Here is a 101,977-nt window from a genome sequence, read left to right as displayed (position 1 = left end):
CCAAAAGAACTAATTTAAACAATCCGATCCACTTTTGTCTTGTGTATTATTTTCCCAATTTTATTTAGACCTGAAGATTTTGCACTGCAATACTGATGACCATATGCAGCAAAACTAAGAATAAAATCTTTCCTTCCAGGGGAAAAGATCATAACCAATTTACCAACCTGCTCTTTATAAGATCACCCAAAATTCAAACCCTATGTCTGAGAGCATTGTCCAAACATTCCTTGAACCCCGACAGCTCGGAGCCATGCCCACTGCACTTGGGTGAAGAACCTTTTCCTAATATCCAATCTGACTCTCTCCAAAAACCCTCCACGCTGCTCCCTCGTGCCCTGATGCTGTCACCAGAGATCAGAGCTCAGCGCTGCCCCTCTGCTCTCTATGAGGAACTGTAGGCTGCCATGAGGCCTACCCTCAGCCTCCTCTGGGCTGAACAAACCTAGGCACCTCAGCTGCTCCTCAGATGACTTCTGCTCCAGAGCCTTCACCATCTTTGTAGCCCCATTCTGGGCACTCTAATAGCTTTACGTCCTTATACTATGGCACCCCAACCTGCTCCCAGTGCTCTAGGTGAGGCTGCAGCAGGCATTGCAGAGCAGGACAATCCCTTCTTTTGACCATCCAAGAGTGCTGGGCCTGATACACCCCTGGGCACACTGCTGACCCAGATCCAACCTGTTGCCAACCAGAACCCTCAGATCCCTTCCCCTCAGGGCTGTTTTCCAGCCCCTCATTCCCCAGTCTTTTTCTGCCCTGCAGAATCCTGCTAGCAACTGTCCATCAACCTGATGTAACCTGATTTACTACAGCCATTTGAGCCCAGTTGTTAACTCATTGCATTATGTTACCATTACATTATGTTTCTGTCTAGCCCTATGCTAGGCAATTTGTGCAGAAAGATACTGTGAAAAACAGTGTCAAATTATGTGATGAAATAAAAAAGATGACATCAAATGGCTTCTCTTGGTCAGCTAGGTTACTGACTGTGGTCATTTTTCAAGTGAAGTCAGGGTATTCTCCTAAGGTGGGAGGAGAGTCTCCTCTCTGGTGCCTGGAGCACCTCCTCACTAACCTTGGTGCTTGCAGGCCTGTTTTTCCTACATTTTTCTCACTTTGCTCTCACAGCTGCTGCAGAGCATTTTTTACCCTTTCTTATAAAGGCCATCACAGAGTCACCACCTGCTGCACAGACAGGCTCAGCTGTGGCCAACAGCAGGGCTGTGCTGGAGCTGGCTGAGACCAGCACAGGGCAGCTGTGCTCACGGAAAGCACCCATCAATCCCTCTGCTACCAAAACCTTGCTACATGAACCCAATATGGAACGTAAAACCCCAAGCACCATCAAGGAGAATGCAACCTGTAAAACCACTACTGCTAAATCTGCCCTGGGTCAGCTTGAGTCTACAGCCCCTGCAACTCTACAAAAAAAGAAAAATTACACTATTGTTTCTCAGCAGTCATTTGGGCAGAGCCAGTCAGGCAAACACTGGGGAAGGAGGGCACAAGGTTGGTCTATTTTCTAACAACACATCCCTCAAATATTCTTTGTATCACTAACAAAATATAGCATTCACTCATCACCTTTTTGGCCTCTTCATGGTGGTAAAGATTAAACTCAGATGTACATCCTGTTGCAAGATGTAACGTGAAAAGACAGGCAGAAGGCAATTCTACATAGCAACATTGAATTTCACCAGTTGCACACTGAAACAATACTTCAATTTGATACCTGAATTTTTATTCAGGTCAAATGCTTAAGATTCTCTTGATTTGATGACCTGGAATTAGGCTACTCAGAAAGGGTAGAAAACTAACGTACCATGGTTACACATCCATTATCTGACATAGTATAATAAAAATCTTCTCACTAACTTAGCAGTTAAGTTAAAGTTAAAAACGCAGTTATCAGATTTCCACTGTCTGTTTTCAGCATTTAAATCAATGCAACAATTATTACTCACATTATGCTTACCAATTCATTTTCCCCGAGCTTTGTGTACACTATAAGAACTCTGTCTTTGTTCTCCGCAAAAATAAATAAATAAATAAATAAATAAATAAATGAGTACTTGATGATACCAGTGATGCCTTATGCAGATTGTTGCACATATTTCTGGGGAATTAAATCTTTGCTGCTGCTAGCTCTGATGATAGCACAGTAACCTATTCTTCATGAAACATTTGAAGTGCATACGTTTTACCAAAAATTTTAATTACTGTTAATTTTATTTGAGATTCTTTCCTTCAAAAATTGAGCATATGCAAATCCTTAGGAAACTCATGATCAGCGTAACGTAACAGTCAAAATATCTATAAAGCAATATAAACACAACCTAAAATTCATCAAGTCTATTTCTTACACTGCCCGTGGTTTTGCATACATCTGTCTTTAGGCAACTCATTTAAGACTTGCACAGACTATAGAGCAAACAAGAATGGACATAGCAAAATTTTCTGCCTTTGGTTTTCTTTGTAACTGAACTATTTTTACATTTTTTATCTGTATGCACTGTGATTTCTCTTAGATGGCATATTTCCTTGTAGTGGAGCTGCCTGCCCTGCCTGCTCATGCATAACCAGTGCCATAACATACAGGTGAAACATGCCTGCCCCCAGGAAAGAGAAGACAACTCCTGTAAGGGGGCTGTGTAAGCAGAGCAACACAGTCTATCCTTTCAATGGGGATTCACACATTCCATGAGCACACACAGTAGCATGCACACGGTGCTTCTGAGTGCAGTGTTTTTGATGAAATACCTTGAAGGGACAGTGCTTAACAGGAAGAGAAGGGCTTTTTGTTGCACAGAATGGTATCACTTTCCAAAACACTATGTTACACAAACAACTGTCACCAAAGCTGTATCTTTCTGAAGGTTTTTAACTGGACTAATTTTGCAGTCAGCAATGCAACCTTCACTCGCCACAAACACCTCATACATTTTTACAGCACCAGTAAGCACAGACCAGGCTATGGTTCTTCCTTCAGGACACGCTGAAGAAATACATAGCACAATTAAATTCATTGAGGTAACTGGTAAGGTAAGGTAAGGATAGGTTGGTTTGGTTTTTAAATAAAATAACAAGAAAACTTATCAGCACTACAAACATCTCTTAAAAAGCGCCAAAGGCAGCAGCCGCCTTGCTGCACAGCACAGCACAGCACAGCACAGCACAGCACAGCACGGGGCAGCAGGCGAGCTGAATGCACAGCCCTGTTGCACTGTGCCACCCACCAGCTCCGGTGTCACGCTGACTGCCAACACCCGGCCTCACAGGAGGGAGAGCCTCGCTCCAGTACCCGCACGCATACAGCTCCGACTCTGTTAGCTCGGTCTGAACACTGCTGGCAATCATTTTAAAAAAAGTACATGCCACGGTAACCTAAATCATCGGAAGTTCTTCCAGAACAATCCAGTAAAGAGAAAATTCTTGGGGGTTGGTGTCAACAGCTTATCTTTGCTTTTTAGGAAAGTTGTTTTAAAATCTACCTTTCTTTTATCTGGATGTTAAACAGTGTTCCAGTGATTTCTGAGAACATTGCTCACAGAACTTGAAAAATGCTTTTAAAACAACATTGCAGCCACGTCATTTTTTACACTATTTAGCTTCACCTTTAATCCCACTTCCTTCACTCCAAAATCACAGTCTCATTAAAACCTTGCCTGTGTTTTATCCTTCCCCAACACCTTAACGCTCCCTTAACGAGGCCTGCGATGAGCAAACATTGATCAAATTCTGGAGGGAAAAAACACCTGACACTAACGACCAGCTGCTCTCCCGGACCAGCATAAATCTGCAAAGGGCACACAGTTACACCTGTTGGGTGTTGCTATGCTAAGGAACTTTCCAGGGCTTTCTGTCATCTTTGCATGAATCCCAAAGCAGATTCCACTAAAACGTTAGCTTCTAAAATAATCACTTCCTCTACCCTGGAAATAAAAAAATTTTCCTAAAAAAAAAAAAAAGAAAAAAGATATTTAAACAGAATAAAAATCACTGAACAAAATCATACCCACTTCCCACAAGAACATCCACTCACACGATCAGGTCTTGAATTTTTCACACACGTTTAGATGAGTGTGGAATCCTGAGGCTCTCCATACAACCAAGAGCAAAGCACTTCAGAATTTGGGGAAAAATAAAAGAGCTGCTTAAGTTGACCAGCCTGTACCACTGCTTATGATTTATTAGTATTTGGCTAAAATAAAGGAACATTTCAGAAAATAAAACATATAACTTAAAGACCAAGGCTTCAGCTGAGAAGGAGAAGCAGAATCACATGTTCAGTACCTGTCTGCACTCAGCACCAGGTCCTCGCCCCTTGGCTCCACCAAGAATTCCCACTGGTTGTTCCCTAGACAGGGCCATACCCAAAGAGCTAGTGATCAGCAAACCCCAGATGTTGCTCCTCTAGACGCATTCTTTGACACTCAGCCAGGGGAAATCTTGCTCTGCTCCTGAGTGCATTATAAGAATACTGAGTGTTTTTATTGCTCAAGTCGCAGTCTTAACAAGTCTAAGGGCATAGATTATTCTAGCACTGACTGAAGTAATCCACCTCAGTCATTACTACAGAAAAATCAGAAGCAGTAACCTGATGATAATACAATGAGAGGAAGAAATTCAAACAGCAGTGGCAGTTCAGAACACCTAACTGTATTCCAGCCTTGTAAATAGTCTTCTTTGAAAGTTTCTTTACGGTTAGAAAAATGGCACTACCACAACCCCTTCCTTCTCCATATTCCTCTAAAACCTCTTTTAGTTTCGGCACTACCACTACTTTTCTACAACTGAGCGCTGTAAGGGATGAGCAGAGACAGAGGCTAGTTGTAGTAGTTCCCCGTGGCAACAGATGCTGAATTAAAAGTACACGGTAACTATATATTAAAACAATATTTCCAGCTTATTTTTACAATCTCCAAACTACAACAATGCACTGAATTTGAGTTAAATTTAAATTTCAGTCAACACCGCAGCTTCCTTTTTCTCCTTGCCAGTTTGGGCTGGGCTGCTGTTAAAAGCATTCTAAACTGCTCCTAAAAATGCCACAATGACAACTGAGCACCACGGCAGCTGTAAAGTGCTGTTATAACTTTGCAGGATTGGTGTCTGATTTTTATTTAAGCACCAGAAAACAATCCCTGGATCATATCCAAGGGAAATTTTTTTCTTTCCCAATCACAGTAATGTTTCTAAGATAAGAACATCTGAGTATTAAGCACAGGGCCTAATGTCATAGTTTTACACCCTTAACTAGCCTTAAATTTGCTTGAAACAGAAGTGTAAGGCAAAAAAAACCAAACTTTCTCATGTTTTTGCTTTGCTTGTTTTGAAATGCACTGAAGTTTATTGGGTCTGTTTGGTTACCAAACTGCTGAAAACTCTTAGAGGTGCCTTCTCTTTGCTCTTGCCCTCACCTGACTAGTTCTGTGTGTTGCTGCTAAACAAACTTACGTAGCAAACAAAAAGCAGTGGTTTGACTACTGGATGTTATTCCTCAGCAGCTGTAAGTAGTTCCGTGACATTGTTTTCGCTGTTTAGAAGCAAAACTATAACGTACAGCACCTGGCATTGGAAAAGCTAAGGAAAAGCAGACAGCTCTGGGGCAGGTGGGCAAGAGACTAAGATTGCATTTCACAGAATGTAGCATTTAGCAGTCCAGAAGCAAATTCTAATCTTACAGAAGACAAGCACAGGAGCGAGCAGAGTGGGAGGAAAAACTCACATATGCTGGTCAGCAACTGAGCGTGACTTCACGTTATAACTGTGACTCCCCGCACTTCCAGAAATGGGGAAGCCCAGCACACAGTGTGAGCTCACTGAGCAGATAGGCAGCACACGTTTGTACAAAGCGCAAAGGAATTTCTCCAAGCAACACGGCCGCTAACCAAGGACCACACCACTAAGGGCGGCCGTATCCTGCTGCTATTTTGACAGCAGTCACGGCACCCAGCTGCCCCACCTAAAAACGGGGCGAGGTTAAATGGCCACGGAGCCGCAGGGCAGGGAGAGCCACTCTGCTGCTCCCCACGGCGCGACAGAAATAGCAGCAACCGACCTACCCTGCACAACCAACTTAATTTCTACTTCACTGCTACTGCGGCCTCGGGAAGGCGGCAGCGGATGACAGTGACCGCGGGCACAGGCGGCTAACGGCAGCACAGCGCGGCCTTCAGGCGGGACCGAGCAGGAGACCGAGGCACAGGATGCACCGAGTTTTGTTAATGGAAGGCTAACGTGGGAAACGCTCTGAGGTGAACGCGTAACGTCCATTTTTGTATTTGATCCATAAAAACGTTTCATAAAGACTTCTCGGTATAAGCACGTGTACACAAAGTTAGAAACGAGCGAAGCTGAGGTAATCTGCATCACGAGTAACTTTTCCCGTCCGCACTGGAATACGAAGAAAACGCCAAAAAAACACCGGCGGTACGAAGTGCAGGGAACGGGCAGCCGCTCAGCTCAGCGCGGAGCGCGGCACGCGGAGCTGGGGACGCCCCGCCGCGACGTCCCCGCGGTCACCGCACTGCTGTGGGTCCGGGACGTGGCAGCCACCGCCCCTCCCGGTCCCCGCGCGGCCCCGGCCCGCGCCTCCAGCAGTCCGGAGCTCCGGCAGACCCCCCCCAACACACGCACCCCGGCCCCGCTCCCCAGCAGCCCCCGGCTGCGCGCGGCGACCCGAGGGCACCGCGTAGCCTTGAGGACCTCCCGCCGGGCCCCGGCCGCGCTCCCGTCCCCAAACCGCACCTCCCCCCCGCCCGACGGCAGCGGAGCCGCTCGCGCGGGCCCCATCGCTCACCTGGTCCGGCGGGAGGAATGCCGCCCTCCCGAGCGGCTGCCGGCGGAGGGAAGCGCGGCGCCCGCCCCGGCGGAGGCCGCCCACGTTGCGCGGGGCTGTGGCGGCGCCTTCCGCTCGGCGGCCGCCAGGTGCGCGCGGCCCTGCGCCTGCGCGCCGCTCCGCCCTCAGCCTCACCTGGCGGCCAGGTGCGCGAGGCGGCGGCGGGAAGCGCGCGGCGGGAGCGGACCCTCCCTTCAACCGCCCGCACGCGCCGCGCCCGGCGGAGCGCGAGACCCTCGCATAGCGGGGGATCCGCCGCGAGCCCTAACGCGCGGAGCGCGCTGCACAGCGGCGCCGCGAGCTTTCGCCAATCGCCGCCGTGCAGCACCGCGCACGTTGCTGGGAGACGGCACAAAAAGCTGGAGGTGAGATCAGTGCTCGAGGAGCAGCGTCCCGCTGAGCGCGTGGACAGAGGGAAAGCACGAGGGTTCTGAGAAGGGAGTGCTGTGGAAGTTGCAAGTTTGTTCCCGACTTTCCCTGGCGCCGGAGCAGAGCGCAGCGTTTCAGCTGAGCTCGTAGCGGCGGCCCCAACAACGGGCACAGCTGCGGCATCGACCCAACAACGACGCAACGACGCACCGACAGCAGCTGTGCACGAGGGAGAAAATCTGCACAGCAACACTCAGCGCCTTAGGTCACAGCTCGGCCCCAGGTCACGCGATAGAAATGGTGAAGCGCGTTCAGCCCTTCCTTCTACCGCTGTGAAAGCTTCGGCTGCAGCTGCAGCTCCCACGTGCAGCTCAGGACCGTGCAGAAATGCTGGTGCTACTAAAGGGTTTTAAACCTGTTACTTTCCAGAGTACAGGCTGCAGAGGAAGAGGCACACGTTCTCCTTTCAGGAGCTGTTGTTCAAATCCAGATCCAGAGCAGCTGCTCCACTCCTCTTCCAGCAGAGGAAAAAAACCCACATGTTTAAGTAACAGTCCAAAAAAGTCAATTTCTTCACAAGTTAATCAGGAGGTAAAACCACAGCAAAATCTGACCCACAGCTGTAAAGAGCCTGACCTGACAGAGCAGTAATCTGAGTGTAGCAAGTGGCAGAGAAAGCATTCTCTGGTGATTTTTCTCCTGTTTTTCCTGCTTATTGTATAGGAAACAAACCTAGTTGTTAAGTTGTTCATCATGTCCCTTGATAAGAACCAGCATCTCCCCCACAGTAGCAGCCTACCCAAAGTGTTGTCCCCAGGATCACTTTCCAAGGCAGTGCCTACAAAATATTTTCAACACTGATAAATATATGCTCTGTTCAAACTGTAGTGTTTGTAGAGCTCCTCACTCCCCTAATGACTGTTAAGATAAAGGCTGATGTTGCTAAACCGGAGTTTCCTGATCTGTGAGCTGTTCTGAGAATGGCTGTAGCAACATCTAAGATTTGATTAAAGATAATCAAACTTAGCTCAGAAAGTGAACTGTAAATTATTTCTATTTTTTTTTCTTACAAGAATCCAACTTATCTAATGATATCTATTCACTGATACTTTCTAGACCAGCTTTCTAATATTGGTAAAAACCTGTAGAAAAAGAAGTAGGAAATTAAGAGTATCATTTAAAAAAAATTACATATCCTCTAGAAGACACTCTAGGAATTCTGTACCTGCACAGTCAAGATAGTAGAGGAAGCAACACCTATGGCTCTCACGTTGCCATAGCTACAGGATGCCTGGATTCCCAGCTCCAGTGAATGAATAGAAACCACAGCTTTGCTCTCCTCTTTTATTCAACAAAGGCAAAGTGGAAGATGGGTTGCCAAGCAACATCATGCTAAAGACTGCAGCTCTTTGAAATGAGCATTACTGACTACCCTCCATCCTCCCTCTCATCCTCCAGAAGTCTCTTCCATTCAAAGCCATGTATTAAGGGACTGAAAAAAGCTACCAAGACATGAATTTTAAAATAAGAACTGTAAAAGCAGAAGGGAAGATGGAATTAACACTTAACAAGAAATGAAACAATGCCACTCCTTCTACACTGAAAGAAAAAAAAGGACAAAAATTTCAACTTATACAAACCTCATGGGAACGAAAGGCCATTACCTTATGGGAGTATTATAATAAAGCAAAACTTCCTCTAAAGAATTATTTATAGCCACTGTTTCTTTAATTGAAATATAATTAGTTCCTCAATTGCACTCTTATTTTATGGACTTAACTGATTAATAAAAGCACATTAGTGGCTACATGTTTTTAGGAAGCCTAATAGAATTTCAAAAATCTTACATTTCATGCTACAATCAACAAAACTCTCCACCATAAATCAGCAAGGAAAAGCTTCAGACCTAAGACCAATTTCTATCAATTAATTTCTGCATCATACTGTCACCGTTACCTATTCTGTTAACCATCTTATGAAATGGCAATACGCAACTTATACTCACAATAAAATAAAAGGAGGTGCAGATTAGTTTTACCTATTTTGAACGTCTTGCACTACCAACATAAAGCGCCTATTTTTATTCTAAACGTGAGCTTAGGGAGCAAGCAGAAAGACACTGATCACATACAGAAAAAAAAGGCTGTGGATAAAGAAATGCTCTCTTAGAAACTGCTTTGAAAAACCCTATGTATTACCAGTGGGGAAAAAAAAATAATCCAGCAGCTTAACGATTCTTATACTTTGATTCCCAAAAACCAGCTTCCTTTAATTTCTTCTAGCCTCAGCATTCTTCAAATCCTTTCAAGTCCTTCATCCTATTCCCACACTATCAGTTCTCCCAATCACCTGAATCATTTTCTTCCCATACTGTGCCGAGTATAAAAAGGATACATCGACAGCCTAACTTTCAAGGTTACCTGTGGAAGGAGAAGCCACTCACTCAAGTCTTTTGCAACCCCATCTTTCATACAAAACTTGTAGAAGTATTACACACCTGTTACCTGTTAGTTTCCATTAATTTTAGTTTGTCTGACCAAAAGCTCAGAATTTGCTCGAATGCAGGATCTAGAAATCTCCATCATTGCATGCAGGATGTTCATCAATCTGTTCAGGAAACAAGGCTGTAAGTTACCCAAGACACTGTACCCAGTCACAGATAGGCAAGATCATACACAATTTCAAACAGTCTGTTGTGTGGCCTTAACACTGAGTTGTCAATGGTAAGCTATTCTTTCACGCACAGCGTGCTACCAATCCCTTAAAGATCCACAAGCATAATATGTACAAGACTAAACACTCCAAATTAAACAACAAAAATTTATCTCCATGGAAACCTATAATACAGCATGAGTAGAAAAAATACCATGTTAAAAATTATCATGATTGTTAAATATTCACTGAATATTCATATAAGATCTTAATTTTACAAATTAATGTTTCATGAAAAATGAAAGTTTCATTGAGAACAATGCACGTAACTTCTTTAACCTTGAAAAGATAGTGTATTTGCAGTATATGTAAAAATAAAAAACATACTTTAGAAATCATGAATAGATGAATTTTTTAAACTAAGATCCAGCATCATAACAATGAACAAAGACAAAGCCTGAACTAGTCTGGACAGGCTGTTGAGTACTATTTCAAATGAACCAAACAAATACTGAAATATATTCCCTAGAACATATTGGCACTGTTGGGAGAATAGAAGAGTGCACTACCATAGCATTTCACTAGAAAGAGACTGCAATATGCATACTTGTGTTTAGAATTATTTTATTATTTCTCTTAAAAATACACAGTTGTATAGAATACTTGCTATATACATTGTGGACTACACTGGTAACTTTTGAGAAGTAGATTGAAAATAGACCTCCAGTAAGTAAATCACTAGAATCCGAGTTGTGTGTTTATCCGAAATGCACTTGGGCAGTACCCTCTAGAGATGTTCATGGTCTTTATCTTTGTTATTATTTTTTTTTTTTAATCTCTGGACAATGTTTTACGTACCATACATGCAAGCAGCATTTTCTGCTGAATACCTACAATTCCTTCCAGGGCTGCACACCTTTCTTGAAAACGATCCAGGCTTCTAACTGAATGCAAGTTAATCACACTCACAATACATTTGTGCTGATTTGGTCTCTGTCACTGCAATAGTTTTCAAAGGCATGTTATACGAATAAGTCAATGAGCTTCAAAAAAAAATCATGTTCTTAATGATGCACGAGCCTTGTCAAGTATTTCTTTTCTGATCTTTGGATAGTTTGGATGTGCTTCAAGGACCTGTCAAAAGACAAAAAAAACTCAGTATAGAGTTCTGTGTCTGAAAGGAAAGAATACTTGGGTGGTCACTGTCTTATTGCTGAGCTTACTCATTCTAGAATTTTGAATAACACGGTAAGTTCCTTGTAAGGATGCAGAAGTGCCTGTAGTTAAAGAGTACCAAATCAGTCAAGACTAACTTCAGACATTGATTCCCTTTCCCACTGCCTTGTAACCGTACTGGGAAAAATGCAAGGGTCAAGGGCTAAAGCGTCTAGGTTGTCTGAGATGCAGGCATTCAGAACAGCAGCCTCCAAAGATGTCCCTAAGGTTTCAAGCATACTTTCTCTGCAATGATAAACTTCAGGCTATTTCTTAGTATACCCTATCCTCTTGCCCATCAATTCCCTCCGCTTTTATTCAATTTAACCTTTCCAGTACTCCTAAATTTCTCTCAATATAAGCAATTATTAATATTAATAATTACCATGATGTTCACCTTGGCACTAGAATTGTAGCTCTTTCTATAATTCTACATCTATTCTACATATATTTGTACCACACAGACAATTCATGAAGTATTTTCTAATGATGTCTTCCAATACAAACAACTTAGTATCGTCTTCAGCTGCAGCTCTGTATGGATTTACCAAGCAGCAACCACAGAACAAGGAGAAGGCACTGCCACTTGAATATGCTTCAATATACGACAGCCAACCACTTCACCTCTTATCTACTGGATGGATACAGAGCTCAGGATAAAGCAAATTTAAGTATCTCTTACACAGTCAAACTTACTAATGTCAGAAGCATGACTGATAGAATTATAAGATATACCACTTGTAAGTTAACAAAAGATGTATAATTACATAAAGTAGTTACAGTAGAGAGAGTATTAAGTACAAATTCTACCTTATGACAAATAACGATTGCATCAACATATCTCTTTCCTTTCAGGTAATTGAAAGCCAGCTTGTATCCTGTAAGTAAAAAGAGAAGGAAAAAAAAAAGGTGTTTTCAAAGAAAAAAAAGTTTCAATATCTGTATTAAATACGTAAAATATCATATTGAAGTTCATTTTGGTTACCATATGTTTCTATGGCTAACATATTTGTTTTTTTGTTTTCCCCTTATCTAAGGCAGTAAAAATTTCTATTGAAAGTCACTTTAAGTAGTACATGAATGTCCTTTACACAAAGATAGATAGCTACACTGGAATAAAAATGAGACATTTGAGAGAGCAATTTTTTTCTCCAGGGAACACATAATGGCTGTCTTCTTCCAGTGAATGTGGTGCCCTACAAAGTTTCTCACCGTCAGAGTTTCTGGTATACAATACATTGTTCTTTTATAAAGAAAACAAACAATTCTATTATTAAAGGACAGAAGAAAAGTCACAAAAGCAGAAACAAACCAAGGAATTAAAATGCTTCTCTGTTCCACAGTCAGCAGACCACTAATAAAACTTTGTCACATGGAATGGTGAAGCCCTGCAGGAACACATCAAGACTGATGCTTTCAAAGGTATATTTGATGTATACTTTTCATCAGCCTGTCAGAATAGTCCCATCCTGGGTATATTGAGGTGTCCCTGCCCATGGCAGGGGGATTGTAACTGGATGCTCTTTGAGGTCCTTCCCAATCCAAACCATTCTATGATTCAATAACACATTAAGTCACAGATCACATAGGATAAAAACTATGAACCAAATCATTGCAGCCTGCAAGTGTTACAGTTACAGAAAGAAACACATGGCAATTCATAACTGTAACAGCTACAAGATTGTGTAAAATAAATAAAATTACAAAAAACGACAAACGCACAAAAAACAATAGTGGTTTTCCAGATGTCACCAAAGGCCATCTCACCCTAACACTGGGGAAAACATAGGACCCCAGATTACAAGCAGCATGCATTTCTGAGGGGCCATAAGATAGTCTGAAAGTAGGAGCAAAATTTATGTAAATCACCAGCCTCAGGACCCAGAGACAAAACTAAGTGCTGAATAAGAAAGGACATTTCAACCTAAATTTTATCAAGGGTTTCCCACTTTAAGTAGTCTACAAATGTAACAGTCCAGCTAAGACTTCAATTAACCATCCAAACCGGAAATTGAATGCTCTCAAGTTTTCAGTTAACCATTTTAATACAAATATTTACAGTCCTTTAAACAATTTTAAAAAGTCTTCAAGCTTGTCTGATTATCAAAATGTAATAATTAAGTATTCAGTGATTTGCCACTACCAGATACATACAGAACAGGTATGAACAGCTCTCTACTAAAGCCAGTAGATGCTGCATTACTATACAAATATTACTGACAATGAATACCATGCTTAAGACAGCAGGTAAGAGCAAACTAAAAAAGTTGTACATCAAATCTTGCACTAAATACAGTAAGCTGAAATTTCTTAGTTAACATAGAACAGCTATCTTCTGCCATGGGAGCTTTCCAAATGACTTAAGTAGACCCTTAGACAGCTGTAGCTTTAATGAGAAGAAGAGCAGTAAAATTCTCACTATGGAAAGAGAAATGTAGTCTTTCCAGTAAAGGGTAGAAACATTCATTGCTACCACAGTACGTAATATATATACGTTAAATAAACATGCCTATTGTTGGATTTGATTGGTTTCCATATCTCCAGGCCATTTCATAATTTATTGCTGCATCCTTATATGCTTGTTCCTTTTCCATGATGTATCCCATGTATTCATAAGCCTTGCAACATGACTGCAAAATACAATTCATACAAGATTTCATTTAGGTATCAAAATTTAATTGCTGAAGTACTTAAAATTCCTACAGTTAGAAAGCTTAAGTGATACTTGAACTACTTTTGATTACAAGATAGTTTTAAATCAAAATTTAAAGCAAAATACACAGCATTTTGCAATGACTTCCTAAGTCACCCTGAGTCAAGTACAGAGTTCTTCACAGAGGATACCGCAATTATTCCAAAAATGTTCGGTGCCCCCAGGAACCCTGCAGATAGCTCTCAGTTAGTTATGCCATTTCAAGTCCAGCCAGGAGCTGCTATATCTTTCACATAACGAAAACTGCTGGGAATATCATTATCACGTGATTATTAACCAAAGCTAACACTTCTAGAAAGAAAACGTTATTACAAGACAGCAGGCATATGAAGTTTTCACTCAATGCATTTACTTACATTGTACATATATACCCACAACAGTAATTACTGATCACTAAAAAGCATCCTAAAAAAAATTAATCACAATAATGAAATTTTTCAATCTAACAGAATTGCAGAATTGTAGGGGTTGGAAGAGACCTCTAAGAGATCGTCGAGTCCAAACCCCCTACCAAGGCAGCTCCCTACAGCAGGCTGCAAAGGTAGGCAAACAGGCAGGTCTTGAACATCTCCAGAGAAGGAGACTCCACCACCTTCCTGGGCAACCTGTTCCTGTATCAAAATAAACCAGCTTGGAGGATAGCATGGAAAATATTTTCCTGCAAATTAAAAAGACACTCTAAGATCTAAACCAGTCAACATCTATTTGTATGGTACATCTCCTGCTTGCCCTCTTTACATACAAGTTATAGAAAAGTCGACTTTACAATGCTGTTTTGGCAAGGAGCCACAGGCTTTCATTTGCTAACTTTTCCCCCATAAAGGTATTTCAAGCCTTTTTAAAGAAAAGAAGCAATCTGGCAGGCGATCATAGGCTATGTTTTTAGAGCTGCTGGGGAATTTCTACAATGTGTAATTTGTGGTACAGCCATACTCAAAAGACTACCTATTTAAAGATGTGTCTTATTTAGAGAAATGACTCATGTTTACTCTTGCACGGTATGAATTTTGCCACTTCCATTGGCTCTCCAGACAAGTGGGTAAACGTCCTTCATGGTAGAATTTTTTCTTAACTAAATTATGGCTCATTTTCTACAGAAATGAAATTGAATACATCCTATTTTAAGAGGCGTATCTGTAGATGCATATTATACAGTAGACATAGACCTGTTGTAGCTATCTATTCCTTAATTTCAAACAAGGAAATAAGAGGAATATAAGTTTGGCAAAGGCAAGCTTTCAGGGAGGTTTCAGAAATGAGACTGAATAATGTACCTTACCTTCCTATATTGATGAATCAAGGAAAATAGATACAATCAAGACCTTTCCTAAATCAAATCTTTAGAGTACAAATAGTATCCCGATCTTGCATAATATCTACTATATTACTGAATGCACCTCAGGTGAAGGAGAGTGAAACGTAGAGAAGGAACAATTCCATCAGCAAAAAAGGACAGAATAAGAAACAAAGCATCAGAGCTAAGATCTATGCCCCTGCCATGCCTGTTCCACGCTTCAGAGGAAAAATAAACACTTGCATGAATTAAAATAAAAAGGTTATTTTTAATACGCAGTCACTTACCTTGTTATGCCGAAGGCATCGTTTCAATAATTCACCTGCCATATCATATTTTGAAGACTGAATATATATGTCTGCAAGCAGAAGCCAACTCTTTTCAAACTCCTCTGCATCAATGGGATTCCAGTTCATTTTTGAAATTCGTTTTAACTGATTTCTAGCTCGTGGAGTCTGTTTCAAAATCATGTAGGCTGTAGCCATTCCCAGAAGTGCAGGTATATGATCTTTCTGCAGGAAAAAAATCATGTGCGGTACTTAGCTGCCTGCCAGAGTTAAAATACAATTAGAACTTAAACCCAAGAACTTGAACCAAAAGCCAGTACACACTTCAATAAAGGACAATATCAGCATACAGTTGAGGTCCAAGTCTTCATCCAATGCAAGATTTTTTAAACACATTATTTCAGTGCATTTTTGCAATACTCTAATCAGTTCACATTAGGTATAATTAGGTATAATGTGAACTACAAGACTAGTTAAATAATCTTATTAAGTGTAATGGAGAAGATTGCGTATGTGAGACAAGCTACTAACCTCGGCCACTACTATTTCAGTAAAAGTGTTCAGTGCTCGTTCAACACTTGACTTTTGTTTGGTTGCCATGAGACAATAATTTTCCATGATTCGCAGCTGAACATGACCCTGAATGGTCTGAGGTTTGAGTTCCTTCAGAAGATTTTCTGCTGTTCTTACAGCCAACTGCACAGACTCCTGCTTCTCTGTTGAATTACTATTATCAGAAACCATATTTTAAAAAAGTGTAAATATTTATTTTTATATATAAAATTACATTTTTATATGTCAAATAAATTACAAGTTAGCAGTTTCCATGATAACAGCATGCATCTGTTATACACGCGTTTACATTCTCTCCTGTAACAATGGCAGTTCCAACACGTGCACAACCCAATCCTTTAACCAAAGCTTCAAGTGCCTAGGATTGCAGATATCCTCCTCTACCCTTTCTGCTTAACAATTACTTATTTTGTAGTTCAGAATTGTTTCTCAACTCATAGGTAGAGTACTCAAAGCTTTAGGTGAGCTCAAAAATCTATCCATTTACATGATAAAGAAACATAATTAAAAAGATAAGTGGATGGGACAAGAGAAGAAATAGAATAATCCAAGCAATATTTACTTCGTTCACTTACCCTATGTCAGCATCCAGATTTTCAAAGACTTCACCACCCAAAGTTTCATTATCTGGGTTCAAACAAATTTCAATCATGTTGTAGACTGCATTCTGTCCCCAGTCATTGTCCTTCCGAGCTTTATTGAAATGGCGGAGTGCGTCATTTGGTTCACCTGTGTACCTACACAGATAATTAAACTACTGTAAGTTAGGCAAGTATAATTGGCTGCCCCAAGCCGTACCTGAAACCCAAGCATTTAAAAAATAGTTCACATACTTGCACACACTGATAATACAAGCTTTGAGAGGCAAGTGTGCTACTGCAAGGAACGTGTTCTTGCAGATTAAAAAGACTGAGAAATGGTAAAATTTCAAAGTAGTAATATTACATCATTGAGCCAGAAAGAATATCCTTTGTTACTAAACAGAAAATATGAAACGTGAGATAAAATAGCTTTGCTTTGGAGTGGAGTTCATTGCAAAGTATCACAGAAGAGACAAAGAAACCTGTCCTAAAATCCCATTAACTAAGTAAATAAAGCAAAGTATTTACAGTGTGTTAAGTGCTGTAGCAGTAGTACCTTTGAACGATAACAATAAGAAAATTAACAGATAATTTAACTAAGCTCTACATCATATAAACCTTATTTGGATTATAATTGCAAGTACCAAAGATACAGTCCTTTGCAGTAATGAAAACCTGGTTCAAGCTTTGCTCTGGAAGAATGTTTTTCTGCCATTAAAAGAAATCTTGGGACTTCTTCTAGTTTCCCAGCTCTTCTTAACAGATCGATTAATCGCGAGAGAGTTGCATAATTATCTGAATAATTAAATAAACAGGACATCTAATTTTAGTTATTTGTACTGTGAACAGATGAAGACCCTGAATTGTTTTTCCACATACAAAAATGAGACAGTGTAATATGCCATGGTACATTAATAATGCCAGATAAAAGACAAAGTAATACTAGCAATACACCTAAAAAGAATAAGTATAAAGGTGAGCACAACCATGCTTCATTTCCAAGAGAACTCAAAAACAGTTGCTGTACTCTTACAGCTTATTTCACACAAAGTCTCATAGAAAGCTTGATATTCATTAAAGTATTATTTAAATACATTTCTGTCTGGTCATAACCTTATTCTAATTCAAGTTTCCTTTAATCATCTCTTTTTTTATTATTATTATTATTTATCTAGAAATAAATTTCCAAGCTTGTGCCTGTGCACTTCATAGTTTAAATATAAGATAAAATGCGTTATGGTTGCAAGTAAATAGCACTACTTTTGGGTGAAGTCAAACAATACACAATGCATTGTAACAGCATAAATTATTATATCTGAAAGACATTATTTGCAAATCTTTCCCTACAATAACTTTGTTTTTATAGACAGTGGTGGTCTTTGTTTCATTTGCATTATAACTAGCACATAATAAAGCATTATTTTAGTTATTTGTACCTCTCTCTCACTAGAGATCAGTAAAAGAAATAAAAATACCACTACTTAATATTCACCTGGCTTGCGTTCGAGGAGCTGCTGGAAATGAAAGACTGCTTGCTCATAGTCTTGCTTCCTGAACATGAGATCAGCCATCATCTACAGTGTTGATCAAGTAGAATCATAGTTATTTTGTTTTCTCTGATAACAATGTAACACCTTAAGTACACAGTTCTTTCCTTCAGGAAGTTGGTTTTGTTTGCTTTTTTTTCCTTCCTTTCTACAATGCTTGCTTAAGTATTAACGAGATGAGAAGAAAGTAGAGAAACCTCTTCTCTGATCATTTGATAACTGTTAATACATGCAATTAAACCACGTCAGGCAATATTACAACTATCACTTTTTCTCTACTGGTAATACATTAAGCACACATTTTGTATTGAGATGAAATGAAGATAACGTTGCTAGAAATTTAACACTGAATCAGTATCCAGCATAAACAGATATAACATTTTGTTCCAACAGATTTGCTCGCATGCCTGAAATGGGATGCTTTCTAAACATATTTTATTAAGCCATCGTACTGCAGACACACAAAGCTCAGAATTTCTAATACAGAACTAGAATAACAGTACATTACCATCGTTGCTGCTTCATTATCTTGGTCATTCCTCAGTAACAAGGAACAATGATGTTGACAGGCATCACTATCATCTTGTGCAAGATATAAACGTGCTAGTTCCAACATTGCCTGTATAGTAAAATATTTAATCTTTGAATTGTACATGGTTAAGGAAGGATAGTTCAGTTCTGTACATATTTACTTGAGATTTCAGATTGTTCTGTATAATTCTATTTTACAGACAGTTTTTGCTGTTGTTTTCAGTAGACTCTTGATCAAACAATTGAACTGTTTGAATTCCCCCAGCTACAAAAAAAAAAAAAAAACGGTAAAACTTTTCTTTTTTAATTGGCTATTGTAGAACTGAAGGCAGTATAGCTCCAAAGACAAAATAATTTTGGTAAGAATAATTCAATTATCTTAGAAAAAAACATACTTGCAAATAGTTGCAAAGTCCTAACAAGTAAATATCTCATTAACATTCACTGATTTGTTGTGCAGTATAAACAGTTCTTACAGGAACTGTTTTCTTGCTTGCATCTCCTTAACTAGCATATTAAGGCTGTGTATGAATTCATTTATGAGAAACAACCAAATAAATATTAACAAACCAACATTTACATTAGGTTCAATTACTCTAATTCTGAAACAGAAAGGCAAGTGAGCAAGCAATGGAACAGATACAGATTTAGCACGTCTAAGAATTTTAGATATGAGAATAGTGATCTGAAGAAAGTTTTCATATGTATAACAGTGGAAGACTGTGAAGCAGTATGCTAGCTGAGAAACTTCCTGCCTGGAGCATGTCAGAAAAGAATGTCAGTTAAACTGGACATCTACTGCAATACTGTAAGCAGGAAACAAGTTATTTAAAAAAAGGAATACAGTCTTAGCTCTGCTAAGATGCCATTGGATTCCACATAACTAGAGAAGAACGTTAAAGCAAAAATCTGCTTCAAGGAAGAAGAGTCTCAAAGATGCTAAAGTTGTAGCTTTAGGAAGGACAAGGTATCCTCGATACCACAATACAGGAGTTCAGGTATTAAAACCAAGTGATGTGCTTACTGATAGCAGCTGAATAATCGCACAGCAGTACAATGAAAAGTAAGAAGCAAAATTAGAACTATTCACATATACCTGCATATGCAATAACACATTTACACTAGGAAAGAAAAAAAAAAAACACAGGAATAAGTTTGATATAAGCTTTACTTAAAAATCCAAAATTGACAATAGTTTTTGTTGTTCATTATAGAGAAGCAAAAGGCTAAAGCATCTCTTATCTCTAAAAGCCAGGGCTGTGAAAGGGAAAAATGAAGAGGAGAGATAAAAGTAATAAATTTTGGTAGAAGCTTGACATTAACATGCAGTTTTGTGTGAAAGAGACAGTGAAGGGAAAAGAGAAGCAGCACAATAATAACTGCTCAGCTGTTTTTAATAAAACCAGAACCTTACTAAGTAGTGTAGAACTACTAGAACATAGACAGCAGAGAGAGAAATTGTCTGAACTGACTGAGGTCACTGGGATTTCTTCCCAGATGGCAGGCAACAAGCAAGGCTGGAACAGTCTCCATTATTACCATATCATTCTTCACATATCCTCAACTATTGCACGCTGACAGTCGCTGATAGTTGCCTATGATATAGGCAACTAATGGACCACTCAGCAAACACAGATCACCATTCAAATGAGGATTTTATGTAAATTGACTGAAATAGGCAGTATATATACTACTACTTTATTCTAAGTGACAAAAAGGAAAGATAAGGAAGAAAACAATGAATATGTACACAGAGCCTTTGTGGTTTTCATCATAAAAAAATATAAAAAGCAAATATAGCTCTACACTGTGGATAATTGGAAAAATGCATTGCCAAGCATCAGAAGCGGAGAGAAAAGAAATGCAAGATTGTTGGAGGGAGAACTGACCTTTTTATCAGTTTCACAGTGAACAAGTGCCTCTTTGTAAAATTTGATTGCTTTTTCATAGTTCCGCTGAACTGTACAATGCTTTGCAATCTCAGCACAAATTTCAGCTGCTAACTGTTTCTGTGCAGGAACTGCATCTGGCTGTTCTATCTGAGCCCGTTTAAGTACTCTGGCTTGTAGTTCCCGAGCCTAGTGTAAAAAGAAAGGTAAGAAAGGATAAGTCAACATTTTTTTTCAAACGAATCAATATTATAAAGTTCATTTTACAGCAACATAGCTACAATTGTTACAAATTTATGCATGCACACTAAAATCTTCAACTGATTAAAAAACAAAAAGAAAGTAGAAAATTCTCCACTATACAAAACAAAAATCTCATGCAAAACAAACATACAAAAAAAAACCACAAATCTTTCCCCAAATTACCTTCACTGTTAAAAAAACACATTAAAAGCATGCTGGAATGCAGCATAGCATTTAATACTTCAAGAAGATGGAATCCCAACATATTTCTCTACTGTATGTCAATCTAATACTGTAATGTCTGTACTTCATAGACTTTGTATGCCTAATTTTAGTCTATTTAACAAAACTTCAAAAGCTAAAACTCAAAGTCTACTTAATTCCCTCACAGTATAGAAAGCTCAGCAAAAATGAAAATAACTATCCCATTTTACTTTAAGCTTCTTCATTTGGGGAGTGAGTAAGAAAAGATAGAAGCATGGAGGTAGAGACCTCTGTTAAAGACAGATGCCCCAAAAGAACAACTAAGGAAATAGCTGTGCCCAAATCTGTTTATACTTGATTAATTTTCTTTGATTTAAACTTGAATTTTATCTAATTCACATATAAAAGACTCCTTCCTTCTGCTCAAGCTGAAGTTTTGTCTCAAAACTGCTGCTCCAATCATTTGGAAATGATTAAGTTGAATAACAGCACTGAACTGTCAACCAAAGTTGGCAAGCTGTAGCTGTAGTGAACTTCTTCCTCCTACCGTTTTGCCCACCAGGGAAGGAGAACTAACAAACAGTAAAATTAACAGGGAATTCCTAATGTCACTCTGAAAAAGCAAGGGAAGCAAGTTATTTATTAAAAGTAATACCATATGAGTGAGCAGCCAGTCCTATTAAGACTGGAGGTGTAGTGGAAGAGAGGAAATATAACGACTCAATTGCTTACTCAAGGTTTGTGTTCAGAAAGCTTCATCTAAAATGGATTAGGTTGTCTGTATCCTTCAAATCTGCTCTTAACAAGACTCACTGAATGATAATACTAAACTTCAGAATTAACAGTTTACTGTTGTTATTTAAAAATAAAACAGTCAAGTTTACAAGAAAATGACATTTAGCCATTGAAAACTATCCTAGTTTGCTCTATGAATAGTACTCAGTGCTGAGCAAGGATACAAAATAGACACTGTTTTCAACTACTCTGCTAAAACTATACATTCACACTGTGTTCATTTGTGTGTGGAGCAGTCTTCAGTAGTAGCCAGAATTTTTACCTAAAATTCAAGTGAGACGGCCCAAAAAAAGCTTGGACTTTTCCTTATGTTTCACACCAGTCACTGGTGGTTTATCACTACCACATACACTTTTTCCTTATTCACAAAGATATTATGATTAGAAACACAGATACAAACAAAACAAGGAATAAAAGTGAAGATGTTGCAAGCTTCCACAGAGTTTCTTTTTGTCTTCCCTTTACCTGTTGTAATGAAGTGATAGCTTCATCAATCTTCTCCATTTTGCTGTAAATTTTTGATAGCAGAACCTGGTAACGTCCATCTTCCATCAGAGAAGACAATTCATTAACTATAACAAATACATAAACTTGATTCTTTTAAGAATAGATTCTGGAAAGTCAAAATTCTCTACATATTCCAGGCAACATCTTAAGCAACAAGTTTGCAGCTTGAGTTTATTTATTTAGGAATGTGATTTGACTCTGTGTGCAGAATTAGCAGGCAATAGAAGGAGTAAACATCACCATGTACAGAGTGAAATTTAAGGCAAAGATGCTTCAAGTTGTGAAAAGAATACAAACTACCTGACTGTTAATCCATTTGCATTTTCAGAAGTATATGAGTAACTTAAAGACAACAGAAACAGCCTCTCCTTTATTCAGGTTTTTTTTATAATGAATATATGGTTAAAAAATACATATGCATAAGGTAGTATTTACATACTACAAGTTCTCCCCTGTTCGTATTCATTTTAATCTGTTGTGAAAGTACTGTCTTGGGTACAGCTACATACTAAAACGTAACAGCTTTTATTCCCCTTTTTAAATATGAATATATTGAACTGCATTAGCAAATTGTCTTCAAAGTGCTGCAATTGTGACAGACATTCTAAGTCAGTTTGCAACTTGTTCTAGTCCCTACATAAGATTGTTTAAAAATCCTGGCAAGTATTTTAGTAAAAATGAAGATTATTTTTGAGTATTTTTCATCTACTGCTTTATAGCTCCTCCTGCTTTATAATTAAAAAAGAAAAAAAGTTCATCTGGACCTTGATTATTGCCTACAACCACATAGAAAACAAACAAGTAATAGCAGTAATTACACATTATGCTGTAAAATAACGACATTCATACCATACTCATGATCTAAAGCTTGCTGAAGTACTACTTCTGCCTTTTCATACTGCTTTAGTTTCATTAAAAGTTCAGCCAAATCATAGCGAAGAAAATTCTGTTGACCACTTTTCAAGGCAGCCTCATAGTAACTGATTGCCTAAAAGAAACACAAAAATCTGGTTATTAAAAAAAACTTACAGGAAAACAATTTTACTACTTTGGTTTTGCTTAGAGACTTGCCTCACTCCTTCAGTAACTAAGTCATCTTCTAGTAATTACTGTATTAATAGGATGTCCTTTAATTGCAGGTTTGGACTTCCCAAGATTTAGAGCCAAATTAAAGAAACAGAATAACCAGGGCCCACATTTTGGTGACTATGCATGTTAACCATGTTAACACCTATTATCTTCAGTTAGTTGGTTCGCTGTCAATTCAACATTTTTATTAGCTGCTAAAGCTGTGCAGTAACAGTTGGATCAGAGATAAAATTTCAGTTTTACTATATAAAAGGAGAAACATTTTCCCTAAAGTCTACCTGAAAAACATGATGACGAAACATTTTTAAACTTCCCAGGATGTAACACCTCACAAGTTTTCCCCAAATATTTTCTTTTTTCTCCAACATTAAGAAACTAAAGCTTTCATTACCATTTTCCTATACAATACTAAGTATTTAAGTGCCAACAGATAAATACTTAACCACAGTTCTTAAATGCAGCTCCAAACACATGTCAAATCTAAGTCACTAGAACTACAATCCATCAGGCTTATATCCAGCAATATGCAACTATGACTTTGGCCAGTTGCATATTACATTGTTAACTTACTCTCAGGATAGGAAGTTTCTTTACTGCCATAAAATTAAACACTTCTCAACTTGAAAATCAAACAAGTATTTACAGAATACCTTTGAATAGTTGTGTGTTTTGATTAAGGCTTTTCCAATTTTACTTGCTAAAGCTGGATCTTTTGGATTTTTCTTCAAAGCCTGCTCATAGACTTCTATGGCTTCATCAGGCTTCAACAGTGAAAGATAAAAACACAGAAGTCAAGGATTAAGATAAGAAACGTGGAAAATAAAAAAACTGGTAGTACTTGCAGGAGCAAGTGCCAGTACTACTGGATCATGAAATAAACTTCTGAGAGAAAAAATGATCAGTGTCTGACTGCTGGAAGCATACAGCCCATTTAAATACATTTTTTCTTGTTAAAACAAAATATGGAAAGAACTTGGTTAATAAATGAGTCTGAATTCATTTCAGATTACTTCTCTTCTGAAATTGCTCTGCCACTGCACATTTCACTAGTTAATATAAAGCACAGCTGAAATTAGTGTCATGGAAAATAAGCCATTTCTTTCCTTCTGCTCTGTAAGAACAGAAAAGAAAACTATATTTTGCTTTGTACTTATTCATTATCTTCATTAAAGAGAAAACAATTGTTAATTGCCTAGTTTCCCAAACCAGTTACCTAATTAGTTGCATGTTCTAACCCGATCTACTCTCCCAAAAATATGAATTTAAGTGTGTATATTTCAAATTTCTACATTCATCCAATTACAGTGCATCTCCTATGCTTCTTCTATTACATGCTGAACAAGATTTCCAATCCACCAAGTAATCAAAAGATATCTAGTGCATATACTGAAATCCAATAGTTTATGATTTTTACATAAAACTTTCAGTATTGTAACATAGTTGTTTAGAGTAGTTTTGAGACTTAATTACATCTTTAATTTCTGAATTCAATTTAGCTTTTGCTTCAAATTTTTGTCTGAACATTCTTCAAGAAGGAATTCTCTCCTTCAATTTTCCTCCCAGAATTATTAGAAGACACTTTCAACAGCTTTTAATCTGAATTTAGAATAGCTACATTTATAGTTGGTAATTTCATTTTTAACATCCACAAGTGCTTTATTTCCTAACTACCTATCAGTAAGAGTTGCCATGCTACCCTTCTCTCAACTTTCCAAAGCCAAGGAATGACTCAATCACTTACTCATTCCTAGCAAGCACTTACCTCTTGAATATTCATGTATGCATCACCAAGAAGAAGATATGTATGAGCACTTGGCAGTTTTTCTACTAGGTCTCTAGAAGCAGAGGACAGAACTACGTTCAATATTTAACATGTAGATTTTGGTATCTAAACAAGTAGGGTGTGATAATATTATCCTCTAGAGACATTGATTTTTTTCTTAAAATAAAAAAATCTGAAATCTATCCAAAATGAGAATACTGTTTTAAATGTTAGAACACTTGAGTTCATTATATCACTAATTTTCTGACTTGTTTTAGTAAAAAGGGAAAAAAGTAGCTCAAGATGCTACCATTTAACATCTTGGAAAATAATACATATACACAACACAAACTTTTACCTGTAGCAGGCAGCATATAATTTCTTATCTCTCCTGCACTGAAGATAAATGTCTGCCATTTTCAGCTTAGCTTGTACAAAGTAGGGCTGTTCAGGTGTAATATTTCGGAGCATAGTCAAGGCTTGTTCAACATCTCCTTGAGCAATTGCCAGATCTGCATTTGCAATCATTACTCTTAGCTCCTCAGGAGTTCCAGAAAATTCATCAATGGCATCTTGCAGTACTACGGCAGCCTCATGCTGGACATAAAACAGAATTAGCACAATTTTTATGGTTGAACAAACAAAAATAAAGCCATCATAAGCAAATGTATGTCTGAGATCATTATACAAAAATAAAGCAAAAGAAAAAAAACCAGCAAAACCCAGGCCACAGTGTTCATTTATTTTGCTGAAACATTTAAAATGCTACTTTCTGCTTCACTGATGTTTCACGTGTAAAATAAAAAGGTTAAAATTCAAGCGGACAACACTGTGCTCTAATGAGTCCTATTAAGAAAATGATGACCTTCAGCCTTCCAACTACAGCAATGCGGGTACATTATACCCTTAGACATATGTAGTGTCCTACAGCATTTTAAGATTCATTTGAGAGTAAGGATACTAACATGCAAAGGTAAGGACACAAAATATTTCTAGTAGCATTCTGACAACAAAATATGAATCTAATGTTCATGTTCACTCAGATGTGTATGTGCTCCACAGAATTAAAGTTTTGCACAAAAATGTAGAGTCAAAGTTTAGCACATGCAAATATATATTTCTTCTCGTAAAGTTTCACACACCACCTGTCAAGTCAGATATCAGTCTTGTGAGATTTTGAAGATATCTTGTTGGAAGAAAAATTGATGTTTTTATATTCTAGGCTAATGAGGATTAGACAATTCTATCAACAGGAAAAAGAAATAGTTTCTGGGTATGTTTGTGATCTTACCGCTTCTCCATTCAAACAGTGAGCTTCTACTAATTCTAGAAAGACAGCCACACGGTCACTCGTATCAATTTCAATTCTTTTTCCTTTTGTCTTTGAGGAAGCTGTATGTTTTCTCATTCCAGGCAAATTCCTCGCCATCTGTAAGGTCTTGATAGCTTCTGATAATTCACCTATCTTCTTCTGGGTTTGAGCCTTAATTAAGTGATAAACTGGATGTTCTCTCACCTAAAGGAAAAAATGTATACATATACACAAATTATATATACTCACACACACACGCATATATATAAAATACATTACACACACACAAAGAGAAAGAAGGAATTTCCAGAATTCCCCTTATGCATAAAATTCCAACTCCCTGAAAGATTCTTTTCCACCCAGTATAGACCTCAGTTCCTTTTAACCGCTAAATATATCTGATTCAAGTTTCAATAATGTAAATATCAGTTTTCACAGAGTCTGCAAAATAATAAGTAGTTTTTCTTTTATAATGAAGAAGAATATAATTAGAAGAAGAAGGAACCAAAATGAGAGAATACTTGCAAAGATGCAAAGAAGTGCTAGCTTGTCCCACTGATCAGCTCAGCACTGCCAAGAGACAGCACAGCCGAGAGCCAAGGAATGCTGTACAAAGTATTCCCATCAGTGTTAATCCGAAAATTCCTCTGATATAACAAAACAAGTCAACAGAGCGTATCATCAAACTCATAACATTTATGGAGTTCAAAACAACATGAATTTTCATTTCTAAACTCCTCTCTAGCATCCCTGCTATCTTCATTAGTAACTGTGCATCAGTGTAAGAAGTACAAAAACACTGGATCACTTTTCAAGTACTATGGTGACCTTTAATGTCGACCGCCAAGTTCATCTGCAATCAACAATTCTGTTCATACAACTTTTAGTTGTTTCAGTATTTATGTGAGAATTGGAGAAAAAGCTATTTCTTCCATTGTATTTTAAGACAATTTCAATATTTGCAATAAGAGATTAGTCCTGCCCTTTGAACCTTACTAGCTCAAAAAATTAGTAACTTATGTGATAAGTATTTAGATACCATATTCACATTAGCATTTCGATACTGAGCTTCTAGTGGAAGAGTAAAAAAATCTCATTTTCAAGGCCATTATATTCAAAACCATGCAAAAAACACTCTGAAGATTGACTGAATAAAGTGGTTTAATTATTTTGTCCAAATCACCTCAAAATCGTAGCTCAGGCAGAGTTCCAGGGATTGAGAACACAGTTTAGTATTGTTCTGAGCCAAATAGACCTGGGCCATCAGTAAATGTGCATCCGCATAAGCAGGATTTCTTTCAAGACAGTAACGAAGATTAGTATGGGCTGCTTCAATATCCCCTAGGAAAGCAAGAAGGGGAAGTAAATAAGCGGCTGATAAAAAACACCGATTGAACAGAACATTCATTCACTGTTTACTAACTTGATTTTATTTATTTTTTAATAACTATTAGCATTGAATGAACAAAGTTATGCATGAAGGTCTACTACTTTCTTTTTTTATTTTTGAAGAGAAATCAAAACCAGGTTAAAGTTAAGACTTTTCCCCATTGTCCCATCTGCAAATCATTTAATAACTAGTCTCTTTTTGAAAGCAATAGATGCAATGTGTTTAAATGTTAATGTGTCTGCAGAACTCAATTTGCTCACATAAGTCACAGAAATAGTACAGGTATTGTTCACTGAGCTATGTAGTGTAACACAGTGGACAAGAAATACTTCACAAATGAAGAGCAAAATCTTATGTTTTATATCAGAGAAGCTAGAGAGGTGGATAGCTGACCATTCATACAAGTATTACCTGATAAATATTTCACCTTTGCAATTAAGAAAACAGCTTGGTGAAGGCCTGGCACAGTTTTTACCACAGTTTCAAGAACAGAAGCACAGTGCTTGAGAAGTGGTGAAGGAGACTGTCCAGGACTTGCAGGCTAGGAGTAAACCAAAACAAAATTAACAAAACCAAACAACAACAAATCAACAGAATTAACCACAGCAAAACAAACAAAACCCAGAAGGAACATATCAGTTAGCAGGCATTGGACTTGAATTCTATTTCAAGTCTGAGTTTCATTTTAAACTCTAACAACAATAGTAAAGCCAAAGAGATGAAAGTAGTTGTTGTAAAAAATAAGAGAACATTTTACATTTAAGGTGCAACTTCTTGATATCAGCAGAAACACAAAAATGTATCATGAATTCCAGGAAAAATAGACCCAGACGTGATGTAACCGGACAACTGTAGAGTTGCACATAAACATTTGGCAGCATGCTCAGAATTACCATACCAAGTGATCCAACAAAATGCTAGTATCAACCAAATTTCCAGACAGCCAAAGTGGGAAGGAACGACCAGAAAGATGGGAAGGAAAGTTTTGTTCCTGTCTCCCCTATGCTCTTTCCATGCCAAAGAACTTAGTCCCATACTTACCAGCAAATTGAAATCAGCAGCCCGAAAATAACCACTTTCATACAATCTTTCTCATCAGCTGCTATACTGTATCACATTTACTCAGTTTGTATCCCATGAAGCAGTTATATTGTATAACAAGCAAAAGAGGCATCTTTATGTTGCCTCTTTACCATGCTAACATCCTCTCAGGACACACTCCCCCGGGTAGCTGCAATCCCTTTCACAATAAAGGTATAATGAAATTCAGGAAAAGTGTCATTTTTCAGAAGATATTTCTGTGGACAGTTGTTAAGAAAACAGTTCAGTTTTCATTTCAAATTAAAGAACCACGATTGCCATTATGTATCCTAAGGAAACCTTAAGACACTGCTTCTTGAATGGCACATTACTTATTTTATCTCCATCTGTGGACAAAATTAGATGGAGTTGTCACTGCTGTTCTAGACTTTCAAACCATATCATCTCAAAGACGCTGGGATAAATTGTAACAATGGAACACTTACCGTTTCTGCTGGTTGGATTTCATGGATTTAAATAAAGAAATATTTATGGAAAGGTTCTACAATTAGACTAGGAACCTGCTATAATCAGAATAAAGAGCACTTCTCACTATTTCAGAGGAATTATCTCTTAATCTCTTTAAAGAAGACTGCCTTCAGTGGTACTTTAAAAGTATTTCTTCAACTTTGGAGATGTGAGGACCCCACTGAACTTATTAAGTCCTATATGTCTTTGCTCTAAAACTAGCACAAACAAGTTCAGTGACAGCAAGGCAGCCACCTAAATTAAAAATTAGTATTAATCAAGTAGTAGTCCACTGATCTTTACCAACACACAAAAAAAGCTTAAAATGAAACAATACCCTGAACTGGCAAAAATATTTCAGTACCAGAATAATCACTGTGAATAATCAAGTTTCTAATTAAGATAGTTCTAGTCACTGTATTCTTATTTACTTGATCACAAGAGATTCCAAAAAAAAAAAAAGCAAAAAAAAAATTCTGTACAAATACAGATGCAGGCCATTAAACCATTAAACTAATAAATTTCCTCAGATATTGAAGTACCTGCTCACTGTGCAAGATAAGTTATTTGCACAGTTATTTTGATTACATGATAGCATAATATCTTAAAAAGCAATTTTACCTCATAGAAATTCACATTTCAAGGGGGAAAGTTTTCTAGGCTTTTGCTCCATGATTACCCAATCTCAAGAAAAAATCCCAAGTCTGTTCTCAGAGAGATGCAATATACAGCTGCTTACCTGTGCAGGGCAAAAATTAAGATATTCCCTAATAATTTCTAGCAAGAAATCAGGATTCAGTTTTTCAAAATACTCCACACCAAGAGGAAACCCATGCAAAGATAAGAAGTGAGTGTCCAGAACATCATTCAGCAAGGCAATAACTTCTTCTGGGTTCTTATGCTTTTTCATTGCTAGGACTGCACGCAAGAAAGATAATTCCTACAGGAGAAAGAAACAGTATATTTTTAATATTCCACATATGTTCACCTGTTGTTTATACAAAACTACTTAATGATTAATGTTAGCCATTTCTTTTTTCTGTAGAGATAACCTAACACCTAAAGTACGTTCACTGCAAATGGCACCAATGATTACTGTGTTCCTTTGTTAGTGCAATCTTTAATTCGTGCAAGAAACTCTAAGTTCTTTTGAGCAAAAAATCCTACAAAAATTAATACCCTTCCCTTCCTAACATTTCAAACTTTTCAGAGACAAAGCTTAGTAAGCACACAGTACTGTGTTACAAAGTTATTACCTTATATCGATAGGGAGTGAAAACTGAGACTTAGAATGCTTCACACAAGTGACTGAAATAGGGAAGTAGCTAGCAGACCATTGTTCAGATAGTAAACGAAGTATTTTAATATACAAAGATGCCTCCTACCCCAGATTTTCCAATGGACTGATGGATTTCATTAAGAAACTCCAACTGCTGTTCTGCATCTTCTAGCTGCCCTTGTATCAGCTGACAACGAATAATTCCTATAAAATATTGAAAGATCATCCAGATTCATCTCCTTAGTCAAACATATACATTGTTTTCTAGAATTCTTCTCTCTCCAATCTCTTAATAAAATGGTGGTAAAAGTAAAAGATCAAGATCTACAGCAATGCAGATCTCATGTACCTAGAGATATCAGAGACAGAAAATGAATAACTAATATAAGCAATGCCATAAAGTCATTTCATGAAAATACCTCCAAAGCTGAGCACAGTAAAATCTTCAGTTGGTTCTAGACTAACAAAAGCCAAACTACCATCCAGCTTCCCTTCTGAATCCAACAAGCAGGATAAGGTAACAAAACTAATTATGTTTTGTACATGTCTAAATTAGGCTGAAAAGTATGCACTTCAGTCTTCACTATGGACACAGAAGACAGCTCATTCTATCACCTGCACTTGAATTTATTACTTCTGCGATGCATAAGGGCTCTCTAGCTTTGACAAATGTAGGTACTTTGCTAACATACTAAAATGATAATGTCTGCTCCTAAGAGTGTAAAATATAATTTTAGGTGGTGATGTATGTTAACAAGAAAAAAACAAAAAAAACCAAAGTGTATTTTGGACACAGCCCAGGCTATGGAGCAAACAATGCTTCATCTACACACATGAGTCACAGAAAGAATGGCAGGATTGTCCATGGTAGACAAAAAATGTCTTAACATTACTAAGTAAAGAAAGACAGCTTTGCTTCAGCCATGTCTGTGCATGCCCAGCCAGCCACAAGAATACATCAAACTTAAAAATCAGGTTCTAATCTAAACAAAGGCACTGACACGTGACAGGTTATCTGAGTTACCACAGTCAAGTATAGTAACTGATGTTTTTTCAAGGATAACAAAATAACTGTATCAGTATTTACAGCAGCTGAAACTCAGACCAACACATATGACAAAGAAACAACCTTTTACCATGGTCAAATAAGCAATAATCACTGATTTGCTCCCTCCCTTCATTTGTGCTTGTTTCACTAACGCACATGCACAGCCACACTGAACCATTCCAACAAGAGGCTAGCAGTGCATAGCTGATGTTTTGGTGGGTTTCCTTCCTCATGAATCAGGCATTATGTGGAAAAAAGATAGGAAAAGACATTTTCCTTCTCCACCTGTATGAATACCTACTGCTCAGTGTTGCTAATTCCTGCCTTATGGCAACATCTAATACTCTAAGTAGCAACACCACTTTAGTACCATGTATTTTGCAGTTATGTGTTTCTGCAAATCAAGTATTCAGATTTGCGCTGTGATTAAAATAAGAGGAATTAGCACACCATATGCATTACACTAGTCAGAGTAATAAGAAAAAAAATAAGTTACCTCATGTCTGCATTTAAAACAGTGTATGCACTATTCTGCTGAAAGCCAAGAACATAATACTGTACAAAATAGTAACGTCAGAAGTAATCAGAAGGAAAAACAGCCCTAGTAAAGTTAGCCTACAGTGATACTAACAACATTTTAAAAGCTTTTTTTTCCCCCCCTCAAGTAATTCCAGACACAGGAACCCAAGACAATGCCTCATGTATTGAAAAAAAGCTTCAAATGAATATATGGTATCATTAAGTATGCACTAAAAAAGAACACAAATTGAAACCAGACTACATGAAGATATAACTTGTTAAGAATAAATACTGTTGGATCTGCAGCATTTGTACAATTACTAAGCAAAATAATTTCACAAAACAAGAAGCACATGCTATTTAACAGTAGTTCGTGTTATTCATAGTAGCAGCAGTAGGAGAATTTGATCAACAAAGTATCACTCATTTTAAAACCAATAAGATTAGAAATAAAAGCAAGCTAAGACCTTACCAGTTAGCGCAGAAACACTTGTTTCATCAAGTGTCATAGCAGTCTTATACCATTTTAAAGCTTCTTTCACTCTCCCTTGTAAAATCATTTGGTAGCCAAGCTCCGTAGCAAATTCTGCACTGTCAGAATCCAAACTAAATGCTCTTTCAACTAATGTTTGTGTATGTTGAAGGATGAGTTGGTTCCGGCCACACTAAAGGCAAGAATAACTTTAAAGTTCAAATTATTTTTTTTTCCTCCAAATTCAGTTAGAAAAAGATAATGGTAATTCAGTATTTGTTTTAGAGTTTGCACCTTGAATATCACTGCAACAACTGAAAAAACATAACCTCACATAAGATTAATCTGCAGTAATTCCATAGGAATTCAAACAGTAAAGTGTGCTGGGCTCAAACAAATACATAATACCATATAAAAGAAAATCGTGCACAGTTCATATTTGCTTTGAAGGCCTTCTTAAAAGGGTTCTGATAAGAATCAAAGAAACGTTACATTTCAAAGCTGTATCATGAAGCTTAACATTAATTTTTGTCCTATTAAACATTTGATGAGACATTTGAAAATATTTTCATTGGAAACCTGTTTCTCATTTAAAAACTAAGTAATTAAAACATTTCAGGAATGAGATTGCTCAAGTATTTGAATTCACAGTAAATGCAAAACTTTAAAACACTTATTTACCAAAGGCCATACAAGTTAACTTATTTAAATATCTTCTGGAAAGCACTTATTAGTACACATTTATCATTTGTACCAGAACATAAATCATAAGTGGGTCTGTTGCTTGAGCAAGAGACAAATAAAGTATACTCACTGTTCTACTGAAAGCTAAAGCCATTTTATAGAAGAGCTGTGAATTACGTGGCTCTAACATGTCCAGTGCTTTCAGTAGGTCACTCAGTCTTGCGGAAGCCTTAGAGAAAAATGAATTATATAATTGAAAGAATTAACACCTTAGGACCACAAAATAAGTTTCAGTAAAAACATTTACTATGTAAAAGTATTTTGAAATTTATATTCAGAGGTGCTCAGAGATAGAAATTAGATGGATTTTCAAAAACAATGGAATTTCTAGAAAAATACATTGATTAGTAAAGGGAGAATGAAACAGTTCATTGTATATTCCCTAAATATTCTAAAAAAGCAAATAACTTGAGCTGAATCTGATGTAAAGGAAGTTTATCAAGCAAGATCTGTACATCCTCCTACGGCTTCAGTACCAATATGGACACAGCACATAAGGAGGAAGTTAGAAAGTACATTGTGAATCTGGGATCTAACCCCTAAGAAAGGTTGTGTTGCACTCAACTGTCTGCAACCAACAAGACTCACCTCATGTATGTTTCCTTCCCTGCACAGAAAATGCAGGGCCTCCATTCTTGTGGCCTCTAAATTGAGAGCATCTTTCTGCAATAGCCTAAAACCAAACAAAATACACATTTAAAGAAACCCAACCACAATTAATTAAAATTAAGAAAATAATTAATATTTTCTTCATTTTCAAAGCTTTGGTAAGTCTACCACAGTGTTAAAACAAAATGGCTTTAAATATTGTTTATCATTACACTGTTTTATTCACCTTGTATGATAAACCTTGAATATGGATTTAGGGCTCCTCCCCATTTGATTTAACCTCCTCACTATTCAATACAGTGAACCTTAACCTTCAGGTCTCTAAATTGAGCCAGTGTATTTATGATGTTACCATACACACAAGATAGCTTCAAGTGTAAATGTTTTCACTGAACTTCTCCCATTTTGCTAACATCACCTGAGAATTTTTCTTTCCAGCAAAAATACCTCTAACAGAAACACAAAAAAGAATAAATAAGTAAGTCAAGATACAATGGAGACAACCTTACAGAGTGCTGACATGAACAACTGCCATATTTTGCATCACACAATCACCTTAAATCACAGTTGTCATATGAAATCATAGCTTCTGTCACTTTATGTCTATGTCAACAGAGACCCTCTTCCCAGCAAAATGGGTTCACATATTGAAGTAGTACTCACAGAACTGCAAGGCTAGGCTCTCACAGAAGTTCATTTCATTTAATATACCTAATTTAAAACTGTTTTAACTTTTTCCAAAGTATTCTTACAGCCTAAACATATAAAGGCCACAACTGGCAACTTGTTATTTCATACTCAACCTATGTGCTGTTTCAACTGCCTGTTCCCAGTCCTGCAAGGCTAGTTGTAGCTTCATTTTCTTTATGAAAGCAGGAATGAAGTTTGGGAAGTTTGCAATTATCTGGTTCACCATTTCCAGAGCTCCTGAATAATTCTGCCGGATCTCAAAATATTGTGCCTAATGGAAGGAAGAAAAATTGCATCAGAAATCTGTGCACTCACAGAAATGAGAAGATACAGTATTTCCCTTTGTACAGAAACCATTTTTCGCTAAAAGTTTTATTTCAGCATCAGCTAGAATTATCATACATAAGAAATATAAAATGATCAAGTGTAAAATACCGTATGGAGTAAGCTTTGCTTCAGCACAGCACTGACAAGAAAAAAGCTAAGTAGCTGAAGAGTGGCACTGTTTTACTAGCTTTTGACAACTTTGTTTAAACCACTTCAACATTTCAGCATATTGAACATAATCAACAGATTGCACAACTTATTCAAAACTCAAGATACATACCAAAAACTCCAGTCTTCATAGGTCACCACTGTTGCCAAATTTCACTCTATTTAAATTTAAGCACTTTGTACAGCACTCCAAAAACACGACTACATCAGAAGTTGTATCACAGTTTAAGATGAGTTCCACTAAGTAGAAAACAATTCATGGCTTAAGTCCTCAATTTTATTCTGAAGCTTACAATGTACATACTCTGCTCCAGGCAATTGTGTGCATGCCATTTGATTTAATATTTTTGAGACAGTCATCATGTAAAATCATCATGTACATAAAAGTTTACCACATTTTTTTAAAGGAATTATCTTGCTGCTATAGTGCCTGAAATCTTATTGCAGTAACGATTTTAAATGTACCAGTAATTAAACACATACAGCCATGTACACGTCTACTCAAATACTAACACTGCTCTGAGCTTTAGACTTCTATGTTCTAAAATCGAAACAAGAACTTCCAATTGAATAATGACAACTAAAACAAGACAAAAACATCCAAAGGCAATCCCACTGCAGTATTTCTACTACTTGTTTTTTTTTTTGCCATGACACATAATTCTATAATTCTATTCTCTGAAAAATTCTTCTGACCTGCACACTTCCAGGTGGTACAAAACCTCATTTCCTGTATATGAACAGATGAATTCAAAGTTTTTTCCTGTGAACATTCTAAAAATCCTATCTTCAGTATACATTCAGACCAACAATATTTCATCTGTAGCCACCTTTTTTACACTGGTGCCTAGTGGGACCTAAGGTTTAATTAACCCCAATTTAAAAAACCCAATTTTAATCAAAGAAAAAAAACAATCACTTGAACATACTTCCTGTTCATTTCCCACTGTGCTGCCTGTCCTTTTGTCTTCCCCAACAGAGAAAGTGAGAACTCCTTATGAACCCCAGCTACTCATTACAACTAGCTACTATTTAAAGCATGCTGTTTGCACTTCCTCTGGTAAATGTCAGCTATTTTTATTGTGCTAGAACTCAAATTGTTTGGTAACTTTTATGCTCCACAAATAGGTGCCAGTCTCTCATGCAGTTAATTTCTGCTAAAGCCTACAAAAGGCTTTTAAATAAATAATCTAGTCAACTGAACAAAAAGAATATGATAGAGCTGCATTTCTACTCCTTGCACATGCTCTAACCATTAGTGAGCTCTGATTATTAACAACAGGTTAGCGATTACACATTTAGAAAGTGTTAATATCAAGGTAAACGTACTTTACCAAGGAGAGCAAAAACATCAGCCCCTTCCTGTAGCACTTCATCAAAGTACTTCACAGCTTTTTTAATGTGAGTTTCTTTCCCACAAGTGAGATCAAGCCACGCTTTCAGAATCAACCCCTGAAAAAAAAAACAACCTTGTATACATTGGTACTCTTAATAGCTAGTTAATTAAAAATTATGCTATGTAGAATGGAAAAAAACATATTATAAAATAAGACTTAAAGAGAGATGAATGTAATATGCCTTTAATTAACAATATAAAATATATAATTGAAATTACAGCTAGTACACAACTCAAAATATTATTCATTAATTCATAATTTAACTCAGGCTTAAATTAATCAAATAATTAAAGGATTAAATAACTTAAACTAGATTAACAAACTAAGCAGGCTTAAAGATTCTTAAAACAGTAACTGTCAGTATTCTATAAATACAGAAGATGTTGCTACACAAGATTTACACAGATTAGATTACACTACGTTCAGTAATGCCATTAACAACTACTGAAACTGCTACAACCCTCTGGGTTTTTGATTGAGAAGATTCAGAACAGGTGATACTCCCCCTACTGACAGAATCAATTTTTTGCTGTTGCTTGGATACTGATCATGATAACAATTCCTAGCAAGAACAAAACTGGCATAACTACATGTTATCTTCACCAGTCAATGCAGACTTTTGATTTACTAACTAACAATGAATAATTCAAAAAACGTCACCAGGCATTTCATTCATCTCTGTCAAATGTGATCATAACATTAAAATATTAGAACACAAAGTTCATCAAAGGAACATCCAAACACCATTGGTATAGTAAGCCTAGCTTAATAGCATATACATAGTCCTACTACTACTTTACACAGAAAGAAAATGGTTACCTCTTTATCACCATTAGAAACTTTGATCACCCTATCAACGTATTCACGGGCTTTGTCTTCACGACCTAGATGCCACAAAAATAAGCCAGCAAAGTAGAGAGCCTGCTGTCCTGCTGTTTTTCGTTGCTCTTTCAGTTTTGTATCCAACTCTAGAATAGCATCTCGATCTGAAAAGGTGAATGCCAAATATTTTCTTTTGCCCATTTTAATTTTTGGTCCTTTACTAAGAACTGTTAAATGTCTGACTCTCATTGCTATGACTTTCTCAGAAAGTACCTAAATACACAATAAACTTACTATCTTATTAGTCCTCAGAGACAGAAATCAGAGAAGAGTAATTAATCAGAGCTGTTTCACTCGTTCGTTTAGCATTTACCAGGGTAATCTGAAATACATTAATGGCCTGGCTTTCATGACTTCCTAATAAACTTGGAGTTTTGCTCAGAAGGACTGATACCACACAAACAATAGGAAATAAGAATCAAAAGCAGCCTGATGGTAATTCCTTCCTCCATAAAATACTTTTCACCATGGCAGGTAAGTCTTATTTTTTTTTTTTTTAGCATTAAAACATTTAGACTTAACTCTTCACAGCTTTGTATTTTGGCATTTTTATTTACAATTTTGATTAATTTCCAAGTACTAGGTATTCTGTTAAAAACAAAGCTAGAGTATACCCTTTAAAGTTAAACAGAATTAAGGTACAACTCATAAGCCTTAAATGTATGGCTATCAAAAATACAGATCGTTAATGTCTTAACGAGCACACCTGGATTGGGGCTCTTTTTGTGGGCATAGATCAGTGCCATCAATGCACAAAGCGACACCTCCTGTTTATTCTTAATGGACTCCAGTTGCCGAATGCCCTCTTGGACATCACCTAGTGATAACAAGAGACACATAAGCTGCAACATTTTCCAGAGAACACAGAAGATCAGAATTAAAAACTCAGCTGCCTGGAGCTCAGAGACGCGGCAGGGCAGCCCAGGGCCAGAGCCTCGCCACAGCAGGCAGGCCCGGCCCGGCCCGGCCCAGCCCGCGGTACCTGTGCGCAGTGCGCCGTACGCTCGATAGAACTGGAACAGCGGGTCGCTGCCCAGGCGGCCCAGCGCCTGCTCCGCAGCGGCCCGGACGTGGTGGAAGTAGCATTCTTGACAGTAGTAGTTGAGCAGGGCCTGTGGGAGAGGTGATCCCGGTGAACGCCACACCCGCGGCCGAACCCATCTGGCGCTGCCCGACGCGCGCGCCCCGCCGCCCTCAGCGCTTCCCGCCCCCATCCCGCGGCACTCACCTGCTGCACCGCAGCGTCCATGGCCTCCACCGTTGCTAGCTAACGTCACCAGACACGGGCCGCCGGAAAGGCAGGAAAGAGCCCCGCTGCGATTGGCTGGCGGCAGGAGCGCGGCCCCTTCCATTGGTCCGAAGAGAAAGGAGGCGGGAGAGACACGGGAAGAAAAACTACTGGAACGAACAGGATGCTCGGGGGGAGAGGGGCGGGACCACCTGCAAGAGAGGCTGCTACCATTGGCTGCGAGGGCGGAAAGGGTGGGTTTGAGCGCGCTATGGCGGTGGGGGCTGTAATGGCCGGTGGCTACGTCGTGCCCGGCTGTTCCTGAGGCTGTGGGGGCCCGCGGGGTGTCGGTGCGTTTAGTGCCGTGCTCATGGCTGCAAGCGCAGCCTTCTCCAACCTGTGCTGGTGAACTCGCAGTTCAAAATGGCCTAAATTTTTTTTTCATACGGTTTTTTTTTCTCCGACTTAAGGCTGTCTCATTATGTTGTTGTATACTACAATATTGAGTACTTTAGGCTCTGTAAAGCTCTCCAGAAATGAAACAGCAATGTAATAGAACACAGAAAATCTTTTTTTTTTTTTCGTTTCTCCCATCCAAGTGAATTAGTTGGAAAAGTCAAGTAAAACTCAAGTTTTCCATTTGGCCTGGAGGCACTGTCCATTGTGTCCAGGCACCAGAAACAAACCTTGCCAAATAACTTTGCTTTAGGACAGATGTGCTGTCCCTCCCAACGTGTAAGCAAAGCATTCTCTAGAAAAATCCATCAGTAATGACACTTAGTCATAGAATAGAATCAAAGAATCATTAATGTTGGAAAAGACCATTTCCAACATTCATTTCCAAAAAGTTCATTTCATCCAACCCATCTCACCGTGCCCACTAACCATGTCCCTCAGTGCCACATCCTCATGGTTCTTGAACACCTCCAGGGACAGTGACCCCTCTGCCTCCCTGAGCAGCCCGTTCCAATACCTCACCACTCTTTCCGAGAATAATTTTTTTCTAATATCCAACCTGAGCCTCCCCTGGCACAAATTAAGGCTTTTACTTCTTACACAGTCACTGTTACTTGAGAGGGGAGGCTGACTCCCACCTTGCTACAACCTGCTCTCAGACAATTGTAGGGATGAGGACATAAGGAGGTTGAGGCAATAAGGTGGGTCTCCTGCTCCCCCAGACTGAACAATTTCAACCAATGTCCCCAGATTGTTTTCCTCCACACAGCTCTCCAGCCACTCTGCCCCATGCCTGTAGCAACGCACGGTGTAGTTAGGACTAATTCAGTGTTGCACTGAATTAGGTGAAACTGATTCTCTGATAGGAGAAAACTTAGAGAAAGCTTTTCCATTGAATCCACCACATGAGGCTGTACCCCAATAAAGTCCTAAGTTGCTAAGGAAGTATTATGTAAGGATAATTTTTTTCCTTGTCCAGGATGATCCTTCAAAGAAGTATCCTAAAAATTAAAAGGTACTCTACCTGTACTGAAGGAACATTTCAGCTTCTTTGACACTGAAAACCTGAAATAGGTAGGAGAAACAGTTATTCTTGTTTGTCTATTACCTGTAAACTGAAATGATAGTGACATAATTCTCATCTGCCTTAAAAGTTACCTCCTTGAGAAAAGCAAAGTTGTAAAACCTGTAGGTAGAATATTATATAATATTCAGTTTACTACCTGTGAGCCTCCTAGGACACATTCAGGACAGTTGGAATATTTTGTCTGTTGAGGACCCCCATGCAGGAAGTGGCTCATGGAGTTACTCTGTGCAGTACTGTAGAAACACAGAAGCATCATGCTCAGTATTTGACATGCATTAATTAGACATTTTAAAAAGCATACTGTTTTTAAATTAATGTCAGATAATAACGACAAAAGGAGAGTACAATAAAAAATGTAGTCTTTATTATTTCAGCACATTAATAATGTTATTTAGCTTCAGTTAGGGTAATAGTAGCATTTCCTGCATGCAGTTCACTAATATAGTATGTGCCAGTAATTTTATTAAAAGTAATCTATATTTAATTTTCCTGTGTAAGAAACATAAAATGTCCTGATGTGTTTGATTATACAGTTCTGCTGCTTTCTCTTTGTGAAAAAAATATCATGGACCTATGATAACATTTAGAACTGCAGTATGAATAATTTTTTAAAAAACTGTAAATATGAGAAAAAATGGATTCTGTGACAGGAGGCGAGTGTTTGAAAATTTGTTATGCAGGCGCTGCTTAGACATTCAATTAACACTTCACACCTTTTCCAACTTAAAAAAAATAAAACAACTAGAGTTTTAGAAGCAAATTATGAGCTTATTTTGCATAAAGAATTGACATGTTTGCAAATATAGTAAAATAAAAAAAAGACCTACGGCTATCTGTTCTCACAGTCATATGTTCGCTGGAGTACTTCTGTGAAAAAGTGCTGCGGACAAAGTAAACAAAATGGTGTGGAGTCAACCTGAAGATAAAATTCAGTTCTTGTTTTATGTACATAATGCTGAAAAAGAAAACAAAATGATTTTTACAGTATTTATATTTGCTTATAAAATTCTAATATTATTTTCAACAGGTCTAGTAGTTTTCACATATCTGTACAGTTTGGATATACACTATATGCTTTCCACTGAAAATTCAAATATGTAAATCAAATAAGCTCCTAAATAGCTGACAAATATTGCTCAATGGTAGGGAGGAATGAGGTCTTGTTGAATAGTTTATTTCATTTAGCTCTGATGTATGGCTTCGCATATTTAAGAATCCTGGACAGTCAAAGGAACAGCAGCATAGGCAATATAAACATGCATTCGTAGCATCCAAACTATCTATAATGGTAGATAATACATAATTTTACCTGTTGAAAGCTTGCACGTTACACCTATTGTGGTACATATTTGTTGCAGTACATGTGCTCAGGTCATTATCTGTTTGCTCAAACATGCACCACAGGTTAAAAATTACTATTTACATAGCAGAGAGCTTTTCATTAACATACATATCAGCCTTACCGAGAGCTAAAGATGGCTAAACAATACTGCAGGATAAAGCAGAATATTATAAAGGGCTTTTTCTGGTCAATTTGGCAGTTTGGGCAAGTTCATTTTCTGTTTGTATGCAGAAGGACATTTGACAAAGACAGAATCTGTGACTCCAGAGCCAGAAAGAAATTAGCACTTTCTTACACTTAATGGTTTGTACAAAAAAATAAAAATAAAAGGAAAATAAAATCTGTTTTTTACTGTTCTGTGAGTTACAGGGGACTTTACAGGCATACCAACACTGGTTCAGACATGATACAACATGAATACATTAATTAAGCACCTCAGAATTTATTATTCCTTTCCAGAAACACTGAGCTAAAATCAATTGTCCTTTGTGACTTAATGTTATTTTCATGCATGATCTATAAGTGCAGCATGCCTTCATGCAAATCATTTCTGTGTGTATATTAGTCGCGTAGTAGAACACCTGGCTCTTATACCTGTAAAGTAGTGCTTGACCCCCTTTCCCAATAGAAGACCCATTTACAAAAATAGTAACATATAATAAACAACATATGAATTAAAAAAAAAAAAAGATGAATTGACCAACACAGATTTGGGAAAATATGACGTGTGTGGCAGTTGAAATGCAAACAGTGGATACAGTTATTATATTGTTTTATGCTAAACACACAACTACTAGGTTTGCACCCCTTAGCTGGTCCCTACAGCCTGAGTAGCCATTTTTTCTCTCCTCTTCAGCAGTGTCAGCTGGTAGTGAGAACAGTTAAATCCTGTCAAGGTTGTTTCCCCATGTCACAGTCAACAGTTATTGACGAGGGGTCACTGTCTTTTAATAGGCACTGACCTTTAATGTATAGTATGTTTGTAAAAATTGTCAGTTTGGCATAGACCTCCAGCAGGAGTCCTGTTGACACAAACACATTACCTTTACAGGCTATGAACTACTTTGCACATAGATGATTTTGCTTGCTATTTATTTTTATTTCTGAACATCTTTGTCTTCCTTTTCATGCTTTTCTTTGACTGCCCTTGTTACACGATCATAAGAAGGTGGACAAATTGCCGTTGATGCAGTTATATCAGTCTTCTCTGTAAATGAATTTTCATTTAACTTGTCCATAAGGATTTCATCTTTAATGCCCAGACCAGCACCTCCTTCAGTTTTGTTTTTGTTATAGATAAAGGAGGCTTGTTTTACTGTTCGCTTTAAAAGGTGGCGTCTAAAAGCACGTTGAATAATGACAGCAGATACTTCCTCTTGTTTTCTTTTCAGTGTTGTCGTAATTGGTTCATAGGAAGCTTTTGAAGGGTTTGATGCCATAAATCGATCTTCCATCTGTATTCTGAGGGCATCCATCTCCCCACTTTCCCCTAACACACGCTTTGTGAAAGCAAACAAAATGTCAAGGCAGTGAATTCTGTCACCGCTTACCATGGGCAGATCCATTGCAATCAGCTGGACCTTGTTTGGTTTGGGAAGGTGAAGAGGAGGCTCAAGTGCTGCTGCAAAATCTGACAATTTCTCAAATTCCATGAATTGTGTTGCATCTGGATCAAACTTCTCCCAGACTTCATAGAACATCTCAAAGTCATCCTCACTCAAGGGCTCGGCACTTTCTTCAGTAGCAACACCAAAATTCTCCAGAATCACAGCGATGTACATGTTCACCACCACCAGAAAGGATATGATGATGTAGCTGACAAAGAAGAAAATCCCAACCGAAGGGTTGCCACAGTCGCCTTTGACAGAGCTCCCTGGATGAGCTTTGTTAGGGTCACAGTCTGGCTCCCCACTGTTAAGAATCGGGGCTAACAAGCCATCCCAGCCAGCAGATGTGGTAATTTGAAAAAGGCAGATCATGCTGTTGCCAAATGTTTCAAAGTTGAACATGTCATCAATTCCAGCTTCCCTCTTAACGTAGGCGAAGTTGGACATGCCAAATATCGCATAGATAAACATGACCAAGAACAGCAGCAGGCCAATGTTGAACAAAGCAGGAAGAGACATCATCAGAGCGAAAAGCAGAGTGCGGATTCCCTTTGCGCCTTTAATGAGACGCAGGATGCGACCTATTCTGGCAAGTCGGATGACTCGGAACAAAGTAGGGGACACAAAATATTTCTCAATCATCTCAGCTAAGAACATACCTAAAATGGGAGGAAAAAGAAAAAAAAAGAAAAAAAAAGAATACATTACCATACTCCCCATGTTATAGTGATAATTTAGAAAAATAGTTTTAAAATTGATGTTCTATGTAGCAATTAAAGATATTCTGTATCTTACACTTGCAGAATTTCTTTCTACCAGTTACAGTTACTATTTACAAGTGCAATGTATTTTGAATAATTCCATTAATTATGATGATTAGGTAAATCATTAGGTATAATGAGAACATGCAAGACTTAGAAACCTTGGAATGGCAAAAGCCAGCCATATAGTACTACTGAATAAAAGTTGAATTTATTTTCACTTTACCCTCTTTTTAGGTTAATAAATGAGACTTACCTACTATTGAGAGAATGACAACTACAAAATCAAAGATATTCCAGCCTATAGTGAAATAATAATGGCGGAGTGAAATTAATTTCAGGACACATTCTCCAGTGAAAAGGACAATGAACACCAAGTTTATCCAGTATAAAATATTTTCCATTTCTTTACTCTGGTCATCAGTTTCTACCATCATGGTAACCATGTTAAGACAGATAAGAATCATGATGCTAATGTCGAATACTTGCTGTGTCACAAAATCAAAGACCATGCCTTGAAATTTGTTCTGAGAAGGAAAAAAAGGCAAAATATCCATTACAGATTGTAATTGCTTTTTTGCTTTTCCTATTAGAAGAAATTAGAAATATATATATAGTAAAAATGATAAGGATTCCACAAAAATGTATCTAAGAAACTTAACTAGATTAATCAAAGTGAACACAACATATTAGATCAGCCTGTTTTTTAGCTATTGTTGTTGTTTTGGGTTTTTTTTTGTTTATTTTGCATGCTAACTGGCATAATCATGACAGTTAGGTCTGTTGGGTTTTGAATTCATCATCATCTCTTATTCCATGTAAGCTTTTGCCTCAAACACTTTCTTTTCTGTGAAATGAATAAAATTGCACCCTTATACAAAAACATACAGTCAGATTGTGTGATTAAAGACAGTCCTTTAAGCATAGCCATGAAAATGGATCTGTAGGTATTGTATGATCAGTTTTACTTTTGTATTACAACTTTGAAGTGTTTGGCCTTACTGTCTTAGCATTCCTTGGGAAATTCCTTGGAAAGCTTAAGCTTTGACTAAACTACTGATTGTTGCTTTTTATTCTGAACATTTTTGCTTGAAAATTTCAGGAAGCACCACAGCAAATCCAGCAAACTAAAAAAAAAAATCATCAAATAGTTTCAAAGGATATGGAATTTTATAATGCATTATGACTGATGGGATGATAAACCAAGAGAATGGCAGGTAACTTTAAATACAATTATTGAAAGCTTATAGTTTACTGAGCAGCATACCCATTTTCCATTTTTGATGACTGATAAACCAGTTAATGATCATTTGTACATGAGTACAAATATTCTCTCTATATATTGATAAAAAATGAGTTCTTTATAACTATTGGCCTGATGTATAGAAATAATTTTACCCCTGGTCTTGGTATAGGTTTTTGTGGTTTTTTGGATCCCAACTTTTTCATTGCATTGTAGTATTTCTTCTGCTCTTCTGTCATAAATATGTCTTGACCTCCAAAGTAAAAACATGAAATCAAAGCTGGTTACAATCACAATTATATGCAGTGTTGAAAAAACTTTTAAAGTTTAATGTGATCAATACATTTATTATATATGTGCTACTGTGATTGCCTTGTTAAAATGCACCAAATACTCCAGGAGTAAGAACAGTGAGAAAATTGATGTTTGTTACCTTACACTATTCCCTGCTAACCTTCTTCCACTTGAAATTTTCCAGATGTGGAAAAAGCTTCCTTTGAAATTCTGAAAACTAAAACATCCAGAACCAAACTAGACAATGTTTAAAACTAACCTGACTGAATTATAAGATATATATTATATCTTCAGAGAATTCAGAGGTTGTTAGGCAGTGAGGATATCTGTTCTAAAATCTGGGCACTGATTACTGGCATTTTTATATGAAGGTCAACAGAAAGTTAAAAGAAAACGGGATGGCCAGCTTCAATGGATTGAGAAAACTAACTACTAAGCTATTCTTGGTGAAGCAGCAATTAGACAAAAATTGATCAAAAATGGTAAGGAGAATTTGTGCTAGTAAACATTGTATATGCATGTTTGTTTCTTTTTCCAGAAAATTCAAATGGCACAAATATTTTTAAAGACAGATGATTTTCCTTGGTGTTCTGGGGACTCCTGCTCTTGTAAAATCAGTGTAAAGATAAAGTACACGTTATCACACTTATTTTAGGTACATATTATGGTAGTATTGATATCCAAATGAACCAAAGGATCATTCTTTCTTCTACATTAAAAAAAAAAAGATAGCCTTTGCATTCATTGGATAAATATAGGATGTATACTCAACTTGAATCCAAACTGATTCTACAGATCTTGTATTGCTTTTGTTTCACCTCATCATATGGAAATATGATGAGTAATCATAAAGGTTCAAGCAAAAGTTGAAGTACCTATTATTTATGGAAAGAATATTTATGGATAGAAAATTTATGGATAGAAAATGGAATCTGAATTCTCATTGCTTGGTGTAAAACTAACTTCAGTATGTTCACAGAGTTTAAAAATTAGAGGTAAATATCAGCTACATAATAATTTCAGATAAACTCTGGAAGAGTATTTTGATGTAGACAGGAATATCCTGAAAATAAAATAAACTGAATTGAGGAAAATCACTGAGTTACTAAATCTCAGTGTCTGCAACATAAGTATTTATTTGATAAGTTGGTTTTAAAGATAAGCAGCTGATACTCAGACCATCCACGTCAGTGACATGCACATCTGCACTATGACAGTAAAAACAGACCCTACGATGGTGACAAATCACTATTGAATTCATTGTCACAGAACAGAATTTGGAAGAGTCATTGAATACTACAACCATTAAAACAGCATTTGTAGGAGAGCAATGCCGTAATGCTTTATTTGCCATAACCAAGTAGCTTTTTCAGCTGATAAAATCACTGCAAAAGACAACAAAAAAATAAAAAATCAAGAAGTTATGACTGCCTTAATGTATGGGCCTATGTCAGGGAATTGATTCTGCAACAGTATTTTATTAGTTTAGGCATGAAAAAGCAGATGATTTGTGGACTATGAAACTGAACATTGGAAACAGAAAGGAGAAAGGTGTGTACTGTTCACTACAGTGTAAAATCTTATGAAGTTAATGTATGCAACATCTGTGTAGGATTTTATATTCTGGTATTCTTCAGCTTTTTTGGATTTGATACACTCCATATATCATGTATCTAAAGGAAAGCACAGTTTTATAAATGTCTTTAGAAGAGGAATAAAGTTACTTATCTTCTTTTTCTGCTGATTGAAGTTATCAATGATGACACCAATGAACAGATTCAGGGTGAAAAAAGACCCAAAAATGATGAAGATGACAAAATATAAATACATGTACAGGTTGTCTTCATACTTGGGTTGTTGCAATACCTGAGGAAAAAAGTATGAAATATCATCCTTAGGATTTCATTTAAAAATTTCAACTGAACAAGCAGCAATCTTTGACAAAATATCTTTTATTTCCTTGTCACTTATATCTATGTATTCTTGTCTATTCCATCTATTACTGACAGCATCTGGCAGTTTGTATTCAAATTTGTTACAATGATTTGCTACAGCAGAATATCATATTAGTTTATTTAATTTTGTTTTATTCTCCTGTATGCATATTATTCACTTTTGGAAGATATATAAATATACACTTGTTCATAGATGTATGTCAAGGAAAGAACGCACTTTAAAACATTTGCAGTACTTACATCTCTTGAGTCAATAGCTGCATACATAATATCCATCCAGCCTTTAAATGTAGCCTGTAAACAGTACACACCTATTTAAGAATATAACTTTAAGGCAATTCATATAACTATTTCCAGCAACTGAATATGGCACCAGGCATTATTAGTTTAACATACTAAGATTTATCCATAATTTTGCCTTTTGGCTTTATTTAGAGCTGCTTATAAGGCATACCACTGTGTATCCTCTTTTGTCTCTACATAAGCATTTTAAGCAGTAAACTTAATTAACTTATTTCTAACTATTTATTACAAATGATAGAATGCAGTGTCATTTTAGTAGATTAAATGTTTATCAAAGCCATAACAATGGTTTTGTAACTCAGTTGCCACCACTGTCTTCTGATGTGTAGTGCCCTCCCTCAAACCCATCAGAAAGGTGGCAACTTGAGGGAACCAAAGATTTGATGAAAAGGTAAACACTGTACTATCAAGGAGAATTTTGACTTCTATCTACTCTAGATTTTACCCAATTTAGTAATTCTATATTCATTCTAAATACATTATGTTTTACAAAGGCTGTTTCTAGATGATCTTGTAAAAAGAGAACTTGCTTTATGTGCTTCAAATACTTATTATAAAGTGACAGCATTTAGTGAAATTTTACAGCTATTTGCTCTTAATCCATATGTGTCAATTTTTATGTTTGACAATGAGGAGTAGATTGCTTCATGTGAGTGTTTGAAAGGCAAACCCATTTTTTCTACTGTAGCAAGCAGTTACTCTTTCAAAACAGTCATGGACTAGGCAGCATTTCCAAGAAGCAATCATTCAGGCAACTAATAGCGCTACAATGAAATCAACGTACAATGTTAGAGGATCAAAACATTACCAAAAAAATTGAAACAAGTAGAAGTGAAGAGATAGATAGATGTATTTAAAGTCTTTGTGGAACACTTGAACTGCAAGGGGTTGATTTTATTTATGTAATTCCTGATAGAGGCTTAACTTGTTCTCAATGATTTTTGTTGATGGAAACTACATAGCCTTATCAAAAATATTTATACCAGCACTTGTATTTATTGTTTCCAATACTTAAATCCTACTGTTGCCGTTTAAGGCTATTCCTTGTAGCCATTCCGTGTCAAAGCCACACAAGGAACACAGTGTACCTATCATTCTTTTGCAACACTTCTTCGCAAATTGGTTACAGTTGTCTTTTCTTAAGGCTAAATAATCTTCAATTTTCCTTCAGTCATCCCATGCAGATCCTGTCCAAAACTCAGATCATTCTCATTATTTTGTGCTCTCTTTCATCATTTAATCTCTTGAAATGGTAGCCAAAACTGGATTTCAGCTGAGACCTTATCAGGTGTAAATAGGGCAGGATGCTTACTTCATGTGCCTTACGAGTATACTTCGGTTTCTATCTAGTTGTATTATTTGCATTTTTTTAAAGTCATGACTGTGGTTGTAGTCAGCACTTTGATCTGAAACACTAAATGCAAGTAATGTGCATATTTTTACATCCAAAGGATGATACAAATGATGGTGTGGCTCTTCTGTGAGGTGTGTGCCATTGTCTCTGGTTCATACAGGTGATGGTAATTGCATATCATCTTTCAGCCAAATCAAAAGGGTTTTTTGTCTATTTGTAAGTAGATCCTAAACTAAACTGGAGTGAAAGGAAAAAAGAAAAAAAGACTAATTTTAAACTATTAAGTTTCATCACCATCAGTAAGAGAATGTTTCAATTAGAGCTAGGAAGAAGATAGGAAGAACTATGACAACTTTTGTATTATCATTATTAGAAAGATAACATGAAAAGAGTGTGAGGATTGAAACATATAAAGATAACATTGCTTTCTCGTATTGCAAAATATCTAAATTAAAATCTGTATTTGCCACAATCCAGTTTCACAAAATGATAAGGTTTTACCATTCTCGAAGAAGTGAAGGAACAGAAATCCCCAAACTTAATGAAATTTCAATAATAAAATATACTTCCCCATTATATTATTTGTTTTTCTTCTAGATCCGTCCTGCAAGTCATTAGGAAACAGTGACTACAGTCATCATTATAGAAAACCAGTTGTGAATTTAACTGTGGAAAAAAAAGATTCTGTAATTCCCAAAGCAGAAGCCTCAGTTCAGCAGAGTTTCTATTCTCTAAATACGTTGCCTGAGCAATAGCAAATAACTGAACTAGAGGTTCAGTATCAATGCACCAAATTTACTGAGTGTTGTTCCTAATGTATTCAGTAGAAGTTTAGGCCTGGTTTGGCTAGGCTCAAATTTTTCTGCAAGAGATTTTTAATGAAATAAGGTATTATTTGTGCATTCTGAACAGAAAATAACACACAAATATTACAAAAAGATCAACATCCAAGTTTCCTTTTTGTATACATACAAAATATACTAATATATTATATATCCTCAGTGGCACTAAATCACAAGTAATTCATTGATTTCAAAGTAGATTCAAAAGTACCTAGAAAACAACAAAACAAAATTCTCCCAAACTGCTGTTGTTAGAAGTACATAAACTTTTTCTCATGATGGATAATTTCCAATGAACTTAGAAGTAAAGCTGGAGTGGAAACACTATATTTCTTTGCTAGAAATAAAAGAATAACGTGATATTGTGTTTTGAGACTAAATTGCCACATTTTATCCTGGATAAAAGCAGGGTTCCAGGAGTTCTACTTACCAAAGAATCCGAACACTGGGTTTAGGTTAAAAAGAAATAATATCATAAAATTTTCAAGGCAGACAAGATGTCACATCTCTTTGTGTACATCAGCCTGTTCCTCTTTGCTTACTGATATGTGAAAGTTGTGAAAGGAATTTCTTCAGCTGATCTGTCTCTGCTCTTACGATTTTCTTCAGGGTCAGAAAAATACTCAAACAAATTTATACCAGAAAAGAAAAAAATATATAATGTTTTTCAGCACCAGGGCTTGGCATTTTGGTTTGTTCTTGTTTGGATATATATGTATATATATGACTTGCATCAAAACTATATTTCTGGTCGTATTCATTCAAGATAGAATACCTTAGTGATGAAGAGAATAAAGGTTTATATTGTATTATCTATAACCCAGAAAAGCTGAGCTAATTTATATTATTCTTCTTTGATTGGCTTACTAGTCATGAGTCATAGGACAGGATGAATAACAAAAAAACAATGCATTGTAAGAGCTGTCTGTAATGTCTAGCCTCTTGCAAGAGGATCTTTTACCGGTAATTTACACTTGTCATTTAGCTTATCATTAAAACAATGATATCCACCTCTACGAGGTTGTTTTCTTGGGTCCACCACAACCTAAACAAGTCTGTACTTGAGACTGTTAGAGGGGAGAAATAAATGACTTCAGTAGACATTTCAATTAATCATGTAAAAAAAAAAAGCCATTACTGTTGACACTGTGTGTACAGAAAGCTTTTCTAAAATGCAACTGCGATTTTATCAGGTTTTTTCAGGCTTTTTAACTTTATTTTTGGCTAAATACCCAGGTTTTAATAGCTTTATCTTTGTTTCTGATACATTCATGGATACTTTTAAGTAATTCTTAGTGTTTACTCATTTTCACTATTAATACAAGCTGATTAGGGAGGGTATGTAAATCAAGATATACCCATCTACTTCTCATGCTCCTAAACAGCCTTAGAATCCTCTTCTATTTCCTCATCCAAAGTACTTTGAATATTGAAGAGAAAATTACCTTATAAACATCTTCTTGAGAAACATTTATGAACTATGGCCTTCAGACCTTTCTTAAGTGTGGAAAGAACCACAGATTCTTTACATTTAAAGCATTAGCTGAAAATCAAACTGATGTTTGCTTTTTTCGCTTTAGTCTAGGTCATGTGTCGTTCAATACAGCCAGAATCACTACTGGTGGCTTACTTATCAAACCGTAAAAGATGCAGTTTCAAGTGTTTGTTTTATCAAATGACAGAAATGTCCTTTTTTTTTTTTTTTTTTTTTTGAATGTTAAACAGAATATCCTTTCACACATCTACATGCATCTTACTAGTACAGAAAGAGTAAAAATACACAGTGATGCCTCTGAAATTCTACTCATACAAAAATATTTTCTCCATTAACACAGCAAGTATTTCATATCTATGCAAAATCTCTGTGTTGTAGATATTTTAAAAACAACAGACTTGTCCTCCCTGGAGAGCTAGGTCCCTCTTTGGTAAGGATTAATTTTTTCTTTGTAAGCATGGGTACAATTGGAGATTTCACCCAACTTGCGATGCAATAATCCAATAATTCAATTTTCATGTAAGAAATATATTTTTCTGAAAAAAAATATCTGCTTTTTAGTGGGAATGAAATAAGCTATGCATAGCTAAGGCACTGGAATATATATGACATTGCAAAGTAGTGGAAAGGTGCTGACTAGAGCCATAATGCCAGGAAAAAATGTACCTTGTCTTATACTTGTCCCAGAATAAACTAAGCCGTTACTGAAAGAAGAGATGCAAACCACTTGAAAGGAATTTTGCTAACATCCTTTTCAGACTAATTTGTTTAATAAAGCATACTGACCCACCCTCCACAGTGGCGATTCTAGGTCAAAGGATTTCCAAAATCAGATAAAAACATACTTATGGTCTTTTCATCGCAATCCAATTTTGTTATCAAAGTCAAACTGTATTCCATTGTATATTTCTTAAATTCTGCTGGTCCCTCTCTGCTCTTCCTGATATAATAGTAAATAATTAATCACAATGAATTTCAAATCCTCAGTGTTATCAGTCATGTAATGAGATGCTCTGTTCCATCAGTGAGGCAGTTAACTATGCTCATATTTATTGTCTTACACACTGGGCAGGCCCACGTTTGTGCCACTGCATCATTTTAACAATCTGTATCAACAAGATTCTTATGCCAACATAAAAGTTAGAAACTTATTGTAAAACAATAAAAAGGAAAATTAATTCTGAGAATTAGACCTCAGAAAGACAGGTTGCTCACTGTGTACAATTCAGGTTAGAGTCCTGCAACTTCCTGGCTGGGTCAGATTATAGGGTGTTTAAATGTGCACAGGGATAGTTCATGTTTTGAGAACAGAAGTTTTGATAGTGAAGACATAAGCCTTTCTTCCTTCAGTCTTGGCTAATAAACTCCACTGGGTGCTTGTGCATAGAAATAGCAGGGAAAATATTTCATAGATTAAAGCACCTAATGATACTTTTCTTCTATTTCTCCTCTAGATATAAATTGTTTCTTAGATCTTGTTACCCTGCAGTGGTGGCAGCCACATCACTGAGAAGGGGTTTTCTAACTATAGTTATTTTCTGTATAATGCAGATTTCTCGTCAGCACTTAAAATATTCAGATAACTATATACTAGCCCTAGTACTTCTAGAAACATTCAGAGTTAGAAAGGGAACAATTATTCTGTCAGATGTCCTAAAAGCTATTCATTTTTCTTAGTAGACTTTGTTGATCAGTATGAAAGACTAATAAATTATCAGTGCAGTGGTATTACTAAATTACTAAATCACAGATAAAAATGTTTTCCACTTTTGTTGCAAGAATTGCTTTTCACTATAACATAAGAAACAGTAAGAGTGATATAATAAAGAGTGATCACTTACTACTTGAAGCAAAGAAAGATACCCAAATCCTACATTATCAAAGTTTACTTTCACGTTTTTCCATCGGGCACTTTGATTGTTTTTTATGAGTTCCTCGCACTGACTAAAATTGTTGATTTGGTCGACTTCAAACCTTTCATCAGTTGTGGTGTTAACACAGTAGTAGAACTTCCCAGCAAACAGATTTACTCCCATGATGCTGAAAATTAGCCAGAATATAAGACAAACGAGAAGCACGTTCATGATGGATGGAATTGCTCCTAAAAGGGCATTCACAACCACCTAGTACACAAATACAGGGGGAAAAAGAAAAGAATGTAAGAACATTTACAGCAATAAAGTTTTATATACTGTTTTACCAATGCTTAATAAGTGTTTGTTCAGAAACAAATACTATAATTGTTAATGCAGTACATTAATAGCTGTAACACTGCACTATTCTTTTAAATATTTAACATTAGTACATGTAATGAAAGGAAAATAAATGAGAAAATTAAAATAGTTATAAAAAAAAACAGAATAGAAGACTTGGTTGTAATAAGATGAAGTCCAACATTGATATGTTTACATAAAAATAAATGTGTAAATACAGACATAAGAAAACTTTTAAAAAGCATTAAATTATAGCTTAAAAATGTCTAAAGAGAAAAAAAAACCCTAGACTTTATCAACAGAACTTTGAAATTTAAGCTGAAAACATAAATGCCATGAATCTAGAAACTAAGCTCTACATTAAAAGGATTATGCAGGAATTATATATGTATCTTTATTGCCTTATTGTTCCATGCAAGAATATCACAAAGATTAATTTCTTTGTATAAAAAAGCAAGACAGTTTTGCAATATGTGTCTACTTGAATCAACAGTATTTATTTCAAGCTCCAGTCTTATTGTTTCATGTATTGAGTTTGTTAGTAACCCCTTTCATTTATCTAAAAATACACCAGGGACATAAATATAGGTTTTGATTTTGTATTTTAAATTGCTTTATGCCAGTTGCCTGCTTAGCCCCCTGTAAGCAAGATAACAAATTACTTATATAGAAAAAAACCTTTTTTCTGGTATATACAGTAAATAATCACATGTGTCTGTCAGAGCTAGCAAAACTTCTGTGATATTTGTTTGGCTGAATAGCTAAGCAATCAGTTCATCTTAGTTATCCAATACCAGATCTCATTTACAAACTGTATGTTATTTTAAATTTTAATTTTTTCTCTGTCAAATTTTTTGGAACTTGTTAAAAGGAAAAATAAAATATACAGTTGGGATCTGTTTCTCAGTAATCCAATCCCTGGCATAAGAGAAGAAAGGATTGGTGTGAATACTTGGGATCTGTTAAGGTGTGTTAGACCATCTCTGCAACATGGAGGAGTCTTCCCCACTACCAAGATAATTTCAAGCAAGCTCAGATTTGCTCCATCTTAATACCTGTATTGCACAGCCTTTTGAAGGCCTTTGGAAGTGGAGTATTGTGGTTGAGCTACTTATCCCTCAGTACCTTCCTCCTCCCAAAACATAAGGGCATTTTTACAGGCTTCCTCCATTAACAGATAGTAGAAATTGGAACTTCGTAAAGAATTACTGCTATCTTTTTTTTTTTTTAAGATTTAGTTTTTCTTAGCTGCTTCTGTGTTAGTGATAGCTTTGAAGAAAGCATTCTCGCTTCCTGAGATTTCTAATGCAGAAAATTTAAAGTACCTATTTGATATAAGCATAAGCAACTGATTTTTTAAGAAGGCTAACAGGGTCTCAGTAATAATCAGATTACAAGAACCCATTTTCAAAGTAGTGAGGGAAATACTGCTTTCTGGCCTGCAGGGAGAGCAAATCTGTTGCTACTTAAGTTGATAGAATTAAGAAAAACATAAAAATTAGGAATAATTTTGGAATTTATTCCAAGTCTGGCCTGTCTTATAACGTTGTATTAAGGTAGTGCTTCTATCTTTTATTTTTCCTCCCTATAAAAATGTTCTGGATGTGTGTGCTATGCTGATTGAATTCCACTGTTTAATCTTGGTGAAAAACCTGAAAATAGAGATGTCAAGAAAGAAAGATGGGAATTTATTCTGGCAAATCAATTAAATGAAGGTTACCTGTGTTCAAAGCGAAGAGTGGTGTTGTATGAATTGGAGTGCTTGTAGCAGTTACCTTTTTAACAACCCTGAGATCCATTGGACCACAGCACAGATCCAGAACAGGCAGCAGAATATTAACAGCTACAATGATTGTTACAATTGCAAATCAATCATAGTTGTAGAAAGATTTCTACAAAAGGACACTGAAGTGTCTCACATCTTCAGATGAACAGATAATGCAGTCTTGCTGCTGCGACTGCCAAAAGATCAGCTTCTTGTTCTTGAATAAGAACTGAACAGCTTCCAGCAACTGTTCCAACAGTGGTTCCGACAAAGTATTTCATATTGGTCACTGAAAACCCATCAAATGGTAACAATTTCTGGTCACTACTGACCTGGCCTGGATGCGAACTGGTGACCTAGAGATGAAAGGCTCTGTATCCTATTACCAACCCCTTGAGCTATCCAGTCCCCCTGGAAGGTTTTTTAAGAAAAGAAAAAAACAAAATTAAAAATTTTACAAGTTGTTTTTTGCTTTTGTTTGTTGTTTTTCGACTGATTTTTCTTTTTTCTTTTTTTCTCCCACCAGTGTTGAGTCTTTGTCCTTTAATACATATAAAGTAGAACTGGATTTTTACATGCTGGTCAGATGCTGGGCTGACTGTGAATTCCACCTTGGAAAGAAGCCTTTAATTTCTTTGGCGTATGCAGCTGGAGGCAATTTTGCTTTTCCACTGTGGGTTTTTTGTTTTGTTTTTGCTTTTCTTCCTCTATATTTTCTTTGAGATTAACTGAAGAATACTGGGATATGATCCTGATTATCTTATGTAATATATATCCAAGATAGAAACCATAAATACAAACACAACACCTGCACACATATGTTACAGCACATGGACAGAAAAAAGAGAAACAATTAAAAAGTGAACTGAATCCGAAAGAGAGATTAAGTTACATTTCTTAATTAGTTAAAAAAAATGTAGCAAGTCAAAAATTGTCAGCCTCTTTTGGTTGGAAACAGTCTTTAGCAGGTTAATAGAATGTTGGCTACCAAAGCTCTTTTAACTCTTCAAATCTGGAGAGACCAATGTGATTCTAAATGTAATTTTTTATTCTGAAAGATGCTTTTCTTTTGAGTCTATTTTCTACTATTCATTTATATATGTGTGTATATAAATATATATAATGGGAACTGTGCAGAGTAACAGCTTATCCCTGCTCTGGTACTACAATATAAGCTTTATGAGATACAGCCTTACTGTGGCACAATATCTCAAACACATACATATCATAGATATAAATGTTCTCACAGCAAAATGGCTTCATCAGATCCTGGCATCTATCTGAGTAGCCACAGAATTTCTAGGAACTTCTACGTTCAACCTGGGTTTCCTGCAAATTGTAAACAGACCAGGAATAGTCTTCAGTAGTACTTAACAATTATCCGTAACAGCTGTAGCTTTTGTGAAGAAGTTCTAAACTCTTTGACCACGATGCAAATGAGAAGAAAGTTACACTCTTTAAGATGAAGAGGAATATTATCAGATTATCTCTGGAAAATTCTTCCTACTAAAAATGATGAAGTACTTTACCTCCATTTTGGGAGTTACCAACATGCATTCTTAGACTTAGGTATGAAGAGTTCCTCAAAGATTTGATGTGCCTGACCTCCTCTGAATAATCTCATTAAAGGCTATAGTGATGATTTAACTGTTAAGTGTATACAGTCTCACATAATATTTACATAAACTAGCATAGAAAGTTAAATAGCTTTTACTCCACCAATACCTATATGGATAAAATCAAATCTTCTGTGCACGCTTGGCAAATAGTCATAACACACATAAGATGTATTCCCTTCATACTCATTCCCTTGGTAACTGGGAAAGCCTGAAGAAACTTTTCAAGAACTCCAAGGAAGAAGAACAAGAAATAGGCTTACATGCATGTATCTAAAAGATAAGTAATTTCTTTTTGAGCGACTGTCTGTATAGTCACACCTACAGACTTCAGACAGGGTTTTATACAAAAAGCCATTCATCTCTCATTACTACCAAGGTTGAAGAGCCAGGTTTTCAAAGGCCCTGGCAAGAAGAGAGGAATGGTGCACAGTGTAGTTATAAGCAACATCCAAGGTAAACAGGACGATTCATTTCTGACTTAAATTAAACACTGAACCAGCTTTGAGCAGGATTTGAGAGTAAGTATGAGTACTGCTTTGTCCCAAACAGCCATGATGTAATAAGACCATGAATCTCTCCTGCTCTCCTGGCTGAAGTCCAGATGTACACAAATCTGGTGGAGAGAACTTGCAATGAACGATGGAGAAGTGAGCAAGCAGCCATTGGTTTTGATGTTTGGTCCATCACAGAGGTAAGAGGACTGAAATGAGTAGGCAGATGTGCTGTGGGTGAACAGGAATGGAAGCTCGAGTGATGTATACGATCTGAGTGTAAAATGTTCTTATAATAAAGGACTCTGAAAACATCCAACAAGGAAGGCTAGAAGATGCTGAAACCATGCTGACTTGAGCAGGAGGAGGCTATCAGTGGCTTTCTTTCATAAATCATAAGGGAAGTGAAGCAAGGGAGAAAAAGAACTAAGGAACACAGTAACTTTCCCAGTCAGGGATAAAATGGGTATCTGAGAGAGACCATGAAGAAATTCAATAGCTGAATCAAAAAGATTAGTACTTTCTAGTAGTCAGTGATAGATATTCAAGGAGTCACTGGAACAAGTGTTTGTCTTGAAAAGTTCAATTCCTTGCTCCTGGCACTCATGGACCAATAGTTTAAAGTAGACCTGTGCATGAGCTGATTTATTTGAATTATGGCAGCATGAGTGCTCTACAGGTAGGATATAGGATCAGGATATAGGCAATAGGATATTCAGCAGCTTGAAATCAATGTCCAGCTCTCCTTAACATACTTTTAATTGATCACTTTTTCACTGTCTTTGGATCTTTTATCATATGCATGCTGTACATTTTTTTAGTTTACCTATCATGGAACATAAGCAGATGTTCCTATCAGACAAGTCAGAAATACAAAACAGAATCCTTTCTGTATGTAAATAATGGTGTTTTCTGAAGACAAGTGCTTACAAAAATAAATAGGTGCTCAGAATACAGCATGCAATCAAAAAAAAAATTATGATGCAGATCAAATTGAAGAATTTGCATCCATTCTATTCTTTTATGTTCGTGTGATAGGAAGACCTTCAGATCAAAGCAGGAAACATAAATAGGCAACCAAAACCAAACAACCTTTTTTTTTTTTCCTTTTTTGCTAAGCCACATCCAAAATAAAGGTTGCAATTTTAAGCCATTTTGAAAGGTAATTAGAAATGCCAGGATAGGTGGCATAGAGCAGAAAGTTGGCAAGAATTCTTTGAAGTACCTCCCACATTAAGTACTTGAATGGCTCCTTAGTTTCCACGCATGACATTGATCCTATACTTCTATCTATGAAGAACTGGGAATTTATTGCAGCATTCTTCTCTCAGCTATCTCTTTTCACTTCAGGGTTCATAGGCTGCTTGATGTTTGCTTAATCGGGTAAAAAGAGGAAATACACGGACCTGCAGGGTAATCAGTGATTATAAAATCTTAATCAACAATAAAAAAAATACATATAAACAAAACAAAAAACAAAAACCCTCAGAAAATACAATTTTCTTAAATTATGAGATCATCCAGCAGTGCAATGATGAAATTTGTTAATATCCAAATTAGTTCAAATGTTAACAAAGCTAAAAGAGAGCTTAAACATTTAAATAATTCAGATAAAGATTGTGAAATTTGAAATAAATCTGTTGGGAAAGGTTCCATTTGATACTTGATGTTTGAGTTCATTTTTTAGCATCTTCTGTTATGCAAAATCTCGAACAAAATAAGCCTAACTCTTTTTTACAGGCAGAGACATTTAACTGAGAAGGAGGGGGGTTGAACTTAAAAACAGTGAATGGTAGGTGTCAAAATCAAATCAATATTTCTGCTGATGTTTTACTCCAAATAAATAGATTTATAGATATGTATAAACATGCAGACAAAAGAAAACATTTTTCTTTTCCCCTCTAAAATCTACCATCTAAACATTAAACCTTGTATAAGCTCTTGTAATCCTGAACAACATAGAACAAGAAACAAAGCTGAAAGGACTGGCACTTGATTTGTAAAACAGGGATTTCACCTGAATTTCTACTGATTCAAAATTCCCCAGAGCTTGAAAATTCAAAGGACTATTCTCTTCATTATAAAACAGGACATCTGGGAGCAACCTGTTTTCATAAGATATAAAAATAATAAAACACTGAGTATTATTTTGTCAATAGTCACTGTTTTTTTCAAGATACTCGAATACATGTAAGGTAAATGTCTTGTACAAGTACTGTAGTATACACTCCCTTAGAGTATTTTCAGTCCCTGTTAGAATGGAGGGACTGTTTTGTTTCTGCAGTGCCACGATTGATACCTGCACTGCTGCTCACCCTTCCCACATGCACTCTGAAAAATTTTGTAGGCAAAAACTTAGTTCCTCCTCAGCAGCAGAGTAAAACTTCTGCACAAGCTGCACAATACAGAGCTAAATGAAAGATTTGTTGGGAATGCAAAGGTGAGCAGCTTAGAATGGATACACTGTGTAAGTAAACAACAGATAGTGTAAGTAAACAATAAATATTGGGAAGATGCTGCATATGCATGATGAGTACTATAAACTGGTCTTGGAGGCAATAAAGGATGAAAATTAAATTTCTCTGAGAAAAACTGTAATCTGTTTGACACTCTCCAAATAGTGATTGAAGGGAGGATTTATAGTGAATGTGAAAATGCAGATTCATCCAAATTATTCAAGCCTGCATAAAATGAAGACTGTGTTAAGGATACAGGGTGAAGATCGTTAGAAGATTGTTAGAAATCTACCATTTAGAGCATCAATTGTAAAGAAATCTTTGGATTTAAATGAGAGTATACAAAGAGAGGACAGGCAAATGGAAAGGATCAGGGAGAGATCTGACAAGGAAAGAAAACTCTTAGTGTTAATGAGTTTAATAAGATAAAGCAAGAGACAAAAGATCTAAGATGAGAATAAACTCAGTCCCTTATCAAGATTATACAACAATTATTCCTTTTCCAAAATGCTATATGCCTGTAGCTGACCCCAAAGAATGGCTCTGACGTGGATTTTCATCTTCAAAGAAAGGAAAACACTTCCCCAAATATTTAATGCACAAACTATTTGTACACTTGTACACTTGTGTACATTTAAACACTTTGTGCTGGAGAAATTTCATGCTTGTGGGTGGTAGGTTTGTGCCCTGGAATTTCCAAAGCAGTAGCAGGGTGATTCGAGCAGGTTGACTCAGGAGGTCTCTCCTAATCTCATTCTGGACAGCTTTCCTAACAAAGTTTATTTTGGTTAAAATAACAACAGAAGTAATTTTTTATTCACTTAACTGTCTATTAAAAGCAAACTACATTATTTGATTTAATAAAATTTGTTCCCATAGCAGCTTTGAATCTGTTTCTCACAACAGATCAAGTATATGGCAAAATACTTCTGAAGACATAACACAGAGAAAAACATACACTTTAACATACTGTGTGATGAAACACAATAGTTATCTGCCAAGCAACAAATCACATGGCTGCATTTCTCTCTTAGAAGAGTTGGTAAATACTGTAAGTACATACAAGCACAAAAACAGAACGATTAGTTGATGTGAGAACAGTATTGGTGAAATTCACTAGATCTGGTGAAAATTATTTTTGCTTTTGTAATGGCATAAATTTAATGCCATTGTCCTTTATATTTCATTAAATTGTGATCCTAACAGTAAGGATTTTCTTCAAGATACAACAAACAAAAATCCAGTCAAAAATCACATTAGTTTCAACAATATAAGGAACTCCTTTAAAAATTATCTTCTAAATGTGAAATTATAGTCTAAGAAAAATCCCCAAATACTAGGATATTTCCTAAATGATTTATCAACATCTGTACACAAGGTATTCTTAGATTCAGTTCTCTAAAATTTTCAGCTGTGTTTTGGGAGATATTGCACATGTAATAGACTTTCCTTAAGACTCAAAGTAAGATCACAATCCTCAAAAACGGCAGCACTCAAAAAATCTCACACCGCACAATCTTGAGGTTAGCAAAATATAACCCTCTATACTTTCTTGAGATTAAATATATAATAATTATCTGTAAGATAAAATGTTACATTTACAGCAGATGCTGTTTGTGTTGATTTATCATTTCCATTGAAACTATAAAAAACCCTGCAGAAATGATAACCTCCTACAGTTAGTGCTTGCAAAGGTTGTAACTGAGGATCAAGGCTTTTCTAAGGTCATGACAGTAAACGCAGTATCTGTTTTGTGTTTCTGTTATGTTTCCTGAAGAACATTTTTAATTTCTGAGGGAGATAGTAGAATTAGTAACACAATTATTGATATTTTTTGAAAATCATAAAGTTAGTTTCCAACACAGACCAGTTTGTCCTACAATGAAGACTGAATTCAGATTCCAATGATTTTATACAGATTCTATATAAAAGAGAAATATCTAGCCCATTGTTAGTTGTGAATCTGTAATGACAGACACTTGATGCTATGTTTTATAACTCAACCTTACAAGAAACTTTCATTCCTACTAATAAAGTTTGGAGTATTCTAGGAAATGGCTCATTAGTGCTTTCATGGTAAGGGAAGCCGTTGAATTTTAGAAGATATTTAAGACACAAAATATTCTAATTTAGTTTTACATGTTATGAAATTGGACTGGAAATTTGAAATACAGTAAATGCTTGAAGCAATCAGCCAGAAATATGCATAAGGCATGCAAAACTGAAAGTGCAAGTGGTTTTCAGATTGTTTGCTGCCTTCTACTATTTCTCTAATAAATAAATCAAGCACTGCATGACATGCTTTATTTTGTGAAATTGGACACAAATGCATGCTTTATTGTCACTTAATTTTCTAATCAGCAAAGCAATGTGTACTCAGTATTCTATATTGACAAGTAGCATACCAATTCAGAACTAGCGCAAAAGCATTATATTGCAAATACTAAAAAGCTAAACAAAAAGCAATGGGTATATTCAAATCTCAGGCTGCAGATAATTCTGCTTAGTATGTGGATTAATTGAGATGAGAATATAAACCCTATGATAAAAATTTAAATTAAATTAAAGCAATTCTTTACTTTGCCTTCCAGCATCTGGGTGGAGTTGGTGTTGGGACTCACTATAGAAACATTAAAATTTCTTAGACTGCAGATTACTATTAGATATTTTAAATGCCTTTAATATGGGAAAAATCATTTCTATGCTCAAAGCAAGCACAGATTATGAACAATTTGTACCTGTTTAATCACAAATGATTCAGAGATTTTATTTCCACTTTGTCAATAGAAATTACCTATCTCAATTTTGTAATTATGCTGTTTCATAAGTAAGTTGTATCTATAAAAGATAACATGACTTAAAGATTGAAGTATGTTTTGGTATTTTTGGATAAAAATATTGATATTAGTGTTCAGTGGCTCTATAAAATACTGCACTTTTCAATTTCACCATAATGATAAACTTATTTAAGAAAAAATACCAATTTAAAGTCGCTTAGATTGTTTAACAATTTGATTTCCAAAATTATACAGAGTTGTTTACATACAGGGAATTCTATTGAATACATCCAGTCTCTTCTTTTCAAGGCAAATTTTACATCATTTTGAACTTGGGGGAAAACAATAAATACATGCTGAATAAAAAGACTCAGCTTGTAAGTCAGTGTAGGTCTGGATAATATAAAAAAGCAAGGAGTGCTAAATTATTTTTACTTCATGTTGACAAAAAAAAAATCTCATTTAATGGGTTTTTTATGAAATAAACTCAGTTTCTGAGAAGACTAAGTTGACATGGCTATATTCTTATAATGAGCTGGTCAGTTGTTATTTGAATCTTTTTACTGTTCGTGAGTCATTCATAAAGTAATGCTAATATCTGTCAGTAAGCAAATGCTGTACACGCCAAGCACTTTGAAAAAAACGATTTTCAGAAGTACATATAATTAATAGTGAAGAGAAAGACTATGCATTTGGCTAGTCACATTTGCTAAGTGACTAGTATCAAGTACTTCATTGATAATCATAAATACTGGATGATGGAGCTTAACCGTTTCTGCATTTTCAGTCTTGTCTGTGATTCCTACACAGTAAGTTGCTCTGGAATTATTCATCTTGTGTATCTGAAATTCTACCATATGACTGGGTCTCGGCTTAGTTTTATAGTGAGAAATAAAGGAATGCAATATGTAGATTTCAAATAATAAGTACTTTTCTTCGAGCACTGATATCCTAAATGTTCTAAGTATGAGACATACTAAGGCAGGCATGTAAGGATATAGAAAAAAAATGAATAAAAGATTTGGCAATAATTTTCAACATTGTATTTTCAATAATGCTTGGTTTTGTTCCAGTGTCATCTAAAGAGCTGTTTCTTTTTCCTGTATAACTTCTAAACTAGCCTCCCAGTCCTCCTGCAGCTGACCAGAATGTTATCAAAAAATTAAAGCTGAGAGCAATTTCCCAACATTTGTCTGCAAAAAACACATTTGTCTGAATGTTCATGAACAGTAAGTACAAAGAAAGACTAAGAGAAAATTGCTAAATCGAACAGTCATTCAAAACTTAAAAGTAAACTCATACATTCTGTGGAATTTGACCAGCTCTTACCCTGACGAATTATCAATTCACAAACTGCTAAAAGCAAAACTGAAAAATGAAACTGAAATGTGTTATTCTAGCAGTCAATATCTAGTAATATTTATTCTGATGATTACTGAAGTAGAAATATGCAGCCTGATGACTTAAAGAATTCAAAGAATTCTAAGATTCTCAGTTTGACTTCATTAATCTTAGGTTTATATCTAAATGCTGTTCAAACAGTGCATTCTAGGCTATTTCACTATTTTGTAATTGAACTGAAATTCATTAGCACACTGTTTCCTCCCATGTTTCCAAGAAGTAGCAAAATGCATTCTCTTAAAACATATTTCAGTGACATGCATATAGAGTTAGTTTGTATTCAGTGGCTTTTAGGAACAGAAGGCATAAACAGATGAAAAAAAAAAAAGTTAAAATGCTAAGTTAAAATGTTTTCTTGAGTGACATGTATAGTAAGCAGGGCCTTTAAGTTACTCAGAATAAGTATGACAAAACCTTATACACATTGTATTGAATAGAGATTTGTTAAAATAAGAAAAACATTTAATTTACAGAAAGAATAATTTCATAGAGAAATAAATTCATTTTAGAAGCATTTATCTTTAAAGTCAGCCAAACTCAGAAATAAATTTAAACCACTATCTGATACAAATACATCTCTGGTATGATCTAGTAAAATTCAGTGTTGTTAGGCCAAAGTTGGTTTATCAAATATGAAGAAAAATGAAGGATTTCAACTGGTAACAGAAAATAGCTGTATAAACTATTGCTAAATTAGATCCCTGTATGAATAGAGTAATATGCTAATTTAATTCATCTGTTGAGAGAGTTCATAGTTGGTAATTTCAAAGCCTTAAATAGAGAACTCCTGAGATTGGCTAGAAAGTAAAGTAACCTTAATGAACGTAACTTCTACGTGATACTGCATATGGATTTAAGTGAATTGATGAAGCTTTTTGCTTATCTGTTAGTAAAATATATGCAACAGATAAAAAGATAGTGCAGCCTTTCTGCATGGACTTGTCATTCCTTATTCTGCATGCATGGATTCTTTGTATGCATGCATAGTTTCAGATTCTTTCATTTTTTCTTACCCTCATGCCTTCAAATCGTGACAAGGCTCTTAGAGGTCTCAAAGCTCTTAGTGTCCTAAGGGACTTAATGGCACCAAGTTCAGAGTAACCCAATGCATTTGCTGTTAAGCTAACCAAAGAGACCTATACGAAAACAGGAAAGTAAAAATTATTATATTGTACATACTACTTTACATACCATAGATGTGAGATAGAAACTTCTTTAGAAGAGTCTAATTTTGGACCACTTTCTTCAGGAATACGAAGTCTTTTAAATAAAAAAAAAAAAAAAAGAGAATTAATGAGAAAGAAGAGGAGGATAAGTAAATAGTTAACAAAAATGCCATAAAGCAACAGTTACTATCTAAAAACATTAATAATTAGAAATTTCATATTTTAATAGTGATTTGCGGACAAAAAAAAATTATTTTCCTATATTTTACACTGCTGCCAGGATTAGTAATTATAGTTGATAATACTCCTTTGATTGATGACAACTGGAAGGGAAATTATTGAAGCCTGTTTTGAGTTAACAGACGGGTCACAGAGCAACACTATTTCTCTGTATAATAAGTATAATATAATAAGTTGACTGATTTTTCTATATTCATTACACTAAGTAATGCTTTTGCCTGACTACCAGATTTATGTACTTTATAGGCTAACATTAACCTAGAACATGCTGTTTCTTAAAAGACATTATAGAAACAGTTCCATAGGCAGCAGAACTACTGAAGTCACATATTCGCCTGCCTCTTTGTATTCTACATCTCTGTATTTCCTCAATGAGATACACCATATCCTCTACATTCACAATGGTTCATGACTAAATAATACTTTCAGTTTTCTTCCCATTTCCCCTGAATGGCCCTTCATTATCCTCCTTCAGTTCGTTATCTACTTATTGGAAAAAAAATAATATAATGGTCTAATATACTATCTATTTTTTTTTAAAAAGACACCCACCCACAATAATAACATGGAAAGAAAAGCCTGGGACAGTGCTCTTCATCAATTGTATTTAGAAGCAAGTATTAGATGTGAAATCTTGAACTTTTCTCTACTTGTCAATCCTCATCTACTAACCCATAAAACCAGGACCTTCTGGAATCTGATTTTCTCTTCAGTACCTTCATTACACTTATGAAAACTTAATTTTTCAAGCTGTCATAATCTGATGCCAAATTAAAGAAAATATCTATATAATTGTTAATTCACCAAAAGCAGGACAAAAATGCATCTTAATTTTAATCCTCAACTTGCTTAGTATTTTTTTTCCTGTAAGTTTTACCAGCCAGTAGTACTTCTGTAATGACATAAACCATAGTATTTTAGTTACATGCAGAACTTCAAAGATACAGAAACAGTATGCATTTTTTCACACTGGAGGTTTTTGTAAGGAGGCATACTGAGGACATTTGTTTTAAATTCTATCATCATAAATTTAAATTACATCAATTCATAGAGAAGGTGTCTCCCACAATTCACACAACACAGCACAGTAAATTTAAAACTATTAGGTAACCCCACAAGGAAAGATTATTGAGTTTGATTTCAAACACAGCTGTGAAGACTGTTAAGTTCATGCATCTTGCATTCTTTGTAATAACTTCCATCAGTCATATGCTGTAGTTTGTAGCTGGGCAGTTTGGAAGTTTGTTTTTTAGCAATGAGGGTCTGATAGTCCAGACATTCAACTAAATGCTGGATGTGATTTAGACCACAGGAAGGAAAGTGGTGCCTGAAGGTCAGTATGAGCAGTGCTGGGATGAACTGCAAATACTGTGTGTGTTAGCTGCATTTTATTTTTATTAATACTGTAGTATAGGAAAGTAGTAGTGTAAGCGTAAAATGAAAGACAAAGAACTAGAGATTTCTTTTTCCATCTGCCTTACTTTTTAAACGGGAAAGTAAACTAGTTGGTATACACAGATATGGTTGTAGAGAAAGTAATGAAAAAATAAATATGTAAAAATAGCACCTAGGAAATACACTACATACATCAACAATCAGGAAGTCCAGCCAGCACCAGGCGTTAGTAAAGTATGTTTGATAGCCATAGGCCACCCACTTCAACAGCATTTCCAGAATGAAGATGTAAGTGAAGACTTTGTCAGCATATTCCAGCATAGTCTTGATAGTTTTACGCTGTTCAATATATATATCTTCAAATGCCTGTGAGAAAAATATTCAAAGATGTTTGTTTCAGGTTTAACAACAACACATAGTTTAGTTTTAACAACAATAAGGAACAAAAAGAAAGGAAGCAAGTTTTCTTCAAGAACAGGTGTAGGAGTACCACTTTTATTTCAGGGTTTTTTTTCTACTACCTCAGTACAGAGAAATATTTTTCAGCTTACAGGAAGGAGGAGCAACAGCTTCTCTGGTCAGAGATTTTTATTTATTGCTGCTGTTCAATTATTCTATTCAGGCTGTTTTCAGTTCTCACGAACAGCTTTGATTCTACAAAGGGATGGTAGTGAGCAGAATTCTATTGAGATTATTTGGTTTATATGTAGGGAGATCCATTTTTAAAATCCAGGGCCACAGCTGTAAAATTTTCAGGACAATGACAATGCAGTTACCTTATGCTGCTGTCGTGTTAGTTTTTGAAAATTTTAAGTAATAAATCATAAAACAAGTTACTCCTTCCTTAAAAAAAATATTAATCATATACTTGCTTTAATGTATTTTTCTCTATTATTATATACATAAAATTTCTTATGGATCTTGCAGTGTTATGTTTTCAGGTTTTCAGTTTTAGAAATGTGAGAAAAGATGTTGCTCAAAAGTATAACATTTGCTTTTCAGTAATCGTTTCTGTCCTATAAAATTTGCCATTAATTGCTTTTAAATTGTAATTATAGTACTCTTTCTTATAAAAGTTATTGGTTTTACTGGAATTAAAGAACTGGAATGACCTGACTGCTTGCAAATATCTGGGTATTCATCAATACTAAAACTCATTTTTACCCAGTCTGATTTTGAAACCCTTCTGTCAGTTCTAATGACTAGTAAATCAGTAAATCAATTGGTGACTGTGTATTGGTACTTCTGGATACTTAGGTCAGATACATACGTTACTTTCAGGAGCATGAAATGCTAACACTTTGGGACCTCATCTCAAAACACAGTGATGGACCTTTATAGGTTTCCTGTCTGTAATTTTCTTTTATTTAAATCTTTGTTGCTTTTGTTTTCTTCAGTCAGTATCATCAACCAAAATTCAATAGTTTAGAGGCAAATCTTTTATCATTTCAGTGGGTTTTAGAACATAGGAAAGTTTGCCATGTTGTACTGTATAAAAGTTTCTTAGTTGATTGCTATTTTGATATTAAAGAAAAGAAAACCAAAGTGTTTACAGATTTAACCAAACCTATTGTCAGATATAATCATAAACTGTGAACCACTAGCTCTATTTTTAAATTTTGGGAGAGGCCTAAGGAGTTTCTAATATACTACTGCGAAGTAATTTTTTTAATGATTCAGGAACTTAAGGAATTTACTGAATGGTAATTATTGTATCTCCCTGGGTGGGTGCTAGACATACAATAGGTTATTTCAGAGCTAACAGTTTCCTAAGAAACTTCAGCTCAGTATGTATCCAGGCTCAGCTTCATTTGTCAGTTAATCTCAAATTTCTGTATTCATTGTCATAGTTTTTATTTGTAAAATAAATACTCCTAAGTATTGTTTCTTTTATTGTTACAGATTTGTATTACAGATTTATATTATAGTTGTAATCTCATTACTCTCTCCTCACAGGCTTGTTCTTATCACATGATGATCAACAATTTCTTTTTTTTTACAAATATCATTATAGTCTACATGAGTCTGTACTAGAAGTATAAATGATAAATTCTTATTCTTGAAGGAGACAGTTCTTTACTCTGAGACACATCACTAAACACCAGTTTACACTAAACTAGAGACCAAACTCAAATAACAAAGCTAACTGTGTTTTCTTCTCATGTTGTCCCTCTCCCATCTTCAGGCACATTACTATCAGCTGTGGAGTTAAATCCTCTCTAATCAATTACATCTGTTCTTTTTGGACATACTGTTGAGAATAGTCATCTTCTACCTGTTTTTTAAAGTCCTGACTAAAATGTAGTGATCCTTTGAAAACATGGAATTTTATGTGTTCTTTCTAACAGAGAACTAAGTTAAAACAATTTTTTTCTGAGAACATTTCCAATGCTCTCTTAATGTTTTACTTACCAGAGCTCCACTACTGAGGAGAATCATAAAGACAATGAAAGTCTCAAACCAGTTGTGTTCAACAATTCTGAAGCATGTTTTTCTAAGGTTCCACCACTGCTTTCCTCTCCCTTCTTCTACACTTACTTGACAGCACTTGAACCTCCGTACACAGCCTTTTAACAGCATATGTATTGAGAAAAAGAAAGATATTGCTGAATTCCATGATTTTTGGTTGTGTATACTTAGTGATACAACACTACATGTCCAGAAGCTGCGCTATTTAGTAAAAACTCAGAAAATTTTTACCTAGATGATCTTTTTCTCCTTCAAAGCAATAAAATCTATCACTGAGACAATATGAATTTACCATTCTAAGAATAGATGAGAAAAAATATTTCTCATTTATGAAAATGAACTGCTCAATACAGTTCATGCAGAAAGAAAAAAATTCAAGAAACATGAAGTCAAATTAAAAAATACAGGGTAAGAAATAAAAATGTACAAATTCATTCAAATGTAAAGAAAGTTTATGTGTAATTCTTGGGCAAGTGTTTTATTGTACTTTCTTTTGTGTGAGATACTAAATGTAGTACCCATATGGTAAATTATGGTCTAGAAGTATTACTGATTCTAATCATAGCTTAAAAACTGACAAAAAAAGTAAATAATTAAACAAATATTAATAAGTAGTTTTAATAATTAATTATTCTATATTTCATAGGTAATTTTGGATTATTTTTTTCTCTCAGACACCTTCAGTGAAGCAGGCCTCTGGCTCCATGGATTCCTCAGGTTCAGCTTCTGGTTGCTCTTCTGCAGGAAGTCCAATGTCAACTGTGCTGCCTTCAGATGAACTAGACATGTTTAGCTTCTGTAAACAAAAAGAAAAAAGGATCACAATTGCCTGTTAAATACTTCTAAGGAAAATGTAAGTACTTTTCAGAATAAATAGCTCATTTGTTCTGGTATTCAGTACAAGTGTATTGCTGACAAATTAAAGGGAAATCTGTACAAATTTTGATTTTTCTTTATACTGTATCATTGGTATATAAAGTTTGAAGAAAAGTGTTTTAAACTAAAAAATATGAATAGTGGTTCTAAGCCTACAAAGATTTACGACCAAAACTAGCCATTAGTGGTAAAGGTCTCTTGATCTGGACATAATGCAGCTTAAATATATATGCAGCAAACTGAAGTCTATTGAAAAGCAGGTAACAGGCCAAATATTACTATATAAATTGGTTGGGAACTGAAAGGGATGGGGGAAAAAAGTTCTGTTAAGCATAGAAGGCTGTATTTTAGATGTGGAGGACAATATCAGGTTCAGGTATCCAGTTTTAGGTTATGTCATTAGTTTTCATGAGAAACATTATATTGAGGTGGTTTTATTTTAATTCCATTTTCACCTGAAAATTGCCTTTTTGAAATTTTAACAGAAATACTGTTTACTTCTAGCAATCCATTATTCACAACTCATCCTTTGCAGTATTGTTTGCCATTCAAAATCATTTTGAAAATACTTTTCAAAACTTTTCAAAAGACTTTTCATTTTGGAATAAATATTTACTTTTCATTTTAATTTACCATTCTCTTCTTCCGTACATTATGGACACTACAGTTAAGTTCTTTAAAATTAATGGTGTAAATTCTAAGGTAATACTTAATTATCTTAAATTAAAGCTAATACTTTTAAGATAATTGACTAGTTACCTTGCTAAAAGCAAACAGAATAGCCATCTGGAGAGGAAACCTATTTCTAAGACATTCTGGAAAATATTTAATAGGAAGAGAAATAATCATGCTTCAGATATTCAGTGAAGAATGGGAACATGCTTGTCTCTGAAACACATTCCCATGGGAAAACGCTCTTTTGTACTCGTCTCCTTTCTTTAGGAGGATCCAAAGATTGCTTTTAACTTGGCAATGAATTTTTGTAGAGAACATTAGAGGGCAACAACAAAATGACAGCAGCACAGAATTCACCCAGCCTAAAACTGGTACTATTAGTAATATAACTGTGGCAAGGGAAGATTAACTATCCTACAAAGAAACTGGGTTGCTACTAGAATGGAAACTAACTAGTTTAATGCTCCTCAAGTAAGAAAATTAATTTGTTAAATGTCTGGAATGAAAATTTTGTAGCTTGTCTAAAATATCAACACAATAATTCACTGAGGGTATAGTTGCTTTGCAAGTTACACTATAAAATCAATTTAAATGATTTTGTTAAAATATCCACAGAGTCATGTAAAAGGACAGTTATATCGTTAACATGTTTTTTTTTAAATACAGTTATTAACAAAGCATTGTTCATAAGCAGTTCTTATGGATTATTTTGGTCCCTCCATGGCATCCTATCTCCTGTTGAAACTGTAGTAATTTTTAACCCTTTCTCACACTTTTGCTCATCAAGAATTAAACCCTCCTTTATATGCTTACTTTTGTCCATATATAAAGAAGTGTCAAAATAACAAATGATGAAGTACAGAGCACACTAGCTTAGGCTGACTAAAAAAAAACATACAGAGGGGATCACAGAGAAATGCACAAAATCTCTAAATACCTCTTTGCTCTCTTCCAGGTCCGATTCACTACTAAACTCCTCTGTATTTAAATTTTCAAAGTCAGATTCACCCACAGCAATAGGCACTGTCACAGTCAGGCTTGGGTTGTTTATGAATGACATATAATCACTTTCATCTATAATGTATTTCTCCACACTGCTGCCTGTGCCTATGCCACTTGTTGTTCCATTCACATCTTTAATATAATCATGGCCCTTGCTTAATTCTGCAGTATGGTTGGAAATACAACTATTTTTGTTGTTCAAATCTTCAAGTGGCTTGATTTCATCTAATGCTTTTTGTTTTTTTACAAAAGCTTTTTGGATGAATTCACGCGCTTTTCTTTTCACATAGTCTATGCCCTTCTGCATTCTTGCTACGGCAATTTGGAGATTGTTCATTTCATTATCATCATCTGTCACAGCAAGGTTGTCAGCGCTAAATGAGCTCAACAGCAAGGCCAAAAATAAGTTCAGAACCTATAGAAAGATAAAAAAAATACAAAATTTATGTCAACAAAGAACTTGTACTTTATTTAAAAAGTCTACTAGTTCACACAAAAAAAGCAAAAAAACAAAACAAAACAAAAAACATCAAAGCACCCTCAGAACTATTTCTCCATGAAAAATGAAGGGGTTTTGTTTGCTTTGTTCACTACTTAAAATATTTCAACTGAGGAACGTATCTTTAAATCTAGATGGCTTTTAAATATTTTGGTTAAAAACCTTATCATCTGAGATAACAAACTCACTATTCGGTATCATAAAATTGTTTAATTTATTCCTTCACACAGCAGAAACTAGATTTAGATGACTAATCATATGTGATAAATAATAAAAAAAATACAGCAAATGATTTATTAAGAGCCCATAAACTAAAATTATTTGGAGGAGAAATATTTAGAAACAGCCAAAAGACAAATTAAGAACGTGAAGAAGAGCTCACACTAACATTAAGTCTTAGCTTTTTGATATCACAAGGTACAGATTACTTTGTTCTAAAGCCAAAAAATCTCTTACACTTTAAGCATTGCTGGAAAACACCAGCCTAAGTGCTTTATTGAAGAAGAGCCAGAACACTTAGTTCTCTCCAGAATTGAGCCCCCTCTGTTGTTGAAGAGTATTTTGTTAATGTTTTGATTACGTACCACTAGGTTTCCAATCACCATGACCATCATGAAGACAGTAAGGCACATGGCTTGGCCAGCAACCTCCATGCAGTCCCACATTGTTTCTATCCATTCTCCACACAATACTCGAAATACGATCAAAAAAGAGTGAAAAAAATCTTGCATGTGCCAGCGTGGAAGTACACAGTCACTTGCAATTTTGCAGACACATTCCTTATAGTTTTTCCCAAACAGCTGCATCCCAACCACAGCAAAAATGAACACAATGATGGCCAGCACCAGGGTCAAATTTCCCAGAGCCCCCACTGAGTTGCCAATAATCTTAATCAGCATATTTAGAGTTGGCCAAGATTTTGCTAATTTGAAGACTCGTAACTGGAAGAAAAGAAAAACAAATGTTAGGACATGCAGCAACAAAAACACAAATATAATTTTGGAGAAGACATTATTGAAAAATAAATAAATAAATAAATGAAAAGCCTCCAGTATGACTGTTGAAAGGTTATACTCTTTTACTCTTTTCTATAGACATGATGTTCAAAAGCTCAATCACAAAATTTTGCATAGTCTTATACCTTCAAAGCATAGTTTTTACTCAAAGCCCAAGCAACTACCAGTCAAAATAGATTTTAAAATTTAGAGTCCATCTCTTAAAATAACTGGGGCTACTTTTCTGCAGCTATTTGGACAACAGTTCTTCCTCCTGTGATATTAATCAGAGCACAATGCTTCTATCTAAAGACTCTGTGCATATCAGGGTGTTTAAAGTGTGTAAATACAATAAATAGATTGGAAGTAAGCCAAAACAGCCATTACTATCTATTTTTCTGGATCTCTATTGGTTCCTGCTGAAGACAGTAAGGTAACACATGTGGATTTGTAGTACTGAGACTTCAGTATTGTTATCATGGCAATTAATGAAAATTTTTAAGGGAAAAAACGAGTTATAAAGCCTCATTGAATAATCAGTGCAATTGCTGTATATTTACCAGTCTGAATGATCGAAGAACCGAGAGTCCTTCCACATCTGCAAGACCAAGCTCAACCAAGCTAAGGGTTACAATAAATCCATCAAAAATATTCCAACCTTCTTGAAAATAGTAGTAAGGATCCATTGCAATTATCTTGAGAAACATTTCTGCTGTGAAGATTCCAGTGAAGACCTGAATTCAGAGTGCAGATGGTTATTATTATTATTATTTTTTTTTCAAAATATAATATTGCAGGTTCAGCTGTTGTCTAGGCTACCCATCTGAAATTAGCATCATACAAAACAGATGAGGCTAATACTTCATGGTAGTGATATACTATATCACCTTACCTTAATTGAGGTCATACAAACCAAGTAATTTATTTCAATTAATTACATTCTACACTGAAGAAGTATGTAAGCTTCTGTTTTATAACATTTGTAATCCAATTTTAACTAAATCAGGATATGGATTTTCTCATGTGCTGTACAAACAATATCCTTAATTTGATTTTCACAACATAAACCAGAATGCTTTCCAAGAAATTGCATGGCACAACGTAATTTTTGGTACACTAATTACATTATACAGTATTATGAATGAGGCCAAATCTAAGACTCCTGATGGGTAGCCCCTTTGTTCATACAGCCTATAATAATCCCATTATAGATTACTAGATATAAGATTATTTATAACAGCTGGGGATCAATTGAGATACAACAATTTACAGAAGCTGAGGAACTTATATGTGGGTGTTGCCAGTAAGCTCAGTCATTTTAATATCAGGACTGAAATAGCATATGAAGGTGCATTTTATACATTATATTTCTGGTAATTATTTCATATCACAGAATTCAGTATTTTGAATAAAGCAGGAATCATATTTAGGGAGTCATTAAGGTAGTGAGCCTGAGTAGCTTTGAGAGAAAGCTGTTGTGATTATGAGTTTTAGAAGAATTTCTTATAGAATAAGAAAGTCTTAAAGCCACTGTTAAAGGCTGGCTGAGGTCTGCACTGTACTGCTTATTTGTGTTTTCATAACTCCATTTTCAAGCTGAACAGAAACTGCAAAAGCTAAAGCGAAAAACTGGGGTAATCGGGATCCGGACAAGATTCTGACTTTTCAGTGTACAAACACAAAAGCTCAAGATAGATATTATTACTTTGAAATAGATCACAGATACAAACACTGGAGAGGAAAAGTTATTTGTTTTTAAGATAATTAAAACAACCATGGAAGAAGTCAAAATGAATGGATACTGTGTGAAAATATGAATAAGGTTCCTAACCATCAGGACAGTGAAGTTCTCAAGGAGATTTAAAGCTGAAATATGGGAGCAGAGTCCTGAAAGCTTCGTTTCTGCATTGGAGAAGAAGCTTTAAATCAAGGACCTTTAGATTGGAAGAGGGTAGTGCCTACAGCCAACCTCTCTCACACCCTCTTTGTAGTCTGACGTTCACCAAGATTTATATATTTTCCTGATTAGAAAACAAGACTATAAATTGCTATAATACAAGACAAATTGCTACAATACAACTCATATTCTCATACTCTATTATAAGCATATGAAAAATGGTTAGGAATTTGTCTATTAATTTTCCTTTCCAAATTCTGTAGTTATTTGATCTGAGGTATTTTTTTCTTTCATTATGAAAGAAGGATTTTTAAAAATCACATTATAAGAAATCAGTTCTTAAAGAGGTAAAGTAGGATTGCAGCCACAGATACTTCTGTGTGATCAAACCTGTCAGTTCAAAAGCATCAGCTACAGAAAATTAACTACTGAATTCTTTAATAATTTATCTTTTTGAAGTACTAGGGAGAAAATATAGTTGGCAACATGATAAAAAGGTATCTTACTAATTATCTGATTCTAAAAAATATAAAGACTATAAGAATAAAAATTACTGTGGGATATTTTTCATGTCTAAAATAAACATATACAGAAAACAATCCACATATCCACATAAAAATTCAATTAAATAAGAAAATTCTAGAAATGTCTTTAAATAACTCTTCTAATGATTGTAAACCTGTACTTGGGAAACAGCAATAAAATGAAAGCAATTAAAAACACATTTATAATTTAAACATTTGTATTGTATTGACTGAAAAAGAAACACATTTATTCCAGCGCTGTCTTTTTCATGGAAGTAATGCATTTCCTGGTTTAGTAGCTAGATAAATCAACTTCTATTTAATATGGACTTTTCTTAATGTAGCAGTGGTGCCATTTTTTGTAAATATTTAATTTGGTTTTCCAGAACACAGGGAAATATTCGTATTACAGAATTCAAAGTTACGTGACCCAGACTTGACAAATTTCCAAAAATGTTATGATATAGTTGTATCTGGAGGGCAATAAATTGCCAATAAATCAGCTTTCTAAAGAGGTATAAGCAAACAGACTTCCTTTAAAATAGTAAACAAAAAAAGCAAGAGACTCACCAGATTTCCAACTGACAGTACATTATTGAATTCATCAGTCATTGGATAATGCTCCATAGCCATAAAGAGTGTATTTAAAACAATGCAAATTGTAATAGCCAGGTCAACAAATGGATCCATTACAACTAAGTTGACAATGTGTTTTACTTTTAACCAATGCGGACTGCAGTCCCAGATCAAGAAAATATTTGCAAATTTATACCAACACGGAGGGCATTTCTGTCTTGATTCTTCGAGTTCTGTGGAAAAGTAAAATTCATGAGTAAGTATGCAATTGCTCTAGCATATTCTCAAGGCTAGATGAATTATACCAGTCAAGTTATCAATCTACAGTAATACTGATATAAGCATATCCTTTATAATTTTTTCAGGGCTTTCCTTTAGAGTCTTAAAAAGTAGCTATCAAATTTATTTAATTTGTTCGAAGCTTATCTATCTAGAACTTTCTATTTCTGTCACTATCCAGATCATTATCAATTTATGTATTACATGTATTTGTATTATGTATTCCATTGTTCCTTGATTAAATGTCAGACTATTCCTCAAATTTGATATTCTATTCTGTAAATATTATTATTTCAAAATTCATGGTATTTACATAAAATTTTTCAACATAATATTCACTCCTAGTTCAACAGAAAACATTTTTACCACATTGAGCTTTTAAAGAGTTGAGCTTTTAAAGAGTAACTGAATAATATAACTGCTAAAAACTCTATATATGGTTATATATTTGAAAAACGTTTCATTATCTTTTTGTGCACAGTGAAGTGTTTTTTAATAATACGCATAATTATCCTTTCAGTTATTGCCATCAAACACAACTTTGTAGTGCCAATAACCACAAGGTAGATGGTGGCAAAACAATGAACTAGAAATGCTTACTTATGAAATTATCTCCATGAATATAGGCCTCCGAGTGTATAGAGAAATACTGTCAGTTTGTTGGACAGACAACATCTATTAAGATGTTTTAAACCAGTTTTTAAGTTTCAAATCAAATTTTCAGGAAAATGGCATTAAGCTATGCATAGCACACACCTTCAACAGTGTTTGTAAGGATGCTAGCAATGCTCATTGCTCTCTCCCTTAAAGCTGGATCTTCCAGATAGTCCATAGAAGCATGCAAAGAGCCTGATATTCTCTTCCTCATTTCTGTCTCAGTAGTGGTGCCCTACACAGGGAACAGTAATAGGTGAGATGACATTTGAATAATAAAATAGGCAAACACTACATAGATCCCTGCTATTAATGTGCATATACACGTGCTTCGTGCACTTCATTTTTATCGTCAGACTTTTCTTACTTTTTAATATCTTTAAAATATTTTTTAAATTATTGCAGGCATTTTTTAAATGATAGGCAATAGTTATGGAACTGTTCAAGATTTAGTAAGAGTTTATTCACTTAACTATTGCATTTCTTTCCTTCAAGCTTAGAAGAATTATTTAAAGAAATTAAAAAGGACTGAATTTGAAAGATTGTTGATTTGGTTTTTTTGCAAGCTGTTTCTTCCTTGCTTTTGCTGACAAATCTTCGATTTCCTATGACATAATTGTTTATTTACACTAGACAAACTGTAGCAAATAAGAAAAGTATGACTTCCTCATGCTTCCTCATGCTAGTATGTTTCTAATTAATGTGAGTAGACAATTTTGAACTAAGAAATAAATTTATTTCAGTGATCTCCTCTCTTACCTGCATATATATACACTGTGACAGCAATATGTGCCACAAATATGTTCACACAGACATTATAATTTGTATTTTTGATAGTATATGCAGAAAACAATCTTCTAATTAACTACATGTTTATACTATAAAACTCCACCAGCAAAGGATGGAAATACATAGAAATGAATGGTAATAAAGAACTGAATACCTCATTACATTTTTAGTGGGTCTGATATAGAATTGTATATTATCAAAATTAACCAGTAATGCTAATTTTGATAAAGTGGTAATAGCAGTGTCACACTGATTGCAGACATATGATAACATTTTTGTATACTGTTTTTAATGGTATACTTAGATTTTGTGGACCATAACCAGATGAACATTTACAAATGTAGCAAAATGAATGCATGGCCTGGCAATACAGTAGAGTGCTTTTGTGGATGTATAGGTAAGTTAGTATTTTACTATATCAAAACTGCAAACTGCGTTTGTTAGTTATGAGAATATTAGCAAGTAAATGCTTATGTAGCAAACCTATCTTATCTGTTTAACTTATTAAAGATTTTACACGATGCAGGAGCATTCACAGCTTGACCAACCAGGAAGCATTGCCAAGGATTCCATTCTGTAGGTAACACTGGCTGGTGCAGTAAGAAAAGGCCACGATGCCTAAGCTGTTTAAAACTTTCTTACATTGTCATCAGTAGCTGGTTTATCTATTATCACCTCTGGCAGAAGCTGTCCAACAGGCGATGTAGGAACAGATGGTCCACCAACCAGGGAAACCACCCCATTGCAATCCACAGTGCTGTGCATCTTCCCATTCACTGGAAACACTGCCAGCATCCTGGATGACCTACTGGCCTGACTAATGTTACTGTTGCGCCGTTCACCGTGTCTGCGCGGCACAAAGAGAGAATCTCTTCTGCTATCATTGTCTTCAAAAGTGCTGTGCTCATCATCAGCAAAGTCATTTTCAGATCCTATATCCTTTGCTCTACCTCTGAAGCTGAAAAGGCTTGTTCTGCTGTTGCGTCTTGGGGAAAACAGGGAGCCACGAATGCTCAGCAAAGACTGCAGGCGAACAAAATTTGTAATTACTAAAAACTTCAAATTTAGCATTGCCAGTAGTATCACATAGTTTTTTTCAGGTTTTTTTTTTTTTTTTTCTTACATAAGGGTAGAAACCACTTTTACCAGAAGTTAATGCTACTGTGAATATTTTGTTTCTACTGTATTTACAAAGCAGAAATACCTCTGCTCATGATTTCTTAAAACAAAAGCAGTTTTGAGCACTACTTGCTACTAATGTCAGTTAAAGTGGCTGCACATTATCCATTAAGCAAAACTGGATTATAAACATGCATATTTTTTCATCTTTGCAGCATCCTTCGCATATTAAACCAGCCTCCAACATCACTGAAGGAGGAAAATGTAAGGCCATCATAATTTGAAAAACACCATAACATTTTAATAAGAATAGATAACATTTAAACACTCTAAGAAACTAATGAACTGAAGAATATTTTTAATATAATTTGTGAACAATGTTTTTACAAAAACAGGTATGTGAGGTTAAGTTTCACCTTGTGAATTGTTTTTGTAATTTTTTTTTTGTTTTTACAAGACAGCCCAGCAGTTACAGCACTTTCTGTCAAGGCATGAACAACAATAAGAAAATTTAATGAAAATCCCAGTTTCTTTTCTTAAAGCAGTAGGATCGTATTACTGTACCAGGAAGACTAAAGTTGTTTTGTAACAGCCTGTGATTTTTTAACTGTATGCTTCTACTAAAAATAACTATATGAAATACCTGATGTGGAGAAGAATATTTCTTTTCATATGTCAGTCTATTGCCTTCAATAGATAATCGGAAACCTTTTCTTCTGATGCTGTCTTCTGATTCAGACTTGTGAAATTCATCTTCTTCTTTTTCCTCTCCTCCAGACTGTTCTTTCTGTTTTCTTTTTTTCCTTCTATTTCTCCTCTCTTTGGCACTCTTTGAGCTCAATTTGGAAGCCTCTGAGGAACTTTCTGAAAGCCCACCTGCTCCTCCTGCAGCACTGGGTTCCCTGGACTCTGCGGATGCTGCTGCTGCTGCTGCCGCTGCCACCGCTGCGGCCTGTCACATCACAGAATGAATTCATGTCTCTCAGCAAACTATGAAAATTGCTAAATTTTACTTGTACAGAATTTTTAGTCCCCCTTGCCCCCAAAGTCTTAACACTTTACAAACTATGTTGATGACTTCAGACTAAAGGAAAACATAATAAACAATATATTCCCAGTTTTTAATATTCTTGATTATGCCTCAGTTGTTCTCAGTACAGTACAGAAGAGAAAATCTCTGAGCTAACTCTGATACTGAAAGTCTAGCATGGTGGCTTCTGTCTCCAAATTCAAAAACTGGGGACTTGAGTATCACTAGAAAAATTCATATTATGTGCTTCTCCATTATTACACTATAAACATACCTGAGCTGCTTCTTGCTGCTTCTTTAGCTGTTCCAGCATCTGTTGAAATTCTGCCTCTTTCTGCTCTGCTTCCTCCAGGGTTGCTTGGTTCTGCTCTTCATAGGCCATGGCGACCACAGCCAGGATCAAGTTGATCAGATAGAAAGAGCCCAGAAATATCACCAGAACAAAAAATATCATGTATGTTTTCCCAGCAGCACGTAGTGTCTGGAAATAAGAAAGCATTAATGAGCAAGAATAGGTAAACAAAGTTCTGTTCCTCATACTTTGAAAAGATAACGTAACTGATTTCAGACCTCTTGTATTATAGGAAAAAACATATTTAGTCTATTACCCGTAACAAAATTCTCACCAGCTGATAAAGATTTTCCCAGAAGTCTTGGGTCATCAAACGAAACAGTGACAAGAAAGCCCAGCTGAATGTGTCAAAACTCGTGTAGCCATAATTGGGGTTTCTACCAGCTTTCACACACGTGTAACCTTCTGGGCACTGCCTGCAAAGACACACCCAGTCTCACTTTGTACAGTTATTTTAGTAATATCACTTGGAACATCCTTAAGATTAGCATTAAACAATGTATTTTTCTTTGATTAATCAGCCTAGTAATACTAGAAGTTGTGATTTTTAACTGATAATTTTTAAAGAACAATAACAAAGTATGCAGTAAAGCCACATATAAAAACCTACAGTGAAAAGCTTAATCTAGACTTCTAAAACATAATTCAAATAATTAATTATAAGTGCTGTAACTAGTGTCAATTTAAAACTACTATCTGTTCTTGAATGTGATAGCACTCCTGTGTGCAGCAGGAACTGGAACATAGTGGGAGTTTTCTAGCTATGCCATCTGTTGCTTCTCATATCCAGCAGTAATTACATTGATTGCAAATTACTGAGTCAGCCATGCAAATACTAAGCTCGTTTACCAGTTCACTGAGCTCAGTGGTGTACAATGATGTCACTGGGATCAGGAACCCAAATCTATGTTCCAGTGCAAAATCCTAACATCACTTCTTATGTGAAAGAACGTAGCCACTCAAAATATAACTATGCATATCAAGATAGTTGTAATTTATACACTGTGAAATAATCTCATAAGAATTGGTCTTACCCAGCATCAGAACTGTTTCCACAAAGGAGTGCATCATTTTGCCCTTCCAGAAAATAAAAATGACCTGTTTAGGAAAGAATTACCAAAAAATTAATAAAATTCAGTCTTTTTTTTTTTTGCTTGTTTTTTTTTTTTTTACAACAGTTCTCTGAAATAAATAGTCTAGATCTAAAAGTAAGAAGATGATTTCAGATACATTTTTAAACAAGGATTAGCATTTTTTCAACAGATGTGTAACTTTGGAGTAAATACCACTATGAATTGTATTAAAAGCCATCTCTCGGCTTACTGTTAAATGCCAAAATGTACTAAAAATCCCGAAGAATGCTGCTGGATGTAAATGAATTGTACCATTTTCCTTTCAGACTGACCACTGAACTAAATAAAACCTTATGACATTATACTGTACACTTACAATAAAAGTGTAGCTGAAAAAAAAGAAGGGTACTGATAATTTGTTTTAAGGAAGGATCAGCACTGACATGGGTTCTAGTTGGCCACTTAGCAACACTTGTGGCTGTTATCTCATACCTCCCTCACTACAAGAAATATATAGAGGCTCTGGAGGGTGCCCAGAGAATAGCAACGAAGCTGTGAAGGACTTGGAGCACAAGTCTTATGAGGACTGGCTGAGGGAACTGGGATTGTTCAGTCTGGAGATTAGGCTCAGGGGAAACGCTGTTGCTCTCTACAACTCCCTTAAAGGAGGTTGTGGTGAGGTGAGGGTCGAACTCTTCTCCCAGGTAACAGTGGTAGTATGAGAGGGAATGGCCTCAAGTTGAGCCAGGGGAGGTTCAGGTTGACTATTACAAAAATGTTATCCTCCAAAAGACTGGTGAGGTTTTGGAACAGGCTGACCAGGGAGTCACTGTCCCTGGAGGTTTTCAAGAAGAGTAGATGTGGCACTGAGAGACATGGTTTAGATGTTATAGGAATGAGTTGATAGTTAGACTAGATGATCTTAGTGGCCTTTTGAGCCTTAATGGTTCTATGATTTGTGAACTCTGCAAAAATCATCTAGCTGCCAATGGTTCTGACTACTATGGGCACTTACAGTCTGCAATAAGACTGATGATTGGTAGAGAGTTTGGTATATATCTGAATTGAATAACTGCAACATTCACCTGTGTAGGTAGTGCTCCAGGGGTATATATGATGAAATTATTGATTAATTGATTATTGATTAACCTTAGGAAAGTAACAATGGGTAGGTTCCACCAAATAACCCTGTAAACATTTCAAAAGCAGTCTCGTAATCCTGAATTTAAAGGACTTTTTAGATTGTTCAGACAGCAACAATGATCTATCTGTAGAAGAATAAAGGTATAATGTGCAAAAAAATGCATATTCACTCTATCTTTGAATTTGTTTTTTTTTTCCCCTCAAAGGAAGCTTCTACAATACTTTATCTCTGAAGCTGCTGCACTTTTGAAGTGTTTCCTTTTTGCTTCCTGAGATTTAAAACTTCCATTGGCTTTCTGCTCCACCAAGCTGACCTGCTAGTCTTCTTAAAATGGCTTCATAGGAGGTTCTACCTACCAGTACAACTGAGCTCAGACTTGGCTTTGGCTGCACACACTGTGCTGCTGAAGCCTGGCTGCTACAGAAGTGAACTTGAAGAAGTTTATCACTATGCACTGGGTTTGAGGAGATGCCACCAGTCATGGGCATAGCATGTTGCTGGCCACAGGAGGTAGGCCATAGGTTGTCAGCTGCACATAGATCGTGTTTGACACTCTATGAAGGACTCAGTATACTCAGCCTACTCAGGCATACAGGGTACAATCTCCTATGCTGTGCAAAGTGCATTGCCCTGTGTGCTGCTGCTGTCGTGTTGGGTTGGCATGTGTTGCAGAATTGCACTGTGCTGACATGCAAGTAGGAAAGTTAGCTGGCTCAGTGCTGACCACAGCTGACCCATGTGAAAGAAACCTTATTCTGCATGATCTCAGCTAATCATGATTAAAACATGTTGGAGCATAACAGCTGGTAGGGAAGAACACAAACCTGACCTGATCAAGTATACGTAGGGCAGTCATGCGAGAACAGCACTGCAGCAGTTGAACTGAACCACTAAAACAAGGCTGGTGTGAAATCTCTAGACAAGATGTGTGGTGAAGCTCGCTGACCTGCCAGCTCCACAGGCAATAGCCACCAGGCTTTCTCTGCACACTCTGATATAATGACGTTATGCAGGATGGCAGATATAAATGCTCAAAATATTGTCATGACAGGAAAATTTTTCTAACAACACAAGCTGAACAGAACTGTATAAGCACATGCCCCTAACTAAATTCATAATTCACAATGATATTTTGCCAATGTAATGTGAAAAGACTCACTACATTCAAGACACATGGTTGGTTTCCCTTTATTTGACTAGGAAATGTGAAAAAAAACCCACCCTGACAGGCAAGTACTTCACTTCAAGGGAACTTACAGTTGTCTAGGTAAACTTAGGGTAATGACTGAGCGTAATTGTTATTTCATGAAACAGATGCTGAGATGTTTCACTCAGATTGAAGAAAAGTCTGCGTTTCATAAGCAAATAGTTGCGAGCACCTCTAAGAAAAATAATCAGTTAATTATGTTTTCAGAGTGAGAAGTCCCCTCAGTGGCAGGACAAGGACGAAACCTCTGTGAAACCCAGCACAAAGGAAAGCAGAAAACTTGCAGTTTTTGCAAGATCGTCTGGCATCAGATAAGTACTTAAGAAGCATTTGGAACACCAGGGAAGAGACAAACTCATATGTGGGGTCAGCATTGCTTCAATCTTCCTTATCCAACAAAGATTTTGTGCTAGGACATCTGGAAAAGCACCTGGGCTGTCACTGAGAGTTCATTCTGCCAGAATGCCACGGGTCTCTGTTCATTGGTGACTGCAGCTTCTTTTTAATCCTTTTAAACAACCAAGGGGAGGATTTGTCTTCTCTACCAAACTAGTTCTTTGAGAGTTCTGCACCTACCAGATCAGTCTATTTCTTTTATGCTGTTTCCCTCTACTTCATATAAGACTCACTGACAATATATTCAAGATGAAATAAATGTCTTTATTTAAGAAAGTGAAAATACTGAGAGAGCACTAAAAGAAAGAGGCAAAGAGAGAATAGATATTTCAACTCAATTACAAGGAAAGAGAGAGCTGGCACAGGGATATCCCTAAAGATTTTCCTAAGCCAAGACATTTGATCTCACGTTCTTGAGCTGAAATGTACAGCAGAAGAGAAGATAATGTAAGCATCACTTGAATAATTTTATAACAAGCAATGCCAGATTTCAGAATTGCTCTGACAGTCCACCTGCTGTGTACCACAGCATACCTTGAAACACATAATGCATATTAGGAAACAATAATTAATAACTGAAAAGTGTCTTTAGTCAGTCAGTGCGATATTTATTTCCAAGAAAATTTTGTTTATGAAAGACTTGGCAAGATAAATGGATCTATCGTTAACTTTATCAGATTTGATATCTCAGAACACAGGAAAAAAGAGTATTTGGCTCATTCATGCCAGCAGTGTTTACATTATGTCTTTCTAAATGGTATTCCCAAAACTGAGCTCAGAGAAAAACTTATGGCTTATGGGTATTTTTGTATAATGTACATAACTATAAGTCATTTAAAACAATTATAATTTCTACTAAACAGAGCCATTACACTGCTCTGAGTTCCAGCTAAGGCCTTTCTTACTGTCCTACAAAACAACTCATTTAAGAACCACTTCTATACCCCAATTGCCAACCTGGAAAAAAAAACAAAAAACAACAACAACAACAAAAACCCAGGAAGATGCAAGATCACTTTATTCTGCGAAATTGCCTATAAGCAAGGAAAAGCTTATTAGATTCATAATAAGATTCATAACTTCCTACAAATATGAACTATGTAAATAACACCACAGATCGAAGGAGCCATTCATTAAAAGTATATTCTGGAACTAATGCAGCATAATTTTTCAAGGTACTTCAGGTCTCCCTGAAGCCAAATTAAATCAGAGATTGAATTTATAGATTCTTCCTTAAAAGAGAGAGAAAATGAAGTTTGACCTTGAAACATGTGGTCTCCCTTGCTTAATATTTGCAGTACAGTACAGGATCTCTCTGAATTCATGAGTTCAAGTAAAGTGAGTTTCACATGATTATATCCTAATTTAAGAAATTAAGATGAAAATCAATCACAGTCATCGATCAGTTGTGTGATCACGGTTAGAATTAATTCTATTTGAAAACTGTATTTGACTTGCAGCTATTGAACCCATTACATCTTTGCCTGTGAAATCAAAGATATGTCTGTGCTGAAATATCTGCTCCCCATGAGGTTTTTCTCAACTGTGATCAAATCACCCCTTAAACCTTCTCTTTGATATGCTAAGTAGGTTGCGCTCCTGGCCTATCTTGGTATAAGGCATGTTTTCCAACCCTTTAATCATTCTACTCTTTTCTGCACATCCCCCATTTTTTTCAGCATTCTATCTAAATTGAACTTTTTATAGTATTCCAGTAGCAACTGTAGTGGTTCTAAATACAGGGGTAATACTGCCTTCCTAGTCAATAATTTATTTGAACAGGATACCACTTAGCTTCTGACTGCAGAGATTTAGCCTTAATTTGTTAGAGTCTTGTCTGCTCCAAAGTGCCTTAGGTGCCTTAATAAAGACCTTCAAATTGCATATCTGCATCTTGCCTCACAGTTGCAGCTCTGCAACCATTTAAGCAAGCTGCTGTGACAGTGCTTTGCAGTGCTTCTGTGGCACTGTTTTTCTTTTGTTATCCTGTTTTTCATGTTATCTTATTCTCATGGTGTAATATCTGCAAATACAGTGTTGCTATAGCAGGTGCACATGGAAAGCAGTTGACCCTGGTGTGAGAGTTATCCCTTACTCCCTCTAGCCTTTTCCTACTTATTTGATGTAGCTTTTGGTTTGTATTAGGTGACATGCATGTATAAGCATAAAATCCAGCTGGTCACATGGAGCCCACTCTGATCAAAGCATGTTCAAGTTAGTGCTAATAGCTTTGTAAGCAAGAAAAACCCACAGAGAGTTTGAGCATACATGGTTAATATGGGAAAAGTACTACGGGGCAATCACTGGCTGCGCTGGAAAGAAAAGTCAGGAAAAAACTCACCTGGAGAGCCCAGCACTTCTCACAGCTAAACATTGTTATCAGTTTTCCCTTTCAACTCACTTTTCCATCTTCCTTTCAATTCTTTCATTGTTAGAGATGATGTATGCCACCAACTGCAGTCTTTAAGCATGTGAACCTGTCTTGCTATTAATTTTCCAGTGCCAATATTTAAAACAAGGATCTTAGGTTTGCAACTTCACATTTAACTGTACTGAAATACATTTGTTTATTTTCAGTTTGCCAAACTACTCTGTATCAACCTGGAAAATCAGACGATGGGAAATGATCAAAATGCATCAAAATGACTTCTTAGGAGGCTTGTCTGAGATTACTGCTGTTCAAGATCTTAACAAATGATCTTGTCAAATTTGTGACTGATACTAATCTCATAAGGGTGACAGGTGAGTTTGAGGAAACCATTACAATTCAAAAGATCCAGGAGAGTCAGAGAGAGATGGTCAGAGAAAATAGGGCGCTGTTCAGACTGGAACAATGAACTGTATAAATGCAAAGTGAAATCCTAATGAGGTTAATGTCTGTAAAAGACTCAAGAGGCAGGCAGATCACAAGCTGTACTTGATTAAATGATGTTAGAGTTGTAAACAAAGGCCAGGACTAGCAGAGGATATATAAAGCACAAGTTGATATACTGCAGCACAGTCCTAGACAGCCTCTTGCCAGCTTAACCCAACAAGCAGGCCTCACAGGGAGGTGAAATGCTTGGATGTGGCTTCTGTGCCATAAGAAGGATGTTTATGAACAAGAGTTCAGAAGAGAGATCTAGATCTAGAAAATAAGTCCTTGGAGAAAAAATGTGATGGAAAAATAACTGAAAGTGGAGAGAACTTGAGTACGGCCTCTAAATATCTCTGAGACATTAATTAGCGTTGGGGAATAATTTGTTTTTCAGGTTTGTGGTGAAGCTGATAGGAGCAATAAGCTTACATTTCAACATAAAGTTCTGTCAGACCATAAATAAACATTTCTAATTATGGGAATGGTGGAGCACAAGAATGGATACGTGGTGATAATTCTGAGCACTTATTCATTATATTCCCTCAGTGGAAGTCAGAAGTCTCTGACATCTGTCAGAAATGACACAATATTCTACAATAAATTTGCTTTGGATTATATCTTATTTTTAAGAACTGAGCTAGCTATAGAACCTTTTAATAATATGCTGACAATACTTACTTTCATCCTCAATGTACCCCTTCCAGTCAAATGGAGTCACTGTTGAATTAACCAGAGTACCATTTTCACCAATGGTGCTGTTGAGCTGGGAAGTGATATTTGTTTCCAGAGTGAAATTTTCTGGAGGCCACTGCAGGCATTTATTCCTCAAGTTGCCCATGAACAGCTGCAGCCCTATTAGTGCAAATACACTCAGACAAAACACAGTCAGGATCATAACATCCGAGAGCTTCTTCACAGACTGAATTAGGGCTCCCACAATAGTCTTCAAACCTAAAAATGTAAAGGAATTTTTATTCTGGTGTTCAAAAGATTTTTAAGGCATAAAAAATGACAGTATCTCCCAGTAAAGTTACTGATTTCATGCAGAAGCCCAAATAAATGATTTTAATGTCTGTGAAATAACACTTTTGTGAAGAGCTTTTTCACTTGTGAAAATGAATAAAAAGCCAAAGTATATGTTCAATTGTAACTGTAAATGGAATGATTTGCACATATTTCAAAATACTTGTTTTAATACTAAAACAAGTGGCTTTGTTATTCATGCTATACATGAATCTCGCAGAAAAGTCTTCTTCCTTTTTGTCAATACCTCTTGCCCCAAACCTTTGCTATTAACAGTTTTATAACATACTAGAATTAGAATACAGTAATAAAGAGCCTGTATATTAAAAAAAATAAAAAAATAAAAAATAAAAAAAAACCAGTTAAATTTAATGCTATAAAACTGGAGTTGGTTTGGAAAATTGCAGAAGATAATAAATCCCCCATGCAATGACCATGCTAATCTTTATAATCTTATTCTGTTATCTTCATTACTTAGACAACATTTAAAACAGTTATATTTTTAAGACACAAAGATTCACAACAAATACCACATAACATCATGTAGGTAAAATACATATGGGTAAGAAAACTTCAGGGTAACTGATATTTGCTGAATGTGGAGAAGAAAGCTTGACATCATAAGGTGAAAACCACACACACTGTGTACTGCAATGTCTCATGCAAGAATCTGTTAAACTCAAAGGCTGATCTCAAAAGGAAAGAGCTCATGTTAAAAAGCAATGAATCAGAGATTTCAGTGAATTCTGACATCTTCCAATTCCTGCTTTTTTTTTTTTTTTGTGGAAAGAAATAAGGCTTATGCTTCAAAAATGTGAGTATAGCCTCTGTGGAACAACAGTCAGCCTCAGTGTTTAACCTAGCTCTCACCTGGAATGACTGATATTGTTTTCAAAGCTCGGAGAACTCTGAATGTTCTCAACGCTGAGACATTGCCCAGGTCCACAAACTCTGTCACATATCTGTAATAGGGGAGTTCACACACAAACACAATGACAGGATAAAAAGGAACAGTTGGGAGGTACAAGGGGCCTAACACCTTACACCAGTTACTTCTTACCTGGGATTACAGAAATAGTTTTCAAAGCTCTCAATACTCTGAAAGTTCGAAGAGCTGAAACATTGCCTAGGTTTACAAATTCTGTTACATACCTGTAGGATTAAATCACAGTTATTCAGAATTTAGGCAAAGTTTATGCTACTTACTTGGGTCTTTCATCAAGACCGCTTTGGCGTTTTTAGCAAAAAATTAAATAGCAACAGTCAGAGGTTTACCTTTCATTGCAGTTTGCCTTGCATTAATATGCTTTCAGAGCCTTCAGTTAAGTTAAATGTCTCTGAAGTGAATCACAGTGATTTAACTTTGAAAGCCTAAAATTTATCTAGACTAGATTGGTAAGTCTGTGGGATGAAGTCAAAGGGATGCTCCTTTTCTGCTCAGAGAAAAAAATGCAGGACATGAAATTAGCCTAATACTAACTGGACTAATGGCTTGTGCAGTTTTCAAGTTTACATCAAAAAATGCACATAAGAATGTGAAAATTGCTTTAGATACAGTAAATTCATAGAAGTATTTTCATTTGATGAAATTAATATGTATTTATACTAATTTCATGCCCTTTTTGCCCTTCACTTTAAAAGAAAAAGCAAAAAACAAAAACTTACGCAAAGGTAATGACAGTGAAATCGAGCCAGTTCCATGGATCTCGAAGAAAAGTAAAATCTTCTAAGCAAAAACCCCTTGCAATAATTTTTATAAGTGACTCAAATGTATATATCCCAGTGAAGGTGTACCTGGAAAATATCAGAAAAATGTATCAAAGTAAATAATAATATTCTTTATACTTGCATTGAAAAGAAAGGTGGTAAAAAGCAATTTCTTCTAAAATGTTTCATATCCATCACATGTATTTGTGTATTCACATGAATTAGTCGTGACATGCTGTTTAAATACAGAACTAATGATCTTATGCATAAATCAAAACCATAAAATAAATAACATATTTAAAAATTATCAGTGACACTTAGTTTAAAATTATAAAATTATAAAATTATATGATCCAAGAACACCGTGAGCATAAGATATTGGATGCTGTCAGAACAACTAACTGATAACATTTCTACCTAGTATAGAGAGGAAATAATAATAATATATCATGATAGTTCCAGCCAGCATATAACTGCAGTTACAAGAGTATTCACTTATTGAGGAACAATCAGAAGAATGGCTGCCTTTAAGGAAAATATGCAACTTACTCTACGTTCTTGGTCCAGTCTGGAGGGTTACTCATGGTCATAAACACACAGTTGGTCAAAATAGTGCACATAATAAGCATGCTGAATAATGTAAATCATAGTTAAGGAAATTAAAATAGTAATTCATGCAATGTCACATCACCCGTACATTTTAAGCACAGCAAAATATTGTCCCTGTTGTGTAGATTAAAACCTGACTCAAAGTAGCCACATGATGGCAGTATACGATAAGCAATACTACATCTTTATGCCAAACGTTTAACTCGACTTTAATTTTCCCTGTCATCTTTTTATATGATAAGCTCCTTAGAAATATTTCCATGAAAACTGTTGGTACAGAAGATAGTTCCAACTATAGAAATCAGTTCACAAATATATATAATTTTTCACGTAAAAGCCCGAGAATTTTAATTTTATTCTTTGGCAAAGCAAACAAACAGACAAACAAAAGGCAACAAGAACAAACAAAAGAAGAAACAACCTTCACTATAAATGTAAGAGGAAGAGGAGAAGTTACATTTCAACCTAAATTTTGAAGAAAAATTGTTCTAGCAATTAGATCATTGCTTAAAGCTGCTGAACCATTCAAACCTGAGCATAAAATTTCAAGACAGCATTCAAATCACAGGGAAGAATTTATCTGCCAAATTCCCATAGGTGACATTTACCTTAATTGCTGAACAAGCAGTAACTATAGTGATCTCTTTCATTAAAGTGACAACTCATTTTGGGGATCATGTTGTTACACAAGCTCTGAATAGCAAAAATTGTTGTTATTTGCTTAATCAATTATTATCCTATATGGTGCTTGTCTGCACAGTCCACAAGCAGGATTCAAGATTCTGAAATTACTTAATTGGGAAATTTCCTTGTCCAATGAGAATTAATTTTGGTAGTTGAAAGACCCGGAGTACCTCACAGATGTTTCAATTGTCTCATAAAACAAAGTATTTAAAATGTAATTAGAGATATAACATTCTGGTAAACAAACAAGATTCTTACTTCTGGGATATTCTTAAAAATGTCAGAAATCTAATCTATGTCAGTAGGATAAACACTATCCATTCAGATTGTATTCTTGGTGCTAAATACATGTTTGATGCTGAAATAAAAAGAAGGCTGTCATAATTTTAATAGGACTAGGCCAACAGCTCTATCACCATGCATGGAAAACTACTTTGAATTAATGTTAAATAAAAATGGCCAGTGTTCAGAAGCAAGGAATCAAACTGAAGAAGGCCTATAAAACTCCTCTGGGAAACATGATGGACTGCCTTCTCTGAGCAAATAAGCACAGTGAATTAAATTGAATTTACCAGAAGGTAAACTCTGCCTTCTTCATTCGATATCCTCCAGCTGAGTAGAAAATGACGTGTCTACAAAAATCTAAATCCTAAATCCTTATGAATTTTTAGGAATAAAGCTGGGAAATGATCTTATCAGATAAAGAAGTTAAATACCTTTTTGTGAGATCTGAATTTTTAGTTCTGTGTGGTGCATTATGCATTTATATCTCTCTATCATTAATAGCAAAGGCCACAGGTAGGTCCTTGTACATTGCCCACTCAGTACATAACTTGCCATTGGTTTGAGTTGCATAGCCAAAATGCTGTTCACTCTCAAATGGAGCAGATGCTCAGCTGGGCTAATGTACTATGAAGTCTCAAATCTGGCCATTTTTTCCCATATGAGAACCTCAAACAACTGGTACATTCAATGTCTGCCTCTTTTTTCATTTCTCTCACATTCTGAGTGTATTACAACCTTAAACTTCCCTTCATTTAGTATTTAATGTTATATATGAATTTAATTATACACGTATGTGAACAATTCTGATAATAGTGACTTCTTTTTCACACTCTTCGTATACAGGAGAAGATTTCTTTTAAAGCTACCACACAACCTCAAGCCAGTCACTTCCTGGAACAGCTGAAGTCTCATATTGCCTGCATGGACTTTGTGGAAGATGGAGATTAGATAAAAACAGACTGCTAATTGGTTTTGCAGATAGCTCCTGGTAGTGAGGTAATGCTGAATAACACTACTTTCAGTTTCCGAAGGCTAGCTAGCATGGAGATACTTCACAAGGTACCACTTCTTCTCTCATGCATCTCCTTGACCCTTTCTAATACTCCTTGCACTTCTGCAACTCCAGCCACTGCTGCCTGTGTTTTTTTGTCTGCTCACCCTCCATCTCTTCTAACCACTCCATTCTTTCCCATTCATTGCAAAAGTCTGGCCATCCTCCATCACTCTTGTGTTGTCCTCTCAGCTGAACACTCTAACTTGACTTGAGTCAAGCAGGCAGAAGGAAAAAAAAAAAAAGGCAGAATACCAGGGGGTGTGTCAGCATTGAAATTCACGATGTTACCAGTTCCTAGGACTGGCATTACAATAGGTACCAACAGTGAAGAAGGAACTATAGCAGAAGTCTCTGAGCCCTAGGAAGAGACACTCTGACTCCTTGCTGAGTGAACAACATCTGATTGCGTGTCTGAGCACATGTGGTTGGAGCCACAGAGGTTCAGGGAATTCAGAGGACACAGAGGTTCTCCAAGATGCACCAATTTCACTGTGCTCAAAACATATTAAGTACTCAGTACTGGCTACATCTTCTCACTTCTGCCTGCAGGTCTGTCAGGTCCCTTACTGTTCCTAGCTGCTCCCTCACTCCTCTCCAGACACTTTCCTTGTCCTCTCACTGCTTCAACTTCGAGGGAGCTTAGAGGAAAATGTCTCCTGAGTCAGTAGCAGCCGCCCATTTCATTCTTATCCAAATATTTAGAAAATTGCCCCAGCAATCTCTGGAAATAGGACTTCTGCCTTTGAGTAACTGCTCATTGTTTTGCGTCAAGTAAAATTTTCATGTGGTGACTACTTTTCCCACTCCTGTGGCTGTGCAAGAAAGCTGCACTAAAAGCTCATTCCCTAGAAACCAACTGTTAAGAACTTCAGGCATCGATCCCACATACGAGACTAAAACATTCTATCATGCAAAGACCCATCAGTTATGATCCCTCAATCTGTCCACCATTTGCACATACAAGGATTTTGCAAACTACCTGCAGGGCTGCTCCTGGTGCTTTCTAACAGTGGCTTATGATGGTTGCAATTGACTGGATTGCAATATTTTAAAATTGAGAGCTTTTCCTAGAATTTAAGAGTACAAAGTGCTTTTTTAAAATTGAATATATTTTTTATATACTGGCTTCATAGCACAAAAAAAAAAAAAAAGAATCATAAACATGTATCAATTTAATCATGACATTAATCTGGAGAAACTTTCCTGAAAAAATCCTGCAGATTTCAATTGTCTTTACATTCATAAGACTGTTTTAAAAAAAATTTTGCAAATCCAGAGATTAGTAATTTCTTAAATCCATCTCTAAATTTCTACAGCAAAAGTATCAAAATTTGACAGGATAGGTATAATGTCTTTCAACAGTATATTCATCTGTATTTAAATAATGTATTCAAATTTCATTCTATTTATAGAAACTTACCATAAATCTTATGCTGGAAAAAAAAAAAGATATTAAAACCTTCTATTTGCAACAAAGTAGAGATAAGGGTTTTCTTTCTTGAACCAAAATTGAAAAAGGATATGAATGTACCAAAATTTTAATAGCTATTTTTCTAAGAGGATTGAATGGAGTTAAAATGTACAGAGCAGAGGTGGCACTGAATCGGAAGATTGCCTTCCCTTTATTCAATACTATAAAGGTCTGAAAAAGAGAAATAAAAGATGTTTTGTCAGTGTGTATTCACTGTAGATGTTCATTTTAAACCTTTTCTAGCGACAAGCAGCAAATTTGTGAATTTCTGAATCATTAACATACAAAAAACACGACTCACTTTTCAAATAAAACTTATTTTCAGTACTTACCTGATGTCCAAAAATATTATATTAAATATGGAACATTCATTTAATGAATGTTTTTATAATACTGTTTTGTTAAACAGTACCAGTTATATGATCTACTTCTTGTAGCAAAAGATGCAAAAATAATTAACTAAAATTTTAATTGTGTTTATGCTTTCCAATGTTTGTGTGAAGGAGGGAGGGAAATAGCAATAATCCATGTAGCCATCAATCTCTGAGGACTATGGGTGCCTGAGTGCACCTTACCCTGGGGAGAACAAGAGACACATCCCAGATGATCACCCTGCACAACAGTGGTTTGATGGTGTTAATCTTACCCAGAACACCTACATCACATTAAAATTTAATCTCTAACAAGTGTATCAAATTTAAGGAAACTTTGGAAAAAACTGCTTACATTGCAGCCCATTATGGCTGCAACAACATTTGCACTACAATATTGGAAATGCAGACTGCCAAGTCTCTTTGTAGCATAGAAGTAATGATCTTCAACTGTAGAAAGAAACAGAACAAAAAGCACTGCAGAAGGAAGAATCAGTAATTTGGAAGAGATCTGCATGCAGAGGAACAAGGATTATAGCCTAAATTAATACAGAATTAAAGGTATTGAAGAAACCAGCAGTGAGAAATCCCTAAAACCACTTCTTCTGTTTTGTCAAGGTTGTTTTATTTCTTGGATAAGATATGATGAAGCTTCCTTGATTATCATTATATTGCTGAAGAAGTGAGCTGTAAGCTAGGATGCCATTGGAAATGCAGGAAAGGAGATACTGATCTCTTTTGGTGCTGTGAGGTGTTGAGTGAGACATGAAGTTCATTCACTGATGGCAAGCAGAGTACAGAACTATTTCTGGGAAGGCTGTCAGTCTGAGAAAGTATGCCAAAAGTTTTCAGAGAAGTCTGCATATATTCACAATAGTTAGTATGTACAGACCAGGAGGTACAGATGCCAAATGCTAGGAGCATACAGGAGGCAAAGGGATTTACAGAGATAAGGGTTTCCAGAATTCTGTGGTGGATGCCAAGAAGAGAAGGCAGAGGAAAAGAAGGGGATGAGCCCTGAATAAAAGCTCTCCCAGTCCTAAATCACTTGCTGTCTTCTTTCCTGAGATGCCTCTGTCCTGGCTCAATGCAGTCCACCTATAATATCAACCAAACTCCTTAATACTAAACGTCATTAACACTGAATCTAGAGCACAAACTCAAGATGCGTAGGAAGTCTATAAGAGATGTATTTGTTTTCCCTGCTTCTGCACAGAAATGGAGAATCTGCAGATGAAACTGAACAATGGGATAAGAACCGAACTTATCTGTTCTATATTTCCAGTTGCAGACTACAGATAACAATGGCCTTTCAAGTGTAACTGCAGTTAACGTGACCCTAAATGAAGGTTTCATTTTAAATACATGAGTAGCCAGATAATCATGGGTTTTGGTAACATTTACTAAGGTGCATGGTGAGCTTTTCCTCCCAGGTCTGGCCCCAGGCCTCACAGCTCACACTCACAGCTTCTGTAGGTATGAGGTAGTTGAGAAAATATATTAAAAATCACATTCCCTACCAGCTTTGCATCTTATACTACACCACCTACATTTAGCCAACCTACATCTTTTTAAAAATCTTTGAACACAAGCATACTTCTCTTTTCTAACGTGCCTTATGGAAAATAACAGCACGCTGGCATCACTCCAGTTTCAGTTGGAAGCTGCTGCTATTTTAGCTGTTCCACTTTCTGCTGCCCTGCATAAGCAGAAGCAGCAAGACTTACAATTTCTATTTTGGTTTTAATTTTTCACCCAAAACATCTCTGTGATGGGAACTTTGAAAGTGACTTCATCAGTACACTGATTTCTAGCCTTAAACATTATTTAAAATTGTATCTCATCTCTCTAAGAGAATTTTCCTAAGAATACAGATAACAAGGAAAGCAGCTAATGCCTAATTCCTATGTAAGCTTAGTGTATTTGCACCCCAGTCTCAGACCAGATGTAAAGCAGTCTGTAGGCAATGTGGATGAACATGAAACATTCTATGCAAAGCTGCCAGGACAAAGTAGACGTATGCTGGGAAAAGCCAAATAAATTCTAAATAAATTATAAGATTAATTTTTGTATATGGAGGATTATGTATACTTTCCGAGGTTTATGATTCAAAAAGTGCTTTATCGTTTTATAAAGGCAGGAAACCTGCTCAGTCTCAAAGTATTCCAGCGTGAATGTAAGTTCAATGAAATGCCTAAAAAGAAGTGTCCAATTTGCAGCTTTGTGCCTGTAACCTGGCTTCCAGCTCTGTAACTTCTCCCATATTTGAACCAATCTGAGAAACTGTAGTATTAGCAGGGCAAAGAAGGAGGAAGAATATTTCAAAGGGATGCATCTAAGAGTAGAAAAGCTGATCAAAAGCAGCCTCCAAGAACTTCTTAGGACAGAAAGTTCTTTAAACATTTCTCCTCTCTTTCCTCTCAGTTGGCTTTGAAGCAATTTCTTGAAGGCTGAGCACTACTGCATTGTATTACCACTTCCCATGGTTGGATAAACACAATCTCACAGTACCTTCTGTAATGCCAGCTTCTTAGTCTTACAGCCAAATGGTTTCTCAGGGAAAGCCCTGGGGACGAGGCTTGTGGCATTTCTGAAACTGGCATTTTCTTGTCTTGTGGTGGTTGAGAGTGTTTTTTTTCTAGCTAGAACTTTAATCTTCAAAATTCTTTCATTTGAAACTATCGAAGATATCTAAGATCACCAATGCATTCACCTTTTCTGATGTAACAAAGTTAAGTAAAAATATTTTACAGATTTTTTTGTTTCCTTCTGCAAGGCAAACCAAGTCTGGGAATCCAGAAGGTATGGTTTGATCAGATTAGGCAACTGGTGTAGCCAAGGTCAAAAGGAGACAGTTCTTCTGTCAGGCTTCAGTATCCTTCTGGCAAGAGGCAGCATGGGCAGAAGCAATCAGCAGCAATGCTAAATCTACATTATAGCAGGAGGAAAGTGAAGCAAGGACCATTTAGTTCCAACTATTCCTTCCACCTTTTTTAATGAAGTAGCCTAGCTTCAAGACAAAATAGCCAGCCTTTAAAGTAAGAAACCAAGTGGACCAGATTTTGATGCATGCCTGCAGGTCAGGATTTGAATCGTTCCAGCTGATCCTTTCTCAATAGATAGTGACGCGAACATCTTTGATCCTTTGTGATGGCAGCTTCACCATGAACAGGCAGTTGCCACTGTATCTGGAACACACAGATTTGCACTTACACAGGAGTAGAATACGAAAAGCGAGCAAAGGTTGAGAATGCTAAACTTAATAGTTCCAAAGACCAGCATTACTGAACACCGTGTACAATGGTACTTCATTATAATAAAATCATAAGAATATAAGGAGGGGTATTAAATTGTAATAAAATAATCCATGGTACCATTGCTGGCATTTAGGCCACCTGAAATACAGTGCAAACCTATACTGCTAATAGGTGCTATTTTTGCCCTTTCATTTCAGCTTTAAGTTAATATTGGGCATGAATACATCTTCAGTTTAGCAGCATCTGCTAATCCATACACTTGTCCTAACTCTTTCTAGCAAATACTAATTTTCCTTCATTCTATATGATTTCAGATAAATGCTTCCCCAGGCAGTGATATATAATCTCTAACTATCATGCAGAATTTGTCAGGCTGTTACACTGGGATAGCGTGTGCTGATTGACTCATTGGCTTTATTACTAAATTCAGAGACGAGTAAAGAGAAATCTGCAACATAAAATTGTACAGAAGTGAATACATTAAGAATGCTTTTGTTCTTCCTGGAGTTGTTCCCATCTGCTTCAGGCTTTTCTTAAGCTCTCTCTGCTTCTGAGGCTTGTAGGACCATCAACTGCTACCAATACACTCAAAAGAGAAGCAAGATAAAAATCTTTTCAGAATTCACATAGAAGTAGATTAAGAAAATCTAGGATTTAGATATTTTAATGCTGGAATTTATGTTAGGAAAACCTGTTTTCCTCCTACTTAAGGACGGAAGAACGGAGAGAATTGCAGTGAGAAAATTTTATCTTGTATTTGACTTAAAAAGCTGTTTCTATTCCTATATAGCAGAAGATTGAATCACTTGCATAGAGTGGATCTGTGGACTTGAGCATAAAGAAAATGCCAGCAGGCATTACTGCAAATGTGACATGTCTGTAGAAGTTATTTAGTGTGCAAATAAAGAGATTCCTTCTTTCACATGGGCCAGAACTAGAAACTTGGTTGAATATCTTCAGCTACCAGACCTGTTGGATACAGTAGGTTTTCAGCTCCATCAGCGAAAGGAATGAATGGCTCTTCAATTTCTAAGGGCTCAAGAAATGTACCTGTAGGTCATTCCTAGCACATCTTCCCAGTTTTCACTGATAAGACACAGAAGACTTGAAGACAGATTGATTTGACTATAAAGGTAGAGGATGAGCTCTGGGCAGGTAGAGATATAATTATGTATGATCTTGTATCATTATCAGTCAGATGCAATTAGTACAGAATTCCACAAGGCCTGCTTTTGTAAAAACAGATCTTTCATCTTTGTAAAAGTAGAACTGTGATTTAAAGATAAGTTTTTATATGCTATGAATGGCAGATAAAGGCTCTTCCAGAGGCATCAAATAATAAAGATAAAAATATTGTGCTTTCACGTAATATTTTCTCTCTTGTCAAAATTGGACTCATAAATCACATAAAATTTAGGAAGCTAAAAGACACTCAGAGCACAGCACACTGTGCAAATCAAAATAACTCCTGTCTTGATATTTATAGAGTTTCAAAATCCCAGTATCTAATAATTAAAGCATTACCCAAGCTAAGCTACCTAGATAGACTGTAAATCTTTTCTCATCACAGAAAGCAGGAAGACTGGTGTGCCAAGAGCACGAGGGTGGATGTGTTTTAAAAACAGAGAATCATAGAATATCCCAAGCTGGAGAGGACCCACAAAGATCAATAAGCCCAACTCCTGGCTTCACAGAAAACCATCTATTGAAACCAAAATTCTGAGAGCACTGTCCTAACACTGCCTTTAGCTTCAGCTGAAGTGATCACTTCTCATGCGTTAGCAAAATTTAATTTTTAAAACTAGAAGATGTTAAATATTTATTAATGTTCTGGGAGGTGGAATGCATATCTATCAATGGCATCAAGCATTTTCTGCTCTTGTATGCCAATTATTTTAACAATGCTTAGCTGTTTACACATTATTAGAAACATGCTTTCCCACACTGTTATCATTTAACAGATGAAGAAACTATTTTACTCACAGTAAGAGAATGAAACAAATATGATAAAGCTCTCCAAATGCTTTCACATGAACAGGGCTGATATTAGACTCACTTTTTTGTTGATATAATATGGGTCCATGTCTTCCAAGGGCTCAGACACCATTCCTGGAGGTATGTCACCATATATAAATGGAAGTGTTTTTCCTGCCTCCAAATCACTGTTTGGCTTTGGCCCATTTTCATCATCGTCTTTACGATCTTGTTTAGAATTCTTAGCTTTTTCTGCAGCAATACGTTGTTCAATAGCTGCAAGAGACTCTCTAGTGAAGTACTGGAAGCTGTCTGGTCCTGGTGGTACAAGCACTGGCTGCTCCATCTTTTCATCCTGCACATTTTAATTACCATTTATTCTTCTGCATAGGAAAATACTAAAAGGAAGCAGGAAAAAAAATAAGCAAACACGTTACAATCATTGAATGAGAAATTTAAAACATTTATTTCGAAATGCTTTTGCATATGCTATGTCAGAATGTTAAAATATATGTAGGTTACTCCAAAAGTAATACCTCCTATTTACTTCCATGAAAACTACAACACATACAAAGAGCACAATAACACTATTATATAGAGCAAATTCTCAGCTGCAAAACATTTTTCAACATAGTCACCATCACTAGCAATGTGATGAGCAAGAACCTGTATATTCAAAAATTTACTCCAGTGGAGATGATAGCTGTGCACTGCCATTTGGAAGTGGCTTTCCTTCCATGTCACTGTCACCACTGTTTAAACGCACTATCCATCCCGCGCTGCACTCACATCCACTGTTGGTCTCCACAAACATTCAGCAAATACTGATGAATGTCAGTGGTTGCAATCTTTTCCAGAATTTTATAAACCCTATTTTACTAGAGAAAAATATCCCTCACCTCACAATTCATAACGTTGATAATTGGCAGTACGTACATTTATGAAGCACGGGAAGAATAACATTTCATTAAAAATCTCTGAAGAACAACTGAGAACACACTAAAAATTCCAACTACTGCCACTGAAACAGCCTGATACATTATTTCAAAAAAATAAGATCAAATATCCTACTAATTTTAAGTCTTTTTGCTCTTTTTTCTATGCTTTACTAGAAAAAAAAAAGTTTTGTTACTTAAATAGATAAACTATATTTTTTGTATGTGGCCCAAGACAATTCCTCTACACCCAATGCAGCCCAGGCAAGCAAAAAGGTTGGACATTCAGGGACCATATGATATCCAGAGGTCCCTTTCAACCCCTATGATTCTGTGATTCTGTCTAACTGCAGTCTCCACTCATTGCTGTGGCTTTTGCAAAATGATTACTCAGCCTTCCAGAACACCGCATGTTCAGTACAATGCAGTACACTTCAAAATAAACAAAAGCTATGGAATGACAGAGAAGTAAAAATACAAGACATGGCTGTTAGGGAGCATATCAACCCAGATGAAAAGGAAATTAAGCTTTGCTTTATGCGTATTAATGATCTACACATCATCTAGACAATTATCGCCAGGTTAAGCACAGACATCTTAATCACACAGGTATTGACTAGTGGAATAAAGTAGATAAATCAAGAAAGTGGGATCAAAGTCCTCATACGATCTATAGTTCAGTTTTCTTGGAAAAAAAACCAACAAACATATTTCTTCTGGTTATATAGAACCACTACCGACAATCAGAGGAACAGATTCTAAATAACTGAGATGAAGATATCTCATTGTAAAATTTCAAAGGTGCTAATTTCATGTTAAACAAATAAACATATGAACAACCCATGAAGTATTGGCCCATACAGTAGGTACAGGGAGCCAAGCTTTTGGAAAATAAGTTACTCAGAAATTTTCAGAATAGAGTCATTGTATTTCTCCTGAAATATCACAAGAAAAATATATTCATATATGCTTTGTACTGTATGCATTGTTGCAAGTCAAATAATTCCTAAGCATATTCAATATACTCTATGTGTACAGACCATTTGTAAATCATATGCAGGTGAAGTCTGAAGTTATTCAGCTGTATCTGTGTTACTGAAAACATAGTTGATCTGCCTACACTTATTAAGTCCAAGGCATCCAGAATTACCATTAATAGAAAACAAAAATATAAATAAATTAGCAAAGGCAACTGGACAGCATTTATCTCCTGGTTAATCTTTC

At 36.0% G+C, this 101,977-nt stretch overlaps 2 protein-coding genes across 14 annotated transcripts; both read right to left on the bottom strand.

Annotated features, from left to right (window-relative positions):
• Positions 1–10,912: 10,912 nt before the first annotated feature.
• Positions 10,913–39,596, bottom strand: TTC21B (tetratricopeptide repeat domain 21B). Its single transcript, XM_065750974.1, has 29 exons — positions 39,581–39,596; positions 38,463–39,110; positions 38,187–38,297; positions 37,418–37,584; positions 36,531–36,653; positions 34,820–34,977; positions 33,996–34,080; positions 33,478–33,576; positions 32,664–32,856; positions 30,731–30,828; positions 30,085–30,285; positions 28,209–28,338; positions 27,591–27,748; positions 26,387–26,611; positions 25,454–25,692; positions 25,096–25,168; positions 23,984–24,094; positions 23,094–23,232; positions 22,203–22,309; positions 20,496–20,684; positions 18,584–18,694; positions 18,021–18,102; positions 17,173–17,323; positions 16,523–16,684; positions 15,906–16,101; positions 15,375–15,599; positions 13,590–13,710; positions 11,891–11,958; positions 10,913–10,999 (listed from the first exon to the last, which is right to left on the bottom strand). Exons 1-29 carry the CDS (start codon positions 39,594–39,596, stop codon positions 10,922–10,924), a joined length of 4,464 nt encoding a protein of 1,487 aa, XP_065607046.1. The 3' UTR covers positions 10,913–10,921.
• A 2,350-nt stretch (positions 39,597–41,946) lies between these two features.
• On the bottom strand, positions 41,947–100,164 carry LOC136057641 (sodium channel protein type 1 subunit alpha). Of its 13 annotated transcripts, none has more exons than XM_065750422.1 (26): positions 99,901–100,164; positions 94,264–94,387; positions 90,663–90,756; positions 90,072–90,200; positions 89,277–89,368; positions 88,062–88,334; positions 81,741–81,804; positions 80,981–81,122; positions 80,629–80,835; positions 79,968–80,276; positions 78,848–79,228; positions 77,519–77,651; positions 76,478–76,716; positions 74,047–74,220; positions 73,076–73,432; positions 71,928–72,407; positions 70,118–70,235; positions 69,383–69,537; positions 67,163–67,336; positions 65,183–65,305; positions 53,289–53,570; positions 47,694–47,747; positions 47,227–47,364; positions 45,360–45,464; positions 44,218–44,488; positions 41,947–43,859 (listed from the first exon to the last, which is right to left on the bottom strand). In XM_065750422.1, exons 1-26 carry the CDS (start codon positions 100,162–100,164, stop codon positions 42,691–42,693), a joined length of 6,051 nt encoding a protein of 2,016 aa, XP_065606494.1. In that variant the 3' UTR covers positions 41,947–42,690. The 13 variants fall into 13 exon arrangements, with proteins under 13 accessions (XP_065606494.1, XP_065606500.1, XP_065606496.1 ...); XM_065750428.1 differs by lacking the exon at positions 89,277–89,368 and adding an exon at positions 89,467–89,558 and having other exon boundaries at positions 78,881–79,228; positions 79,968–80,248; positions 80,625–80,835; positions 90,663–90,752; positions 94,269–94,387; XM_065750424.1 differs by having other exon boundaries at positions 79,968–80,260; positions 80,625–80,835; positions 90,663–90,752; positions 94,269–94,387.
• Between the last annotated feature and the right edge of the window lie 1,813 nt (positions 100,165–101,977).

Source organism: Cyrtonyx montezumae, unplaced genomic scaffold, assembly GCF_038088225.1.
Source record: "Cyrtonyx montezumae isolate F1298 unplaced genomic scaffold, pur_monq_1.0 scaffold_7, whole genome shotgun sequence".
In the NCBI taxonomy this organism is placed as follows: Eukaryota; Metazoa; Chordata; class Aves; order Galliformes; family Odontophoridae; genus Cyrtonyx; species Cyrtonyx montezumae.
Note: the sequence above shows the minus strand (reverse complement) of the source record. Positions and strands in the feature narration are given on the sequence as shown.

Bases quoted from the DNA above. Each gene is read 5' to 3' on its own strand.
- TTC21B (XM_065750974.1), bottom strand. The intron at 36,654-37,417 runs GTAACCATTTTC...TTTTTTTTTCAG, and splicing joins TTTCTAATGGTGATAAAGAG to GGGTTGATTCTGAAAGCGTG. The intron at 32,857-33,477 runs GTGAGTATACTT...TCTTGCCTTTAG, and splicing joins CTTTAGCTTTCAGTAGAACA to TGTGGCCGGAACCAACTCAT.
- LOC136057641 (XM_065750422.1), bottom strand. From the start codon at position 100,164: ATGGAGCAGCCAGTGCTTGTACCACCAGGACCAGACAGCTTCCAGTAC. The intron at 80,836-80,980 runs GTGAGAATTTTG...TCTTATTTCCAG, and splicing joins GGGAAAATCTTTATCAGCTG to ACACTACGTGCTGCTGGGAA. The intron at 69,538-70,117 runs GTGTCTGAGAGA...TGCTGTTAAAAG, and splicing joins AGAGGCCTGCTTCACTGAAG to GCTGTGTACGGAGGTTCAAG.